The sequence below is a fragment of the Equus quagga genome, chromosome 16 (genome assembly GCF_021613505.1).
Source record: "Equus quagga isolate Etosha38 chromosome 16, UCLA_HA_Equagga_1.0, whole genome shotgun sequence".
In the NCBI taxonomy this organism is placed as follows: domain Eukaryota; kingdom Metazoa; phylum Chordata; class Mammalia; order Perissodactyla; family Equidae; genus Equus; species Equus quagga.
The window spans coordinates 34,159,093-34,303,271 of record NC_060282.1 but is presented as its reverse complement, the minus strand read 5'-3'; the positions used below and the strand labels follow the sequence as shown (position 1 = coordinate 34,303,271).

At 43.4% G+C, this 144,179-nt stretch overlaps 2 protein-coding genes across 3 annotated transcripts; one reads left to right on the top strand and one right to left on the bottom strand.

Annotated features, from left to right (window-relative positions):
* The first annotated feature begins 25,913 nt into the window (after positions 1-25,913).
* DCSTAMP (dendrocyte expressed seven transmembrane protein) lies at positions 25,914-43,677 on the top strand. Of its 2 annotated transcripts, none has more exons than XM_046641702.1 (4): positions 25,914-25,946; positions 34,049-35,090; positions 40,097-40,405; positions 41,359-43,677. In XM_046641702.1, exons 2-4 carry the CDS (start codon positions 34,062-34,064, stop codon positions 41,431-41,433), a joined length of 1,413 nt encoding a protein of 470 aa, XP_046497658.1. In that variant the 5' UTR covers positions 25,914-25,946; positions 34,049-34,061; the 3' UTR covers positions 41,434-43,677. The 2 variants fall into 2 exon arrangements, with proteins under 2 accessions (XP_046497658.1, XP_046497657.1); XM_046641701.1 differs by lacking the exon at positions 25,914-25,946 and adding an exon at positions 27,158-27,693.
* Positions 43,678-63,576: 19,899 nt separating this feature from the next.
* DPYS (dihydropyrimidinase) lies at positions 63,577-143,735 on the bottom strand. The gene is made up of 11 exons (XM_046642521.1): positions 143,632-143,735; positions 139,440-139,971; positions 125,856-126,014; positions 121,344-121,523; positions 119,745-119,934; positions 107,730-107,886; positions 106,369-106,510; positions 103,676-103,818; positions 74,567-74,774; positions 65,599-65,729; positions 63,577-63,986 (listed from the first exon to the last, which is right to left on the bottom strand). Exons 1-10 carry the CDS (start codon positions 143,733-143,735, stop codon positions 65,613-65,615), a joined length of 1,932 nt encoding a protein of 643 aa, XP_046498477.1. The 3' UTR covers positions 63,577-63,986; positions 65,599-65,612.
* Between the last annotated feature and the right edge of the window lie 444 nt (positions 143,736-144,179).

The window sequence follows — 144,179 nt, the reverse complement described above, 5'->3', positions numbered from 1 at the left end:
ACATTTTAAAAACAGTTATACCCACAGAGAAAGAGGAAATTAGAAAACAAAAACCAAGACTGTGCTCAGAGACAGACAATAGGGACAACTGTCTGTCTTGGACTTGGTGAAGTAAGCCCCTCTCCAAACCCAAGTGTTGCCTGTCTTGTTTGGCATAAGCAAACAATAGCCACACCCTCAACCCAAGCCTCAAACAATTTCCATTTTTAGAGTTGCAGCAAATATGCATTCACAAAGAAAAAAAATCACAAAACAGAAAATGAAACAATATTTCATGAATAAGAGTCAGAATAAAAAGTAAACAACAGAATTATAAAGACTTCAGATATTAGGATTATCAAACATAGAATACAACATGTTTAAAGAAACGAAGTGAAAATTAAAAACACAAGTAAGGAGCAGCAGACTATCAAAGTGACAATATCCAAATTAAATTTGAAAAATAGTCAAATACAACTTATATAAAGAAAAATTATAAATGAAACATAAAATATTAATCAATGGGTTAAATAGCAGTTTGGACACAGCTGAAGAGAGAATTGGTGAACTGGAAGTAGGTCTAAATAAATTACACAGAAGGACAGGGATCAAAAGAGATGGAAAATTTTAAAGAGTAGTTAAGAAACATTTAAGATAGTGTAAAAATCAAATATACATCTAATCAGAGTTATAGAAGAAGAGAACAGAGAGAATTGGTGAGAAGTAGAATTTTTAAAAAGAATGAAAATGTACCCAACTAATCTAAAATGTTAATAATAGGGGAAATTGGGTTTGGGGTATATGTACTAACTTCTATCTTTGCACTGTCTTTGTGCTTCTGTAAATCTAAAATTGTTCTAATATAAAAAATTTTATTAGCACACCCCTCTGCCCGAACAAAGAGAGAGAAATTTTTCAAATACTATGAAAAACAAAAATCCTCAGATTCAGAGAGTCCTATGACTTCCAAGCAGAATAAATAAAAGAAGGTAGACAAAACAAAGTACTTAGACACATCATAGGAAAACTGCAGAAATCAGAGGCAAAGACATCTCTAAGACACAGCCAGTGAGAAAGGAAAGATAACTACGAACAAGGGATAATTAGACTGACAGCTGACTTAGCAGAAACAACCAACGGAAGTCAGAAAACAATAAGAAAATATCTTCAAAATGCTGAGATAAAATAACCGTCAACCTAGATTGATATACTTAGGAGAACTACCTCTCAAGATCAAGGGCAAAATAAAGACATTTTCAGATAAACACTGAGGAAGTCGGCTTCCAAACTCTCACTAATGGAACTTCTAAAGGCTTTACTATAAAGAGAGATGGGGAAAAAAGATTCAAGGAGATAGGTCTGAGACACAAGAAAGAAGGGTAAGTAAAGTGTTTAAAAATTCGAAATTTGGAAAAATCTAATACTGATGTTATAAAAAATAATATGTAAATTGTGAGGTCAAAAAAAAGAGCTAATGTTCCCTTTGAAAACTGTTGGGGAATCCTTCTTTGCCTCCTCCTAACTTCTGATGCTTTCCTGGCGACCTTTCGCATTCCTTGGCTAGCAGATCCACCCTCCAATCCTCCATGTTCACGTCATGTCCCTTCTCTGTGTGTTTCTGTGTCGAAATTTCTCCTTTTTATAAGGACACCAGTGAAATTGGACTAGGACTCAGCCTAATAACTTCATTTTAACTTGATTACCTGTGTAAAGACTCTATTTCCAGATAAGGTCACGTTCCAAGGTACTGGAGGTTAGGATTTCAACATATCTTTTTGGGTGGGAGGGGAGGCATAATTCAACCATAACACAATCTCAGTTCTAATTGGTAGTTTTTAACTCCAGACTTCACCCTTGGTTCTAACAGGTACTGCATTTTTCCCTTTTCAGCTCCCATCCTTTCAAACCTCCAAAGCCAATGGTGCCCATGGTTCTGTGCTCCTACACTGCTTATTTTGGGCTGAATTGTGTCCTCTCAAAATTCATATGTTAAAACCTTAACCCTTAGTACTTCAGAACTTGACTGTATTTGGAGATAGAGCCTTTAAAGAGCTGATCAGTTAAAATAAGGCTGTTAGGGTGGGCTGTAGTCGGATATAACTGGTGTCCTTATAAAATGAGGACATTTTGACACACAGAGAGACACCAGGGATGCACATGCACAGAGGAAAGAGCTTGCGAGGACACAGCAAGAAGGTAGTCATCTGCAAGCCAAGGAGAGAGGCCTTGGGAGAAACCTAACCTGCTGATACCTTGATCATGGCTTCTTGCCTACAGAACTGTGAGAAATAAATTTCTGTTGTTTAAGCCATCAAATCTGTGGCGTTTTGTTATGCAGGCTGAGCATACAAACCCCCTGCTCGAAGCCCGTCCGGCGGCGTTTGGGCTCCTGGGCACCGTCCCAGACCTCACTCCTTCCTCCCCTATATGGGCTCTTCCTTGACAATGTCTCTGAAGGTCAATGTATGCAGTCTGTGAGGCCATCTCTCAGCTTAGGTAGGCGGGCATGGACGCCCATGGAGAGTTTGTTACGCTCCTGACAGCTTCTAGTGTGGCCTTTGGTGCCACAGCACCTGCAGCTGTGATGAGCAGCAATGGGAGCAGAGGGAGGTATGGATTCCACAACTGGTTTGAGACTATTTCCACTGAGGATGGGAAAGAGGGTCACATGAACTTCAGGCAGCTTGCCTGAACAGCTCAGTTGAGACTTGAAATTCTCATTTTGCCTGTAGATCCAGCAATGGGGAAAGGAGGAGGCCATCCTTCCTAGCCGTCTTCTGCCTCCACGTTATCACTCGGGCTTTGTCCTTTTCGTCTTTGGATTTCTCCTAGAAACAGCTTCCTCCCGTGACTGGATACCCAGATGTTCCCCTGTCCCATGGGGCTTTCCTTCTTCTTCTCCACTTGTTTCCTGGCCTTTCCCACATAACGGGAGTTAACGCTGCGAAGAGCCTTGAGTGTTGAACAACTCACTGTTGTGGGCTCTGTGGCTGCAGCTGTGGTCGAGATTGACTCAGGAGTTTCTATTCTTGTGCTCTGGAGACCGAAGAAAAGAACAAACAAGAAAATATCAGAGAGTAATGTGCTGAGAATTAAAACGGGGAGATGAGATTGCAATTGATCAGCAGATGGCTTTCCATTGGGTGGCCTTCGGTGCGGCTCTTGGGGGCAGGGAGCAGCTGACACTTTATGATCTACAACACTATTAATCAGGCTGTGAAAGCACCAGATGCACCACGGAGTTCTGTCACTTGGCTCTAAATTACAAAAAAGTAAATAAGTTTGCTTATCTACACCAGACAGAGGGTGTAACCAGATTTTATTAGAAAATAAATAAAAAGTGCTCCCAGGTTCCATTTCCTTTGTCTACTTAGATAGGATTTTTAGCCATCACAAAGCTTTCTTATCAGGCCTTTGATAAGGAAATGGGATGTTACAAAAGGCTGTTACCTAAGAAAACAAAACCACGAGATACATATTTAACCCACCCTCGTAACTTCATCAAGTCTCAGACATGCAGGCACATTTGAAAGTGACCTGGGATCCCAAAACCAGGCACTGTCCTTTAGGCTCCAGCACTAAGTCCAGGGAAGGCCTTTCAGGTGGGCACACCTTTCCCAAGGGGCTGAGGGCCAGGGGGATGCAGCACCCCAGGTCTTAGAGGCGAGCCCCGTGGGGTTCTGTGGCAGCACTTTGTGGGGGGGTGGCCGCAGGAAAACGTGCTGGGGGGCGATGAGGCGAGCATAGGTGGTGCCAGGAGCAGATGGAGCCTCGAGACCTTCCCCCGCCCCGACCTGAAAATGGCAGGAGAGAAGGTTTGGCTCTTATCGTTGATGTTCATTCCAGGGTCAACACACAGACCTTCAGCTCGGTAAGTGAGCTCTTGGTCAATTGCTGCTTTTGAGGGGCCTGCCAGGATTTGAAATGAAGCAGCAGTTCTCAGAACATCCAGCTATAAATCTAAATCTTTTTTTTTTAACCCAAGCAAAATAGTGAGATAACTTGACATTTTACATGCTTAAATTTAGAACAGATTGCAGAAATTGAATACCCGCGTCATAAGCTACTTCCTTTAAGCACAGCACACACACCCAAGCTGAGCTTCACGTGATCTGTGTCTCCAGAGTGCTTCCTCTTTTGCCAAAATTGTAAAATCTTAAGTTGGCTAATGAATAGCAGCCTGAGGATGAGGCTGCCTGACCTCAAGTCCTGGCCCTTGCTTGGCTGAGCAAAGGTGCACTCTGGGGCTCAGCGAACCCCTCTCTAAGATTCCAGGTAGTGTGCACACACAGTGTGGTATGCAATGGTCAGCTCTGTGCCCAAGGAGCATAATCACAGATAACCGCAGAAAGTGGTCAGCAAACACCTCAGTGTTTGGGATGATGTGAGTGGAGTGATCGATGAGATTACCTTAGAATCTATGCCTAATAATGGTTAATAATATTAGATGTCACTCACTGAGTAGTTCCCATGTGCTGGGCAATCTTGGAAGCATGCTTTGTTTGTCTTATTTCTCCTATTTCTCAGTACATCTTGTGAGGTATCACCATTTTACCAACGAGGAAGCTGAAGCACAGAGAGCTTAAGTAACCTGTCTAAGCTCACACAGCTCTAAATGGAGAGCCAGGATACAAACCCAGGCATCTGAGTGCACGCTCTGGCCTTGCAGCCTTTGGGTATCAGTCCTGAGATCTTCCCACCATTCCTGACGTGGAGGGAAGAGAATGGGATGGAGCTAGCGATTCTGACACAAAGATGGCTCCTCATGAGGGCAGTTGTCTCTGGGTCTGTCCCACGGCTGGGGAAAGAGGGATTTGTCTAGAGGCAGGAGGGATAGATATAATAGAAATTGGTTGATTCCATTTAGAAAAAAAAAAAATCATTGCCCCATGCCAAGAGCAAGGTGCAGTGGTGCAGTGTTGTAAAAAGTTCCCTTTCAAGAAAATTGCTGTAGATCTTAGAAAAATGAACCTTATTGAAGGACAAAAGAAAGGCAAATGGAGCCCAGTGATTTGAGTGGGAATATTCAAGTTTAAAGCATCTTTTCTTCTTTAAGTACAAGCTTTTACTCACCTTGGTGGAAAGTCCTGTTCTTTAGGTTCATCTCAACTCTCGCTCTGGAGGCTGGCTGGGCTTGGCAGGCAGGACCATCTGTGCTGGAAGGAGCTTTCTTCCAAAGACCTGATTTTGATTTTCTAGGAGCTGCACGTGACGTTACCCACTTTAAAGAGGAACTTCTTCACTTTGCTTGTCTTTTCCCTTCCTGCCGAAACAGGTGTCTGCCTGCTCTCGTACAAGTAGGACAGCGGGAGCTGGGTTATTGGATAACTGTTTCCTTTCCTGGGACACAACTGTCGAGGCCGGGAAGCACAGAGATCCAGCCAGCCCTTTGTGCTGGCTTTGCCTGAGGACAAACGTCCAGACCAAAGTGAAACGTTTAGTCAAAGTTGGTGGGTCTGGTCTTTCCAACCCTTTCTCTGTTTTCTCTACTCCAAAGTTGTTGGAATGAATTCACTTAGTTTCTTATGGGTTTTCCTGTGGATATTTGTTTGTACCGACTGCATTAATACACATGTAATCCGTAGTTTCAACCCTTTTTTCGCCTAATGTAAGTCCAATCGATAAATATGTACGAGGTGGGTGCCGTGGAGATGAGGAACAGGGAGAGGTTTGGCATCACAGAGAATTAAGAGAGTCCCTGAACTCCGCAGACTTGCATTCAAATTACGTCTGTTTAGACACCTAATGTTTAAATAGATCAATAAACAAAAAATTTACAAGGCGGTCAACCCTGTTGTTGGAACTGGACTATTAAATAAGAGTGAACTAGAGAATGTTATTATTACTAATAATAGTAGTAGTGGCACCACTTACTGAGCATCTACTATCTGCCTGGCAGCGATGTCGTGTGGGAGGTACTATCGACTATCCCTACTTGGATGAGGGAACAGCAGGCTCTGTGAAGCACCGAGGACACAGAGTGGGTGGTGGCAGAGCCACAGGTCTGAGTCTAACCCTGTGCTCGTGATTCCCCCTAACGAGGAAGTCAAGACAGAGACTGCAAAAACTTGCTAAGGAATAAAGCAAAATGGCATAAGAAAAAGAGCTGAATCTGAGGACCTGGGTTTGAGCCCTTTCTGCAACTTCCTACTTATGACTTTAGGAACATTGCATAATAACGCTCTGTGCCTCGGTTTCCTCGTTTCTTCCAATTTTCATACTACTAACCAACTCTCGTGAGTGTTGGATGGGAAAATCTATGTGGAGGTTCTTGGTTAACTCCTCCTGGTTTGTATGTGTACCATGCAAATGAAGGATGCCTATTTTAACTGCTGGTGCACCACAGCCTACGGTAACTACTGGTGAACTGACATATAATTCTGCGAGGAGGGTGCATAAAATAGCATCAGCTTTAACCTTTGTTTCCTGCAAACAAGATCTGCATCTCAGTCCCTGGACTGGTGGCTCCTTGGTCCTCTGATGCCCTGTTCTGGCAGGATGCAGAGCAATCCTATGAACTCGCAACAGAAATCGTTTAACAGAGCCCCAGGAGTGAAGCTGTTATTTCTGGCTCTATGGAGCAAAGCTCTGTCTTCTCCATCATTTTCTCCCTTAAATCGCTGGGGACAACAATGACATTTACCTGACCCATAGAATAGAGTTCCTCTGTATATAGAAAGAGATTCACACAGAAATCGTAAGACATCTTGCTTGCCTCCCTTCACTGATAAAGGCCCCAGACCACTGCAGGAAGAGTCATAGAGTGAATTGCTGGTGCTTCAGAGCTGGTGTGGCCACCAGTCACCCCTGACATCCTCGGCCTTGCTTCCCATGCCAACAAGGGCCCCTGAGGGCAGGGTGGCATGACTGCCTGTGTCCATTCCTCTCTGCTTAACTGGCCCACGACTGCAGCTGAGCCCCCAGGGCTGTGGTGTTGTCGAGTTTCATAAAGCAGGCATCCTGTCAAAGAATTCCAAAGAAATCTCTAAGCTGTCTTTCAGAAGAGATATTAAGCACCTCTGCTCCCCAAGCCACACTCATCACAGCCTGGCAGCCCTGATTAATGCTCCAGGAGTAAGAGCTGCTGCTGTGCGCTGAGTACTTCCTCTGCGCCTGGCTCTGCCCTTGGTGTTTTCCAGTGCCCTCTCCTCCTCCCAGGTAGCCAGCAGGAAAGGCTGTATCCTCATTGTACAGGTAAATGAATTCAGGCTCAAAGCCGTCAAGGGCAGCCCAACTGGACAGAGCTGGGATTCGAACCCAGGCCTACTCTTTCTGCTGAACTTTGTTGCAGCTCAGCGAGGCTGAGACTGGGATTGATCAGTGCCTGAAAGTGGCAGAGGACTGGGGGAGCCTAGTCCACGTCTCTAATCGTAGCAGCTACCCTTCGTCAAACCCTTGCTGTACGTCTGACCCTGTGTTTCACCAGCGGTATTGCACTAAATTTCATAACAACCCAATGGTATCAGTACCACGGTTAGCCCCCTTTTAGGAAGCGAGGGCTTTTGGAACTCAAGTAACTTACCCACAGGCCACAGCTGGAAAGGCTGAACCAGGATTCAAACCCAGGCCTGTCTGGCTGTGAGGCCCTTGCTCTGAACCGGTGTTCCACTGCCCTGTCAAGTGGTTCCCCGACTTTCACTTGAGGAACTCATCAAGCCCCACATGGCAAGCAGGCGAGCTTAAAGACAGGCAGGAAAAGGGCAAGGAGTATGGGGAAGGCCAGTTTGGATCTGAGTTCTGCCATCTGTCCTTGTTGGTTTGATTAGGACCCAGCTGTGAAAGCATGTGCCAGGCGTTGGGTTTGTCCTTTCATATTTGTTATATTACTTAATTCAGAACAACGATGTTGAGTAGGTGCCACTATCTCCATTTTACAAATGAGAAACTTAAGGCTACCTAGATTAAGTCACTCTCCTGCTGTCACATAGCTAGTAAGTGGCAGAGCCTGGGTGGGAATCCGGGCTCTAGAAAGTGTCTGAGAAATGCTTCTTCTGGCAGATACTACTTATTGATTGACTTGACAGATAGTCCCACTCCCTTATCCTTGGCACCTCTCTTATAAAGGGCAATTGCTGCCTTTCTCAGTCCCTGGTATGGCCACATGACATAGTTCTGGTCAATGGAATGTCAGCAGAAGGACATTAGGAGCTTCTGGGAAGGTCTTTGTTCTTTCTGATGAAAGGGATGGATGCTGTTGACGCCACCTCTTGGTTTAATGGGGCCACACACCTTGGGTAGCATCAACCATCTTGAAATCTTGTAAGAAAGGCCAAGAGCAGCTGGGCCTGACATCACTGAGTCAGCAGACCAATACGATCAGATATATAGCCAGAGACTTCTTGATATGTGCAACAAATATACCCCTTTGTGTTTAAACCTCCGTAAGTCTGGCTTTCTGTCACTTGCAGCTTAGTGTACTCTCGACTGATACAGGTCCTTATAGGTCAGAAACGAGCAGTGGCATGCCTTGTGATGCCCTGGTCATGCTGCATCTATTGATCAGTAAGCACCAAGGTATGAATTCATGCATTCACCAGGAATGAAGCTCTTAGACGTGATTATGAAACTCTTGGAATGACTAGACTCTTGTAAACATGGTGTTTCATTTCCCCAAACGAAAATATGCGAAGGGCAGGTCAGTGGTCAAGGACACAACATGAACTAAAATTGACGGACTTTCAGGGAGCAAAGTTGTGGGGGGCTGTCCTTCCTCTCTGTGACCCTCTAGAGCCCATCAAATGCTGGGGGAAATCTTCCTGAGAAGGATGAAAAGCAGAGCAGTTGAGGAGGGCAGAAGTCAAAGTTGGAGACCCCAAGAGAGATTTCCCAGGGAGTGCCAAGAAACGTGGGGATATTGGTGACTCTGTCTGACACCCTCCTTGCTCCTCCATTCTCTCTCCATCATTTGGGTGTATAATTGGAAATTTAATGCAGGGGCTAAGAGTGTAGGCTTCAGATTGTCTGAGTTCAAACCTCGGTTATGAATATAACTCCATCATGAAACTTACTCTCCATAAGAGTTACTGGATAAGTTGCTTAAACTCTCTAATGCTCTGCTTCTTCATCTACTAATAACGCTTAATTCATAGCATTGTCATGAGGCTTAAATCAGATAAGCCACACTATGTGCTTAACTCAGGACCTGGCAGATGGTATGAGGTTGATAATGCTATTGTTAGGGTCTTCAGTGAAAGCAGGTGGCTATTTGTCCATGGTGCTTTTCTTGACCTTTTATCACACTGAGAAGGCCACCTTGCCTCCAACTCCACTGCTCTCTGCAGGAGTCCTGCTGTGTCAGCCATTATGTTCTCATACTGTTCACTCTCCTTGAGGTCAGGGACACAGGTGGCCGGGGCTGGAAGGCAGTCAGGACCTTGGCCAACATGCCAGTTGAAGGTGCTGGCCAGCGGCCTTGACTTTGCCAGCGCTAACCTTTTTATACCGAACAAGGCAAGCTACCCTGGGTGAGGTCAAGACAAGAACCGGTATGCAAGGAGAGGCCAGCTCATGTGATAGGAACAGGGGTAGGCCAGATACCCTCTTGGGGTCCCTTTCACCTTTGTGATTTGATACTGACATAAAGTTGAATGCAAGAAATTTAACTCTGAGACAACATAGACCTCCCACACAGACCTGAGTCTGGGCAGTCTTCTTATTAGTCAAGAGAACAAGCCATAAATCTCCCTGAGGACATGAGTGCCGGGCACACAATACACTCGGCTGTCTCCCCTGTTTCCAGAAAGAGTTGATGGATCCTTCCCTTCACATTTATTTCAGCCATTAACGTGGCGCAGTAGAATTCCAACACGACAGAAATAGAAGACAGAAAGGTTGGTCCTGTCAAGAGCTCTTAACATAATTATGAGAATCTGACCTCTGCATGCATCCCCCCACCCCAAGAATAATGAACTGATGTGGGGGAGGGAAGGGACGCAGTCTGAGGACATCGTGATTGGTGCAATGGCTGCTGCTTCTCTGCAGGAGGCTGCTGGGAGGCAGCTCCCTGGGATTTCTGCAGGTTCTTAAAAGCCCCAGTTAGAGCTTGGATCATCCCAGGCAGCAATTAGTGGCTCTAATAGTTTCAGCTGATGCTTTATGGCTGCCCCCACCACCACTCACTTTGCTGAAGATTAGTTATGTAGAAATAGGCCCTCATTACCCCCAACACCCACAGTGTCTGCAGAAGGTGGCCAAAGACATCTAGGCCATGGCACCGGGCTGCAGGGCTGAGGGGGCCCTCAGAGGCAGGCCCAGCCTAGAACATCCAGGCTACCAGCAGGAAAGCAAAGTCCTTCTTCCCTTGAACATTCGCTTTATGTTTAGTGTTTAATTTTCTCTCTGAAAGGCAATCTATGGGATGAAAAAAAGCAGTCCCCAAAGTCCATCTGAGCTGTCTCTTCTCCAACTTAATTTCCATTCTAATGTTTATGTAGCTCCCACTGCGCGTTAGGCATTCGTTATTCTAATTCTGCTGCTATTCTCCCCAGGGTTTGCTGTTTTGTTGGGGGCCTGTGCTGTTCCATTTCAGGATTTGGAGCAGAATTACAGAGCGCAGGTGTCAATGGAGGGGGCTCAGGAGGGGCCGAACACCAAGGGAATGAGCTCCTCATGGCTGCTTCCCTCCCAGCCCCAGAGGGAGGCTGCCCTTTAGCTCTGCTGGCTGCCGCCTGGGCCCGGAGCATCCATTCTACACTGGTGGCTGAGTGACAGAACCCTGTGCTCTGCACTCGGAACAGACTTGGGTCCCAGAAACCTGCTCCTCCATGATTCTGTGCCTGACTTCTGTCAACAGCGGTGTTCCCCATATCTTTAAGAGGCACCTCAGTTTAAGGCAACTCAGTTTAACCCTTAAAAGCTCTCTCTCAGCCAAGCAGGATTGCTTTGGGTTTGAATCTCAGAACTGCCGCTTACCAACTGTGTGACCTTGGACAAGTTCTTTAACCTCTCTGTGCCTCAGTTTCATCATCTATAAAATTGGTTACCAACAGTGTCGGGCCGTTATGAGCATTAAATAAGTTAATAGATATAATTGCCTTGAAGAGTGCCAGGCACACAGTCAACATCAGCAGTTGGTGGCTGTAATCATTATTACTGTTATTAGTCCCTCCTGGGGCTGGCCTGGATGCAGAGGCTGGAGCTGCAGTCCCTAGTGTGCCCAGCAGGGTGCGTCCTGCATCTCAGCGCCACAGTGTGTGAATGGGGAGGCCATCACTGCTGGGTCCACTGGATGTCAACTGCCTGCTACCCACATATCGGATTCTGTTGAACCAATGGGTGCTTCCATCCCTTCACAGACTCCATTCTCATCCCTCCAAGCCACCAGGCCTGGTGACTCCTGAAATATGACTTGTTCGAGGAGGGCAGGCAGGCAGGGAGGAAATCACAGGAATTCTGCTTCTCATCCTCAGGGGGCTTAGTCACTGAGCCAAGGCCATTGGACTAGCAAGTGGCATTGCAGGGGTCACTACAATGACTCCCAAGGGCGCACTTGCCTACCAGGCCCCTTGCAGTGACGACCCTTTCGCCCTGTGCTATTCTAGGCTGTGGAATGGTGAGTGGTCTGGATGACTCCACCAACAAATCTCTGAAAACAGAAGTGAGCCTGTTTCATAACCTCCAAAGGTTGGAGACATTCCAGGAGAGAGAAGCTGGCCTACTTTAAAGGCCTCAGAGCAGGAAATTCCAACCTCTCCAGACACAGAATGAGCTGCCCCCTTCTGGCCAAGTGTGGATGACAGGGCCTCTTCCTCAAGTGCTCAGCCTTGTGGGACCTAACACCTCACAGATCTGTGCCCCTGCCCATGGCAAGGGCCCCCCCTATCAAACCAGAGCCCGTGCCCTGCTGACGCCCTAAGTGGCCTCGCTTCTGGGCATGTGTGGATGAACCTACTGCCCCTGCTGAATGAGGCCCCAGGCCAGAGGACATGCAGCCATCTCTGTCAGCCACCTCTTCCTATTTTCCAACTTTGCTTTGTGGCACATTGCCAGCTGCCTAAGTTAGTGCATAGAATTCCACAGAATTCCACAGCATAGAAGCGCCAACCGGAAGCCTGTGGGCACTCCAGTAGCCTAGGCGGCACCTGGCCTTCAGCAAGCTGGGCAAGGTCTGGTGAACCCCAGGTGTGTGGGTCTCCTGAAGGCTGGGCTTGGGCCGTGGAGTGGGCAGACCTCCATGTCTGCAACCTGACATCCAGCCCCTCCAAGAGCCTTCTGTGCCCTGGACTCCCCATCAAAGAGACCATGCCCTTTGCCTGCCCATGATTCTCTCTCTCTTCCGGCTCTGGTTACATCACCTGGGGAGAGGCTCTTTTAGGCTGAATTTTCCACAGATTGAGCGTACACCGGTGCTGTTCCTGACAGACCAGGCAGCCCCAGGTTGATCTAAGAAGCTGCCAGAGTCTTTGGTGTCGATCACTGTCCAGCCACAGTCTCCTCAGGTCCTGGCTTCCTGCAATCCCTGCCTGCCAATCTCAGCACAGGTCAAGGATCTGGGCCCCTAGTCATTCCCCTGCCATTCTGGAGCCTTCACTGCCCCTGTTAAGCGACCCATCTCCCCAAAGGCCCTAGAGAAGAGGAGGGGTGAGGCGTGGAGGTCAGAGCCCAGCTTTGGGGCCAGATCTAGGCTCCAGAACTCGGGTGCTGTGTGGCCCTTGGCAAGGGATGACTCTCTTCCTCAGGATGCTCCTCACACAGTAGGGAGAGCCGGAGCTCTGTTAACCTTCACTTTGTGAACTATTGATAACACAGGGGACCTTGCAGCCCAGGACACTGCACGCACTCAGTACTCCTTAGCTGCTTGCTAAATGGTTTACTGTTAAGCCCATGCCACCCAGGCTGCTCAGGGAGCATGGCTGCTGGCTGGGCCTGAGGCCCAGCTGAAAGGAGGCTCGGCTTGTCTGAGTGTGGGAGAAAGGGCAGGGAGCTGCCTTGAGCCTAGGCACTGCCTGAAAAAGACAGCAACAAAATCCAGAGCTCCCCCGAGCCGAGAGGGAGACATCGAAGGGCATTTGGGAAAGAAAGTGGAGACGAGATAGCAAGGGCATCACAAATGACTTGCCTATTTTGCCATATTGCCCAACGATGACTCATCCTCAGGAAAAATCCAGGTTCTGGAGTTTCCTGCTCACTCACCCTCTGCAGCCCTGGTCCCCCACTTTGTAGCCCACTCGTGTCGCATTGCCTCATGGCCTTGCTCTTTGCAGGGACAGCTGATGCCCTGCACTGATCCCTGAGGATGCAGACACTTCCACGTGTTAGGAGGATGGTTGGCAGAAAGATGTGGTCTACTTAAGACATCATGGAGGGTCTAAGGGTTGGGAATACTATGGAAGAATGTTGAGGGGTGGGGAGGGATGGGCAGGCAGAGCTCTCAGTTAACAAGGCTCCTGGGCACCTGGGAATCCCACCACAGGCCTCTCTGCTGACACAGTTGACAACCAGAAAAAAAGTGAGAAGATGGACTGAGACGCATGTGACTGAAAGATCAAGCTGTGGATGCGTGGATTCATCCTGTTGGATCTTGGAAGGTGTGCTGGCTGGAAGAGAGGTTGGTCCCACAGAAGGCCCGTCAAGTGTCCATCTGGCTGTGGGGCCCATGCTGCTTCCCTCAGGGCCACCTACAGAAGGGAAGGGAGGGTCTCAAGGAACAAGATGCATGAGCTGGGCAGGCGTGCAGGGCGGCCGGCAGGGCTGCCGTGGAGGCTGAGCCAGCTGCATGCCTGGGCTGCTTCTGTCTCAGGGCAGGATCACACGGAATCAGCACCCCTCGCCCCAATTCTGCCCATGAGAGCATCACAGTTAAAATCATAGAAGAGGCCTGTTGGCGTATTTTCCATGCTACAGACATAAATCAGGCAATTTCCCTGGTACCTGAACTCTCCTACTTGCCATTTGATTTAATTGTTCATAGCCACCATCAGTAACTACTGATCTTCAAGGCAATGGAGGAAGCTGCCCCAGGTTCTCCTGAAGGAGGTGAATGGGCAGGTACCACCCCAGCCCGAGGCCCTGCCCAGCTGTCAGGTGACACTTCACAATACAATACAAGTGTATTGTGAGTACACTTACAATAGTACTCAGAGCACAAGTCCCTCCTTTCAGCCACTGCTGGCCTTATCAATCCTTTTAATAACAGGCAGTAACGATTTATTAGCAATTTTGCAGAGTCTCTGCCTCCTGGCTAGATCTTTTTCCATCTTACAACATCTAACAAGCTGAAGTAATATTTCTTCTGAATCTGGCTCTCTTCAAGGCACTCTGAAGGGCCAGTCCGAGTGAGTCCGTGATGCCTACAGAGAAGCAACAATTCAATGAAGACATTTCCATTCCCCCCCCCCCTTTTTTTTTATTTTTTTTTTTTTTTTTTAAGGAAGATTACTTCTGAGCTAACTGCTGTCAATCCTCCTCTTTTTGCTGAGGAAGACTGGCCCTCGGCTAACATCCATGCCCATTTTCCTCTACTTTACATGTGGGACGCCTACCTCAGCATGGCTTGCCAAGCAGTGCCATGTCCACAGCCGGGATCCGCACTGACGAACCCTGGGCCGCCAAAGTGGAACATGTGCACTTAACTGCTGCGCCACGGGGCTGGCCCCTCCCCCAGCTTATTTGTAAACAAAATAATTGACTGGTTTCAAGGGGACAACTGTATGTGTGTGTGTGTGTGTGCATAGGGAGGGGACCTACAGAGATCAGATGAAAAAAAAGTTCTCTCTTATTTCGATCTTTTGTTTCCCCTCACAGAATTTGAATTTTGAAAGGGAAAAAAGAGGTGAAAGGACCGAGGCGGGCAGGTCCTCTGGAGGATGCTGGATGGGTGGGGCTGGAGTTCCCCGCAGCCCAGCCTCCCGGTCCTGCGCTTGTGACTCAGACTTTTGGTGCCTCAGTTTTACCCACGACTGAAGCAAGGGAAAGAAGAAACCACTTCCCTATCGCATGGCCCACGAGCTAACTCTTGACCCCTTTCCTCATTGAGAATGAAGAAACGCAGCAAGGCGCAGCCGTGACCTCACCGCGCTGGCGCCGTGTGGGAAGGAGGGAAGTTCGGCCGCTGGGAGGGGGCCCGGCCGCCCTTCTGGCTTCTCCATGGCCCTCCCGAGCCAGGAAGCCGTTAGGGACTTGGCCCGGGCAGGCGTCTGGGGCTGTGTAAATTCAGTGTTTATCCTGTTGATGATGGCCAAAAGGAACCGAAGCCAAGATGAGGCCAGGGACCAAGAAAGCCTAGAGTGGGACGAACGCTCCAGGCTTTCGGGATGGCCTCTGCCTCGGGAGCCCAACGACTGCTGCCCAAAGGAGGGTTTTACTCGCCCAGGATGGCCTTGCTCTGTGACCCTCTGGTCCATCTACCCCGAGAGCCGGTCCCAGAGCTCATACCCACCCCGGCCACCAGCCTGTGTGCGACAGTTCAGCGCCTCTGGTTTAATCTGCACGACAATAATAGATGTCATTGTGCACAGAGGAAAACAGGCTCAGAAAGAATAAGTGACTTGTCCAAGACCACACATCTAGTAACTGGCTTCAAATGCAGATCCATCTGCTTTATTATTTACTTAATATTTTTCCAATATTTATATTATTGCAACTATTGGCTTGTATATTTACGTAATATAACATAGAACTTTAATATATTTATAAAATTATATATTAAATTATAATTTAATAGTTAATTATTAATTTTTTAAATTATTTTGGAGGGTTTTATGTTGTTTTTTGAATAGGCAATAGTGCATGTGATTCAAAATTCAAAATATACCAAAGGAATGCAGTGAAAAATCCCCCTCCTCAGTAAGCCACCCAGGTGCGTCCTCAGGGACAACCACAGTTAGTTTGCTGTGTATCCTTCCAGAAACAATGATATAGCTAAAAATAATAAGCATATATATTTTCTTTCACCCCTTTTTGTACAAATGGTGCATACAGTACATCTCATTCTGCTCCTCATTTTTTTTTCCATTCAGTATTTCTTGGAGATCATTCCATTTCAGTAAAGAGCAGCCTCATTTCTATTTATGGCTCCATGATATGAAGACACCATATTAAATTATGTATTAATCTCAAGAGGCAAATGCCTTTTCATTCTCCTGTTTTATGCATTTATTTTAAAAGTTCCATCTCCTATCTACTGAACTTTAAACTTTGAGCCCAGATCTTCTAGTCTGGGGTGAATTTCCGGTGCTGAGGAACAAGTTGGTTCTTGCTATAGGATAAGCAGAGATGGGGTGGTGGACCCCAGGGCTGACCCTACATGACCTGCTCTTTGGCGGTGTCCCTGCCCAGCTTTAGTCTGGTGCACTCCACAAACTGGAGTCCCGACCTTCTGCAGTGAAGGCTCCTTGACCCATACCATGGGATTGGGTCCATCGCTGCCTCTGTCTGTAATTAAGAAGCATTTCTAGGGTTACCTCATCATGTGAAGAGCCCATATTCTCCGGAGTTAATGAGATTCGAGATCACAAACTGTATGAGTTTAGGCAGAAGATATTGGGAAATGCTATAACTTCTGATGTCATCAAAAGCCATACATTTGATGATTTTTCAGTAATGTTCATCATGGTGTAATAGAAGTTTTAAAAATAGGTTTTATTTTTTAGAGCAGTCTTAGGTTCACAGTGAAACTGAATGGAAAGTACAGAGTTCTCACATACCCCTTGCTCCACACTTGCATAGCCTCCCCCACTGTCAACATCCCCCACCAGAGTGGAAAATTTGTTACAGTCAGTGAACCTACATTGACACATCATAATCACCCAAAGTCCATAGTTTACATTGGGTCTCACTCTTGGGATTGTGCATTCTATGGTTTTGAACAAATGTATAATGATGTGTATACACCATTATAGTATCCTACAGAGTAGTTTCACTGCCCTAAAAATCCTCTGTGCCCCACCTATTCATGCCTTCCTCCTCCCTAACCCCTGGCAACTGCTGATCTTTTTATTGTCTCCATAGTTTTGCTATTGTCAGAATGTCATATTGTTGGAATCATCAGATTGGCTTCTTTCACTTACATTTAAGTTTCCTCCGTGTCTTTTCATGGTTTGGTAGCTCATTTCTTTTTAGCACAGAATAGTATTCCATTGTGTGGGTGTACCACAGCTTATTTATCCGTTCATCTGCTGGAGGACATCTTGGTTGCTTCCAGGTTTTGGCACTTATGAATAAAGTTGCTATAAACATCTGTGGGCAGGTGTTTGTGTAGACATAGTTTTCAGCTCCTTTGGGTAAATACCAAGGAGTGCAATTGCTTGATTTTATGGTAAGAGCATGTTAGTTTTGTAATAAATTACCAAACTGTCTTCCAAAGTGGCTGTACCATTTTGCATTCCTACCAGCGATGAAGTGAGAGTTGGTATAATAGAATTTGAAAGCTAGAAATGGCTCTAGAGGCCATCTTGTTTTTACCTTGCTGTATTACAAATGAAAAACAGAAGCACAGAATAGTTAAGTGACTTGCTTGAGAACACACAGTTTGATGGTCAGTGGCAGAGGCATCTGTGATGACTAGAAAAACAACTATAGCATCTCCTACCCTGGCCACTGGACATTATGCCACCAGGCAGCTCATGTGACTGAGGAAGCAAATAGCAAGCAGCCTCTCAATGTGAGCTCAGGATATTTATAGTAATTTCACCAATGACCACTGTAAGAGGTTATCATTATAGTCAAACGCTAGTAAAGATGCTGCAATTTTAACAGATTCTGCTATTTGGTAAAATGAATAACGTGGTGGTTCTGAGTGAATGTGAACATAATGGAAACATGAAGAAAGATAAACAAGTAGGCACCTCTGGTGGGTGAGCTAAAACATACCATAATCATGACAGCTCTCTCTCTGTACTAAAATTCTTGTTTTACATATTTGAGTTCTCCACCAGATTGGGAAGGCCTCAAGGTTAGAGATGATGGCTTATTTCTCCTATAGCCCTAGTGACTAGCTTAGCATTTGGCGTATCGTTTGTTCTCAATAAATATTTGTTGAGCTGAAACTGGGAAGCATCAAAATATAGCTCCTTATTCTTCACAGTGTGACGTGGATTCCTATGGTTGCACATCTCATAGATCTTGTATTTTCACTTCAGCGTCTGTTTAGAAGGTGGTGCTCTTACACAGCTGTGTCATCTGCCGGTTAGACAGGTCGCCATGTCACTAGGTTCCCCTGGCCATGGCTGGAGCCCAGCGGGCCTGACAGACATGGTAGGAAACGAGGCTGAGAAGAGAGACAGGAGCGGTCGTGGAGGTCTTGAGAGTCTTGGGAAGGATTTTGAACCTGTAGCAATGGGCACCAGGTGTACATTAGAAAGTGTGTTCTACTGACCAGAGAAACAGAATAGAAAGTTCTGAAATAAATGTGTATCTCATATGAATTTCTTATATGATGAAGCTGACATTTGCAATCAGTGGAGAAACTGTAGGTTGATTATTTAGTAAATAACATTGGGCCAACTGGTGGACCGTTGAAAAGCAATATTAGACCCTGTGGTAGACAGAATAAGGCCTCCCTCCCCACAAAGTTCGTGTCCTAATGCCTGGAACCTGTGAATGTGTTACATGGCAGACACATGTGATTAAGTTATGGATTTGGAGATTGGGAGACTAGTCTGGTCTGTCCAGGTGGGCCCAATGCAATCACAAGGGTTCAAAGAGGGAGCAGGAGGGTCAAATTCAGAGGAGCAAATGTGGTGATGGAAGCAGAGATTGGAGAGAGGCGATTGCTGGCTTCAAAGATCAAGGGGGAGACTAGCCAAAGAATGTGGGCGGCCTCTAGAAGCCGCAAACAGCCAGGACACAGCTTCTCCTCTACAGCCTCCAGACAGACAATCAGCCCTGTGCACATCTTGGCTTTAACGCTATAAGACCCATTTCAGACTTCTGACTTCCAGAACTGTAAGAGAAGACATTTGTGTTGTTTTAAACCACTAAGTTTATGGCAAGTTGTTACAACACCAGTAGGAAGCTAATATGACTTTCTAGTTTATAACTTATCAGATAAATATCAGATAGATTAAATATTTAAGTGGGAACACCACACAAGCAAAAACAAAGTGAACAAAACTTGTGGGGAGAGTAGAATTTTCTAAGTATGGCTTCAAAGACAAAGAGTGATAACATTTTTTAAAACCTCTCTATTAAAAAAACCCTGTAAATCAAATGAAAACGCAAATTAAAAACTGGAAAAATATTTGAAGTATATAAAATGGACAGAGAATTATCTTTCAATGGTAAAGTAAAGGGTGATTTTCTACAATGAATGTGCATTCTTTTTTTGTAAAGAGGATACATAATTTAACAGAAAGAAATTCTGTTACCGTGACAGTTATATTAAAAATGAATTAGAGAAGGCTGGCCCCGTGGGCGAGTGGTTGAGTTCACGCGCTCTGATGCAGGCGGCCCAGTGTTTCGTTGGTTCGAATCCTGGGCGTGGACATGACACTGCTTATCAGGCCACACGGAGGCAGCATCCCACATGCCACAACTAGAAGGACCCACAACGAAGAATATACAACTATGTACCGGGGGGCTTTGGGGAGAAAAAGGAAAAAAATAAAATCTTTAAAAAAAAAAAGTAAATTAGAGTCAGGTATGGGCATCTCACCAAAGAAGATATAGGGATGGCAAATAAGTACATGAAAAGATGCTCCAGATCATTAGTCACTAAATAAATGCAAATTAAAACTACAATGATACAGCACTGCACACCTATTAAAGTGGGTTAAATTAAATAGACCGACCACACCAAATGTTGGCAAGGACGTGAAGCAACTGTAACTCTCACATTCTGCTGGAGGGAATGGAAAATGGTACAACTGCTTTAGAAAACTTTGGCCATTTCTTTCTTTCTTCTTTTTTTTTTTTTAGGAAGATTAGCCCTGAGCTAACATCTGCTGCCAATCCTCCTCTTTTTGCTGAGGAAGACTGGCCCTGAGCTAACACCCATACCCATCTTCCTCTACTTTATATGTGGGATGCCTGCCACAGCATGGCGTGGCAAGTGGTACGTAGGTCTGCACCCAGGATCCAAACTGGTAAACCCCAGGTTGCCAAAGCGGAACGTGCGAACTTAACCACTGCGCCACCAGGCTGCAACTTTGGCCATTTCTTAAAAGTTAAACACACATATAACTGCCATATGATCTGGCCATTCCACTCCTAGGTATTTTCCCAAAAGAAATGAAATCGTGTGCCCATACAAAGACTTATATTCAAATGTTCATAGTTTTATTTTTAACAGCCCCAAAGGAGACGCAACCCAAATGTCCATCAACAGGTTTATGGATAAACAAATTGTAGCATGTCCATACATTGGAATATTACTCAGCACTGAAAAGGAATGAACTATTGATACATGCAACAACATGGGTAAATTTCGAAATAATTATTCTGCATGAAAAAAGTCAGACCAAAAAGAAAGAAATACTATGTGGTTCCATCTTTAAAATTCTAGAAAATACAAAGTAATCTATAATGGCAGAAAGCAGATCAATGGTGACCTGAGGATGAGGTGGAGTGGGGAGAGATAGAGGAGAGGGGTCACAATAGTGCACCAGGAAACTTCAGGTATGATGGATATGTTTACTATCTTGATCGTGATGATGGTTTCGTGGGTATGCACAGATATTGAAACATCAAATTATGCATTTTAAATATGTGCAGTTTGTTGTATGTCGTTTATACCTTAATAAAGTGATATTTAAAAGTGGCTTGACCTTGAAAAGAGATGAAAGAAACTTAAGCGCATATTGCTAAGTGACAGAAGCCAATCTGAAAAGGCTATGTGCTGTATGATTCAACTATACGATGTTGTGGAAAAGGCAAAACTGTGGAGACAGTAAAAAGATCAGTGGTTCTCAGGGGTTAGGGAGAGGAGAGGGATCCATGGGCCGAGCACAGAGGATTTTTAGGGCAGTGAAACTATTCTGTATGATGGGATATTCACTGTAATGGTGAACACAAGTCATTATACATTTGCCCAAACCCAGTGAATGTACAACACCAAGAGTGATTTGTAATATAAACTATAGACTTGGGGTGTTTATGATGTGTCAATGTAGTTTCATCAATTGTAATAAATTTTCCACTTTGGTGGGGGTTGTGCATGAGTGGGACAGGGAATATATGAGAAATCTCTACCTTCTGCTCAATTTTGCTATGAGCCTAAAACTGCTCTAAAAAATAAATTTTATTAAAAGTAAAGTGACTTTGAACAATTGGGATATTTATTGTCTCTCATATCAGGGGTCTGGGTTTGTTCAGTGGCTACAGATGCCACTGAGGACCCAGAAGCTTCCTGTCTTTCAGCTCTGTCTCCCCTCATGTTACAAAAGTGGTTGCAGCCCTTCTAGAAGTCACATGCAGGTCTAGTAAAGATGAGCTTATTTCTTCCTATGCACGTCTTTTTAAGAGAGAGGAAAACTCTCCCATGGGTTTCTCACAGACTTCCCCTTGGGTCCCATTGGCCAGGGTTGAGTCACACACCCATGGTCTGACTGCAGGGGAGGCTGGGCAAAAGGAAGGGTGAGGGCTGCTGGTGGAGCATCCACCAGGGCCAGACACTGGCAATCCCAGGGCCTTCTCACTGGCAATCTGCGGCCTTGTTCATGCCCCTCCCACTTTCTCCAACTGGTAAACTCAGCCTCATCCTCTTTCTTCTCTCTGGCTCTCCCTTACTCCACTCTCTACTGCTGAGGGTTCAGCGATCCTCATTGGGTTTCCTTTCTGTATAACTTCGTTGTTCTTCTTTCTAGACTTTCTTACTTGTGCGTCTATCTTCACAGCCAGGTGTGAGCTTCTGGAATCACGGGAGCCTCTGGACCTAGCATGGTCCTGGTGCACAGTTATGCTTGAAAAGTGGACTTGAACAGGAGAAAAAGCTGATGGAGCTAGAAAAGATCCTGGAGAGGGCAAAACGGCAAGGGGGTTGGCCGAGAACAGCTTCAGTACAGAAATGATTGTGAAATGCTGGAAGGCTTCAGTATTGAAAGAGCAGAAATAATCCAGATCTTTTATTGTAAAGGATATAACTTGGATGATTTCAGAAAAATAGACCTGGGAATATCACTCTGAAATTAAAAGGAGAGAATTTTAGAGTAGAGATAACACAACTGGACTCCTGGGACCGAATTCTCTCATTGTTCATTCAATCTATGAAACTTACTAGCTCTAATAGGTTGTTCAGGAAAGAGTACAGCAATTTTTAAGGGGCTAATGGCTACTAAATGGACAAAATGACAACGTTTGTCTATGCCAGGCCTTGCAGCCTCTCAAAACACCCTCTCCCTCTCTCGGTCCTCCAGAGGAATCCCTGGGTTGGATGAGTCAAGAGTCTGTCTGCCCTGTTATTATCCATGCTTCATGACTCATAAAATTGAAAGTCACCTCTGTGGGAGAGAGATTCCTGATGGCAGGAGAGAACGGAAGATGCTCCTGACCCTAGGATCACACAGTAATTTTAGCACTCACTGATTGACTCCTCCTTGCTGGCCACCTCAGGCAGAATCCTAGAGATGCCCCAGAAACTCAGGCCCCAGTTGTCTGGTGGCTGCCAGGCCCTGGTGTTGAAATCAGGATGGTTCCTGCTCATCAGCCCTCTCAACCATTGCTGCTCTGAAGCTGTTTTCCTGAGGAGTACAGACTCTCTCAAAGAGTCCAGCCCACTAACTGCAGACTTTTAAAGTCATTAAGGAACAGTTGAGCTGAATCAGGTGAAGATTCCCAGCTGAGCATAGCTTTTCCGTTCTCCACGTTCACTGGAAGCCTGGAAAAGAAATCTCGCAGCAACAGCTGAATGTCTTCTGCCCGCATCCCAGCTCCTCCACCTGAAGCTGCATGCACTTTTAGGAGACTTCAGGGTCTAAACCCAATTGGCCATTTTCTCCCACTCCAAAGTTTGGGCACTGCTTGGGGATTTCCAAACCATGCTCTCTGGTGACCCATGATGGCCCCTGAGGGCTGGGGAGCCTCTTTCTCCCAATGTTTCTTCTAGCACCTGCTCCCAGATTTGCTCTCCACGAGCCAGTGATCTCTGCTCCCCCTCCCTTCTCTTTGAGCAGAAGGCCCCCCGACTCCTTCCTCAAGAGGGCTGAGACCATCCCCAGCTGCTTTCCTCCTTTTCTCCTCATCTCATCTCCTCCTGTGCTCATTCTCTTCTGTGAGGTTGATATGCTAAATTTTCTCTGTTCTTCCCAAAACCAAAACCATTGCTTCTCTACTACTGCCTTGTCCCTCCCCATTTCCATCCCCAACACTACTCCAAAGTAACCGTTGGCTTGCCCCTCTCCTCTCACCTCTGGTTCACTCCCAGCCCTCTACTAAAATGGCTCTTCCAAGAACATCAGTGACCTCCTAATCACCGAAATCTGGGGCCGGTTCCTGGGCCTCGTTCTTCTTCCCACCCTCACGATCTCCAGCCTGCCTCTGATCTCAGTTCCCTGACTCTTTCCTTTCTTAGGGCCCCCAGTGTTGCTTCTAGATTACCCAATGAGGCATCCACACTGCACTCTGGACCCTCTTGTTCTAATGAAAACATCTTGCTTGAACAGCTCTCTTCACCTTCAGGACTAAGTCAGCCCCTGACATGAAGGGCTGTGAAGGATGTGGCCCCAGCAGGCTTGCCTGCATCTTTTGTGACTGCTTGTCCCCAACACTTTACACTTTAGTCACATTCAGATGTTTGCAACTGTTTCACTGGTCTCTATGCATTTGCAGGTGCTGTTTCCTCTGCCTGGAATGCCTCCCTTCCCACCATCACCCCTCAAGAGGCTAAGACTCTTCTCTCCACCTCCCTGGAGGCAGCCATGCTCCTGAAGCTTTTCCTGAATGTGTTCTATGAGTTCGATGGCTTGGCGGCAGCAGCCCCGGCCCTTTGAGTGCCAGGAAGGAACCCTGTGGCCTAGTACATGATAAGCCAAGTTCCTTACTCTTCTGCTCTACTCCCTCCACACGGTCTCCCTCTAGAAATCTAATCAGTCTTCTAGTCAACTTGCAACTCAATTCCACAGAAATGCTCTGGATGCTACGCTGCAGGCTCGTGTCTAGCTAATTCTCAGCTCTCTGTCTTTATACCTCACAACTTCTCCTAAGCCCAGGCCCGCATTCCTGGCTGTTCACAGGATGGATATGTCTATCTGGACATCTATCTGAGACCTTATTTCTCCATCTACATTCGTCATGAACCAGTGCCTCCATGCTCTTCATGGTTCAAATGGAAAGTTCTGATCATCACTGATTCCTTTCCTTTCTTCCCCAGGCTACCAAATTCTGTCCATTCACTCTTCACAGCCTAAACAAACAGAAAAAAACAAACAAAACCCTATGTTTTGTCTTTCCTTTCCATTACTCAAATCTGGTTGTGATAGTTAATTTTCTGTGTTAATTTGGCTAGGCCACAGTACCCAGATATTTGGTCAAATACTAATCTAGATGTTAATGTGAAGGTATTTCTCAGATGAGATTAACATTTAAACCAGTCGACTTTGAGTAAAGCAGATTGTCCTCTATAAGGGTGGGACTCATCCAGTCAATCGAGGGCCCGAAAAGCAAAGACTGAGGTTCCCTCTCAAAAGATGGGATTCTTCAATTGAGGAAGTTAAGTCCCCGCCCTCACTTTGGTGGCCCAGGATTCACAGGTGCAGATCCCGGGCATGGACCTACACAACACTCATCAAGCCATGCTGTGGTGGCATCCCATAGACAAAACAGAGGAAGATTGGCACAGATGTTAGCTCAGGGACAATCTTCCTCAAGCAAAAAGAGAAAGATTGGCAGGAGATATTAGCTCAGGGGCAATCTTCCTCACACACACACAAAAGAGGGAATTCTGCCTGCAGTCCACCTTTGGACACAAACTGCAACATTGACTCTTCTCTGGGGCTCCCGCCTGCTGGCCCACCCTGCAGATGTTGGACTTGCCAGCCCCCACACTCATGTGAGTCAGTCGCTTAAAAGAAACCTCTCTCTCTCTCTCCACACACACACCCTATTGGTTCTGTTTCTCTGGCGAACCCTGACTAATACACTGGTCCTACTTCCTAACTCTGCTCCCTGCCCTGTACTCACTCCCCTCCGACCTACTCCAATGATGCTCACTGATTTTTTGTAATGTTTATTTGCTCACAACATTCACTGGATCCCTATTGTTTGCTGCCTGATAGACGTGTTGCCCAAACATCAGACATTTGTGTAGCTTCATCATGATGTTTGACATGAGTTTTCAACGTTCCATCTTTACAATTATCTATTTTATACTTTTCTTTATATCAATCCTTCTCAAGGATATTTGCATTTTGACAGGAATCCATGAATTTTAAGATAAAAGTTCTTGCAGTTACATTATGGGGCTCAATCAAAAGGCGAAGAACCATTTCGTAGCAGGGTTTTGAGGCTTTCCTAATTCTCTGAAACCACACAAGCTGGTCTTCTTGACTTGGAAGCTAAACTTCTAAGATGGAAAGTCTCATGCAAGGTTGAGAGGCATGACACAGATTATTAAACCCTTCTGGGGTTGTCAGTGCAGAGGGGGCTCCTTTATGCAATCTGCCTCTTCAACTGTGGGTGGGAGTGGGGCTGGTGGATGTTTGTTGTGGCCCCATTGCTGGGGGCGGGGGGAGGGGTGGTGGTGGTGGTGAGGAGTATGAGAGTGAGGGGAAAGAGGAAAAAGGGAAAGAGAGAGTCCAAGTTTTCATAACTCATTCCCCGATGTTTAAAAATATCCTATTTCACTATTTTCTAGAATTGGTTTCTGCAACATCTATTTTGCGGAAAATACTAGAAAGAACTGTGTAGTTCCTCTGCGTCAATTATCCCCTTGGTCAATTTTAAATGACTTAGTAACTTTGTGGCGGAAATAAAGAAGTTGACTCATGGCAATGTGATGCTCTTGTCGCTTCCCGTTCCTTTTTCCCTGTTCTATATCAAGACTCAGAGCCCCCGGGAAAGGACATTGTTGCACTTGAAGAAGAACCTGAGAGGAACCAGTAAGTAAACTTTCAGAATAATCTCATTTTTTAAATTGCTTTTTTTAAGGAAAAAATTAAGTATTAGTAAATTGGAATAAACCGTTGAGACAAGAGAATACTTTAGGCAGTGCCCCCCCCACCCCACCCCCTGAACAATTTACTATGTGCAGAAATATCAGAAAGAAAGTCTTTGGTGATGCTGGCCTGGGGGACCTGAATGCCCTCACCTCGGGGAAGCCCACAGCATGAACATCCTCTTAATGCTCGCCGGCTTTTGAAGAACTGATGCTGTTTGTCAAGCCCCGGGGCGGTGTAAGGAGCAGGGCTGGCGGGTCCTGCAGGAGGGGCTGCCGGGCCTCAGTGACAGAACCACGCATACTGCTGGCCTGAACCATTCCCTAAATGCTCCTCTGTTCACCCGGCAGCTTTCATTAATCTTTCCTTCCTTGTGCAAAGGTTGCCTTCACAGGGGAAGGCATTTACTGACTTTCCCAAGGCAAGAACTATTAGAACAAAGTTATGAGGAATTCGTTCCGCCTCAGATGGAGGCCTGGGTCTTGAGCTATTTTGGCAGGCTGAGAGAACAGTATGTTCCGAACCAAATTATAAGTTTGCAAGAGTTTTTTTAAAAAAAGAAAGAAAGGAAAAGAAAAAAGGACAAGAAACGCTCCATTCTTCTTTTGTCCTGATTACAGGTGCGGGGCTACTGCAAAATGCCAACATCCAGAGCCAGCTCTGCTCTTCTTCTTTACCTTTATTTCAGACTCTCGGGCCGGCAAGAACCTTAGAACTGGGCTAGCCCTGGGGTGCTGCAGTCCCGAGAGGCGAAGTGACCTATTCAAGGTCACACAGCCATTTTGGGTGGTGGCAGGCTAGACCGCAGATCTCCTGTCTTCCTGCCCAGGGCTCTTTTCCTTTGCCACTCTGCCCTTTGTCCACATTTCCTTTAAACAGAGATTCCCGGCAGATCCTGAAGACAGTGAGAGAGGCTGATGGGTTCAGACTCGGTTCCCGAAGGGGATTAGCAGAGCCGGTTGGAGGAGCACAGGAAGAATAGAGGGATGGTCAGTCTGGGTTTATTTTTGCCCAGAGTGTCTGCAAATTGTATCTGAGCTTGCTGAGCATAGGCCATTGGCTTCTGCACAGGGAGCAGGATCAGAATGAGCTGGTCTCACTTAATGAAAATTTCAGGATGTCAGACAAAGTGAGTGCTCCACAAGTGGGGGAAAAGGGGAGCAATAGGACAGCTCCCCAGGTCCTTCCCCAAAGAAGGCCGTGTTGATTTCCCTGCACTTGCAGGAGCAGTGAGGCTCTGGGTCTCTGTTTGCCAGCCCGGAGGGGCACTGGTGATGTGCACCTTCAATATCCCAACCCAGAAAGCTCCTAGGGTGGACTGTCCATTTGCAGGCTCTAATTATTACTTTACTGCTCCATTTGTCACGGCTGCTGACTGGGCCTTGGATAGGAAGCAAGGATGCATTCTTTGCACCCCTAGAGTTGATCTGTGCTCGGGAATGTTAGTCTGCTTGACTCCCCAACAAAGTGGGCGAACAGAGTTCTGGGGATGGGGACGAGGGCTAGGAGCCCATGCTCTCCATGCCAGGGCTCTCGCTGCTGCCCCTGACATTTAATGCCTCCCAGGGAAAACAATCAAATCCACTGTATGTGCACTCGCAGCCTGTGTTTGCCAGCGTGTGCAGGGCTGATGGAGAAGCCTGGCCGCTTCTGTTTCCCATGGCAACAGCTCAGCTCTGTATGAAGGCAGGTAAGTGGGGCTCAGGCTGGATACACAGACTGCGCAGGTCTGCATGGCTCCTGGCTTGGACCAGGGGCTCCTCCTCCCCATCCCTGGTCCTTTTCTTGCTCCCTCCAACCCAACCACACGAAAACTACTTTAACCCCATGAAAGAGAGATGGGGCCTTGGTGATACTCTCCTGTGGACTCCAGCTGTGGTTCCCCCGCCAGGGGTGTACTTTAGGGATAAAGGCAGGGGAGTGGTAATCACTCTTGGGATACTGATGTTGGTAAAAGCAAGAAGCAGGTTTTTGATCCTGGGGAGACAAGGATGTTGAGTCAGGCAATAGCCCTTCTTGATAATGGAGGCAAAATAAAGAGAAATTTCAGGTTAAAGAGATCAGGTTAGTCTTTTATGCGCTGCAGGAAGAAGTGATGGTGAGAGTAAGGGAGACGCTCAATCCAGTAGCACAAGAGAAGGGAATAAAATAGAGTTACAGACCTCTGGGCAAATATAAATATTCCCAAGGCATAGAGAAAAACTTTATGCATGAGACTGGAAACTGGCCTACAGGAGGATTTTAAAATGTCCCAGGGGATATCAAGTGAGAAGGTAATTCAGAGAGTGGAGAAGAGAAGGATGAGGGGAGGAGGGAGGCAGAGCAGAGAGAAGAGGAGAAGCAGTGTGCGGGTCCCCCAAAGGCATCCTGACTGCTGGGGCCGAAGTCAGCCAGCCAGAGTGTTGAAAAATAATTTGAGCCACTTTTTAAAAAATCAGGAGATGTCACCCAAAGAAATCTAGATTTCTGGCTTCTCTTGAAAAAAAATCAGAAAATTTGGCAACACTGGGTCTCCATACAGCCTTGAAGAAAATCTGCCTGGCTGGGGGCTGCTACTTTTGCAACTTAAACTGGGAGAGAGCCCTAGAGACCCACTGCCCCTCACCCCATGAAGTCTGTGTATCTCTTGATTTCCCTCACTCTTTGTAGTGCTTATCTGGCCACTGTAGGCATTTGAAATGCTGTGTGCTGCCTGCCCTGATGTTCCAGCACAGGAAGAGCCCTGACCTTGACCCCAGCTCTTCAGAGAAGGTGGGGACCAACATTGAATGCACCTCTCATCCCCAGACTCCAGGAGAGAGGGCTCCATTGAGAATGAGGGCCCCAGAGCCTGGACTTCAGACCAAGATGGGCTTGACACCAGGATGGAGATCTAGTCAGCTCTGGAGGGTTTAGTCAGGCTGTGCTGGCAGAGGACATGGAGGACACCAGATACAGATGACAATGCAAGGAGGGATACTGACCTTGTTGGATCCACGTTACAGGATGCATGCATGGTTGGGATTCTGGGAATGTATTTCAACTAAATTTAGAAGCTATTCTTTGAACATCATGTTAAAGAGGGTCTGAGAAGCTGCCCATCTTGAACCCTCATGTCACTAAAACATGGTAAGAATCCTGGCTCTTCCACTTATTTGCTGTGTGAGCTTGGGCAAGTCAATTAACCTCTCTGAGCCTCAGTTTCCTCATCTAAAAATATAGATATAATAGTAAAGAGCTGCTGTGAGAAATAATGTATATCAGGTGCCATAACAGTGTCTAGGCACTTGGAAACAACTTGATAACTACTATCTATTGTTATTGCTATTTTCCTAAGTCTCAGATAAAGGCACAGGGTATGGTTTTGTCTACTTCTCTAATTTTGTATTTTGTGGTACCTGAAGGCAAACTGGGTAGGTGGGAAATTTTAACTCCATTACCCAGGAACCTTGGTAAGGATTTTAAAATGCGGTTCATGAAAAGTCAGAGATGAGATGTTGATATGATCAGAAATGCGTCATCGAGTGGTGTAAGACTGGGCTCTCACTCCCAACTCTGCCTCCCAGGCCAGGATGACCTCGGCGAGTCCCTTAGCCTCTTTTGGATTTTCGTTGCCTCATCTGTAGAAACCAGCTGGCTGGGTGTCAGTCATCTAGAGTTGTGCTGTTCAATACTTAGACACCAGCCACATGTGACTATTTAAATTTAAATTAATTAAAATTAAATACAGTTAAAAATTCAGCTCATCAGTCTCACTAGCCCTATTTCAATAGCTTCATCATCACATATGTCTAGTGCCTACTGCATCGGACAGCACAGATTAGAACATTGCCATCCTCACAGAAAGTGCTATCAGACAGTGCTGAATTCTAGAGCTTGCTACTCAGTGTCTGGTCCTTAGATGAGCAGCCTCAGCACCACCGGGGAACTTGTTAGGAATGCAAAATCTCAGGTGCCATTCTAGACCTTTTGAATCAAAATGTGTATTTTAACAAGATTCTCCCAGTGATTACGTACTCAAGTTTAAGAAGCTCTGATCTGTAAGATTCCTTCTAGCTCTAAAAAGAAAATTTAAGAATCTGGGTATCTTTCTGACAAAGTCTTAGAGAAAGAAACAAGCAACTGGCTTGTCCAAATCCTGATTCACTAATTTGCCTAAAAGGAAAGAACTGGGGCTCTCTCAGGAAAGACCAGCAGAAGGACTGTACCTCTGCAGGAGCAAGAAGAAAGAACTCAGCAGAATGTGTAAAACGGCAGTGCTGGGAGGGTGGTGTAAACCGGCTCCTGTCTCCCATCGATTTGGGTCATCCAGTCCTTGCCTAAAGGTCTTCAGGGAAGAGAAGTTCTCAATTTTCAGTGGCAGCAAGATGTGGGTTGCATTTACTGGGCACGTTATCTCCAGGGTGGCTCCCCTCGTTAAACCTCATCAGGAGGGAGCTCAGGCAGGTCTTACACTCAAGTAGAGAAAACGAGGAACAGAGAACAGGAGGAAATCAGGGTCACACTCAACATGACAGGAAGGATAGAACGAACACCAGCCTCTGGGCTCATAGTCCGTGATCCAAATCTCTCCTCTGTGGCTTGAGCTGTGAAATGGGAGAGAATGCATTCAGTCCTCCTGCCGCAGAAAGTTTTGGTGTTTTTTGATGACGTGCTGTTTTCAGCACAAAAACAAGAAGGATAATATTAGATCTGTTGCTTGTTAAGAAAACATGTGCCTCTTACAGGACAAAATTGCAGTCGTATATCTTATTTAATTGAGATTAGATTTTATTGCCGAATGTTACAATTTTAATGTGTTCATAAATTTGTTTCATACGTTTAGAGAAATATCTGTATTAAGGACACGCTGTAGAAGGATGAAACAAGATCAGGGAAAAATGAATCCAAAATATGCATTAGTAATTTTTTTAGGAAGTGAGAAAAATGCTGCCTCATAAGGGATACTAGAAAAAAATAAAACAGCTAGCTTTTCTGATTTGTTCTAGAGAGAGCTGATTTGAGACATATCCTTACAGGGTCAACTATTTTGATGCAGAGAAAAAAATGAGCAGACAGAAATGGGTTTGTGATATACAGGTCAGCTCTTAAACAGTCACTGACAGAAAGTGTAATGTGTTTCTAGCAAAGACAGTGAGCTGAGTGTCCCGTCACATAACCCAGAGTCAGGGAATCTGGGCATGATGCAGGGGGCAGGGAGCTGGCCCAGAAGCAGAGAGACCTGGTCTGACTCCCACTGTACCATCTACCCTCCATGTGATTGCTGACACATTTCAGCCAGTGCTCTGAGCCTCAGTTTCCACTGTGTGAAATGCGAAGAGCATCTCCAGAGGCTTCAGGGAGGATGTAGAGAGATGCTTTATGTAAAGTGCCTACAACGTAACAGGCCATTAATCCCTATTAGTGAATCAATTAGTCAAATAATGGTTTGGGGTCAAATCCAAAGCCATGACAAAGAAAGCGAATGGGGCCACACACGGGAGGAGAGGCACCACCTGCGACCTGCTCGGATGCCGGCTGTCCTGCCCCTGCCAGCCTGCTGGCTGCTGGCCCCCCCCTGTTTACGCCCCCCCCCCCCCCCCCAGACCATGAGGCAGCTCTGACTCGGGTCAGCGATGCTGAGGAAGGTTCCGGAGCTCAGGGGCCCATCGGTGATTTCTGGGGGTCAGAGCGGAGTGGGAGTAGCAACGTGCTTGGGCACACTGCCAACCTTCAAACCAACCTCCGATTCTGAAAGTAAGCAAGGTGGCAGGCAAAAAAGCTATGTCCTTTCCCTGGTTCCCATTCTCATGGCCATTCCAATTCCCTTTCCTCCTGATAGAGTAAGAGCATCCTCTTACTGGGATCTTGAATCTCTGATAAGGCTGGTCCCACATGGTAATGACCCTTCTTTAACACTTAATTTCTCCCCACATCTGTTTTCTGTGCTGAGCATTTCCAATCAGATTACCTGACAGGAGCTGCAGGCCCTCCGCATTATCACAGGAGGAATTTCCACAGGTTTGTTCCTAACCTATTTCCTCACCTCCTGTCTGCCCTGCATTAACCTTCTTTGGCCTGAACACGGAAAGAGAATGGTTTCCTCACCTCGGGCTGCTCAGTTCACTCCCTCTAGCCAATGCCGGCCCCCTCTCCTACACCACGAGCCTGCGTTCACTGGCTCCAATAGTATTAAGCTACTCTGTAAATCCAGTCCCATCATATTTGATGTGAGAAGGGATTTATTTGAGAGTGTTTAAGAACTAATCGATGTCTATACCATACATATGGTATAAAGCTCATTAGGTATTTTCACGTGAATCAAGAGAAAAATGTCTCAAATTGATTTTATATCATTCTAAATGAACCCAAGACTCTCCGAGTGCATCACAGACCTAAATCTGCATTACTGACAGGGTGGTAGCAGCCCCCTCGCATCTGCATTTTAATTATTCCAGATCTGGGAAAAAAGAAAAGATAATTAACTCAGTGACAAATTATTGTTGTTTTCCTTATAAGATTCTCAGGAGAGAACTACACTCAGAGGGTAAGGGTAGGGGAGTGGGTGATGGTTACAGAGAGAGGTACAATGACCTCAGTCCAATGCCACAGTTAAGTTTGGATGCCCTTGATACACTTTCTGGTCTGTAAAATTAGAGCATGAGAAAATAGATGCCTATCAAAAAGTGATCTTACATAACGCAGTTTACGGAATTTATAGCCTGTCCACCCATCAGCCTAGGGTTTGTTTCAACTATTAAGACCCATGATACAGCTTTGCTGCATTTATCAATTAACAATTACCCCCTAACAAAGCATCACAGAATTCAGTGGCTTAAAACAAATAAACATTTATCGTTACTAAAGTATCTGTTATCAGCTGGTGGGCTGACTGGGGGCTGGCTGGTCTAGGATGGCCTCCTTCGCATGTCCGGCAGTTGGCTGGCTATTGGCCGAGTGGATGGAATTGACTGGTCATGTGCCTTTTGTCACACAGCATCCCAAGTTGGTGTGATAGGCTGAATAATGCCTCATTCCCTCAAGATGTCCACGTCCTAACACCCAGAACTTGTGAATATGTTATCTTACATAGTAAAAGGGACTGTACTTATGTGATTAAGTTAAAGATCTTGAGGGGCTGGCCCCGTGGTCCAGCGGTTAAGTTCGCGCCCTCCGCTGCAGGCGGCCCAGTGCTTCGTCAGTTTGAATCCTGGGCACGGACATAGCACTGCTCATCAAACCACGCTGAGGCAGCGTCCCACGTGCCACAACTAGAAGGACCCACAACGAAGAATATACAACTATGTACCGGGGGGGCTTTGGGGAGAAAAAGGAAAAAAATAAAATCTTAAAAAAAAAAAAAAGATCTTGAGATGGGGAGATTATCCTGGATTATCTAGGTGGGCCCAATATAATTCACAGGGGTCCTGATAAGAGGGAGGCAGGAGGATCAGAGTCATAGAGAAGATATAAGGATGGAAGCAGAGGCCAGAGAGAAAAGAAGATGCAATATTGCTAGCTTTGAGATGGAGGAGAGTCCATGAGCCAAGGAATATAGGCAGCCTCTAGAAGCTGGGAAAGATAAGGAAATGGATTCTCCCCTGAAGCCTCCGGAAGGAACAGAGCCCTCTGGACCCATTTTGGACTTTTGACCCCAAGAACTGTAAGAGAATACAGACGTGTTTCTATGAGCCGCTCAGTGTGTGGTGATTGGCCACAGCAGCAATAGGAGATCAATACACCTGGACTTGCTAAAAAGTTAGTAGTAAGGTTCCAAGAGAGAGGCAGGAGTGAGTCAGAGACTCAGGACTGGCCCCGTCACTTCTGCCACATTCTATTGGCCAAAGACATCACAAGGCCATCCCGAGTTCAAAGACTGAGAAAGAGACCCCACTTCTTGATAGATTCTATTTCTCTCACCTCTTAATGGGAGAAGCTATAAAGTCACATTGCAAGAAGGGTGTGGAGACCGAGAAGGGTAAAGAATTATAGCCATTTTTTGCAGCCAATCTATCACCATGCCCTTTCCAAAGTGACAGAGGACATTCAAAAGCAACATCTGACCCTGGTTTCTTCTTCATTTCCAGGGACACAGGGAGCATGGGTGTCTGGACCTCAGGCACTGATATCTTCCTAAGTCTTTGGGGGACCTATGTGTCTCCAAGAAGCCCTGGATGGATGGACTTTATCCAACATTTGGGAGTTTGCTGTTTTGTTGCTCTCATTTCAGTGGGCCTCTTCTCTGTGGCCTTCTACTGGGTTGTGTCCTCGTTCACGGTCTTTGCCACCTCCTGGATGATAACATGTGTGCTGCTGTGCTGCTCCAAGCACACGCGATGTTTCCTTCTTCTCTTCTTCCTCTCTTGCGGCCTGCGTGAGGGCAGGAATGCTTTGATTGCAGCTGGCACAGGGATTGTAATCTTTGGACACGTGGAAAATATTTTTCATAACTTTAAAGGTCTCCTGGACAGTATGACTTGCAACCTCAGGGCAAAGAGTTTTTCCATACATCTGCCACTTTTGAAAAAATACATTGAAGCAATTCGGTGGATTTACCGCCTTACCACCCACCCAAGTCTATTTGACGACCTCGTGTCTTGGAACCAGACCCTGGCGGTCTCTCTTTTCAGTCCCAGCCAAGCCCTGGAGGCACAGCTAAATGACACTAAAGTCGAAGTCCTGGGTGTCTTGTACCAGATGGTGACGGCGACAGAGGTGCTCTCCTCCCTGGGACGGCAGCTATTTGCCCTTGCAGGGCTTTTGCTGGTGCTGCTGGGCACTGGCCTCTTCATGAAGCGATTTTTGGATCCTTGTGGTTGGAAGTTTGAAAACTTTTACATCACCAGACAGTTCGTTCAGTTTGATGAAAGGGAGAGGTGTCAACAGAGGCCCTGTGTCCTCCCCTTGAATAAGAAGGAAAGGAGGAAGTATGTTGTGGTTCCATCTTTCTGGCCGACTCCTAAAGAAAGGAAGAAGCTGGGGCTGTTTTTCCTCCCCATTCTCACCCATCTCTACATCTGGGTGCTGTTTGCAGCCGTAGATTATCTGCTGTATCGGCTCATTTTCTCCGTGAGCAAGCATTTCCAAAGCTTACCAGGGCTTGAGGTTCACTTGAAACTGCACAGAGAGGTAGGTGCTCCCAGGCCCTTCTCATGATGTAGCCTGCCTATTTGCTGATCTGTTTGCTAAAGATCATGAACTGCCCAAGGCTGGGCAGTATCTTCTTCACCTCTGGACCCCCGGTGCCCGGCACAGTGCCCAGTATGTAGAAGGAACCCAAGAAGAGTGGGTTAAGTTGAATCGAAGTCCTGACGTCAGAATATGACATCATTCCAAACATCTTTGGTCATTGTGCGAGTCTCCTGTGGCTGCTGTAACAAATTACCACAAACTGAGTGGTTTAAAACGACAGAAATTTAGGGGCTGGTCTGGTGGCTCAGCAGTTAAGTTCGCACGTGCTGCTTCAGTGGCTTGGGGTTCGCCGGTTTGGATCCTGGCTACAGGCCTACGCACTGCTTATCAAGCCACGCTGTGGCAGGCATCCCTCACATAAAGTAGAGGAAAAGGGGCACAGGTGTTATCTCAAGGCCAATCTTCCTCAGCAAAAAGAGGAGGATTGGCGGTGGATGTTAGCTCAGGGCTAATCTTCCTCAAAAAAATAAAATAAAATAAATAAAACAATAGAAATTTATTCCCTTGTAGTTCTGGGGACAAGAAATTCAAAATCAGCACGAGTGGGCTGAAATCAAGGTGTTGTTGGCAGAGCCACCCTCCCTTCGACTCTAGGGGAGAATCCAGTCCTCACTTCTTCCCACTTCTGGCGGCGGCCAGTCTTCCTTGGCTTGTGGCTGCATCCCTCCATCTTTGTTTCTGTCTTCACTTTGCCTTCTCCTCAGTCCATGTAAAATCCTTCTTAAAGGATGCATGTGATTGCATTAGGGCTCACCAGGATAATCCAGAGTAACTTCTCCATCTCGAGATCCTTAACTGAGCCACAACTGCAAAGCCTCTTTTTTCCAAATAAAGTAATGTTTATAAATTTGGAGGGTTAGATCTTATGTTTTTGGGGGGCCTTTTTCAGTTTCGTACAGTCAGCAAACACTGAAATGTGGGATAGGTGCCTCTGATGTTGAACACAAAGCTGATTCTCAAGCAGAAGTACCTCGCATGAAACCAAGAGGCTGTATTTACGGCCTGACTTCCTCTCTCCCCTAGACTTGTGCAAGTAAACTTTGAGCACCTTCTCTAAAGGAGAACTTCTTTTATATGCATCCTGAGTCCTCATCAAACGCAAGAGGGCTCCCAATGCATCAGCATAGTGTTTAAGAGGATGGTCATTGAAAAAGGGCTCCTAAATAACCAAATAATATGCTGCTACTAGTACTTGATAACACTCACTAAAAGTGGAACCAGCTACACTTGGTTTTTTCAGACAATTTAAGTCAGTGGTTTCAACCTTAAGTGTGTGTTATGAATTTCCTGGGGTAGATGCAGAGTCTCAGGCTTCAATTTACAGAGATCTTGTTTCAAACACAAGGGCACTTTTAATAAGCATTCTATGTGCTTTCAGAGTAGGTGGTCCACAGACCACACTTTGAGAAACTCTAGCTCAGGTCCTGGAAAGCAAGGGCTTTCTAAACCAGTGGTCCTCGACTGTGGCTGCGCAGTGTCATCTCTGTGGGACTGAACAAGCAAAGTAGCAAACAAATCTGTTGCTTTGTTCTGGCCCCCAGGGTTTCAGATTTAATTGGACTGAGTGAGGCCTGGGTGAAGGATTTTTTAAAACTCCCCAAATAATTCTAATGTGTGGCCAAGATTGAGAACCATTGTTCTGAACCCACCACCCAAAGGATAGAGCGGAAGTTTAACCTTTAAAGGCCATCAGGTGGATCTACGAAAATCTTAATTAGCCAAGACTGTTTGTTTCTCTGAGCTGGTACCTCCTGGGTGTCAGGGAACCTGCCTTTCTCTCCTCCATCTCCCTCCTCCCAGCAGCCCTATCCCAACAGAGAGGACCGTGGGTTTTGTGCCTCCCATCTTTTCTCCTTCCCATTTTTCCCTGTGGAAATTTGTGATTATATGGACATTTCAGGGGATCTAGATATTGTCAGATACTTGTTTTATTTTTTTAAACCCAAAGATGGTGAAGCTGAGCCAGGTGGGATGTGTGTATGCACATGCATGAACGTGTAGTATATGCGTGGATGTATGTGCCTGTGTGCGCGTGTGCATGTGTATGAGTGCCATGCATGCTCAGGTGGAGTGCAGCAGCCCAGGCTTGTGAAAACGCCAACAGCTGTTTCCATGGGTTTGATTTTCCCTCCTCTTTATCAACCTACAATAGGCTGTGCTGGCTGCTGGGGAAATCTTAGAGGGGAATGTCAGAAAGGGTGCCTGTAAACCCTCCTTTGGAACCCCACTTCCCATTTCTCTCTTTATCTCTCAAGGCCAGGGATCCTCTGCTGCATCCTCACTTTCCCTCTCCTGTTCTTCTGGCTCAGCAGGTACGTCCAGGGCCCTGCCCCTCTAATCCTGGCTGCTGCTCAGAGTTGATTACTCTGAGCCCTCAGCTTCCCCTGAAGAATTCAGTTAATTACAAGAACCCTGTTGCTCTAGATATCTGGAGCAGGGTGGATAATGGAAGCAGTGTTTCAAATGAAAGCCAAACAAGATTTGTAGACTGGCTTGTTCCTGGGGGCTGGCTAGCAAAGGGCTTCTCCTCCCCCAACCCACTCTCCTCCTGGATTCTCTCTTCTGGTCTTCCCCTCTCAATTCTTCCTCTCCTTTCTGTTTTTGCTTCTCTTTCATTTATTTCTCTCTCAGCCATACCAATGCCTGTTTTGTGATTTCTCACTGTCTTAGACAGAAGGAAAAAAAAAAAGGCAAGTTTTGCCTTCCAAAAAAAAGCCCAGAAGCTTTCTGATGGCAGTGTCCTAACAAACACATGTTTGGGCGTTGGTGGGTCATGGGAATGCAAAGATGTCTAGACCTAGATGGCTGCCATGGAGGGGCTCACGTCCTGGCGGGGGAGGCCGCCATGTACACTCACAATGACAGCAGGGCAGTGGGCGCTGGAACAGATGTAAGTATGAGACTGCTGTGGGAGCTCCTCTCCAAGTCTCCTGCCATGTCTGGGAGACTGCGCCGCCAGCAGCAAGCTTCTGCGTGACTGGCAGCACCCTGACCTTCTCTCAGGATGCCCTTGGAGGCTCCTGGTCTCTCCCTTGCTGCAGATTTGCCAAAGGAGAAATCAAGCAGGAAGAGAATCATTGGCTTAAGGTTTTGCCAATATTTCTCTCCCACTTTCATACAATTTTAAATAAAGAAGAAAGATGGGAAATGACCTGAAATGAGCTAGCTGGATGGGTGGGCATTGTAAGTAAAAAAATAGCCATAATCGCTACTTATTGAGTACCTACTATGTACACAGCCTTTGTCGGCGTTAACTTTTAGGGACTGTCTGATACCAGAGCATGTCCTCAGTCCATTACTCAACACTGTCTTGGCAAATTGTTTAGTTAAGAGAGGTAAACACATTTTAAAACATCAGGGAACCATTTAGTATATTGCTCGGCATTTTGAGAGCCTTCATTTGTCTTCCACATTACCCTCCACCAACCCCGTACAAAAATGTTGACTCAAGCTTTGTGAAGCCCTGACTCCCAGCTGCGAAATCCCTGGTTAGATTCCTAGACTAAATAACTTCTTCCCAGACCCGACACCCGCTGCTTCCTTACTGCAGGATTTCTCATCACCGACTCAATCGATATGTTTGTTTCTTCACTGGTGTTATAAAGAGTGCGTTCTTTTGCTCTGGGGACCAAAATCTCTCTATTTAATTGTAGGTAAACTGTCTGTTTGATAAGAGAAAAGGAGAGGCAACCCAAATGCTCTTCATTGCTTAGTCACGGTGCTGGGGAAATTACAGATTTGACTTGACATTTGTATAGAGGTCCCAGGTTTGGGGTTTCCAGATTCTTCACAGGTATTAGGGTAGGTCCAAGGTGCATGGTCTTCTCTGGGTGTGGTGGGGTTCTTTTAGAGACGTCATTTACCTCTTCCTGGCCCCAGGGCTCTGGGGCACTAGGGTGATAATAACTTACAAGTACTCTAGCCTGTAAGGTTAATGCTCCATCCCCAAGGTGCTTAATTTACACTGGGAGTAGTTTATGCCTGGGCAGGATCTGGTCCATTAATTCCTGTTAGAATTAGAATTCCTACCAAATTAGAAAACAAATCCACCGAGAGATTAAATGACTTTCTTAGGTCAGGGAAAAGAAAGAGCTGAATCAGCACACACTACTCTTGCTGGTGGCTTGGCTGGGTGGCTCAATGTCACCTTATGCCCTATGTGTCAGTTTGCTGAGGGCAACTGGTTTGTTCTCCTGCCTTCAAGCAGGAAGAAATGCACCCCTCCTGAGCATTCAAGAGAAAGGAGAAAATGTCCTATTTTGAGACCTCTACAAATATGATTTTAGAGCTACCTTCAGTAAATACTATTCTTGGTATTCTTATGCTAAGGATAGTCTCCCCTCCCCTCGCTCCAAGCTCTAAAAGATTGACTTAGAACATGATTTAATGTCTACACATCTTTGTGACCTTGTGGTCTGCTGATGGAGTATTTGTCAAGAGGGGGAAGATATGACTGGGTCTTAAGGAGCTATGCTCCCAAAAAACTTCTCCCCCAGTTGAGAGAAAACCATCTTTAGTTAGTCCCACATGGCCTACAGTGTAGAAACAGGTGTTCCATAAAAATGGGTTATGTGGTCAAATTTGTTAGGAGAACAGCTGGCTGAAGTTAGATTTCTCTGCCTTTTTCTGAATCTTCAACTGTCTCACATCATTGTGACTCTCCAAAGAAGGGACAGAATAGACAAACTTATCTGGTATTCTTCTTTCCGGGAAATCTTTATTTCCACAAATTCACTTGGGAAAACACTGCAATAGCTACAAATAAGACTCGTCCCTTCTCCTTCACTCCAATCACAGCACAAAAGGAGCTACAATAGCTCCTTCAGCCAAAGCTCTCTGCATGTTTTAAGATAAACACTATGTGTTTCAGGGCAGTACTGAGAAAGACAAAGACTGAGGATGAAAATGGCATGGGCCTTGATGACTTTATTCTTTCATTTTAGGAGCAAGGAACTCAAGCCATCATCCATGATTCTCCCTTTAATATATCTCTGTTTGAACCCAGCTGCATCCCTAAACCAAAGCTCCTTCTGTCTAAGACCTGGATTCCTCTCAGCATTATTCTTGTGATACTAGTGATGCTAGGACTGTTGTCCTCCATCCTGATGCAACTTAAAATCCTGGTGTCAGCATCCTTCTATCCAAACACGCAGAGGGAGCGCGTCCAATACCTGCATGAGAAGATATTGAAGAAAAGATCAAAGCAGCCAGTGGGAGAAGTAAAAAGGAAACTGAGTCTGTACTTTACAAAGGTAAGGCCAAGATGGGGGTATGATCTATAATTAAGGAAATTTTGAGTTTGAAGGGCAAATAGAATTTCATAACACCCTTCACCTTCACATTAGGGCTTATATCCCCAGTAACAGATGGGACACTGGAGTAAGGGGGTTCACAGATGTACACGGCTAAGGCTCTTAGCTTTGTGATTTTGAATACTGGTCCAGAGGATTCTATAAGACATACCTTCAAAACATTGATTTCAAGTGAGTATGTTCAGTCATTTTGTAGAGAGGCTTCTTGGAAGGCTCTCTGTAATGGCTATTAAAAGACAGTGCCCAATAAGGGTTACTTTACCAGGTCAAGGATAATAAATAACAGAGAGAGAAATACCTACTGCAGCTTCGTACGCTCCAAAGAATTTGCTCATCCTCCAGGATTAAAATATACATGTGATGTATATATATGATGATATATATAATATATATGTATTTTTATATAGATAATACACAATTTATATACACGACTTTCACATACATATAAAATGAACACTTGTCAAAGATTTTATTTAACTTATTAATTAAAGAGGCAACAGTAAGAAATTCCAACCAATTCAAAGAACGATTCAAAGCATACAAATATACAGGCCATCAGGAATTCCAAAATGAATTTGCTTAATAGATGCAAAACTGGCTTCTTCCACAAGGGTGGATGAGAGGGTCAATTGTACTCTACAGAGTGAAATTCATTTGAATGTCCATGGACAAGAATCATTTGCTTTATTGCTGTCAGCTATCTACAACTTACAGAAATGGAAAATAGCTCATAGACAATGAAAGACCAAGATAACCTGCAAGGATATGTTTTTCTGGCCATTTCAAAGTCTTTTGTATTTTTCCTGACACCAGTTGTCCCACAACGAAAAGTTTATGTCAGAGGCATTTGAAATGACTCTAATGCTCCTTCATCCATATTTTTGTCTGTTCAGATTCATTTCTGGCTTCCAGTCCTGAAAATGATTAGGAAGAAACAAATGGACCTTGCAGATGAAGACAATCCATGAGACCCCACATAGCTCCTTGGCCACACGGTACCAGCGATTCTCCAGTCTGCTGATGGTGGTTACTACTCAACCTGCTCAACAACAGAGAACTAGCCTGCACGTTCCTTCAGGGGGCTGAGTTTGCAGGGCCAAACTACTTCTCTTCATAAGGCTGAAGGGCTACCAGGTAAAGGGTTATGTCATCTGTCTTCCAAACAAGGCACGTGATCTAGACTGTGTCGCAGTGCAACAGGACTATAACCAGGCTCTTTGAAGATGAGTCTCAGCATACAGTAATATTCAAAGAAAAAAAGCAAGTAAATTAGAAAAAAGTCAAAATCTCTACTGCAGGGTCACAAGCAAATGCCAAGAAGAACATACACGTGTAATGCCAGTCACATATCTCTAAACTCTTCCGTCGCCTCTCTGCCCTTCTTAATTTCTTTCACAGCCATTCCCTACCACCACAACTGTCTCTCTTCCTCCTGTTCTCTTATTCAAAAACCAAGAACTCTTTCGGAAACCCATCTCCAGGAGCTCCTAATTTCTTCTCACCATCACCTCTGCTCCCATCTTCTGCTTTCCTGGATCTCTTTTGTTTTTTCCTCTTCTACCGAATCCTCTATCTGGTATTTACACCAGGGCGGCCAAGGGACCACATGTATCCAAATTATATGAAATATTTGTCTAAATGTGCATCTTGGGTCTCTGTCTCACTATATTCAATATACTATTATATATAATAGGGCCGATTTCCCCTATACTGAAAATAGCTAGGAGGGAGAAAAACCTCCTTGAATATTGATTCTATTATCTCTAAAGTCCCAGAATGGGGAAGAAATGCAGAAACGTTGATTTTTTTTTTTTTTTTACTTTTCATTTTGAAAAATTTTCAGACTCAGAAGAAAGTTGCAAAACAGCACAGAGTTCCGTTTCTCCTTTGCCGTCATCCCCAAGTGTTAACATCTGGCATAGCCATAGCACAGTGATCACACATTGCCTTTAGTTGTCATGGTTCCTTAGTCTCCTCCAATCAGGGATATTGCCTTAGTCTTTCTTTCTTTTTCTTTCACGACTTTGACACTTTTCAAGCATACTGGCCAGTTATCTTGTAAAATATCCTTTGATTTGGATTTGTCTCATGTTTCCTTGTAAGTAAACTCAGATAATGTGTTTTTGGCAAGAATACCACAAAAGTGTTGCTGTGCTCTTCTCAGCACTTGACATCAGGGGGGTACATGATGTTGACATGTCTCATTACTGGTGAGGTTACTTTTCATCACTTGGTTAAAATGGAGTCTGCCAGATTCTTCCACTGTTAAAATTACTGTTTTTTCCTTTTTAATCAATAAGTAGATTGTGGAGAAATACTTTAAGGCTATGTAAACATCCTCTTTCTCATCATAGATTTACCCTCTGATTTTAGCATCCATAGATGCAAAACTGAGGCAGCCAAACAGTGATTTTCTATTTTCATAATATCTTCTACATTTCTTAATTGGAATTCTACACTACCTCTAGAAAGAAACATCTTTTTCAAAGACTAAACTTTGTTTCAAGCACCAGAGTAGGCATTTCCATGATCTCATTTATGTTTCACGACAACCCTGTGAGGTAGATGTTATCACTTCCATTTTCTAGATGAGAAAACTCACCCTCAGAGACCCTGACTGAGCTGGCCTGGGCTTGGGCTGGGCATTGACATGGTTAAAGTTCCCAAGCGATTTTAATGGGCAGCCAAGACTGAGAACCACCATTCCAGAAAGTTTTACAGAATTGCAGTCCTTTGATTCATGTCTTCAGTGATGAAATTTCTCTAAGAGAGGAGCCTGCATTAGAAATGTGTCTGCTTCAGCATTTCCTGAAGCGTGCTCCTCAGACCACTGGTCCCTGAGTTGGTCCACAAAAAGAGTTGCGGTGTAACCAAATCTTTACCATCTGCCTTCCAATCTCGAAGATTCATAAAGCATTTTGGCATAATTCAAAACTTTGAGAAACCCTATAATAAAGAAATCTCTTTAACCTTGTTTCACACAGACTTTCCTCAAATTATTAAACTGAACAATTTTACCTCTGATAACTATTAGGATCATGTAGGACCCATTCTGCAGCTCATGCTCAGGAAAAGGCTGATATAATTGACGTGACTTCCAACAAAAAAGGATTTGAGAAGGTGAAGACATATTTGTCGTTTTGGCTTATTTAAGTATTCTGATGATTTTATGCTTTGTTGTGTTTTCTAAATAAACAAATGTATATATTAAACTGAGGCAATGTTTGAATTCTGGTACTCATTTTTCATTTGTTCCTCCTACAGAGAAGAGATCTGTTCCATTTTAACTAAGGCAAAGAATGAACTGCTCAAATTTTAGAGACTATTGGATGCTTTAGCACTTCTAAATTCTATTAACTAACTTATCTACCTAATGACATCACCAGCATCTACAGCAAATGCTTGAACAGGCCACATAGAAGGTGCTGGTGATGCCCAGACAGTTCACCTTCCTTCCTGCCTGTGGGATGCTAGCATTCTAGTCAAGAAGACAGACAGACGCTTGGACAATAAATGACAATACATAGTAGCTTCTGGTAAATGCCGAGGGCCCAGAGCACGCGATGCCTTTAGGGAACCATAGCCAGGTTCTCTGCCCTCTCCTACTGCAAATGCCCAGTTTACACCTCTTCTCTATGAGAAGGGCACTAGGAGGTTAGTAAAGGGATCTTAATTTCCTGGAAATCAAAACTACCTTTCTGAAGTAGCATAATTTCTGTTGTTTCCAAAAGATTGTGACTTTCAACAGTTCACGAGATTTCTGGAGAGTGTCCTTATCTGTCTGGCACGCATGCCCTTACTCTGAAGTGCTTGTCCTGATGGGAAGGACAGACTGGCAAGGAGGTGCTGTCACAAAAGGCAATTTTGATTCTGAAAACAAGATTTAGATCCGCTCATTAGGGCCAGTCTAACTTGGAACATAAAATGCTTATTTAATTGCAGCTTATCCACTTTAGATTTAAATGAATGGTTAGTTAAATTTCTTGAGACATCTATTGTAAACTGTGCTCTGTTAATCTTGTACAGACAGAAAGATACTGCCCAAAGTAATTTAATAGAGCTTCCTTTTTCACCTCTAATTTTAATGGCTTATATAAGTGTATTACATTATGGTCTAAGTCACTATTTCTCATCTCATGAATCCCAATTTGGTGGCCACAATTTGTTAGGGTCTTTCAAATATCCTTCTGATGTCCTCATTGACTCCGTGTTTGCTGTCAGTTACATGTCTCTTTGACAGTAAGATGCAGTAATTCTAAACACTTTCATAGGAGCAGATCTCTATTGTTCTTCTCAGAATGTTAAACATTGTCTTTCCTCTTTTTAGATTCTATATCTACTGCTTTCTCTATTACAACCTAACCAATCATAATTATAATATGCGATGCATTGAAGTCTCCACACATCATATATTTTTGTCCTAATTCATCTAAAAGAAAGAAAGAAACATCTCATCCTAAGGGAGTAAGAACTAACTTTCTCACACAAAGTCAGTAATAGTGATTCCCAACAAGTAACAAAGACCACTGAGGTCAATTATTCTATTTAACTTATGGAAGAGAGAGGAACTGGTTAAAAAAAATGAACGTGCGTTGTGCATGGTTATATGTATATAACTAGTTAAAAGCCTGTTATATTAGGCTAATGTAACCCCTACACAGTGGGGAGGAAAGATTTAAATTAATGCGTGGCTGAGACCACCAAATTTTCAGGGTTCAAAGTCCCTTTTGGTTTTAATCCCTAATGGTTGCAGTGACATTTTTAAAAGCAAGAAAGGAAAGAGAGATGAGTCACAGAGTATGGGGAATCGTAGGCTTTATCACCAGAATTCTGAATGTCCATGAACCTCACTTTTGTCATCAGAAAGCAGAAGAAAGTAGAGTTGGATTTGTCATTTGAGGAATTTGTACGAACACAAATGGAAAGCAAAAAAGGCAGTGATAGAAACAAAAGCAAAACTAACCATGGTAACTGCAATTAAGACAGAAAGTGTTTGCAATACTTCACTGGATACTGAGGAAACACAGAGCGTGGTGTGTGAAGCGCCCCTCCCCAAGCCTCATTCGAAAAGACAAGGAATGACGTGCCCACTGACCACAGCATGGGACTCAGGGAGAGGACGGGCTTAGGAGACATAAGAAAGGACCAGGAAGGACTGAGACAAAGATATGGATGTCCATCCGCTCAGTACTCAGAGCAGAGGGGTTTCCCAAAGCTGGCTGATCTTCAGAATCACCTTCAGAGGTTAAAAAAATAAAATACAGATTCGCAAACCTAAACCCAGATACGCCGGCTGGAGTGTTGTGGGAGAGTCTTGGGAATCTGTATTCTAAGGCATTTCATGGCTGATTCAGACGATGAGGCAAATTTGGTAACCACTGCTTTAGAGAATTGTAGCAAGCCTTAGAGAGGAGGGGTTGTCAATTAAACACAAACACATCTACATGGTGTCTATGTAATTAGTTGTATGAACATACATATGGGACTTCCATTCCACCTCTTCCTAACGGAGCTATGAGTCCATCAAGTTTCTCCAATAATGCAAAATGCTAATTGTCAAAATACATATTGTTCTCATCTTCTGCAGTCCAACTCACTCACTTGTTTAAGTCAGCACCCAAACAAAAACGAAACCAACAATGGCATCGTGAATTCGACGATTTTCCCAGTAGTTAACTATTAATCAAATATGATTTGGTTCCCAATATTATTTTTTAATTAAGCTATTTCAACTTAGGGGATGGTATATCATATTTTTTAAAAATAGAAGGTAACCTTGACTATGACAATCACACGGTCTAATGGAAAGAACAGAGACTTTTGGAATAGGGAAGGCTGGATTCAAATCCTGATTCTGCTAGTTATTAGTGACACAAGTTGAGGCAACTTAGCTCTTATTTCTCTGAGCCTCAGTTTTCTTAGTTATAGAGTGGAGCTTAAAATACCAATCTGATATCATCTTTTTGAGAATGAAATATGATGACACATATAAAGTCTCCTCAAATTAGACAAATACACGTCAGCTCCTTCTTCTCTCTCCTTTCTCATCCTTCCCTGCCCAGCCCCACTTTCTCCAGCTTTTGACAATAGGATGTGATACAAAAAAAGTGAAAACAAAAAAGAGAATTTCGAGCAGGCTTGATATACAACAGGGATTAGCAACATTTTTCTGAGAAGGGACAGATAGTAAATATCTTAGGCTTTGCAGTCATGTGGTCTGTCGCTGTAGCGAGAAAGCAGCCATGGGCCAAAAGTACATGAAAGAGCATGGCTGTGTTTCAATAAAACTTTGTTTGGAAAACAAACAAACAGCAAACTGGATCTGTCCTGCCTGATAATGCAGGAAGACTTTTTAGAAATCCATAAGTTGGTGCAGGCACGATGCAATGGGGACTCATAGTCAGAAAAAAAATGGGTTCAAAATCCCTCTTTACCAGCAACCAACTGGATGACTTTGCACAAGTCATTTCACCTTTCTGAGCTTAGTTTTCTCATCTGTAAAGATAAAGGAGTTGGGCCACAGAATCTCTGAGGGAGCTGCCATCTCTTAAAGTCTATGATGCTTCGGGAGACTGCAGTCTCCTGGAGAGAATCACCAATAGATTGTCACCCAAGTTTCAGCATTTGATTTGTTTGTTTTTTCATGGTTGATCAATGAATCATAAAGAACAACAGAAGCTTTGGGGTCATAAGTATGATTCATTTGATGAAAAGGGGAAAAGATAGCATTTGGTCAAAATAAATGTTATTTTCTTCACAGACACAAAGAAGCAATCAGAACAGTTATTAAACTGTAAATGTCCTGTGTAATTTCATACAGTTCAAAGTCAGCCTGCGATGTCAGCGGCTGACGACCTGAAAATTGAAAGTCTTACTTTTTCAAGGTGAGCAGTTCCCTCACTCTAAATGTGACATATTAATTAGAGAGTGAAAGAAATCGATCAAAATTGTTTTTCCAAAAGGAAACCATTGTGGCAGTGTGTTTATACTGAAGGAATAAGGGTGCTATGTCTTGCAAGTGAAATGCTAATACATACCAGAAAATAAATAATATACTGTTTTAAAACATGATACAATGAAAGAAAAAGAGTGTTGAAGTAGAAATTCTAAGAGCTGACTTCTAATTCTGGCTCTGCTACTAGCTAGCTTAGCCGAGCCACTTCCCTCTCTTGAGTCAATTCAGGCCTTCATAGAAAATATCATAATAGCTATTATTTATTGAGCCCTTACTAAGTACCAGACACCTTTTGGTGTATTATTTCCATTAATCCTCACCAAAATCTCATGAGGAAAGTTCTAATGCTATTGCTGTTTTCTAGACGAAGAAACTGAGGCACAGAGAGGTTAAGTAATTTGTCCACAGTGTGTTCTGGAAGCCATATTTGAACATAGTTACTATGTTGCATCCTAGAACATGGTTTTCATGTGTCGTTTCCCAGCTCAGAGACCTGGATCCCCATGTCCTGGTGAGTTAGCATTCTCCCCAGCAGGCACTCAAGCTCCCATCCCAGCCTGTTTCTCCACTCTCCTTCATCTGAACCCTCCCTTTAGTCAAAAATCTCTTCCCACCTGGCTCTGGGAAGAGCCACCTGCATTCGCCTTCACACCTTTGTTCTTCTGGACTCCCCATTTATAAAGCTCTCTCCCATCCTCCCTTCCCATTCATGTTCTCCCGTTTTTCAGGGTCCTGGCCCAGTCCCGCCTCTTCTGGAAGCAAGCACAGTGGGAAAAGCATGGGTGGCAGTTATGTGAATGGGCCTCGTCCTGGCTTTGTCACAAACTGAGTGGGAACTGGGAAATGTCATTTAATCTCTCTGGGTCTCAATTTCTTGATCAACTGAGTGTTGGACTCAATTTGAAATTTTCAAACTTGTTAACTATTATTCATTTAAGGCGTAGACCCCTTCCTCTAATTCACGCCTTAGATCACCAATTCCCAGCCCAACAATGATGCAGCTGCCCTGCTCGAAATAGAGGTGGGTGGCCTGACGCCAGCTCTCCCTCTCCTCCACCTTGGCAGTTCCGGAGGCACTGGAGGGATCTGCAAAACAAAGCAGAAAGACATCAGACTAACTGCAGTCATTCATGCACAACCTCCACAATTTTTTATCACATTGGCACAAGTCACACTCTGTCATTTACTTAAATGTTCTATGAATCAAAGCAGCATTTTTACTTAAATAAGTTCATTCTAAAAGGAAACTTTATAACACCACTGTAAATGGAAAAACAGTATTACCTTCTGTAAATAGAAAGTAACATACATATAAAAACATCATATATACATTATTTATGTACACGTATTATACACATATACATTATACACACAGTAAATACACTTTACATACATATATATAAACTACACATACTACACACCACACTGAAAACAAAACATCATTAAATTATTAACTTCTAGTGAGATATTCACCTGCCAAAACGTGCAGCCTACCCTCTGTGTGTGTGTTAAACAGCGTGTGGAACCCATGCATAGGGGTTCTCGCACTGAGGAGTGAGAGATTGGGGTATTTATACACCAACTCCTGCCAGTCGCTGACTGTGGGCTGCTGCTGCTTCTGGGTGGTATTTATTCCCTGGCACGGCTGGCTTTCCTCAGCAATGATAAAAGCCCCCAGGCAAAGAGATGCAGAGACTGGCAGCTGGAAGTCAGCTGGAGCTCGCTGACGTAGAGAGGCTGGGGGATGGAGCAGGGCACCCAAGGCATCTGCAACAGCTCCATTTCCCCTGAGGAAAAGGGGAAAGACAGCTGCCTTCCATGATTGCTGAGGTTTCTGCTGACGTTTAAGTCCTGCCCTGGTCGTGATGTGGTTCTCGCCTATGAAACACTGAAAACACTCTGCTCTCTCATTCCTGATTCCTTTTCGCCAAAAAAATACCTATTCCAGGTGTAAGGATATTTATACAATTAGAAAATAGTTTTGCTGAAAAATCCACATAATTTTCCATGTTATCTACTGAAAAACAGTTGTCACCATACTTTGGAGTGCAAAAAAGTCACAAGATCATTAATTCGGCTTAAATAAATGAATGACTTCTCTTTGAATTTCGGCATCATTCAACCATGAAATCCTAGACAACTTCCAGAAAGCTGTGGCCCAGAACACCCAAACCCACTCAGAACACTATTTATAAGAGTGCCCTGTGTGCAGTAGTCTTTACAGGCTTTTTTTTTTTACTTCTTAAATGTTCTCTGGCCTGTGTAGATGGCATTTATACAATTCAGAGAAAGACGTCTCACCAGGATTCGTCAGCAAGCGAGTCCTCTGATGCAGCTTCTGTGATCCAGTTAAAAATAGGAAAGAGGATATTTTGCATAAGTCATCACCATTGTGCAGTATCGGAGAACTGGCCACTTTTTTTGGTTTCTACATCCTGTTACTTTATCTAAAAATAGATGAAAACGCTGTCCCTAAAGTTTTGGACAAGACCTGTGCTTCTGTGACCTAGGCTCCTGGTCCTTCCTTTCATCCTTCCTTCCTTTGCTGACTTCCCTTCACCCCTGCCATGTACAGCCCCAACACGCAGCCTGGGGCTTGGGGCTCTGCCTTTCTTCCCCCTCCCAGGGCTGCAGACTCCAGGGCCTATGGGGGTCAGGAGATGATATGAGTTAGTGACGCCAGCCGGGTGGACAGGGCACACCAGCCTGCACAGGCCCCATCTGAACAGAGGGCAGCTCTGACTCAGTTTCTCACAGATCAACTGACTTTTCCCAGAGCGGCCAGACATAAAAAGCAGATCTTTATGGGGACTCACCTACTCTTTCAATGTTAGAAATGAACTCATACATTAACTTAAAAAAATAGAGTAGAGGTCAAACCATGAACTTGCCGTTTGTGGCCTCTGCTCCACACATTCTCCTTCGGGAAACGTGTGTGTTACCAGTTAAAAAGTGGGGTTCTATAAAATCTATGTGCTTAGGTCTAAAGGCTCCCACTTTTCCACTTCTTGATTTCTAATTGGAAAGGGCACAGGATTATGAGAGGAGTCCTGGATTCTGATTTTGACTGTGCCTTTTTCTAGTCATAGAATTTTGGTTGAGTATCTGTCTGGACCTCAGTTCCCCCATATGTAAAACATGGCGCTTGGAGACAACGACTTTGAGAGCCCTACCAAGCTCCAGTGCCCGTGGGTCTGATAGATCTCCGTCCTCAGCCCCTCTTTCTTGCCCATCTTAATCTCAGAGATCAATTCCCCACCACAATCGGTGACCCAAATATTTTCCAGATTTTCTCAGTTTAAGAGTCAGCTTTATCTGCAACTCTGCTTCTATCCAACACCCAACCGATTCTGTTGCTGCAGCACCCCTTAAATCTGGTTCTTCTCCAGTGTTGACTTCCACCATCACTTCCTTACCAAACCACTGCAGTTGCTTCCATCCCCACTCCAGCTTCCCCATCACCCCCCAGCTCTAGAACTCAGGGGAGGAAGAAATCTCTATCTTTTTTCTCCTATCCAAAAGTACAGAAAGCATTGTCACCCAAGAAAGAAACTGAGCAAAATCCCATTTATCTTTGGGGAGTTGAACCTTGGAGGCGGGACACAATTCTAAAAAGTCAAACTTCTCACCTTTATCTAGTTCTCCAGCCGCTGAATGTGTTAGTTTCCGAGGGCTGCTGTAACACATTCCCACAGACTGGGGTGCTTTAAAATAACCAAAGTTTATGCCCTCACAGTTCTAGAGGCTGGAAGCTGGATTCACGGTATTGGCAGAGCCATGCTCCCCAAAGGGAAGACTCTTCTCTTGTCTCCTCTACCATCTGGTGGTGGTTGGCAATCCTTCACATCCCTTGGCTACGGCAGCATCACTCCAATTTCTGCCTCTGTCTTCACACAACAATCTTCCTTCTGTGTTCAATATTCCCTCTTCTTACAGAACAGTAGTCATCGGATTAGGGCCCACCCTAACCTGGTAAGACTTCATCTCAATTTGATTATATTTGCAAAAACCCTATTTCCAAATAAGGTCACATTCATGAGTACTGGGGATTAGGACGTGAACATGTTTTTGTGGGAACACAATTCTACCCAGTATAGTAAACGACCAGCAGACTTTCCTGTACAAGAATTATCCCTCTGTACACTATGCAGAACCAATCTTTAGAAATATCTTTTACTGGGTCATAGCATAGCTGCACTGTGAGGATGAGCTTCACACATCCTCTAGTTCACTTTAGCTCTAAATGCGGGCATAAGAAGGGCAGGAGAAATCAAAACTGGATTTTTGATGCATAGTCAGAGGGAAGTTGTTCTAAGGAACTTGGAATTTTTCCTTAGCCACAATGATGGTCTGCTACGTAGAGGCTCGTTGAGGATTGAAGAAAGGATCTAGATGAAAGATCTCAGCAATATACTGAGCTGAGCCATGAGAGGCCTTATAAAGGAGAGACACCAAATGTGGAAATCCATACAGGATTTATGGGAAGGCAAGGAATGGTGAAGGACCCCAACTGGGGAACAAGGACAAGCCTACCCGCACTGGCTGCCAGTGGCAAGTGTGTGGCAGACAGTTCTGCCAGCAGATGTGAAAATCTACCTTGAAAAGAAAAGACAAGGTGATCCTGAACCAGCGTTAGTGGGCCCCATCTGAGTGTTTCTTAAATGTGTTACAAGTTTACAGCTGAGCAAGAGACTATGGTCAAGACACGCTTTATGGGTGGAGCAAGATGGATTTTAAGAATGGATCAGATAGATCCTTCTTCATTAAAGTGATGAAAACCGTGTCAGGAGCCTTAAAAACACAAACGGACCAGTCTAATAAAAATGATGCAATAAAATGTGCCCTGTGATTCTTGTGCCTAAATTTTCTTGACGTGGTGTTCAGATATCCTTCAGTATTGAGGGTGAGACTGCTGGCAGTCTGACCATGACAGTGACCGGCAGGGGCTAGAGTGAAAGCTGGAGAGCCAGACATTATTCTGAGAGCCAAATGCTTCTCTCAAAGGCTCTTTCCAGGGCTGGCATACAACCTGCGTGGAGAAAACAGTTCTGAAAAGAGTCAATGAAAACAGCTGACAAGGAAACTTATTTTTTTGGCAAAGAAGTTTTAGAGAAATTTTATATTTCTAGTTGAAAAAAATGCCATAATGTGTTTAAGTGCATTTTTAAAGTTAATTTCTGAGACGATAGTGTTCCCTTAGTGTAAGACATTCCGTATCAGGACAAGATGTAAACGTGGCTGGGAATTGACTGAGGTTGGGCAATGCCTGGCAACTAGACGCAGGTTGGGTAAGGCTTAATGAAGAAGTGAGTTGCCTCCTGGTATTGTTGCCATGGAAACAAGCCACTAAGTGGAACAGAACCATCTTGAGTGCATACATCGTATAAAGGGAAGGGACTGGAGACATGCTAGATGGCCAGGCATTCTCAGGGACAGTGGAGGTGGTCTTGGCATTAGCTCTCTGGCACTAGAAAGAAAGTCAAAAGCTGTCAAAAGCCGCCAAAAAGGGGAATAAAATTCAAAGCTTTTTGGGTATTTTGAATTTGGCCTTATTCATTTGTCATTCATTTGTTGGTTCAGTCCATCGACCACTGCCTGATCGCCTTCTGTGCACCGGGCCCTGCGCTAGGCAGTGGGGCTACAGAAAGGAAGGGGACGTAGCTCCAGGTCTCGAGGAGCCTGCTGTCCCTAATGGCTCTCTAGAGAAGCAAGACCCAAACAAAGTCCTCATGTCTCACTCCTGGGAGTCAAACCTTCCTTTGCCCTGCAGGTCTGGCCCTGTTCTGGGGTGCCTGCCAGGTTTCCTTCCTGCCAAGTGGCATCCTTGCCACCCTACCTAGGATGCCAACTCCTTCAGAACTGGTCTTCTTGGCCTCCAAGCCCATCCCTATGGCAGGTCCTTGCACCTGCTGTCTGCCTCCTCTGCCCAGACATCCGTGTCCTTGTTCTGACCTCCCAGGGCCTCCTGCTGGGCTTTCTCAGCCCTTGCCTGGAGTCCAATTCATCTCACCCTCCTGTTCCTCCCGGCCCAGCAGTCCTGGCCTCGGCCTCACATGCCTCTTCCCGGCTCCAGCTTTTGCCTGTGACCCTCAACACGGATGAGACAGTGACTGACAGCAAATGCTCACATCATAAGCTGTTCCCCAACCCCATTCCTCTGCATGTCAGGGAACAAAACCTCCAGCTCCCACCAGTGGGAGCCAGCAACACCTCCTCCTTCTCTGTTGCCACTGCTAAACTTCCTGTTCACATCCCAGTTATTTTCTCCATTTCTTGAAACCCTCCCCTCAGAAGTGCCCTTCTGTTAATACTGTGATCTCACCAATCTTTTTTTAAATCCCCATGACCTTTACAATCTCTCTCAGTCTGAATCTTCTTTTTTTTACTACAAAGCAACTTTCCAGAGTAAATAGCTTTTTGAGCAAGACATTGATATTATAATCACATTCTACTTATCATACATGTATTGTTTTGTTGTTCACAAGCTTCATTGCATTTGGTTCTTCTGACAGTGCAGTAAAGTAAGCAGAGTATGTATTATTTCCACTTCACAGATCAAGAAATTGAGGTTCAAAGAGGTTGCACAACTTTCCCCAGGCCACACGCTGAGAAGTGAGCTATCTTCTCGCTGTAAGCCTCAGGCTCCTGCCTTTGTCCTGTTCCGCCAGCGCTGGAGGCACTGCCCTGTGGGGTCTGAGTCTGCCGCACCCCGCCTCACTCTTATTCTTGAGTGCTTCCTTCCCAGTGTTAAGCCAGTGTCCTCCACAGAATTTCATTAAACAGAAACACCAATTCATGCCTTCATTTTCCCCTTCCCCGTTAGATCCAGTGGCATAATTGTAGATTCTAGGATTCTATAACTAAGATTCAGGAAGCTCCGTTTTTCCTCTGTTGACTACAAAAATAGAAAAAGAAAAAAACCAAACCAAACCAGAAAAAAAAAACACACCAAACAAAAAACCACAACAAGAAAATCCTTTGTTCAGGAACTCTTCGAATCCCAGCCCTGCCTGCGTAGCGCCTGCGCCTGTACTCCCGAGAATCCCAGTAATTTTTAGACCCCTCTCCCTGTAACGTTTTTATTACCAGCTCCCCGAAGCTGTGTCTACATCTCCTGCATGTACTGTAAACCTCTCTCCCTCTCAGCAGACCTGTGCAGAGCCAGTAAATATCGATTGGCGGGGGTGCACCACATTCTTTCAGAAAGGAGAAAGCAAGCCGTCTTGTTACTGGAATTACCAAGACAAGAGAATTATGTACAGTGAGATTGGCCATAAGGTGTCAAGCAATTCAGAGTATTGTTAACCACTAAGGAAAAGAACACAGAACTTGGGGAGGGAGTGGAGTGGAGAATAAATAACCCCCAAGATGTCTGTCTGCAGGGCTGGGAGAGCAATCTAGAAAGCTGCTGGCTTGGGAACCAGAGGAGAAACAGGCTGGAGTCGGCCCTGAGCCCTGTCTGCTGCCTGGGCCGCTCATTCAGCCTGAGAGCCCGCGCAGCATACCCAGTCGGAATCTCCTGGGTGACAAACGGGATGGGCACAAATGCAGGGTGTGTGGGAGGCTGCACTGACTGGCTTTCTCTCCTGCAGTCCCATTCCAGGGGCCCCGAGTGACTCAGGGAAATGACACTGGCTGGAAAACTTGCAGTGGCCGTCAGTGACCTATCGCTCTCTCGCTCCAGCTCTGTGCCTCTTGCTTCATGGGCACCGTCTCATCTGAACCTCACAACGAACTTCTGACTATGGTGCTATTGCCCCCATTTACTGAGGAGGAGCCTGAGGCTCAGAGTGGTTAAGTCTCCTGTCCATGGTCTCCCAGATGGTGAACACTGCTTTTTTGATGCCAAAACCTGTGCCCTTAACCCACTCAAAAAATCGCGCTCTCTTACCTGTATCTGGCATCTGATAGGTTTGAAAGCAATTGCATGACTTTATCTTATGTGTGCCCAGGAACCCAGCCAGAGCACGCCAAACTTATCTACTAGGCCCCTGGGGCTGGCCTGTCATGTGTTTCTTCAACAAGCTTTTTCTGACTTCCTACTATGTGCCATGTACCATGTTAGACACTTGGGAACGCAATGAAGTTACCCATGAAGGTGCAGGTTATGATGAGGGATAAGAAGAAAGCAAAAGATCTGGCTCTTGACCATGGGGAGAGTCTACTGGGAAGACAACCCCAGCATGTGCAAAATAATCACTGTGACAAACACAAGGGTTCTTCCTGGGTGTGGTGCTGACTGTAACCGCAATGTGGCATGAGAATTTCAGGACCTGGAGGAAGTTTCAGGAGGGAGGGCAGAGGAAAGCGGGGGTAAAGATGATTGAGAAGGGGTTGTTGGAGATACAGGGGGATCTTTGATTGGCATCCTCCCTCTCTGCTCCCAAAGCCACTGCTGCAGTCCTTACCACACTGTGTGCAATCACTGGTTTCCTTGCCTGTCTAACCCCAGGGACTTTGAGCTGGCCCTTCATTGTTCTATCCCTGGCACCTAACTCAGTACCTGGCACATGTCACCAAAAGACACCACAGCCTTCTGCAGTGAGAGGACTGAATGCTTTCTCTCCTATTTTATGGCTCAAGCCACAGGGCAGAGCTTTGGACCACGAGTCCAGAGGCGGGCATTCCAGTCTACCCTTCCGGTACTGTCGAGTGTGACCTTGGTTTCTTCCCCATTCTCTGTTCCTCATTTTCCCTACTTGAATAAAAGACCTGCCTGAGCTCCTTGTTGGTGAGATTTAGCAAAAAGAACCTCTCTTTCTCTCTCCCACCAGATACTTCTGCCTTCATTGCCTTATTCATGCTTCCAGGTCCTCGCCCTCGCCATCCACAGCCGCACACACCGTTCTCTGCAGGAAGAATTTTCCTGCCCTCCTTTGCCTGGTTATCCCCTACTCATTCTTCAGGTCTCAGCTCATACATCACCTCCTCTGGGAAGCCCTCCCTGACCATTGCCCAAATCTTCAAGTCTTTTCTCTCAGCTTCTTGTTTCCTTGTATCCCTCTTCTTTGTAACACTTGAAGCAGTTATAAATTTAGGTTGGCTTATGATTATCTGATCGATGCCTGTTTTTCCCAGGATGGCAGGGACCATATCTGCTTTTGTTCACAATTTCATCTCTGGTGCCAATACCTGGCACATAATAAACATTCAATAAATACTAGTAGCTCAAGGGCATGAGCTAGTAGTAAATAGTGGAGCCAGGACTGGAACCCAGGGCAAGACGGCCTCTGGGCCTCCATTTCCTCCTCTCTCTTATGTGGGGCTAAGGCTGTTCTAGCCTCCACTCTCCCTGAGGCTCTCATTTCCTGTTGGAAAGACGTGCATCTGATCCATGTTTGAATGTAGTGAAGACTGCATCCAGCAAACAACTCTCTCTTTCTATTCCAATACAAGTTTTGAGGCATAAACACCCACACTTTAAGTTCAGTTACTTGTGAAAATAAAATTTCAAAACATTTATGACTTTAGAAGAATTTGTTGCAGAAATGTTTTAATTCTGTTTATTGTTGACATCTCATTCTCCAATAATTAATTCAAATAATATATTTTATGAGACTGAAAAACGTACGTTTAGTTGGCTCATGAAAAATTTGAAAAGAAAACAGCAAGGTCTGTTTCTTTAAATTACTGGGGCAAGACAAAGTGCTTCCCACACCCCGGTGACTCAGAACATAATCACTTTTAAATCTGGGAACCAAGAAACACAAATAGGAAGATGAGAGTCAGCCAGTCAGTCACTGTGGGACCTCTTCTGCAGAAAGGTTTGTTTTGTCTTTCAGTTTTAGTTTTGTAAGTATACCGTGGAGCAACAATGGCCATAAACTGTGACTCGGAAAGTTCCTAAGGTGGCAATAGGTGGCTTCACTTTTCCTCAGTGTAGAACAATAAAGGAGTCAAGCTCAGAGAAATAACCACGGCTAATGCGGATCGAGGGCTTCCTTGTGCTCAGCACAGTGTTCAGTGTCTATGCCTCATCCCATTTAATTCTCCCCCAAACCCTAGAGGCAAGCATTATTATTCCCCCATTTACAGATGGGGCATACGAGGCAGGGAGAATAAGCAATTTGCCTAAATTACACAGGTGATCACAGAGGCAAGTTTGAACCCAGTCAATTTGATTCCAGAGCTCTGGTTCCTGGGCGCTTCCCAGCACAGCCAGCCACGCACTTCCTGGGGAAGATGAGGATGTGGAGGCCTCAGAGCTATGACTTTCAGGAGTCACATAAGCCAATGGTGGAGAGCTGGCACTGACTGGGGGTGTCCGGTGTCCATCCCACTCTTCGTCATGAGAGGTGTCCCATGGCAAGAGGTACTGATGGATGTGAGAAAGCCCAGGAATAGCAGTGCCAGACTGACACTGCTTCAAGTTCATTTCCCCTATGGCTGGAGGGGCCGGCCACAACTGGGCTCCCGCTGGTCCCTGGCACTTGCTCTGCAGCAGAGTGACCCCCACACCTGGAAAAGCAGCCCACTCAGAGGCGGCTGGCACCGTGAGTCATTCCCACCCACCACTCGCCAGCCTGCGATTCCCACCTGTGCTCCTGACTTCAGGTTCAAGGGGGGAAAACAACAAATCTGGATTCAATTCTCTTAAATAAAATGCATAAAAGAAAGATAACCCAACCTTTGGGCTACTCCAGGAGAAATGTCTTTACCCGAATGCTAGATTTCTTAGAATGAATCTAATTCCATGAGAACAGCCATCAGTTTCAGAAAATCCCATCTGAGCTCCTCCTGTGTTATGGATTGCTGGTTGGAGAAAGAGCCCAGCAAGGCTGTAGAGATGAGACGATGCACTTTCTTGGGTGGTTCAGAAACTGTTTACTAGAAGGCTTAATACACCCTGGAAAACCCCTTCCAGGTCATTCTGTGACAACATCTGGGGTCTGAGAAGTTACAATTAATGTACCTCTCTGTGCCTCAGTTTCACGATGTATAAAATGGGGGTAATCACAGTCCTCACCTAGATAATAACATCTGTCTCATGGGGCTGCAGAGAGAATTAAATGACAGTGTCTATACAGAGTCGAGTACTGGTCTGGACACCTAAGAAGGGCCTAGTAAATGTTGTATTAATAATCTATTGAGCACATTTATAGGATTCAGTAAGGAAAATGCCGAAGGTCCTGTGTTCTTGTGGAGACTACTATTCTAAGGTAAAAAGCAACACTTGAAAAAGCCCTGCTAATGCTCCTTACTGCGAAAGCTTACGCAAGCGCCGCAGGCCCACAGAGCCGCGGCAGCCGGTGCCCGGGGCACCTCCACGGCTGATGACCCCGGCGGAGCCGACCTGTGCTTTTGTTGTACTGTTCCCCTTTCCAAAATGTATTTCTTTCTCTCCTCTGCCAGGCATATCTTCATCAAACAGGATTTTAAATCCTTTTTCTTTAGAAAGACTTTCCACTTTCAGACGTTTTCCTCTAAGTCCCCTCAGCCATGATACATTAATTTCAATTCAGCAAGCCCATTGTGAAGCTCTATCCTGGGTAAGTCACGGTGCTGGGCTCGTTTGGGGCACGGCTGTTAAGAAACTCTCCCTGACCCCAAGGAACGGACAATTACAACGCTGTTGCAAATATTTTGCATAATAAGTACGACAGTTATTTTATCATGTTAGATTATTGTACAGGCTGCAACACACCCCTGACACACTGCAGACAGCTCCCGAGACAAATGCAGTCCTGACCCCTAAACGCAAACAATGATTTGTTGTCGTGTTAATTTTCATTTGTAAATTATTTCTCTCTCCCTTCACCATCGTCATCTTCTTCTTCTAGTTCCCATATTAATTCATGGAGCACTTCTCTGTGCCACTCACTGTGCATTTGAGGGACAGTGGCAGCCAAAATGAAGGGGTTTGGTTCCGTGTTGCACAAATAGTAGGTATTTAATAAATGATAGATCTACAGGTTTGTTTTTTTTTTTAACTTGTCCACAGATATTCTCCAAAAAGACAAAAAGAAATCTTAATTAATCTATCTGGGGGCTGGGTGGTAGGCAGATGGGAAAGAAGGCAAAGAGGAGGGTGAAAGCTGGTGTGGGGGAGGGGCAACGAGAAGCGGACAATCTGACCTTCCGCTGGTGGACAGCCAGGGGCTTCACAGCATCATCTCAATCCTTTCAGCTCTGCTGTGCAGAGGAGGTATTGTTCATTATTCCACCTCACCCATGAGAAACTGAGGCTGGGGAAGGTTAGGTATCTTGCTCAAACAGTTGAAATCCAGCTTTTGTGACTTTAAAGCTTGTGACAGGATCTCTCACAGGATGCTGCCTCCTGTACGGAGGGCAGGCAGAGGGCGGAGAAAGCGCTGAGAGAAGAGGATCCTGGCTGTAGCTGGCAGACGCTGACATTGGAACCTGTTGGACCTGCAGGGGACACTTGAGAGCCAGGCTCCGGCCAGCCCCCATGTTTCAGTTTGTGCCCCTACTCAAACTGCTCGAGTGGCACTAGGCCTTCGGCCACCATGCCCACCGACCTCGGAGCTGACTCCAGGCTATGCTCTCGCCCTGTGCTTGCTCTCTCTCCGTCCCTCCAGTCTTGGCTTCCATGCTCCTGTAGCTGCCAAGGGAGCTGGCCCTTCCAAGCCTGGTGAGCTTCCCTACAGAAAGAGAAGAAGAGTCAAGACTTTGGCAGTCTCTGTGTAGCACATAGCTTGTTAATTCATCATGTCGCCATCAGCCCAGTAATCCTGGCTGGTGTGAGCTGACCACACAGCATGGGCTTTTCAACCCTCCTGATGCCCTCAGGTATTAGCTAGATAGAGCTATTATCCTCACCTTATAAATGGAGAAACTGAGGCTTAGTAAGACCAATTAAACTGTGAAATGAAAAGGAGCTCAGCTTCATTAGCACTCAGGAAAATGCAAATTAAGACTCCAACAAAATACCTTTTCCATGAATCAGATTAGCAAAATTAATAAATTGGGCAATATCTAATACCGGCAATCATGTGGAGCAACGGAAATTCTTACCTTCTGTTATTAAGAGCATACCATCACTTTGGAGAACAATTGGCTCACATCTCAGTACAGGGAGAATACACACACCATAGGACCTGGCAGACCCGCTTCTCCATACTGAAGGCACGCCCCCAGAGAAACCCTCACAGTGTACACATGGAAAAACGCTTACAGCAGCACTGTCTGTGATAGCAAGATGATGGAGACAGCCTGAACATCTCTCAACAGGAAAATGGATAAATAGATTGTAGCATGGTTATACAGTGGAATCCAACGTAGCAACAAAATGGATAACTGGAGCTAGACCTAGCAAAACAAATAACTCCCAAACACGTTGACTGCAAAAAAGCAGGAATCAAAACAAGACATACTTAAAAAACCCGATACATACTGTATAATGCTTTTATGACATTTGACCACACACAAAATAATGCTTGGAGATATGTACACCTATAGCAAAGGTATAAAAGATGTGCATGGGAATAAAACACCAGTTGCAGGACACTGGTTACCTTGGGGAGAAGGGGACATGAAGGGGGAGAGGAGCACAGGGCACTTCAACTGTACTGGTAAAGTTTTATTTCTTAAACAGGATGATAGGTGTATAGGTGTGATTCTGTTAATTTTTTTTTGCTTTTTATATGTTTCGATAAGCTCATAACATATTTTAATTTAAAAAATTGCTCAATGCCTCACAGCTAGTAAAGAGAAGTTTAGAGCCCATACTTTTTGCTTCCCAGTACATCAGGCTGCCCACTGGAGGGAGCAGGCAAAGGGAGGTGAGTATGCAGAAGGAATACTGCTCATTCCCTCCATTCTTCGTACAGACCTAGAGAACGCAACTGTTTAGTGACAAAGGGACCTTACTTTGTATACCGTGGGAATTCTGAAAACCATGGTGGTAATTATTGATAGCTTGAATCATGCTTTCCCATTGCCTTGTATTATTACTCAAAACTGTGCTTCTGTGCAAATATTTGAGACAAACCCTAATGAAAGCAACACAGGGATCCCCACATTCATTTCAAATCACTTTTTCCATGTAGAATCCTATAGGAATTTCATTTTCCCAAATAGGTCTATCAAAGAGATAATGAATCTGTGCTCTTCATTTAAAGTGCCCTTACACTAAAATACTCCACAGCACTCGTCCCTATTTTGCTTTTCTCTTTTTGCACGTTTAAAAACGTATCCTTTAATAAACATGGTTTTCTCCATGGAGGTTATTTGGAGAACTCCCAGTTACACACTTGGCACCAACATACGTGGAGTTGGTTGCACCCAGTCATTTCCAGAGAAAGTTCTTAACAGGTCAGAATTTTGACTTGCTTCAGATGCTGCTTGCATCTCCAACCCCTGTGAGACCACGTATTCCTGCATTTAAGCACGAGATCCTACGCTCGATCAGTGGTCATGCAGGGATCATAAAGAAGCTGAGTTACTTCAATGTTGTCATTCCATGTAGCCACTTGGAGTTTTTATTTGTGTTTAAAATTTAAGACACCGCGTGTGAACTGCAAAGTGTAATATTTTTGCTGGGAAGTACAACTTTTACTCATACAAGATATCTTTTACTGAGTTTGAATTTTTTATTTCATTCGTCACTATTTTCTTGAGAGTTCTCATTAACTTTGTATCCATTTAAGAACTTCACAGGAACTCCTTCACTTCCTCCTTTATTTAAAAATTAATAAACATCTGTTGAATGCCCATCAATTGCCAGTCACTCTGGTAGATGCCGGGGAAACGACAGTGAACCAGACAGGCCCTGCCCTGAATGAGCTTTCAGTTTGCTGGAGGAGGCAGACAAGTGAAGCAGGTAATTATAATGCAATGAGATATGGTGCTGTGATGGGCACATGCTGGGCTCTGCTCTGGAGGAGCGTAAGAGAGGGACCTAGTCTTGTCATGTTGGATTTGGGAAAGCCTCTGAGAGGGGATGATATTTAGGCTGAATATTAAAGGATGAATAGGAAGTGGCTGCTAGATAAGAAAGCAATTTAATTATTTCTTTTCAGAGGATTCAGTCATCTTATTGTTGAGTTTCTATTATCAACCAAAGTGGAGGAGAAAAATAATAAGATATTTTAAGGTATCTCTTACTTGAGAAAAAAGACCTGTGTTTCTTCTTCAGATGTAGTTCACTGTCCTTTTCTCTGAGTGTTCAAAACAAATTACAAGTGAGTAAACTGGATTCCTACCACCCTTTGTCAAAGGTGCGAAACACCCCTGATCTGAGTAAGTCAGGGGCAGGTGCACCTGCAATGAGAGCATAATTGCCCTGATTTTACTCCACAGTTTATTTATTTTTTTTTTTTGAGGAAGATTAGCCCTGAGCTAACATCTCTGCCAATCCTCCTCTTTTTGCTGAGGAAGACCGGCCCTGAGCTAACATCTGTGCCCATCTTTCTCTTCTTTATACGTGGGATGCCTCCACAGCATGGCTTGCCAGGTGGTGCCATGTCCACACCCAGGATCTGAACCAGTGAACCCTGGACCACCAAAGCAGAACATGCGCACTTAACTGCTGTACCACCGAGCTGGACCCCACATTTTTCTTTTAAAGGTATGCTTTTTGGTGAGGAAGATTGGCCCTGAGCTAACATTTGTTGCCAATCTTCCTCTCTTTTTTTCTCTCCCCAAAGCCCCAGTATGTAGTTGTATATCCTAGTTGTGAGTCCTTCTAGTTCTTCTGTGTGGGATGCCACCACAGCATGGCTTGATGAGCTACATGGAGGTCTGAGCCCAGCATCCAAACTGGCGAACCCTGGGCCACCGAAGTGGAGCCTACAAACTTAACTGCTATGCCACCAGGCTGGCCCCTCACTCCATGTCTTTAAATCCCTGTTTACCTGGTTACATAGGAGAAGAACTATAATCTCAATCACAGTCCAGATCAGGAAGCGGAGGGGAGGGAAGGTACCACAGCAGCATCTTTCAGCCATGCTGATTCCATTTCATTCCCTCAGACCCTGCGTTCATCAGCGTGATTGGATAATTTGCCCTGGAGTTACTCTAAGGTTGAGCACCCAATTTGATTACATGGGGTTTGCTGAGGGACCTGATTCCCAGGAGCTGCTGAAGCAGATGTCACAAAGGAAATTATGCTTTTGAATCAAAAACCAACCTCCTAGAGTCCCAATCCTACTCGGGGGGAGAAGACACACATAACTCAGATAACAAGATATAAAATGAAGATCTAAATATTTATTAATTACAATGATCTAAATGTTTATGAATTACAATAGAATGTAAAATCAGTTAGCTATTTTTAAAGACATGTAGCCCTTAAAAAAAAAGGAAGTGATTTTTAAAAATTCGAAGTAAGAAATCTAGTACATGCCAAGATGACATTTTAAAGTATCATCAATGAATTTTCACACAGCCTTTCCATCACAATAATATTCATTTATATCTTCAATCTTACACAGCAACAAAGTCACAGTGAGAAAGACAGCAATTGCTTCTGAAAGGAAATCAAAGAGGCCTAGAGCGATGATTCTTTCAAAAGGATCTTGGGGAGTTGAAATAAGGTCTGCTTCTCCACGGGCTGACGATATACAGCTGGGATGGGAACAGCAGCATCCTTTTCTCTGATTTTACCTTTGAACACAACAAAAGGAACTCAGCGTTAACATTCTCCCTCACAAAGAGATGCCGAACTCAAGCCTAACCTCCAAGAAATGCTATAATCAAAGTAAACACTTATCCCACTCCTACCAATGCTGTTAATAGCATGTTATAGCATTCAATAGAATTTCTTCCTCTTGCTAATCTTCCTCTGAATTTTTAATACGACCTTCCTGGATTGGAAGAATAATTCCAATAGTCAGGAAATAACAAAAAAGCTGAAACTTTTGGCTCTGTAGCATTGATAAAGACTTAGAACATTCAATAATGAAAGAGAGCAGAGCACGGAATACATAGGGCCTCATTTTTCAAGTCACGGGGTTTATGCAGGGAAGCACAGGTTATCACAATGTGAAAATGGGCAGTGCCTTACTGGGTATGTATAAAACTAGTCTTCTGACAAACAGCATCCCTAAGGAACACAAACACTTATCCCCATCCACCAAGTCAACCTCTTGTATGAATCTTTTGCAGATTGCTACGTGTGGAAACATCCAAAAACATACCACAATTTTTTTTTAAATTTAGAGTCAAAGGAAATTGCAAAACTGGAAAAACATGTAGATTTAATGAAGTCATGGAAATGATGTTAGAAAGATGCTTAAGTCACAGCAAAGCCACTGCCACGTAGGCATCTGGACAAGAAAACGACTGAAAGAAAAAGAAAACTGACAAGGATGATGTTAATAGCTGCTTCAAAAAAGAAAGATCTGAATGTCAAAAGACTAAGAGAAAACTGATAAAGCACTCACATATTTTTTCAAAAATGATCATGTCTTGGAGCCAGCCCTGTGCAGTAGTGGTTAAGTTTGGCACATTCCACTTTGGCTGCCCAGGTCACGCATTCGGATCCCAGGCACGAACCTATACCACTCATCAGCCAAACTGAGGCAGTGGCTCATATATAAAGCAGAGGAGGACTGGCACAGATGTTAGCTCAGAGCTAATCTTCCTTAAAAAAAGAGGAAGATTGGCAACAGATGTTAGCTCAGGGCTAATCTTCCTCAGGGGAAAAAAATCATCATATCTATAATACTATTCCAAAAATTAAGTGTGAAAGAAAGTACATCAAATACTATCAAATAATTTTCTTGAAACATTATACCCCCCAAAGCAAGATTTGGTTCATTTTTTATTCATTCTAAGTTCTAGAAGATAGTTGCATTTACAATACAGAGATTTGTTTTCCCAGATGAAGACTTAATCAGTTTATAAACTTTGACCATGAGATCATACTCTCTGTTTTAAGTAGAGCCAACTTTCCTCCATCACAGGCCCCTCTGTATGTTCCCAGCCTACTTGTCTCTTGCTCAGATTTGATTCTTCAAGGCTCTGCTGACTGTTTCCTGACATCTCAGAGAATAAATCTCCAGCCAGCCTGAAGCCGTCCTCAATCTGGAGGCTCAGCTAAGTGTCCTGCGTCAGGAGGTCTTTTATCAGTGTTCCCTTGGATAAACTGTCCTTGAGTCTTATGTCACTTTGAAGCCTTTGACCTTGACCTTGGACTCTTCAAATGCTTCTGAAGAGAGAGGCTAATTTCGTATGTGGTCATGCACGAATCCTTTCTTTGCCCACCGTCCCTTACCAACAGCCCCCAGCTCAGGGGTGGGCCTGCTTCCCGGTCCCCGCCGTGGAGTCTTCTTCTGTCCCTCTGGCTTTCAGTGTGACAACTTCTCCCTTATAGGGTTCACGCTCCACGGGGGTAGGTGTGCAAGTCTGAAAAAGAACATCGCATTTCTCTTTTGTGGTTTATCGACTTCTTACATTCAAAGCTAAGTGAAGCTCCCTTAATGAATTGTGAGAGCAAAAAAGAATCTTGTGGATTTATCATGTGCCTCCCACCCCCTTGCCCTTTCACAGAAATTCCTGGGAACCTTGGGTACCTGCGTTGCCCTTCTCTTTGCTGGTGTTAATCCGCACCAGGCAGAGGCCCCGTGAACACTTTCCAATGATCTTTCTTCCACTGCAACTTACCCTGGGGCCTCTGCCATATCCTCCCACCATTCTGAGTTCTATTACCATCTTACAGTCCTTTCAAACGTTCTACTTTTTCTTCTAATTTAATCCTAGAAGTCTGGATCCCTAGACTGCTTTGCTGTACCTCTCCTAAGACTCTCAGCATTTGGGTTCAGATTCGAGCAACTTGTGTGTGCTTTCCCTCATTTCGGTGCGTAAGTGCGTAACAGGCCTCCGCAGAATCTCACGTCTTGAACTACACCTCTTGGGCAGCCGACTGTGCAGCAGAACCCTCAGCTGGATTCAGCTCGAGTTAATTCAGTGCTTGAGCAGAGATTTGAAATCTGGACTTTATAAACGAAGGGATTCACAAGCAGTAACTAAATTATACTGCTTGTAAACGTGGACACAAATTCACTGACAAGTCAAGACGCAGCAAACCACAGTGATCACGTTGCCCGGGCACGTTACTGAACAGTGTGCTTTAGTTCCCTCAGCTGTCAGCAGGGGACAATGACAGCACCTACTTTATAGGTGGTTGGGAGGATTAAATGTTGAGAGGATTAAATAAAGTAAAGCATTTAGAATAATGCCTAGCATATAATAAACTCAACAAATACATATATGTGTGCATGTCTATAAACACACACACGGACAAATAATAACATTTATCTTACCTGGACCACCAAAACTAATATAGTGCAGTGATCAACAATGTGGGCTTTGGAGTAAGACAGATCTAAGAGTGAATTCTTGCTCTGCCATTTACTAGTTGTAGGGAACTGGCAAGTTAATAAATCCCTCTGAGCCTACTCACTCATCTATGAAATGGAGGGAATAAAACCCCTCTCCCAGATGCATGAGATCGCCCAGATACAAAGCATTTCCTTCCTTCACTCGAGAGACATTTATTGAGCACACGCAGCCCCAGATGTTTTGTCAAGCAGAGAAGACAAAGCAACCCACAAAGCAGAGAGCGTCCCTACAGCTGTGGGACTTGAAGCACGGTGTCGGGCACATGCTGAGCACTCAGTCAGTGGGAGGATCTTGCCCTCTGCTCGCCAGTCCAGCCTCTGTCCACCTTCTGTGTCTGCTTAGATGCTTTGCTGGACTTCCATTTTGGCTCACTACCAACTCAGTCCTTTTCTTCACCCTGGATCCTGTGATCATCTTGAGGAACATCGATACCGGGAAATAAAGTACTAGCCTCCCATTTCTGCCACCTAGCCCCGGACATTGTGGTCACCGGGAGCCTACCCACATCTGAAACTTTAAACTCATTAAAAGCCCCGCTCTCTGACCACATCCTCCCTTTCAGGTCTTTGGTCTCTGTGTTTTTCCCTCTCCTGGTTTACTTTCCAAGCCTCAGGCTGTATGATATATTGCTTAAACCTAGGGTGACCACATAATTTATCATCCAAACTGGAAGGCTTCTGAGAGTGTAAAGGGTACTAAACATCATTAACAGGTATAATCCAGGACTGGGCAGGCAAGCAAACCAGGATTTATTTCCACCTTCCTTCAACCCCTCTCTTGCCTGCAATCTAAAGGGTCTTGCCTTCTTCTCTTTTCCTTTTGGCATTTACATTCAGGAAAACCCATGGCATATTTCAGTTCAGTCATCAGCCTTTTCCACCGCCAAGAGCCCCTGGGGAAAGGGATGTAAGTGGGCAGATCTTTGTGTCACCTGCCTTGTGCCGTGTGTCCCTCATCAGCTCCCACTCCGTCTCCCTCTGCCTCCAACAGTTCCTTTGAAACTTTAGTGCTTGTAGTTTTCAGCTGTTACTTTGCTGTCTCTCCTAGAGTCCTTCCTGGGAACTGATGGCCAACAACAATGATTTAGGCAGGGCCATCAAGCCGGGGCCCCATCCTCAGGGCTGGGCTTGCTCCCCAAGCTGGTTGGTCCCTGGACAGATCCCTCCTTGAGCCCAGGTTCAGGCTCAGGGACTGCAGTACATGACTCAAACCAGGCGAGTCAGCGTCCTCCCTAGATCTTTCTGCTAGGGCCATGCCTTTGCATGCTGGCACACCTACCCTCCTTTTGGCCTAAATATCTCTGATTTATCCTTTATAACTCAGCCCAGGCAATCCTGAGTCCAGGAATCTATAGCCCTACCTGCCACATCCACATCTTGCTTACCACAATTTTCTGGAATTATCTGTTTTCTTGTCTCTCCTCCAGCAGACTTGGGGCCAGTTCACTGCTGTTTCTCCATAACGAGAACTCAATAAGGAGCTGACCAATTCCTACCAAGAGTGGAAGGGTGTGAAGGGAGGAGATCCACAGCTGAGCTTTCTTTCCTCTTTGTGTGGGTTGTTCTGGCCTGGGCTGCCTCAGTTTCCCTCACACTCCTTAGTTGTGCTTCACCATTTATCTGTTCTCCAGACTGCACTTTCTCTCTGGCCGGCGGCCTTCCGTGAGCAGGTCTAGCTCACCTGGAGGTCTAAGAACTCCTTTCTGGCTGCCCGGTCACCGCACTAGCAACTCCACAAGGCACCTCTTAGCCTGGTTGGTCACTCTGGTCACACTGACCTCCACATAGCACTGACCTGACCAGCCAGTTCTCATCTGCACACGGTCTCCTTCTTTAGCTCCTCTGGGCCCCGCCTGGGCAGCGACAGGTTTCCGCCAGAATGGCCATGGGATAGTAATCACTCCTGCCCACGCCTCCACCTCAGAAACAAACCAACCCTCTCTGAGGAGGCTTTGCTGTCCCACACTTCACAGTCTTCCCCATTGACAGACAAGTTGACAAGAATCAAAGACAAGTTAAGCTCCAGTTGCAAGCCTCCCAGTAATTTTAACCTTTTCATATCTTCTAGTGTCCCGAGAACACACCTTCAGAAGGCTGATCTGGGTTGAGGCAACAGTGGCTGCAACACCCAGGCAAGGCTCGTCAGAATTAGAGGACCACGCCCACCCCCAACAGCAGTTTTCTTTCCATCTTGATGGCATTACCACCAACAGAATGGCTGGAGGGTAAAGTGTACGAGAGGCTATGCTAAGAAATGTAGAAAACAGAGACAGCACCGGGCCCACAGGGCACGGGTGGTTTACTTTCGTAGATGAAAGTTCAATGTGAGTTCACAGTGCTTAATGACAATTGTCATTGCGATGAGTTAGCAGAAAGACAAAAATGAGAGTTATATCACAATATGCAGTGCTATGAATAAATATTAATTACAATCATCATTAAACATGCATAATTGCAGGAATGGTTTTTGGTTAGCTGATCAGAGGAAAGGGGAAGCTTTAAATTGATGCAAAATTTAACTGTTATGTCTGCAGAGAGTTGAGCGCTGGGATGCTAGACATTCTGAGACTAGCAAAACCAATAGAGAATACTGGATCCCAAAGGAGTTACTGATACCACACAGCTCATGAGGGCTAAAATACAAAAATAGCAATAAAGACAACAGAACTTCCAAATGCCAAAGAGCAGACATTGGCCCAACACCAAACAGTCCTGAGCAGCGACTCCCTAGAATGACAGCCACACCTGGCTGGTGAACTTGAATGTATACTGAGCACTCGGTGCACGTTGAGCTAAGCTCTCCTGGAAACTGTGTGTCACTAGAACATGAGTAACCACTAGGTTTAATAGAGGGGCTCTATAACAGGGAAAACTTGCATTTTGATAATGTTTTACGATCTGCCAAATATTTCCATTTGATCCTCGAAATACCCTGTGAGCTATTTCTCAGACAATGGACAAAGCTGGGCCCTCTCATTTCAGGTCTGGCTCCTCTGGGAAGCCTGCCAGTCTGAGGGTAACTGAGCCCTGTGCACAGGAGGGGACCCTCGAGGGGTGATATCCTCAGGATGGGGGCAGGTGGCTATGTGCTTGAGTAGGGATTAAACTTTATGACTAGTATACTGCAGCGGTAGAGGTTAAAGGCACTGGCTTTGGAGGTAGAAAAATCTGGGTTTGAGTTTTGATGCTGCCACTTAGTAACTATGTGGCTTCTCTAACCCTCAATTTCTTAATCTGTAAGATAAGGATACCACTACTTACCTAGGGGGTTGTTGTAAGGATTAAACTATGTCTGGCATATAATTGGTCATCAATAAATATTTACTGAATGAATGTTGAATGTTTAGCTAAAACAGGAAAAGAGTATTTAGAAAGTCCCTATATGCAGTGTTATGTTGTGTAAATATTGACAACCAAGCTCTACCTTCCCTTTTTCTCACCACCTCTAAAGCCTTAATTTTTAGCACTTGTTTATTTCCATGCTGTAAATACTCCCACCATGGCTGATTTCAAGCTACTAAAGCGACATCACTGAATGAGGAGCTGGGAAGAGATACACACAAGTGTCTCTCAGGAGCCAAAATGAGCTGGCTCCAACATATGTACCACTTTTTGTAATTATTAGAAATCAATCTGAGAAAATTATAGCAGTTGATGCCATGTCTTAAACTATTTTCTCTGAGCTACCACATTGAGAAAGACGTTGACAAAGTGTAATTTCAGAAATGGAGAACACCCATTTCAAGGACTAGATCAGCCATCTACTCAGTTTCATCTTATCCAAAAGGGAAATTATGCTTCTAGTTGCAAAGATACAACCCAGTCTAAAAGCTTTGGCAGCAGTATTCTGAAACCATGCATTACTCCATGAAGCTATTCCTGTTTCTCTAGAAAATGCAATGTGACCCGTATTTTCCAGAATAGATTGGGTTGCTTATGACTGAAAAAAAGAGAAAAAGAGATGACTGAAAGAATATCTGTTCTTCCAAATTTTGGTGAAAATTATAACACTCTAAACACATAAAAATTCTAGAAAAAGTAATTCATTTGAGTTTAAAGAGCTATATTTATCGGTGAAGAATTAAGAGTACATAGTTGATTTTGTTCTCTCATGATGCTCTTGAACATTTAAGTTGCTCTTACTTTTTTTCCTTCCCTCTTTATTTCTCCTTCTGTTCCACAACTTCCCAAAACTCCTTCTCTTCTCCTTCCCAAAACTTTTCCTTAAGAGACTTTTATATAGAATTGAAATATGTATTTTATTATGTTATATTTAGCAAATAAAGTTTGACGTTTCATCTTCTTAAATTTCTTTCCCTTGAGGATTAGCTGCTTAAATATTAAAATAAATACAGTAACAATTCCCCAAAGCTGTCAAATTGGATAAAAATGTCATTTCTTTCCTCCAAAATTCCTCACAGCTGCATGGCATGATGCTGATAAGTTTTATTAAATAACAAGATCATGGACAAGAATCAAGCTCACAGATGACCCCACTATATGAGTAGGGGGTAATCTTCTGAGTAAATTGACTGAAATTTCTTTCTATGTCCTAGGAAACTATAGTATTCACTCCTTCTATTTGCAGTTTGTTTACTTATCAAATATCTACTATGTTCCAAGCACTGGGCATATAAATATGAGATACTGTCCTCAAGGAAATAACACTCTAGCCGGGAGACCAGCTGAGTTCTGGAGCTGACAACGCTGATGTGTCTCCACAATCAGAGCTCTCAGAGTCCAGGATGGTAAGTGGTTAATTCTCTTGGGAAGGATAACAAGAAATGGTAAGGGCCACTTCTGCTTGCCTTCCAACTCTTACCACAAAGAAATCTCAGTATTTTAAATAACAACCAAAGCAAGAGCTCTAAAAACCTCATGTGAAATTAAAATCTAGAATTCCTAACAACTCTTTTTCTTAACCTTAGTGTGATCTTTTTTTCTATAAAATTATCTTTGCTTAATGGAGAGAAAAATATTTGAAGTGTCTCCAGACAATCCCCAAACCTCATTTTACCCATTTTATTTGATACTTTTTCCACATCAACAATTCTGCATGCTTTGAGTTTCACAATCATTTTCTTTTCTTTTCTTGCTCTACAGAGGTCCCATAATACAGTGGGAATCAGAAAGGCCTTATCACAAATTCTGGCTCTTACATTTGCTTATTGCTTAGCCCACGGAAAGTTATTTGATCTTGCTGAGCCTCAGCTTTCCATGCTGTAAAATGGGGGTGATAATATCTCCCACATGGCTTGTTGTGTAGATTAAGTAAAATAATGAATATAAACCACCTAGTACAGTGCCAGACAGATAGTAAGCGCTCAGAACAACATGTGATAATAATGTTAACAACTATTACTTAGTTATTGCAAAAACAATAATGCACTAGAATGCCTAAAAGGGTGATGATATCAGAAGAAAATACTAAGAAATTAAAATAACTCACTAAATTGATCGTGAACTCTTAAAAACAGACGTTGACATTAATTTTGCCAACAAAACATAAACAGTTTGAAAAAGGAGACCTGATGAAGCCAGTCATTTGGTGATCTCTGCTGCCTCAAACATTTTTCCCACAAGAAGGAGACTGAGGCAAAGTCACTCATTTAAATACAGTCTATCAGGTGTTTCCTGTTAGTCTAGCGTCCCTACTGGTGAGCACTTGGAACTGACTGCCAGGAGCCGCCCTGCCTTGGATCCACTTCAAGTATCAAATAATCTATCACCCAGTTCTGTTGATTCTACCTTCTCATGATTTCCCACGTCTACCCCTTTCTGTTCATCCCTTGGACATCCCCTGAGTGAACCAGCTACCACAAATGCCTCCAATTCAGATTAATTTTTTTTGAGAGACTATTATTTCCAAACCTAGTGTTGAGTAATTTATCACCCATTAACTCATTTAACTCAATCTTTATGGCATACAGTAGCATTTATTGCTTTAAGTATATAGTTTTTGGAGTCAGATAATCAGAGTTTATGCTTTGGTCCTGCCATATACTAGCTGTGTGACTTGGATAGGTTTCTTAATTTTTTGAAGCTTCAGTTTTCTAATCTTTAAAATGAAGAAAATAATACTTCCCTCCCTCATAGGCTTGTCACAGTGTCAGAACCCTTAGCAGCAGGCCTTGCATTCAGTAAGCAGTCAGTCAACGTTAGTATTGTTATTATCTATCGCACAAATGTTTCGAAACACCTAGGATTCTCACAGTCACTACCTACTTGTCAGCTGTCGGTGTCAACACATACAAATTACCCTCAGCAAAATAAACTGTAGCCTTAAACAGTCTGACTGAAATACAGTATATAAAGAATTATAGCATCCTGAGAATTTAAAGCATTCTAGAGCGCTTGTTTACTTAATCAAAGCTTTAGGAAGTGTTAAAAAAAAATGGATGAATCTTGTGTAATGGACTCGGACTCCACAGTAAAAATTTTTCACAAGACGTTAGAGGAGAAATCAAACAGACTACAAGACCCAAAGGAAATGAATCGAAAAATAGCCAGAGAACTTTGGAAAGACAGAAGTATATTTTAGAATGGAAAGAAGATGAAGAAGCTTTAGAACTAATCCAAGGGTTGCCAACTCTAACGTCTACACGGCCAGGCGAGGAGCATTTACGAGTGAAGCCTGCTGGGCTGAAAATCAGAAAGGCAGTCTCTGCAGGGCTCCCATCCAGCTTGGGCCTCCTCTCCCCATGCAGTATTGAGAGCACAGGGTGCCTCACCTTACCCCCAAATCCAGCAATTTAGATGGTTTTAGTCTCAAATTTTCCAAAATGTTAGCATATTTAGTGAAGCGAATTTTTAAGACACTATGTGAACTGAACCAACATGTGAAAGCCCAAAATATATTAAAAACAAATATCTCTTTTATAATAACAGAGTTATGGCAAAGACTTGGAGGAACTCTATTATAGATTTGGTCATCAAAAGAGAAAAGCAAAGAGAACTGACATTTATTGACCTCCTACTATGTACCTTACATTTTAAAATCTCATTTCAGTCTTAAAATTTGTTAAGGAGAAACGTTGCCGTCATTTCCTAGATGAGGCAACCCAGGCCAAGGATGAGAGAGAAACTTGCTCTTGGCCACACAGCTAGGAAATGGGAGGCAAGGCAGAATTCATATTTAGATCTACATGACCCCAAAACTCCAGCATTCCTCTGCCCGTCGTTAGAATGCGCCTTCAGACGTTCAACCACAGGGAGCATGATGGAGGGTTGCTGAGCTTGAACTTCATCCATTTGTTTGCACGAAGGCCACGCCTTCCGCTGCTGCTCCCAGCCAATGACAGCACGCCATGTCGCTGGTTGACAGGAGACTAGGCTCCAGGGCTGCCCAAGGCCTTGCTCAACCTATCTTAGACACTAGGCAATTTAGGATGCTTCCACCCGTTTTCTCTCCCTCTCTCCTTTCATGGGGGGTCAGACCTGAATGGCACTCCGACGGCTCTCCCAGCCTTTCCCGGCTCCCTCCTATTTTCTCTCCCAAGTGTTTCCCCTAATACAAAGGTCGCACTTTTGTCCATCTGGGTGACTGCTTCTCAGAGGACCCTGACTAACCCAGTTGCCAAAGGCCCCAGAGCCCCTGAACTTGACTGGGAAAACCTGACTTGGTTCTTCAGGAAACCCTGAATAGACACCAATTTTCCAGGGAAAATGCACCCATCCAATAATGATTCTTTCTTTGAAAACTGGTATTTGCTGGAACCTCTCCTATCAAGTCTGACATCCCAGGAACGTGTTAAACCGAGGGTATGTGACAAGAACACCAACCACGTACAGGAGCGAGTGGCAGTTGAGCCTGTGGTAACAGCCCAGTTCGCTACAACTCACCTGGTCCCTCTGCTGGATCCGTTTGTAAACATATTCAGCAAATGGTTTGCGCGGAATAAATCTCCCATCTCCCGCCGCGACGTTGAAAACTCCAGCTTCATATACCACTTTGCCTCGGGAAATAGTCACGAGGGGCACTCCATGGCAAACCATGCCCTCAAAGATGTTGAAGTTAACAGCCTGATGGTGAGTTTTTGCCGAAATAGTCCTGTTTGTAAAAACAAAGAGGTTCCAGATCATCGCCAGCTCATCTGACAAATATAAAATATTCAAAGAATGGCTTAGAAGAAAATTTAGCAACTCTGTTAAGCCATAGCTTCATCACTGGAACAAGTGACTTTAAGAATAGAACATAGCATTAACATTTCATTACAAAGTAATTACATTTTCTGAGAGAAGAACTCAATAGATCACTCTTTCCCATGATTAATGAGGATGGAGTGGGTGGAAGGAGGCCATTGTCTCTCACGCTTAGATTTTTAAATTATTTTTTATTTATCTGTTTAAAGAACAAGATATTAACTATAAAACGCTTTCAACACATATGAGTCTGATGAACACGCTGATCCAATACTCAGCCCTACAGAATTTTTTTTTTTTTTTGAGGAAGATTAGCCCTGAGCTAACTACTGCCAATCCTCCTCTTTTTGCTGAGGAAGACTGGCCCTGAGCTAACATCCGTGCCCATCTTCCTCTACTTTATACGTAGGACGCCTGCCACAGCATGGTGTGCCAAGCAGTGCCATGTCCACACCTGGGATCCCCACAAACGAACCCCAGGCTGCCGAGAAGCGGAACTTGCGAACTTAACCACTGCGCCACCCGGCCAGCCCAAGCCCTACAGAATTTTAACTCTTCGCAGCTGCCAGAGAGGCTTCCTCAATACCTCTCCCCAGTGCCATTCCCGTCCCTCCCTTCCCAGAGGGGATGGCTAATTGATGGTTATCAAGTTGAATTTGATCAATTATCAAGGAAAATTATATCTTGAATTTTTTTTCCCTTGTCTGCAGCAAAACCAGAAATTCAAAGATAATACAAATAACAAAATAAGCTAGAACTTAATCTCTTAGCATATTCTATGTCATGCATTTGCATATTCACCCTCACTCTCAGTAGTTTATTAATACTTTCAATCTTATGCAATATGATTGATGAATTCCAGGCTGGATATTTGGAAATGTTGGATGTCTCCTTTCCCTAAATGTTATTAAATGGTAAAGGTGGGGGAATCTGGCGGCAGTGAAAAATATGGGAATAATCTGAGTTCTGGTAGAAGTTTCTACAAACCCTCTCAGGAATGGACTGAAGGGAAGTACTTTGCTAAAAACCCCAAGGCTGTGTCAGAGAAGAGTAGACAAAAGCTCTACGAGCCCTAATCCAGAACGGCACTGCTAAGAGACTCCCAGCTTTTGTGTGCTACAGTCCTAGAAATGGTGGCCTGCTCCTGGGCTCCAGGATCCTACGCCCAACTACCTACCCAACCTCCTAACGTTCCTAAGTAGAATTCTTGGCTTTCAGTGCCTACCACAACCCATCCACTCAAGTTTGCTCTTCCCTTGAGTTTCTCAGCTCAATAAATGACCCCACCATCCACCCTTCCTCACCCCTCAAACCATCATCAAGCCTGTTGGTTCTACCTCCAAAAAGGAAATCCCAAACCTGCCACTTCTCTCCCTCCCCATTGCTCCACACCTCCATCATCTCTCATCTGGATGACCAGAATGCCTCTTACTGGCCTCTTTGTTCCCACTCTTACCCTCCTATACTCCTCACTACTCTCTGCAAAGCTGCTCAAATGATCTTTTAAAAGTAAAAATCAGATCATGTCACTTTCCTGTTTGAAACTCTCTCTGGCTCCAGTCTGTCCCCCAAGAGTCAAATAACTGTACAAAGGCACAGATGATAATAATAATAAAAAATAATGCACTCCCCAAGAGGAACATCAGTACAGAAAAGAAAAAGGGTAGCCTCTTGCATGTCAGGTAATACTTTATAAATCAATTTCATCAAATAACACCTCCTCAAGGTAGAGAGTATTTTCTATACTTTACAGGTAAATAAATTGAGATTTAGCGAGGTTAGGTAAGCTTGTCAAAGGACATATGACTAGTTTAATGAAACTGAGATCTTTTTATATTTTTTTAAATTAACATACCATAAAAGTGACCTTTTTAGTGTATAGTCATGTGGCTTTTGACACGTATAGATTTGTTGTCATCACAACAATCAGGACACAAAACAGTTCCATCACCCCACAAAACTCATACTATCCCTTTGTAGTCACACTGCCCCCACCCATAACTCCTGGAAACCATTGGTCTGTTCTCTATCTCTACAGCTTTGTCTTGTCAAGAATGTTGTACAAATGGAATCAGAGAGCATGTAACCTTTTGAGACTGACTTCTTTCGTTCGGCATAACTATTTTGAGATTTATTCAAGTTGTTTCGTGTAGCAATAGTTTGTTCCTTTTTAATTGCTGAGTTGTATTCTGTTGTATGGATGCGCCACAAAGAGTCTATCCATTCCCCTCTTCACCTCCTGAATGACATTTGGGTTTTTTCTAGGCTTTGATGATTATGGATAGAGCCATCATAAACATTCACGTACATGTTTTGTGTGAAGGCTTCTGTAGCGTAAATACCTAGGAGTGGAACCGCTGGGTCACATTGCTGGTGTATGCTGCAACAAAAGAGCTTTCAGTGGCCTTAAGAACCAACTTACTGATACAAAGAAAAGTTTAAAAGATCAGGAGCTAGTTCAAATACAATAACAATAATTTCAAAAGGAAGAGAGAAAGATATTGATCAAATAGCAAGTAATGTCACTGAAATAGGAAAATCAATAAAATACTTAAAGGGTCACTAAGTATAGAATGAGTTATGGTGAGTTACGAGTTGATGAAAGATACAAGCTCGAAGACAATAAATCTTGGAAACAATACAGAGGAGCTTCAGACCTTCAGGTTAAAGTGACTTAGACCATCACAATCTCTCTGCGATGTTTCCATGGTCTGGGCTATTGCTTTCCTACACATCACACTTACACTGATGGCGGAAGCTCTTGGGCTTGTACTGTAGAATGTTACATAAACTTGTCTGGACTGACATATTAGTAAGGCTGCTCTATGGAGAAAGTAAAATGCAGAAACATTCATGCTGAAATGGTTATGGAAGTACAAGATTGGGAGGCAAAAGAGGAAAACCTTAAATCGTAAAACTCTATTTTTTCTAACGGGATGTTAAGAGTTACTGACACTCTTAGGAAAATAATCTAACAGAAGAAAGAAGCTCTGTATGCAAAGATTGTGATTATGATATTGCCTAAACTCTTGAAAAACTGAAGTATAACAATTTTCCAATGACTATTCAGTGAAATATTGGGCATCTATGAAAGACTAGAATTAAGAATATTCTGGGGAAGCAAAGAAAATGATAATTATATAACGTTAAATGGGAAAAAGTTATAGAGAGTATATGCACTATATCTACAAGGAAAATACATATGCATGTGGCCAAATACAAAAGGAAACATACAAAGCGACGTTTTTGTGGGCCAGGAAAACACAAATATGCAAAAAAACAAATATGAAAACAAAAGGTCTATGACAGCAAAATATCAAATCAGATTTCTCTGCCTCAGCCAAATAAAGGTCATTACCTTGGCTTTCTCAGCCTTGGGGTTAGCAAAAGAGAGAAGGCAATTAGGCAACATCTAAGTGATCCTTAATGCCTTTATAATAAGGCATTATGTAAATGAGGTCAAATTAACACGAAATGTAAATTCTAGGCATTATCACCAGCAGCAAAAAGAATGTGCTTCCACTTTCACATTTGAAGGTGTCTGACAGGGTGTCATTCCTCACGCAATTTCTTCCTTCCAGCCAGAGCTGTAATTCTCCAATTCTTTAGGAGCTTTCACACTTCTGAGTCTTTGCACACTCAGTTCTCTTTACCCCGAACACCCTTCTCATTGCTCATGTCTGCCCCTCTCCCTTCTCTAAGACTCCTCTCAAGAATCCTATTCCCATGTCAATTATATCTCAATAAGGCTGGGGAAAAAAAAGAAAAAAAAAGAATCCTGGTCCCCAGAAGCCGACCCTGACAACCCAGGGCAAAACTGAGCGTCTTTCCTCTGTGGTTTAGCATTATCTGAATAGACTGTAATGATCTCTTGATAAGTCCCTCTTTTCCCACTTGGTGTAGACTTTGAGACAGAGACCATCCCCACACACAGTAGGTGCTTAATAAATATTTATGAAACGAAAAAAAAAGAATTGCACAATTTTCTTCCTGTCAGTTTTATTTCCTGCCTCCACTGTCCTCTGGGACTTGACTGTGTTTTGGAAACAGAATACTGAATTAAATGGGATGTAAACATCCAATCCCAAAGTTCTGTGTGTACTTAACATTTCTGGCGAGCTGTCCAAGCTCATTAGTAATAAATAAATAGACAAAATAAAATTGTTATAGTTATCATTCTCAGTTGCAGCTTATCAAGTTATACGAAACACCGGCTCATCAATACCTAGCAACACTTAGCAATACCACTATTATCAACACTAATAAGTATGAAGCTAAGTATTGTTACCCCATGTCCCAGACGATAATGCTGAAATGGAGCTGTGTAAGAGCTTGCCCAGGATTCACACAATCTGTCTGATATTGAATGAACCTCTGAGAGGGCGGATCACTTGCACTTCTTGAGAATACTGGTGTATTGGTAACCCCGCCAGAAGAAGGTTATAAACATTGTGGTACATTTCAATATTTAATTAATGGTTTTAAACAAAAATAGAATGAAATATCATGACAAGATTTATAACATGTATTTAAAATCTATTCGTTACTAGTGCAGTATGGGAGGTGGCGGTCGATTAATGGAATGAACACACGTTCACAGTCATGCAAATGTCTTTGTAAGACACCTGTTGTTCCTTTGAACACGCTTCCTCCAAGGCAGAGCCTTCTGTTCCAAGGCAGAAGCCAGGAACGTGCCCTCCCAGCCTCCTTTGCAGCTGGTGCCTAGGCACGTGACCTGAGCTCCTCCAAAACGGTGCCCCAGTGCCAGACTTTTGCAAGGCAAGCTGGTGACTCAGGAAGCAGATGCCACAGGAATCCATGTTGGTGAGGGTGGAGATGGATAATCCTGCTTTTAGGGCCTGCATGACAGAAGTTTAGCAGTGTGATCCAAGCCCGCTGCAGTGAAGCGATCTATGCTGGGCCAGCCGTAGAGCTCTCTGCTGCCCCGTGGGAGGCCTGGGCCTTGGTCCTGGCTACAGGCCTCTCAGCCTAGTCCTCTGGCCCTCCTGGAGATTCTCTGAGCCACCAGTGCCTTGAATACATTCCCCATTTGTTTGATTACATAGAGTAGATTTCTGTTGGTTGCAGTTAAGAATCCTGCCTAATATATCTTTTTCTTTCAATACTCGCAGTATATCTCTGAGACTTTCTGAAAAATCTCCTTTTGTGATAATCTCAAAAGTATAAACTTGAGGCCTTTCTTGAGCATGAAGCCTGAGCCCAAGTGCCCTGCAGGCCTAGTCCCTAGGATGGGCCCTGGACAGAGGTGAGGGTTAAGCACCGTCTCTTGACTAGGGCCTTTGTCATTCAGCACACAGGAGCAGACCCATCCTTCTCAGAACTTTATGGAAAAATAATGCAACATCTCCCAGGTTTTCATAAGTTGCTCAGAGGGGCTCCATCTGATGCAGCACAGGTCCGGGTGAGGGCCAAAGTCAGACTCCCATAACCTCTTCTGCAGAGCTGCTGGGCCTCATGTCATTGGTGAGCAGGTGGTGCTTTGAATGCTGGGAGACCATCTTGGAAGAAAGCAAGAACACACACGCCCAGACTCTGACTAAATGGGAGATTTCAGTCAATGGACTAGCCTCCCTTGTGGTAAGAGTCAGCCACACTGTGAGATACACTGGAGCAGGTGTCGTGGCTCTTTGCAGTGTACCTCAGCTCTTAAGTGTCACACACACATGATCCCATCCTGAGAAATGCAGGGTAGCAAGCACTGTAGTTTTGTCCCTTGGCATTCATTCTCCCTTCCTCTGGTGTCAGCACCCCAATTTTTCTTTAAGAAACTTCTCTCGTACATTGGAGATAATCTGGCAAGACTGTTAGGTGTGTTGCCCTGTTCTTGCCTAACCACAAGATGGGCAATTGCATTCTGTTTCTCAGGAATTTGAATCTTTGGCAGAGTGACAAAAAAAACTTAAAAGTGATTGGAGGGTGCCTTCCTGAACACAGACCAATTCCTGCTGTAGGATGCCCAGAGCTGCCCCGGGCTCTGCCCTTCCAAACCCGAGAGTTGACTGCTCCTTCGGTCTGTGAGCTTCCCATGGCCTTCCCGCAGAGTGTGTTGCTGCGTAAGTGAGTGCAAGTGGTACTGTTTGCAGCCAAAGACCCTGACTGATAAAGACCTTGTCCTTTGGAGAGTAACTCCCTTAACGAAGAGGCCATGGATGCTTCTGAGGAGAGTTCAAAAGGTCTGTGATTCAAAAAGAACCTAGAAGCTATTCTCAATCAAATCTGTCTGCAGAACAGATGCAAATATAGGGTGATGGTCTGATTCATTTGTAAGCAAAACCGAAGAGCTGTGAGATTCATTATCAAATGTTTTTCAAATTTAACAATATGCAAGTCAGCCCAGGAGAGTGGCATTCATGAAAAATGCCTTCTCTCTCATTACTGATTGGATGGCTTGGCTGTTGGCCTGTCCAGGTGGTGACAGGAAGGATAGGAATGATTAAAGCCTTTCCATCTGGTGAGTGAGGCTGGAGTTCCCGGGCCACTGACTCTTCATTAGCAGTTTCACGGGAAGGGTGTTCTCAGTGGTCATTCAGCCCCAAGGGAATAGCTGCTCTTTGTCAAGCTTGTTTTGAGCTTGTATCAAACAGGCACGTCTCTCTGCAGAGGGGTGTCAAGGTTGTCTTACTGAGTCCCAATTATACACATCTCCAAAGCTCAAGCCGACAGGGAAGCAGAAGCCCTGAAGATAACATTAAGCTATTTTCCAACTTAGTCAATAACTTTGATACCACTCACATCACAGCTGCAGAAAAACATTCTGTCCCTTTGCAAATAGCTTTCTATCAGAGCCACATGCTCTGATAGATGAGAACATCACTGAAGCCAAGCCTGCAGGAGGCTGCAACACCACCCATGTGCATCCAGAGAGAACACTGTGCAGAGGAAGAGAATTCCTTAGAGCAATGTGGGTCTTCCTGACCCCAGAGAAATGACTGGCTTAGGTATTTTGCTATATTTCTCCAACTCAGCCACTTTGTTCATGGCACAGATGGATTCTTACCAGGTTGCCATAAGGACCAAAAACAGCTAACAGAACCATGTCAGGGCTATTAGCGGCATCTTTAAAAATATACCTCATCTCTCTACATTGTGTTTCATGACTCCTTGTATATTCAACATGAAAGAACAATAATCATTCGGTCTTCCCAACAACCCAGTGAGGTGGGTACTATTATAACTCTCACATAATAGATGGGGAAGATGAGACACCAAAAGGTTACTCACACACAAGTTTCAGACCTAGTAAGTTCACATAGCTCAGGTGAGACAAGACACTAGACAATATTGCCCCTTGAAAGTTCTGTGGGAGGCTACCTGGAAAACATTCAGTCAATAAAAACATTCTTCATCCACCAGAAAATAAATGGGAAACATCTTGTTCTATACCTTCTGCTGTTTCTTAGTCTCTCTTCTGTTTAGCAGCAAGGAATTTAGGATGCTATTAAAAATTCCTTACACTAAAATTGGTCATTCTCCATGTGATCACGATAGAAGATATTTTTTTGACGTGTGTTCCAATTGTCTATTTCAAACTACCTCTCTTGTCGTTTCTTGGACGTGACAAGTTATATAAATGGGGAGCAAAGCAGCCACATCTCTGGAAATGCAAAATGGCACTCCTTCAAGTACACTGTAATTATTAAGCAAAGTTGCTGCTCGCTGCACCCATCAATCTTCCACCCTCTATTCAGACTTCTACACCGGCCTTCCACAGAAGAGAAAATGGGAATTGCTTCAGCCACGTTATTAAATCTAAATTGGACAATAACTTGGAACTCTATTGGTCCTAAATCGATGACAATACATTTAATGCAGGTTCATAAAAATGCTGCCCAAACATTGACTTAAAGAAATAAACAGATCAGGTAACCCTGCTATTTTGTCCTTGGAGCTACATCATATAGGTCATGGATGGTGGCATAGACCGTGGTTGGATAAACTAGATTTAGACACTAGGAAGTTGACCTTGAAAGTAGGTACCGCATCCTTCACCTCTGTGCCTCACACAGCACAGAGCAAATAGAAGGCATTTTATATACATATTTATCTGAAACTAAGTTACTAGCAAATTTCTGGATTACTGCTTAACATAAATATTGCATGTTCTATACACTTGTTTTCAGAAAGTGGGGAACTAAAAATAATTTAGTGTCTCGAAGGAACAGGAACTGAATGTGAATCAGCAAAAGCTAGCATGATACTAGGATGTATGTCTTATGAATATTAAACAGATGAGTACTTATAGGTGGGGAAGGATTATTAGCTTTCGGGAGGCAAGGCTGTTGGCCTGACATATTGGTAAGAGTTAGAAATCACTTTCTAAGGTCGCGTTTGGACTTAGTCTCCTAATAACCTTGTGACCCTTCCTGGGGAGCTGCCTTGTCCTTGACAAGATGACGTTGTTTGACAGACTATCTATGGGTGCAACTTTGGCAGAAAAAGATGTCAGTTTTTTACATAGGAATACACTGGGTAAAATTCATACAATATCCTTCCTAAGAGTTAAGAGTAGGCCAGGTAGTTATTATTACGTTCAGTTCTAATGCCATATTTTAGGAAGAAAAAGGAAGGACTGGAATTTGAAGGGAAGACAGTAGGCTTCTCATCTAAAGGGATGGAAAAGAGAAAGCTGGATAAGAGAAATGTCTGGGGGACTTTTAACTTTACTCTTTTTTTTTGAAAGGAAGAAGATGACCTATTTTCCCTCCATCCCTACCGAGGGGAATAAAAAGAGGTAGTAAGCATAAACGCTGGCAGATGAGATGTAGTTTGACACTGGAAAATAACTTCTTGACAACGAGGGAGTGAGGTCTGCCAGTGAAGGAGAAAAGTGAAGTCTGTGTCCAGGTAAGAGAACCATAAACGCGGACTGCTGAAGAATTGTGTGAAATCAGCCGGGATGGGCTGCGGCATCTCGTCAAAAGTCAGAGAGAATTTCTAGCTCTGTGGTTCTCAGAATGGAGGCCTGGCCTCCAGCGTTCTTGAGAAGGTGACGAGGCAAGCATAACGTCGTATGATTCTCTTCCCAAGTCACAACTGAAAGGGCTCTCAGAAACTCCAAAATCATCGAAAATATTTTCTTCTAATAACCATCACAAATACGTATGAACTGCTTGCTCTGTGATGGGCATCAAAGGCATTATCTCCTTTAATCCTCACAGTAAACCTATGATATCAATATTATTATCATCCCTATTTTATGGGTGGAGGTTAAACTCCCTGCGACACAGCTAAGCTAGCATGTGGCATAGCTAGATCTTGAACTTAGGTTTGTGAAGCAAAAAGGTTTCTTCCCTTTCATGATGAAAAACTGCTCATTTTAACCACAGTGCAGGGTCTGCAAGCTCTTTTGGAAGTGGCCTGAGACACTCAGTCAATAACTATGCAAAGTGCACAGTATCAGCACCATGTTGATGTATTCTGCCACAGCTGGCAAATTTTACCTAATGCTGACTGCTCAGAACCATTCGTCAGTTTTGAATTGATGAAGCCACTTATGATCCAAGTGTCTAAATGGAATTTCTTTAGATTCTTCTAGACTTGAGTGGCATTCTGTTGTGAATAACAAAGTACCTTTTCCAAGCACTTCTTGACTCACCACCTAACGACTGTGCTATGGAAAAATATGGAGCAAGGGCTGTTGAGGCACCAAGTCTTCCTCAGTGTTATAGTGTGAACTGGAGATCCAGGATGACCACTGGGGCGCTGACCTTGGATATTTAATGAGAGGAGCCTAAACTCTAAATCAGGAGTTGGGAAACTACAGCTTGCAGGTCAACTCCATCCTACAGCTTGTTCTTGTAAATAAAGTTTTACTGGAACACAGCCATGTTTGTTCATTTACATATTATCTATGACTGCTTTTGTACTACAATAAAGCCTAAAATGTTTACTATCTCACCCTTTACAAAAGGAGGTTGCTGACCCCTGCTATAAATGCCTCCAGTGGCAAAAAAAAAAAACCCACAAGGCTTTGAGGGGATTGGAAGACCTAAAATCTTGTAAAGGGAGAGAGCCACAAAAAGACAAAATGAAAGACCAAGAGAAAAAAAGAGAGAAAAGGAGCAGAGGTAAAGAAAAACAAAGAAATAATAAAAGAGTTCAAAGGAGGACAAGCGATCAAAAAGTTGTGAGGCAGAGGGACACCTGTGACCACCCCAGTAAGTTCCAGGTATGGTCACAGTCCATTAAGCATCTGCTTTATTCCAGGTACTTCCTGGGCACTGCCTCACTTAATCTCTCAACAACCCATATTATTATCTCCACTTAACAGAGGAGGAAACGGAGACTGAGAGAGGTGCAGTAACCTACTGGAGCAGCCCAGTAAGTAAGTGGCAGGGCCAGAAATAAAACACAAGCAGGCTGACCCCCTACTCCATTCTCCTTCCTGCATGCCCCAGCCATCAGTGACCAGCCCCCTGCCCAAAGGACGAAAGCAGTGCGTTCTCCACTCATTGAAAAGGTGACAAGAACACTTGGAATCTTAGTAGTAACTCCCTGCTTTCCATGTGGGCCAGAACTAAACACCTATTCCAGTCGTGGTGTGCTCTCGCATTCCATTGACCCCCTAAACAGAGGATTTGGGAGGCTCCGTCAAAGTTAGAAGCACAGCCCCAGAGTCTCAATTAGCAATAAAGCGGTATAGTTCCAACTGGACCCGACCCAAAAGGCACCTGCTTCTAGGATGCACTGTCGAGTCCAACAGGCAGGTGCCGAGGCTAATGCAGTCACTATGACATTGCCTCTGTCTTCCTGGAGCGGGCTCGAGGCTCAGAGTGCAAGGTGGTGATGCTGAAAAGCTGTAGAAATGCAGCTGTGAAACTGACTCAGCTGTGCCACCGAGCATGCCTCAGGGCAAACTCATCCATAATGGAGGTGGGGAAAGGGAACACACCCAAGCAGGGCCTGCTAAGCTATCTGCCACTGCAGACGTGCCGAAACCCACTGGCTGGAGAAAACTGGGTAATCACTGCCAACATCCACTGGGTGCTTAAAGCCCTCGGCACTCTTACAAAGACTTTGCATATATTAATGCCATGATTCTACGTAGCAGCCTTCGATATGGGTATTTTAATCATGCCCATTTGACAGATGAGGAAATTGAGGCAAACCAAGGAAATGTAACTCACCCAAGTGTACATTGTCAGTAAGTGGAGAGGCCAGATTACGAACCCGGGAGGTCTGGATCCAGAGACCAAGTCTCAATTCTGTGCTGTAAGTGCCCCTTCCTTCCTTAGGTGCCCTTTTGGGAAGCTGTAACTTTGCAGTGTTTAAGAGATTGGACACTGGAGTCTACCCAGGCCTGCTCTGAATCCCACCTCTGCCCTGTCCAGCTGCGCTATTTGGGGCAAATGACTAGCCTCTCTGAACCTCAGTGTCTTCATCCTTAAAGTGGATGCCCACAATAGTAATGGCATCTATGCCTCAGAGGACGGAGGGTGGAAGTGAAGCAGCAATCAATTTGTGGCTCAAATTATCTGCTGGCTCATCACATGGTACAAGGAGCCATGGGGGCTGCATCTGCTCCGCCTTCCCCTGGATCCTCCTTCAGCTGCTGTGACTTCTGGGCCAGGTGTGTGTTTGGCCCCATGACAAAGGTAGATCCTCACACCACAATCACCAAGTGCAGAGGCAACAAGAACTGGCACGAGTTCCACTCCGTCCCTGTGGGGCTCCGGCTTGTGCTTGTGGTTCCATGTTTCCTTGCTCTTCCCACTTTACCCCCATCTTCCCTTCCTAAAGGTTTACCTGCTGGACTTAAAGCTCCAGCATCAGACGCAAAGACAGCAGCCTCACAGACACTGCTTAACCAGCTCCTACAATTGTAGAAGGTCAAGTCATATATACATATCTGTATGCATATGTACATGTGAATGTATGTATCTATCTGTGTGTGCACATATATAAAGATGCGTACACATATATGCATATGTATATGTATATATACGCATATACGTGTATGTATATGTATGTGTATATGAGTATCTATATCTATATCCAAGTGGTTCTACTTCTTTGTCTGAACCCTGACTGATTTATTCTGGATGGGTTATTTCTGGGATAGTTTCTTGCAGGGCTCTCTCTTTCCTTGTCTTTTGTTATCCAAAAGCATTCACCTTTGACATTCTCATTTGCTTTTCTTACATTTACTAATAGCACCTCAGTGGCTGAAAGCCATGGCCAAGTCATTGATGATGACATGGTGATGGTAAATACTGATACTCAGTTGCAGCTTCCATTTACTGCATGCTCATAGGTCAAACCCTATGCTAGAATCTTTTCATAATTATTTTATTTAATCCTCCTTACAACCCTATGGAAGCACAGCTTTTTAAAATATCTATTTTATAAATGAAGAAATTGAGGCTCAGGGAAGTGAGTAACTCACCTAAGATCATAAATAAGAGTCTATATGACTCAAATACTAAGTGCTTCCCCACTGTATATTACCTCCCACTGCAAGTGATCCATTCAGAACACAAGTCTGGAGTAAAATGCACATTTATATAAAATTTTACCCCATCTTCTTCCAGAAATACTAAAGCACCTTAAAAGGAAACCATAATGCAAGGTAGAATGATTAGGCCTAAAAACAGAATAGAAAACTTTTAGAAAAGAAGATGGTACGAGGCACTTGTGAGTAGCTGAATTCGGGTCTGTAAAGGAGATCCTCCTCATCAGCATACATTTCGATGCAAAACCTTTTCCCCCAAAAAGGCAACCAAAGAATGAATCAATTTTAAGGCTTATTGTCATGTTTTCTTTTAGATCTTGTGTACAATTTATTCTCATAGGTGCCAGAAAACAACAAATGAGGCAAGGGAAGAGTAGGAGGTTTGTCATATATTTAGGAATTAGAAATGCTGGTATATTAAAAACAAAACAACTTGGGTCTTTTATCATGTTGCTGAGAGCAATGCTCGCATCATTAAACTCTTCTTGTCTCTGGTTTATTGCTTAAATAAATGAGGTAGAATCACTAATTAGGTTGGCAACGTTACCGTAAAGAAAGTCAGGTTCTAAGAAATGAGTTTCCTCAGCTGAGAATTTTAAGACCACTATTTCACAGCTCCGGCCTACCAGCTATATAGACAGCTCTATTCACTTCTGGCTTGAGGCAAAAAAGAAAATGAAATGAAGCGGTCGCCTTAGTGGGACATTGTAGCGCATCCCTACCCATCTATGGGTTGATCCTATACTCGTTCGTTTAGCGTCTATTTATTGATCACCTTCTCCAGGTCATGCTCTGTTCTAGGCACTGGTAATGAGCAGTGATTAAAACAGACAAAACTCCCACCTGAGTGAGGCTCACCCTCCAGTCACACGTATTTCTGAATGTTCAGGGATCTCTTTTTATAACATGATTCCAACGTACGAACAAAATCAATTTTTCAATAATACTAACATGCATACAGCACTCTACAGTTTACACAAAATACTTTCAAGCAAGTATAGCATTTATTCCTCAAAAGAACCTTAGGGAGTTTGCAAGAAATATGACAGACCTTTAAAAAAAGAAATAGTATTATGTTACCAAAAGAAAAATGCCTAAAGGGCAGGAACAGATATTTCTTTATAAGAAAAAACCTTCATGACTAATAAACAGGAAAAGGTACTCAACTTCTTTAGTGCTCAAATATATGCAATTTATAGCTGAAAGGTAACAATTTTTACCTACAAAAGTAACAAAAGTCAAGGGAAAAAGAAAAGATTGTGCCCAGAGCTGGTAAGGAACCAAGAGGTGGTGTCCACATATGCAGAGAGCCCTTAAATGTGCACATGCTTTCACACAGTGATTCCACTTTTAGTAGCCATCCAATGGAAATGATCAGAAATTTGGACTTAAAACAGCAAAAAATTTAAAAAACTGTAAAAGTTAACCCATTACTATGAAACCTAGATGAAGGACATAACACAAAGAAATAATATAGAGAGCCTTTCCTGGAACCACAGTCACACACTGTCACATGCCCAAAAATGTTTTAATGTCCCCGCGCGATGTAATGTCGAAGGAGCATTCCATCGAAACTGCAGCTACGATTGTGCCCCGTTGGCACGCCAATTACAAGGCACATGGGCGGAAGAGGATGTGTATAAACAGATGTGAAACTATGATTGACAAAGCAAACTGGAGTTCAGGGACTACGGTTGATTTATCAAGGCTTTTTCTCTAGGACCCCACCTTATAAAAGTCATTTACTTTGCTACCTCCCTGCTAGTTTATAAATCTCCAGTGTCATATCATTTTGTGCATGATAATGATAAATAATGATATTAATTTTCCTGGAGTTTTACTATGTGCCATGCACCATGTTGAAGGTGTCATCTCCTTCCAATGACCCTCAGAAGTTGGCACTATTATTAGCATACTACATCTTACTGAGAGGAAACTGAGCCTCGGAGAGGGGAGTAACTTGCCCAAGTCGGTTAGTATAGACAGCTAGTATAGGCACAGTTGGGGTTGAATCCAGTGACCCAGTGTGGCCCTTAACAGCTGGGGCACACATCCTGATCTTTTACCTTATATTACAGTTATTTGGAGTGGTTTTTTATCTGTCCAATTAGATCCTAAGTTAAGGGAAGATATTTTTCTGTCAACTCTGAGTGCAGTGTATTGCACCCAGTTGGCACTCAATAAATGCTGGGTCATCAGTGAACACAGCTGCAGTTGTTTGCAAGCTGCTTCTGACTCCTCTGCTTCACTCAATTTCCAATCTTTCACCAAGCTGTCACGGAGGATTTTCCTTCCCAGGAGAAAAAAAAACAATCTCTTGAATCAACTCCTCTTTTTTCAGTTTCCATGCCATTAGCTTGTCTGAGTCCTTATCCCTTCAAGCCGGGCTCCACTCACAGCCTCCTAACCACTGTCCCTGCCTCCAGTGCATCCTGCACCCTCATCGCCCTAACACACCATTTAATCAAAGTGTGCCGACTGACGAGCCCAGGTGCAAGACCAAAACTCAGACCGCAGGGTGACCAGGTGTGGGGAGAGCCCCTTGACTAGTCACCTTTGACCAAAAGCATCATCCCAGGTGACAAGCAGTCCTGGTGTAGGCTTAGATTGAAGGATTTGTCTGGACATGGGACTTTAGCTGCTAAAACCGGGCAAGTTCCAGGCAAACCAGGACAAGCTGGGTACGCTACATTCTCCTCTCAGGCTCCAAATCCCCTTCTCTTTACTGCCGTGCACTCTCCAAATAACATCATTTTCTACTTGTGCCACTCAAAGATTGGGAAGCACAGATTTAGATAAATTCAAACGCAAAGACATTCAATAGCTCATGCTAGCTAACAGAAAATCTTCTATACTTAAACTAACATTCAAAGACTTGGCAGTCTGGCCAGGACTAATCTTATCTCCAAGTGCCTGCTATCCTGATCCCTCTGCTCCAGGCTTTCCAGTCTCTTGATTGCCCCTTCAATGTATCTTTCTCATTTTCCCGACTTCTCCATCTGGATGGCTTTACTGCCCCCTGCCTACTTATCCAGAGCCACCCCCAAGGATCCAGTTAATTCAAAGCCCTTTTGCAAGCCCACCCTAGACTTCTGTGAAGTCTTGATGAGCTCAGCTCAGGACAATTATTTGGACCACTCATTTGTCAAGGAGTCAGTCACATGAGACCCTCCCCATCTCTTGTACTGATGTGTGGAACTGTTACTATTTTTTTCTTCCAAGAGTTATTTATCCTTTCCAGTGTTTATATCCTGTCTGTCCAACCAGAATGCAGCCTCTCTGATGGCAGGTGTTACACCTCATATTTATGTCCCCCACAGTACTCAGTAACGCAGTTTCTTATACATTTCTTCTACAGAGTGAGCATGCAACAAATATATGTTTATAGATAACTGATTAATACTGTCTTCCTCCTGCCACTGTGTGAGGAATTCAGACACCTTCCTGCACAGATAAATGCTCCAATTTCTTTTCTTGTGGGTAAATTGCCTTCCCATTATTCTGCCTCCAGAATCTTAGCTGTCCTTAAATGCCTGGTAGGAAAACAGAACCAAGAGCAAATTATGAACATTTCTCTCCTCTGGGGATAAGAAAAGGGCAGAATCACTGTGGGGGTGGAGTGAGGGTAAGACAGGAAGAAAACATTACAACAAAAATGTAAAGAAACCACCTTTAAGAAATTTTGGAGAGGCAGAGAGCATTCCAAATACAGAAGAAGGTATAGAGAAGAGGGCTTCACGGGAAAGAAAAAAATAAAACAAAGTTGTCTGTATTAGAGTATGGACAGAAAAACCTGTGCAAAAAGCCCCAGCACGAATGCCAAGCTCTGCCCTGAGAGGGGCAGCCTGCTGGACCCCCTCCAGAAGGATGCTTTCGGTGGGCTCCGCACAGATGGCAGCCCCATGTGCACAGCTGGAGAGGCCCCGGTGGCCCAGAAGCGCACAGCCCCAATTACAGGACCGAAGGCAGGCATAGTGAACTGATGGAAAATTTCCTTCAGGCAACATCATTTCAGCATAAAAAACAATATTGATCCATTTGCCTCCCAGCCAAAGAGAAATCATGTTAGACAAAGGAAATTAGGCAATAGGTTTAATGCGACTCCAGCTGCAGCTGCAAAATAAACCTAATGTACCCTGACTCTCCTTCCCAGGCTCGCTCTGGTGTGCACAGGCCACTCCACTGGGAGGGCGCTGAGTAGGTGATCCGCAGGCACAGGAAATCTTTTAAATGAAAAAGTCACTGCCCTCTGGTGTCCAGAGAATCCCACTGCCAGCAGGACCCGCTGGGAAGTGACATCCAGGATGCCGGCAGATTTGCAGGGACTCGTGCCCCGCGCCGGCCAAGTGCACACTTGTCACTGAGGATGAAGCATGCAGTCTGCTGCCCCGCAGCACAGCGAGGAAGCGTTGACCTTGGATCCACGGCAGCTCACTCAGCACACGCAGCTCACAGCTCTGTACGAACCTATATACGTCTATTCTTTAATCTCAGCTTATATGTGATGAGAGTTGGGAAATCAAAGGCCAACATGTGTGTTTGTGCAAAATCTGTGCGGCCGTAACCAGAAACCCTGATTAACAGGGAAACAGTTATATGTCTGTGCACACGTGTCCTGGGTGGGTCCCCATAATCTATAATTCAAAGATCGGGTATGCAATTAGAACAAAATAGGTGCAGACCCAGGTATAGAGGTGAATATTTGCAGACACCCCTTGGGGGATGGGAAGGGGTCCTGAGCCTGAGTCATCTAACTCCACTTCCTCCCACCCACATCCCAGCTCCACATCCCAGCTCCACATCCCGTCTCTCTCTGGCAGTGAGAGCTAATACCGCGAATGTCAGACTCACAATCTAAAAACCAATGACCGGAGCAAAAAGCAAAAGCCACACCTCTCTACTAGCCCTGCCCTTGCCGCCCTGGGTAAAGAGTGGCTTATGCCGTATTCACTTTTGTCTTCAGCCACCTAGTGTGGTCTCTGGCACATGGCAAGGGCCCAAAATATGATTTTTTTTAATGTCTGAATAAAGGAATGTGAGACAAGATAAAATGTAATAGAGACAAGTGGAAAGGTTTTCATTAATTATAAAAATCAAGCAATTTTACATGTTTCCACTGGGAAAAAATTGACAGCATTTGGTATAAAACAAATCAAGGACTAGATGGATGTTCTAGAGAACTCTCCCACAAGTATACAAACATGTACATAGTGTCTGAAATAGTGAAAGATTGGAAACAATATAAATGTCTACCAGCAAAAGAATATATAATAAATTATGCTATATTCATAAATAGAAAACTATACAGCAGTGAAAATGAATGAATGAAAATGAACGAAATAATCATTTCAACATGGATAAGTCCCACAAACATGATACTGAGAAAGTTATGCAATAACACATTCAGTACAGTCCAATTCATATAAAGCTAAAAACACAAAATTTTATATCTGTGTGAAAAGATAGATGATAGATGGAGAGCTAGACAGTAGATATAGGCACAGATGACTTGGGAGTGTGTCTATATAGAGTACAAATAGAGAGAAATACACGGGACTAATAAACATCAAACCCAGGATGCACAGTAGTTGTTGGGGGAAAGCAAGGAGATGGGTTTGGGAAGATTGCTACACAAGTATTAACTGTGTTATTCTTTGTACCTTTTGTTCACATTAAATATTGCATCTTTTAAAAATTGTAGACACTGTAAATTACTGTCTACTCAAGTGGACCTAAAAGTGTGATATAGAAAAGCAACCACTTAGCATAATCCTAATCATCTTAACATAAACATCAGAGAAGAAGACCCAATACAAGTTTAATTTATTGACTAAACTAACGTGATAAGATATTAGAACCTCATGCAGTCACTCACATTTCACTGTCTTAACCTACAAACAGTGATTTCACAAGGTGCCTCTTAGAAAATGTAATAAAGGAAACGCAAAGTTCTACATGTAGTTATAAAACTTCCCAGCCTCCCATGTTCCTGCTCTGGTGGCGTACAGGCAGAATCGTGTCCAGTCGTGGGACTCACACCTTCGTAGGACGTGCACAAGTGTGTGTCAAGAGCAGGGGGAGCAGAAGAGAGGTCAGGACACTGAGATTCTGCTGATCAGGGAGCCAAGGCTCCCTTGAGGGATCTGAGGATGTTTCTCTGGTGATGGGATGGCTCGTTGGGGGCCAACGACTTTCTTCAAATGTTTGAGTGAATCAAAGGACTGTCATATGAGAGCGTACATATTTTCTGCATAGCTCCAGAGGCCAAACATGTTAGGAGTGGGAAGGAGGTAAATTTTGGTGCAACCAAAGGAAGAATATCCAGACAATACAGCCATCCCAGAAAAGACTGAACTGTTTGGTTAGATAGTAAGTTCCCTAAAACTGGCAGTAATCAAGCAAGGCTATGGAGAACTCTGGACTTTAGGAGTTCCAAAGTCTTATCTAGGTCTATAACTAAACCAGTGGTTCTCAAACTTGAGTGTGCATCAGAATCCCCTGGAAGGGCTCGTTGAAACACAGATCATTGAGCTCCCAGCTCAGAGCTTCTGAGGTGGCAGGTCTGGGGTGGCAGCTGAGAATTTGCATTTCTAATAAATTCCTAGATGGTGCTGCTGCTGCTGGCCCAGGCACATACTTTAAGAAACTTCTGCTCTTTTAAAAAAAAAAGGTAAGCCAGCTTAAATTCAGTTTTTTGGAGTTTTGTCCGGGCCATTAAAAAAGACTGCCCTTTCCTAAATCCCTCACTGCCTCCAAAGAGACTTCTGCCGTGATCCTCTCTGGAAGGGAAGGTGTGCTTTCACTGGTGCCTTCTCTCAAGGCATTTCCAGGAAGCCACGGCTCTTTGCTTCTTATGAAGAATATAAGGACCTGGGATTCCTTCTGGTACTGACATTAAATTTCCTTTGATCCATTTTCACTCCATCATCTGTTTCCTCCATAACCAAGGGCCCATGATTTTAAGATAACTGGCCAGAATTAGGAGAGAGTCTGAGGCCAAAAAACAGAGTTATTGGATCCACAAAAGATCCAACCTGGCTTAAGCCATCTTCATGGCGAGGTCTGGCGATGCTACTGGCCGTTGACTCTGGAACGCGTCTTTCTCATGCATTGCTTTGGGGAAGAAGAAGGCAGAAGTGTCAAGAATTCTCTCTTATTTTTTAATTCAAAGGTAAAAAATGTAAATCTTGGTTACTGAACCAGTTCCAGGAGCAAACAAAGCACAATCAAAATTTTTAAATCACACGTTTGTTCACCGGCTCAAGACTGTTAGTATCTGTTTTATTCACTCAGCAAATGATAATTGAGTTCCCATAGGGACCTGGCACTGTTTTGGAACATAGGGATACAGCTGTAAATAAGACGAGCAATGCCAAAGACAGGGAAATATGTATGTTAGGGAGGAAGAAAAAAGGTAGCAGGTGCTTAGTTAGAAAAGCCCATGCCTTTCACACACCCACCGCCCCGGGTGTTTGTTTTTTGCCAAAATCCTAATGCTTAAAAACTGTGCTTACTCTGGCCAAGGCAACTGATCAATGATAGAATGGGTTCCTGCGATCTATTCCTAAGCTGCTTTTCTTTTATAATTTGCAAAAAGATTGCAGCTATTAGTAGCAAAGTCCCTGGAAATCATTTCTAGTTCACTTGCAAGGTTCAGTTGCATAAGAACACGTTTAAGTAAACAGCCTGGAATAAATAGTGGTTAAAATTTTACCCATATGGAGTCAGCAAAGCTAGCTGTTTTCCATGCAGAGTCCAAAACTTTTTTTAAAGCAAATGTCTTCTGAAGGCCACAAAATGAATCTTAGGTGGTTTGTTGGAACAGTTTCACCACAAATAATTTTTCAAAGGAGTCAGTTCTGGGGGCATTTAAAAGTTCTGATTTAATCAGCTTATCTTAGCCAAAAAGAATCCATCCAAGCTTCTCAGTTTGAGTCATTCTTGGTGAAAGAATGATGGGAGATGGAGCTTTATTATGAAATATAATTCTAGTACCGTTGGTCCTGCCTTAATTAAGCCATTACTGCAAGGACTTCTGAATCACAACTATAGCTAATAATAGCTCCCACTTATTTGATAAATTGGTCACCTACTGCCACTGACCACCTCCTACTACTAACTGAGCACCTGCTGCATGCCAAGTACTACTGAACATTAATTATGCACCAAGCATTCCTTGAACACTATCTTAAACACTTACAGCAATGCCATGAAATAAATTCATCATCATCCCTGTTTTACGAGTAAAGAAACTGAAATTCAGAACAATTAAGTATTCTTCCCAAGGTCACACCTAGTTAGAAAGTGGCAGAGCAGGAATTTAGCCCAAAGGCTTTCTCTTTACACTATGGTTCTGCTCCTGCCCGCAGTGGCCCGGATGGCAGGTTGGATTTTGTGTGGATTAGCAAAAGACACTTATTCTCAAGATACTCTGCTATCATTTGCCAGAACATTGTCCTAAATACTATATAAATCTATGGTAACTGCTATGTGAAAGGTGCCCCTGAAGCTATGCAAAAATACAACCTGGATACCCTTAAAGCAGAGGCCCTGACACCAGGCTGCCTCCACGAACATATGCAAGACAGCACAGTGAAAGGTCATGGCATAAATCTTCCTCATTTCCACCTACGCACCTGGTACCAGGCCTGGGTCTGCCACCCCCTCTCCCCACAGTGTACACTGCAAGAGTGTGGCTTTGGGGATTAGAGGAGAAGTTAATTATAAACACTCTTAGATCCAGGCATTAAAAGCAGAGGCTTCAGGCTGACGGACTTATATAAGCAGAAACGTGGCTGCTGTGCTTATGTGCATGTGTGTGAGGGTGAGTGAGTACATGCGTGCGCATATGCTTCTTTTGAGGAGAAGGAAGATTACAGTGTACAAATTAGTCAAAGGATACACAATGCCCAACTTCAAGGGAAAATGACCAGTAGCTCCTTTGAAATAGTCACTGATAATGTAGCTATAACAACAAGCCATAAGCATCACTATTTGCCAAAGGGCACCTTCCTCCTCATTTCTTCTTTTTCCCCACACCCCACAAACCCCACTACGCAAGGATGAAACAGTCATTCTTCCCCTGCTTTCTTTCACACATGACGCCCCTCTACAATTCAGAGGGGCACTTTCATGAGCTTCGAGTCATTACTCTTCACTGAATATAAAGTTAAATTCATTTATCTCTATCTTCAATGAGAAAGGGAAGAAAATTAAGCAGGAAAGATGGCACAATGCCTTCAAGAATGGTGTAGTCAAGGTCAAAGCCTGCTATAATTGAGCTAAAAAATAATAAACGAAAATAACTGTGAGCAGAATATGCCTGCTCTGCAGAACACAGTCCAGCCAGAAGTCTTCATTAAATGTTCCAGTGCACACAATGTGGTAGCTGCGTGTTTGTGTGCTTGAGATTCTGGGAGATACCCTGTAGCTCATAAATACTGGAAAAGGACAGTTGCCATAGTAACGAAGTGCTGTTTAATGAATACCAAAGAACTGAAACTCATAGGACAGTCTTAAATGGCCAGAACATGAGTTACTGCTGCTGCTGTGGGCTTGCAAGCAACTTACATTCCATCCTCTCTAACAGAATTTCTAACAAGTTGGCCAATTTGACCCATCTCTGTCCTGACCATATGACACCACAAGATTTTGTCTTGGCACCGCATGAAAATCATACTCTGGATTTCTTCCCCCTGTCTCTAAGATATTCTACGGAATGGGCCACACATTTCGATAGGGAATGTGTCCTTAAATTTGAAGCTTTGCCCCAAGTAGTGAAGCGTTAGGACACATACCTCTGTCATAAGCAATAGACACTGGTTCAGTGAGCCGTCAAGCTGAATCCAGCAGACCCTTTTTACTTCTGAAAAAGGTGAATGCTCCATAAGCACCAAATGCAGTTTGTCGTTATTGTGCAACGACACAGAGTGGCTACTGCAGCTGATTTCTGCGGGAACTTTTTACAGGCTGGGAACGTCTCAGGTAATCTTTCATTAGAATGTCCAAGCCTTCTCTGCAGTCTCGCACTCCCAATTCTCTCTCACTGTCCATCACCGCATGTCAGATTCCTCACCCTGAAATCATTCGGACTTTTACAGGTTTAAAAGAAAAAAAGCCTGGCTGCACTGCTCTTCATCCCCCGATCACCCTCATTACTTCAATGCAGTTCATTTTTAAGGTTACAGATGCTGTTGCAAGCATACTCACTTCTACATGCCATCAATAAGTAATGAGAACAACAACAAAAAATGAAAACATCTATGTACCATGAAGCCAAAAATCATTAGCAAATGCATCCATTCTCCAGAGGCTGGCTTGTTCTTGCATAACCAGCAGCTCCACTGGCCTCTCCGGGGCCCCTATCTCAGTGTGGGCTGTGGGCGCCCCCTTCAGGGTCTGGGGTGAAATGCGCATTGATCTCATTTGGATACTAAGTCATCTGCTGAGCAATTGTTTTTGCTAAAACCTTTCAGGAAATTTCCAAGGAAAATTTTGGGCAACCTCTAATGATGTGGTCAGACAGAAAGGCTTCACATCACCAGTCTTCAGCTAATGTTAAATCATATAGGTAAAACAAAAGGGAATATCTGCAAGAAAAAAAATGCCTATTGATATATCCATTTATTCATTCGATTAAACAATGCTTCCCAACTAGATGAGCTCTGCTTAAAATTGCTCTCGTCTGTAATAAACAAAATTAAAACTGGAGAGGGGCAGCCCATGACCTCCTCACCTTTCTACTCCCTTCCACAGTGTGAATCTGTTCTTTCTCTCATGTAATCCTGAGCCCTAACTGCTTCCTCCCAGATCCTCCCATGACTGCCTCCACTGACCTCACCTCCACGTTGTCAGGGCCACACGTCTCACTTGCTCTCCTCTCTAATGTGGTCCTATGCTGAGGACTGCACTAAGGCAAGAATGATCTTTCTTCCTTGAACATCAATGGCATCTTGCTTCTACCATTCATGTTATGTTCTTAACATATTCCTTAGATTGAGACTATTTGACTTTATATCTCATCTCTCTCCCTGCACTGTCCACTACCTAAAGGCAAGACCTGGATCTTGTACAAAGTTGACCTCACGCCTGGCTCACAGCGCTGCTCCTGGGCTGAGCGAGCGTGGGAAGGAAGGAGCACAGGAAAGCTGCTCTCCTTTAGCTCCATCTTCTCTAGAAGAGCTGCTCAACAAGCTCATTGCTCCCCAACCTCAGAAATGAAGGGGACACAAAGGAATTCAGACCAGCAGTTCCTCCTCCTTGCCTTGGATTTATCTTTATTCTTTTCTACTTGGTTTATCTGTACTCGTTCATCCTTTCAACCAACATTTACTGATAACTTGCAATAAGTTAAAAGCATGAGGTGAGGGAATGCTATTCTTCTTACTTTTCCTCTCATCGCAATTATTGCTGAGTAAAATCTTTCCAGTTTTCCTTTATGCCATTTCTTTATTTTTCCCCAGCTTTACGGAGATATAATTGACATATAACATTGTGTAAGATTAGGGTGTGCAAAGTGTTGATTTGATACACTTACATATTGGAAAATGATTACCATCGTAGTGTTAGCTAACACCTCTATCAAGTCACATAATTATCATTTCCTTTTGTGTTGAAAACGTTTAATATTTACTTTCTGAGCAACTTTCAAGTATATAATACAGTTCATGCCATTTCTTGATGACATCAGCCTTCCATGCAGTGTGGAAGGCTGTATCCTCCTCACTCACCTGTTCAACATTTATTGTGCTTCTACTCTGTGCTGAACTGGGCCAGGCCCTAGGGATACAGAATCAATTAAAACATAAACCTAGAGCATAATTCCCCACTCCTTAAGTGTGGGCTATGCAAAGTGACTTCCTTCTAACATTACAACACGGAAAGGGGAGGAAATGAGTAACTGTACGCTGGAGAAACCCAACAAACTCTAGCCAGCCAGCTGATCCAGGTCAACATCCCCAGTGACAAGTCACATGGCTAGCATGTACCCTTGAAAGGATGGGATGAAAATGGTACTTTACCTCTATGATCTTCCTCCCTAAACCCACAACCCCTGGCTAACAATGAGAAAAACACCAGAAAAATCATAACAGAGGGATGTTCTACAAAATGCCTGGCTAGTGCCCCTCAGAACTGTCAAGGTCATCAAAAACAAAGAAAGTCAGAGAAACGCTCACAGATCAGAGTTGCCTAAGGAAATGTGATGACTAAATGTAATGTGGTATCCCGGATGAGATGCTGGATGGGATCCTGGAACAGAAAAAGAACATTAGGTAAAAAATAAGAAAATCTGAATAAAGTATGGACTGTAGTTAATAATAACATATAAGCATTGGTTCATTCATTGTAACAAAGGTACCACAGTAATGTAAGATAGTAGTAATGGGAACTGAGTGTGGGGTATATGAGAACACTGTACTATGCTGGCAACTTTTCGATAAATCTAAAACTTTCCTGAAATAAAAATAAAAAATGGGATTAGACTTGAAGAATGTTAATGAGGGAGAAAGACAGTGAATAAAGACTGTGGTACAGTATTGTGCAGTAGACAATAGAACTCAGCCTGCAAGGGGAGATGAGGCCGGCTGTGACAGTGGCGGGGTAGTGTCTAAGGACAGTGGGAAGCCGTGGATGATGTATGGACACTTAGAGAAGGCTAAAAATATTGTTGCACATCAGAAAAGTCCTAGTTGAGGTCATTAGCAGAAATTCTGGTCAAGAACGGCCAACCTAGATTAGCAACTGTCTCATAAAAAGCAAGAATAGAGAAAGGCGGTCCTATGATCGACCTAGATAAGGAATCAGCACATGGTTTCTGCAGAATTCTCCAGCTTTTAATATGAACCATGATAAACACACTTTCTCCTTGTTCAAATATTCTTCTAAAATCCTTATTCTACGAAGCCTCCTCTTCAACTGCCCCTCCTTTCCTCTTTCCCACATTCTGCAATTTTCACATTGAAAAAGATGAATAATGATAGTGCAAAAAATTCTGCTGGTGGCTTAGAGAAAATTCTTAAATTAAAGGGTTGGAGAGGCAAGAGGCAGAGTAAGTCAAAGAAATCCAAAGGGAGCTATATCATTTCAATATATCTTGCCAAGTAAAGAGAACGTTTCTCCATTTTTCAAAAAGTTAGTAAAACCAGAAAAGAAAAACAAAAAGGTCTCCAGTCTTTTAAAAGAATCTGAGGGTCAGAGAAGTGGAACTCTGTGGCTCTTCGGCCCCCCTGGTCACTACGAGGCAAACAGCTGAGAAGACCTGAAAGTGAAAATGCACTCCAAAGAATGACACCAGCCAAGCTAGACAAAAAAAAGCAACCATAATAATCTACATCCTGTCTTCACGTAACACTTTCTTAGTTGACAAAGCATTTTCATGTATATTATCATGTGATTCTAACAAAAACCTTATGAGGTAGGTACAACAATTATTAATAATCTTATTTTACATATGAGAGGGTGGATATTCAGAGACCTTAAATGATCTGCCTAAGTCCCCCAGTCTGATACTGATGGAGCCAGAACCAGAACCTGCACATCAGGCTCTCGGGCTGTGCAGGTTTCCATTACACCCGGCGTCGGGGTGTGCACAATAGGCAGACGTAGATAAAGAAGACTGAGTGCTAATAATTAATGCCAATGTGTATCTTTACCCCAAAGAGACAAATATGAAAAGGTAAATATCTAATTTTCTGTTATCATTACTGTTATAAAGTGAAGGATAGATATTATATAAGAAATAGTAAAGAACTGATGAGAGAAAGAGCAGAAAGAAACCTAAAAGCACAGAGGCTCTTTAGCATGACCTTAAGTTAGTTATTCTTAGACTAGAAATGAGGGAAATTAAGCAGGTAATATATAGATGTTAAAAAAAAAAAAGAAAAATTAAACATCTGGATCATTATGTGCTATTCTGAAACAACCGAACAGGAAAGGAAGGACAAAACAATGTTATAGAAATCAGTAGCTAAACTTGTGAGAAAGTGGTCTAAATTTATACAGTCTAAACACATGACTCAAAGAGACATAATCACAGCCTATAAATAGCCTCCAAGCAAGAATATATGTGGTAAATAAAGGAAGTGAATTATTCACCACCTTAGGTTCGGGTCATTTCTCTTTGTCCAGTCATCTGAGGAGGACGATGCTTTATGCCTCAGCTGGCGTCGTCCTCAGAAATGAAAACAGCCGAGGAGACTCGTAGGCTGGGTGCCGCTGGAGATACCCAGTGCAAGGTTAAAAAGAAGAAACACAGCGATGGGCTCCGCCAGCTCCCCACATTATTAGGAGTTAGACTGGATAGTCACATCACTCAACAGAGTATTTTCATTTCTCCCTCACCTTGGAAAATGAATAGTAGAGAATAGAATCAAATCCAAAAAAGTTTTTAGTCACTAGCCCACTTGATGGGAAGAAAGAGGGAATATGAACAATCAAGTATAATATAAAGTGCTCTCTTTGATGTCGGGAGATAGTATGCTACTGAATCTCATGAAAAGCGTGCAAGTTTGCAAAGTCAGACACTGGATCAGCATTCTTGGATCAAACCGTCACAGACGCTGTTGTGCTAAAGTTTCCCCATCGCCGTAAGCTGGTCCCGTTTGTCTCACCTCGTAAGTCACCTTTTAAATACCAAAGAATTTTTAAAAACCACTAAGAGCTGTGCAAATGCAAATTATTACTAATTATTATCATTATTATGACTCTCCCAGATGCTATGCTTCAAAAACACCATTTTTCACAAATATTTCTTCCACATGATAGTTTTCTCCCTTGTGAAATTTTCTAGGTATTCTGATTGTCATGATCTCCTAAACCACAAGTTATTTCAAAAGACCCAAACCTTGGCACAGCTTAAATTGTTTGAATTACAATGGAGATGAGCCTGGGCGGGGCCCTGCTGGGCATTCAACAGCCCTGGCAGAGTGATATTTAAAACATCAGGAGCCCTGGAAACACAGGACACTCGATCCATCCACAGACCAATCCAGACCAGGCAATTTTTTTCCATTGTCTTCCCAAGGACAATTTTTCTAGCCTAGGAGAGAAGCTGCCTGCATTTGGTTTTACTTGTCTTCATTTCTTATGCAGGGAGGGGAGTCTAGACCGTGTGATAACCAGGTATTTAGTCCTTAAGTGGGCAACAGTTTCTTGTTAACATAATAGCAAAGGCCCTGAGTTGTGCCTTGTTGGTATCTTAGGCCATTTATGTAAATAAGATGTTCATACCACCATTTACTGCATTGCAGGGATCATAAACAAAGACGAGGTGATACAGGTTTTAAAGGCTATTTGCAATGACCAGGGACGGCCAACTATGTGAACTGGTCCCTGAGCTGGGACAGCGCATGCCCAGAAGAGAGCGTCAAGCTCAAAAAGGCAAGTATTTCTGAGGGAGTATGTGGGGCTTGTTTTAAGCTCATAGCAACGGTAGCCTATTGCTTCTCGAATGGTCTTCTTCTGCCCAGAGGGTAGCCCAGGAGAACTTCAGCTGAAACCGGGTCTTCATGACAACACCACTCCCAAGAAACTATAGACTTTTGCTTACTACAATGAAAAACCTAAGAGACTTTGAAAATAAATGCCTATTCAATGAAGATAGAAGGTCCATTGTACCCCTGTTTACACATGTATGCTTGCACACACACACAGTGTCAAAGTGTGTAGGACTTTCACTATTAAAACTGCACAGTTTATAGAAAAACACAAATCAGGATGCAGGTGTTGTCTGTGTTAACATCCTGTAAGGAGAAACTAACAGAGTTTCAGCCTCTATTGAATGCTTTCCTGAGTTAGTGGAACTTGCCAAACCTGCAATATTAACATAGAATTATGGAAATTGGAAACAAAAGGCTGAAGTCTACTGGGAATGATAGGCTCAAGAGGAACTCAACTGGAAAATTTGGCTAACTAACAGTGACATTCTTTGTGCTGAAATTTCTCTATCTGAAAGGTTTAAAAAGGCTGTAATTATTTCGAGTTTTTAATTCAGCCCTTTTCAAACCGAGCCTTTTATTTTCTTCACTGCTCTGTACCTTTCCTCCATGTGAACTCAGGCGTTGGCCAAGCACTGAAGTGGTAAATTCACGTTGGTTTTATACACATATCCATTTCCAGGGAATGGTACGCAACACAAATTTTGCATCCTTTATGCCGAGGAAAACAAAGGAATATTTGTACATCAAAAACTTTATCTTGTGCACAGGCTCAAAATACCTGAGCATGGCTAAAAAAATCACCTAATAAGAAATGGCTGATTAAGGCCAATGAATAATTTCTTTGCAAGTTAGTGCTTTTTCTCCACATGGAAGCCAAGGAATACAAGATGTTAGACTTACCTTGTGGCTTTTGGGTCCCAAATCACAATGTCAGCATCTGATCCCACAGCTATTCTTCCTTTTCTTGGATAGAGATTAAAGATTTTAGCTGCATTTGTGCTGGTAACTGCCACAAATTGGTTTTCATCCATTTTACCATTATGCTGTAAAACCATTGAAGGAAGAAAACGTATTTGTACTAATGATCAAATACTAGAAAATCTCCTATCAATAAAAGTACAAGTATCTCCTAGAGCCGAATAGTACTGCACCTGATTTCTTTCACTGTGAAGCTGAACACAGCTGTGGATGCTGATAAATCTTAAACAATCATAGTGATAATGATGAGGATGATGGGGTACCATATGGAAGCCTAAAGATAAATTGTCAAAAACCTATCAGCTTAAAAAAACACCCCCACTAATTTTTCCCACCCTTCCCAGAATCACCCGGACAACAGCTAAATGTTGGCAATAGCATTTTCAATTCTTGTTTAAAGTTTACTACTACATTTATCATCTGGCTTATTCATTGCAGACGAGATTTATGAGATGATCATGGAGACATTAGATGGAATTTTATAGAGTTAAAATGAGATAGACCTTTAAATTGGGTAATGTTGCTTTCAGAAAGAGGAAAAATCAACTCAAGAGGTTCAATTTTGTGCTATTGAAATTTACATGAACCAACAATCATGGACAGTCTATTGCAAGAGATTTTAATATGGACAAACTCTGGAGGGATGTAATCCCTCTAAAATGATTTTTTTTTAAATGCTGAGAGTTGGGGCCCGCCCTGTGGCCAAGTGGTTAAAGTTTTACAAGCGCTGATTCAGCAGCGTGGGTTCATGGGTTTGGATCCTGGGTGCAGACCCATTGCACTCATCAGCCATGCTGTGGAGGCATCCAATGTACAAAGTGTAGGAAGAAGGGCACAGATGTTAGCTCAGGGCGAATCTTCCTCACACACACAAAAAAATGTTGAGAGTCTATCCCTATGTACATTTATACGACAACAGCATCCTTAAGGTTTACTTAATTATCAAAGGATCCCTGTCTCAAAAAGTAATTAAGAGCCACACCCTGAAAGTAATATTCCCATAAGTAAACCACATTAAGTTTCAGAAAATAACATAGTTTCCTGTATGTTATTAAGAAATATTTGATTACTTTAAAGCCATTCATATACTTTATATATTATGAAAACCTGCTGTAATGAAGATACTCATTATAATAACACAAGTTCAGAGAGAAAAGCTGGACTGTCATCAAGAAAATCTAAGCAAAGAGAAAGAGAAGAGAAGTCATCTGGGATACTTAGAGTTAGGGTAGAGGAAAGGAGGGGAAGAGGATGATTAGCAGAAGACAGGGCTATAGAGATACTTTGAAAACTGTTACATGTCAATTGATTGTTCAAATATTCTGCAAGTAATGGAGAAAGTTAAAGGGTTTTAGAGAGGAAAGCAGTATGAACAGATCTTCATTTTTTGTTTTTTGTAAAGACTGGCACTTGAGCTAACAACTGTTGCCAATCTTCTTTTTCTTCTTTTTTTTTTCTTCTCCCCAAAGTCCCCCAGTATATAGTTGTATATTCTAGTTGTGAGTGCCTCTGATTGAGCTATGTGGGACGCCACCTCAGCATGGCCTGACAAGCAGTGCCATGTCTGCACCCAGGATCCCTCCCGGCAAAACCCCAGGCCCATGAAGTGGAGCACAGGAACTTAACCACTTGGCCACAGGGCCAGCCCCTAGATCTTTGTTTTTGAAAGGTAACTCCAGTCCTGGAGGACAGAATAGATTGTAGCAAGCGAGAGACTGGAGGCAGAGGTAATAGCAGTAAGACTACTGCAATGGTCCAAATGAGAGATGGCCCTCAGACTACAGTGGGAGACATGAAAAGGAAATAAGGAGGGATTTTGCAAATAAAATTGACAAGACCTGGTAAATAATTAGAGTTAGAAGTGAGTAGTACATGTAGGGGATTCTGAGATGTGATTAATGTGTCATCTAAGGGAGGGTTTCTGAGAGATGGGTGAGAATGGCATGTCATTGGAGACCTCAGGTCTAACTGGGCAAGTCTCCAGGTGCTGATCTTTGCAGCTACACATGCCCACTGGCTGGACAGGTTAACATACAAATATTTAACCATTCAATTCTCCATTTTCAGGGAGAAAATTTTAAATCATAGAGAGTCTTTTTCTAGACTTCAGATTATTATTTATGTGACCTCATACAGAAGTTTTTAAAATATGATATCCAAGCGTTCTTAAAAAGGGACAACTACAAAGATTTTGTGAAAAGGAGGCATGAACATAATAAAAATCCTTCATATATTTTCAATTACTCCAAGTATTTACACCAGTGACACATGAAGAACTGGGATTCAAGAACATGAGAAATCAAGTAGAAGGACCAAAACATTTCAAAGACGTCAAGAATAATACTTTGGGTACTCAATTTAAATTCATCTCCTACTGTCTGCAAAACGACGCAATGCATCTTCTAAACTAAACTATGCAGAGAAAGAAATTATTTCTTTGCTGATAGGATCCTGGAGGACGGGTGATGGCGGTGATGGTGTTGCCTTCCCAGTCTCCACTCTAATAAAAACAATCAAAAAGCTTCTCCATGAAGGTTTGTGGTACTCTGGTCCTAAAATGGGCTAGATCCTGGCTGAAGAATTAGGCCAAACAGCCTGGATCCTGTGAAACTCACCACGCCTTTTTCCCATATTACTGACATCCGGTCTTCAACACCATTCACTCCATTGGGAATCTTAGTAAAATCATCCTTTCCAAGAGCTTTCTGGCAGGTGTTGAAAGTGCAGTGGTCAGTCCCTGTTGTGGTTAGATCACCACTAAAAGAAAAACACACGAAAGTGATGGGGGTGTGTAGATAGAATATGTCAGGAGGAAACTACCGTAACCTTTCCTAATCTCCTGTTCCCCTTCTCGCCTGAAAGTCAGAAAACTGCAATGGAGAATGAGTAGCTTTTTCCAAGTACATATTTCACCCACCTCCATCTCTATTCTGGGAAGTACTTTTGGAGAATGCTACTCTTACAAGAAGCATGGTGATAGGTTCTAGGCTCAGCTCCATCACTTACTGGTTCTGTGATTATGAGCGTGTCCAATGCTCAGTTTCTCATCTAGAAATTGATAATTATATGTACTTGATGGTGATTATTTCAGGATCACTGGCAATAATGTAAGTGAAAATTCCTCTTGAGTAGAGTACTACACAAAGTTGCACCATGGTGAGCCACATGAACAGAGGCAGCCAAAGGGCAACATTGGGATGAGCGGAGATGTGACATTGGCTGAAGATATTGATGTCACCAGCAAGAGGAATCCTTTAACTTGAAAATAATCTCGGGGATGTAGAAGTGTGAAGGAGGAAAGAGGCTGAAAGGAAAGGGCAGGTGATATCTTGTACAGTCTGTTTGGAAAAGCTCTTTAACGTGGATCTGAGCATCTGTGAATGGGAGTGTCAAAATGTCCACAAATGGCGTAATTCTCAAGAAAAATGATCATAATCTCTGAAAATAGTTTGGATGGCCTTTCATGAGGATAATCTACTCGAGGGCAGGATTTTGCCTTGCACCCCTGCAGTGGCTCTGCCCTACATCATAACCAGTGGTACCTACACAACAGGCACATATGGTTCCCAGGTTACATCAGCATGGAAAAAAATACAAGAATATTCTGAATGATAAAAATAAGGCGTAATGAAGAGACCTGGCCCTAGGCAATAACAGATAGAAAAGAAAAGGAGAAAATCAGAAAGGAGTAAAATTTCAGGAGAAACTATCTGATTTCTCTGTGTCTAGGGAACGTTTGACACCATATCATAAAATAATTAAGCGAATGCTTTTTGGTCTCCAGATGAGGGTCTCCCAGGGCCTGTCAGGTGAAGGAGAAGAGAAGAGGAAGAGGAATAGAACAGAATAAGTCAAGTAGAACAGGAGGTCAATGGAAGGTCCAGATGGTAGGACAAGATCTCCTACACTCAAACCCGAGACTCGTAAAACATCTTATTTTGACAAAACACTTCACAATCATCTGCTAAATAATTACTTAGCCAATAGATTCATGAGGAAATCAGGCGTTGAAGGGTCTGGTCGCAGGGGTGGACCCATAACATAGTGGGCTGCGTGGTGCCATTCTTTATTCCAGTAGTGAGTACCATCGGTGCCGAGACTTGCCGCTATGGGTTCTCCATAGACCACCTTCCCTGGAAAGTTCAAAGGAAGCATTCAGTGCCTTAATTTGTTCTTAAGAGAACCATTTGACAAACAAATAAATGTTAGTGTTCTTGGTCCTAGCAAAGGAGAACACCAATCCCAAACTATAATTTACCTTTATGAACAGGATTTAAAAATCAAAACTGTTGACTGAGTTCCAGTCAATGTGCATTGCATGTTGTGGTAGATGATTGTACTCACTCACTGAGGTTAGACTTGGCCACATGACTTACTTTGGCCAATTAAATATGAATGGAAGTGACATGTCTGCTTCCAAGCAGGAGTTGTTGAAACCACAAAGAGCTCTGCCATCCCCATTTTCCCTCTGTCATGAGACTGATAGAGGCTATTCCTTCAGTTGTGTCTCAGAATGAAGAGAATATGGAGCAGACACAGAGCCAGCCCATGATGGACATGCGTATCAAGGAGAAATAGATCTCTGTAGTTGAAAGCCATTGATATTTTAGATCCATTTGTTACTGCAGCATAACCTAGAGACAGTTGGCTGATACATGTGCCATTCTAATAGAATCTTCTCAAAAACCCTATCTAGTAAAGGCTGTTATTATCTCCATTAAAAGATGAGGATAAAGCTTATGGGGTTAAATAACTTCTCTACAGTTAGATTACATGCACTCAAAATAGAAGGAGCAGAAGAGGAGGATTTGAATGCAGGCATTTCAATTCCAGTGGTCCTATCTTCTATCCTATAGTACCCTGATGACAATTATCATATGGTCATATGGAGTTCAACCATGATACATCTTTGTTGCAAACAGATTGATAATCTTTTCACACTCTTAAGAAAATAAAAGTCTAAAAACTTATATTAAATAAAAGAACATGCAGATAATAAAATTGTAGCCAGAAATGCATATTTAAAAAATCATGCAAATGAGGCCATCAAAAGCACACAATGTTAGAAAAGTTAATAGTGCACAGTGAATTTGAATTTAAAATCAGAATCCTATCTCTGATTAGCATTTGTCAGAATAACAGATTCACTGGCATCAACTTGATCGTATCCACGCAGTCATAAAGGGGAGTGCACAGAAAAGAGATGCTGGCATACAAAATTAGTTCACTCTGGTTAATCAGATGCCAGATTTTAGTTAAAATCCTGATATATAACTGAAATTAACTGGTTTCCTCAGAGAGTGCTGACCGTGGATGGCCACCAGATGTCTGAGTCATATTAAATTGGAATGTAGCACCCTATTATCTCACAGATCATTTCTTCCCCAGACTGGCCACTTTCCTCCAGCACACCTAGGAATTTGAAAAACTATGAAAGCAAGGCTTATTGAAGCCTAAGAAACTAAACTTCTTAAGTAACGAAGGATCAGACTGTGCTCAATAAAATTTATCCCCCACGGACTTTGCCACTGCTAAGATCCTTCTCTTTCATGAGGCACTCACCCTACATGAACCCCATCCCCCTCCTGTTTCTTAGGGTCCTAGTCCTAGAAAAGAGGAAATACTGTTACCATCTTGTTGTGGTGTGTAGAACAAGAAGCAATCATTTTTAACGTGAACTAAGAGACAATGTACTATTTACTAGATAGATAACAGGATGGACACAATATTTTATTTGCAGGTATGAAGAGACCTTCCTATTCCAAGGGAACTTCTTACAGATGCTTGGACAATGAGAAAGATTTGATCCGCAATCACTTTACAAACTGCCAACTCAGGATTTTCCATGGTGCTTCATCACAGAGGAAAGATTCTTATCACATGTTCTACTCAATCATCTGGCCCATCAAGGTGCTACGGGAATACAGTTCCAAAGTTCTACAATTTTAATACCTCTCAGGAAAAATTAAAAGTGTCAGCATCTACCAGGAGTCTGGCAGGACTGTTTCGAAACCAGATGACAGGTAATTTCCTCAGAAGGCCTTAGTGTTTTTAAAATGTGACAGGCCACTTTTTTGGTATACACAACAAGCTCTTCCTTAACTGGGCTATTTTCAACTGTCTCCTCATTAAGCATCTGTAAATATGAAAAAGAAAAAGAAAAAGTAGAAATTCCTAAGTGCTCTTCCCTCTATTTCACAATGGTTCTAAGACATTTTCAAAGAATTAAACAGCATGCAAGAGTAAAAATGGGAAGGAAAACAAGGAGTCTGGATAATCCATAAGTTGGAGAATCAAACTGGATAATTCAGCATAATTGTGGGTTCTGTTAGATTTGGATCAGAAAAAGTAATGATAGAAATAGCTAACAAAAGTATAGCACTCTAGGGGCCAGCCTGGTGGTGCAGCGGTTAAGTTCGCACGTTATGCTTCGGCAGCCCCGGGTTGTCAGTTCGGATCCTGGTTGCAGACATGGTACCGTTTGGCAAGCCATGCTGTGGTAGGCATCCCCCATGTAAAGTAGAGGAAGATGAGCACAGATGTTAGCTCAGGGCCAGTCTTCCTCAGCAAAAAGAGGAGGATTGGCAGCAGATGTTAGCTCAGGGCTAATCTTCCTCAATAAAAAAAAGTATAGCACTCTATATAGTTTGCAAATATTGCTTGAAGGTCATATCTCATTTGACCTGCACGACAACCTTCATGCTGGTTTGACAGATCGAACCGACGCTCAATGAGACTAACTAATTTGCCCAAGACACATGGGTAGCAAGTAGTACACTAGAATTAGAATCTTCGTACTCTGGTATCATATCATACGTATGCACTATGTTACTAGGAAAAGTGTTATTTTTCATTTCTTGGTAAAGATCATGTATTTTTAAATGTTTAAGTCAACCACAAGCTATTTGTGGATGTGAGTGAGCAATTTTCCAATTTCACTTACTGGTTTCACTTACTACGCTGAACAGGTTAGTAATGAAAAGTGCTGTCTCCATCCTCGTCTGATACTCTCCTGACTCCATTTGAGACCAGATGGCTTCAGCAACTCTTGGGAGATAGTACATCTTCATCATTAATCTCCTCTCACTGTCTCAGCAAGATTCACATTACACTGTACCCTGTCCACCCATACACGTTCCCTCCTTCTTTCTCCATCCTTTTGCTCAAAACCAAAAAGGACTCTGCACTTATGATGCAATCTCTCATTTAAAAGAGTTTTGCCCTTGGAGAGATTCTAAAGATTTCAAAATAATGAAGCACATCAAACCAATCCAAACTCCCCCAACCAGACAACTAGCTTATTAGATGAAAGTGATAGAGAGGATGTTAAAACCTTGTCCGGATTTGGGAGCAGCAGTTAACCGAGTCACAGGATCTGTTAGAGAAGGGTGAAAGATGCGGACAAGCTGACCCAGGTGCCCGGGAGTGGAACAACTGGCTGCCCAACAGAAAGCCAAACATATTTATAAAAATAATTTTTCCTAGCTAGAAGGATAGAGTAGAACCTTCCTGGGCTCTGTTTCAATTCAAAATATTACATTTACAAAGGAAGAAGATAACTGAGAAAGAAAATACACAGAAGCAGCATAACAGAATAGATTATAAAGATTTAGATTCAAATCTTGATTTTACTACTTTTTAGTTGGTGACCTTGTACAGGATGAGTCCTTGCTCTTAGTCTCAGTTTTTCTCATCATGAAATGGGATCATAACGTCCCTCTAGCGTGGCAATTTTGTGAAGATCAAATAAATTAATGTATGCGAAAGTACCTAGCATCTTCCTGGGACTCTGGAGTCACTTCGTGTTATGGGCTGAATTGTGTCCCTTGCCAAAATTCAAACGTTAAAGTCCTAACCCCTAGTATCTCAGAATGTGACTGTATCTGGAGACAGGGTCTTCTATAGAGGTAATTAAGTTAAAGTGAGGTCATTGGGGTGGGCCCTGACCCCATATGCCTGGGGTCCTTAGAAGAAGAGGAGATTTGGACACAGATACACACGGAGGGAAGACACAGGGAGAAAATGGTCATCTACAAACTAAGGAGAGAGGCCTGGAACGCAGCCTTCCTTCGCTGCCCCCGAACGAACAACCCTGCTAACACTTTCATCTCGGATTCCAGACTCCAGAATTGTGAGAAAATAAATTTCTGTTGTTCAAGCCACCTAGTCTGGGGTACTTTGTTACAGCGGCCCCAGCAAACTACTATGGTCCACAAATGTTAGTTTCCTTATGGCTACACCATTCTACTTTAAAAAATGTTTTTGCATGGCCAGTTTTCAACTGCTTTGCAATTAGAAGGTGAAGCTTCTTATTCTAAATTTAAAGGAGAAACGGGGTGTTCAGATGATCATGTACAAGAAAGAAAAAAGAAATCCTGAGACTAAAATCCACCTTGACTCAGCCACACATTAACCCTTTCTTAGGAACAGCACTGATCACCAAGCATCAGGTCATCATACTCATGTAAAGGAGATTTGGTTTACTCTTAGTCAGCACTAACAAGCAGTGGTCAGCGTGACCACATGGGAAAGGAATGGCCACAGGGTGGCCCCTTCTCCTCCTTATTCCTCAAATGCAAGAGGAACATATGGGGCCAGTGTTTAAATAAAATGGAAAATAGGACATCTAAAACCTCTCTGCAAGAGAAGTTTGTATTTTATAGCAATAAACCTGGAACATAGAGCTTTCTCCAATAAGGAAACCCCAAACTCCAACGAAACCAAATCAAACAAACAAAAACCCAACCACAATGGAGCCCAGTTCACTGTAAGCTACTTGAGAACCAAAATTATCTTAATCAACTTTGCAACACTACTGTCAAGAGCACAGTGCCTAGCATCTATTTGGTGTCCAATAACTTGTTTTTTTATGAAAAGTATAAAGAAAACATTTATCAATAAGTTCAAATGAGTCATATTTATACCCTAAAGATAGGAATATGGATATAAAAATAGAGTTGAACTTTATTAGGACAAGTTAAGCTGGAAACTAAAAAAAAAAAGCTCTGAAAATTTCAGTCATAATTGGGAAGCAAATTATAACAGATATATACCAACTAGAGCATTAAATAAGTTGCTGAGAGAAATCACCACCATTCTAAGCAAAGTACCAGAAAAATAGTGAATCCATATCCTTGCGTGTGAAAGTTCTACTGGGAGGTGAGGAGGAGAGGTGAGCAATATATGTTTTTAAAAGACTATTAATAATTCCACATGCCAATATGTGGCAAGAGGAAGATGTATAATCAAAGCTACTCAAACCAAAATAAAAAGTGTCACTGAGGCCAACGGCACATCAGGAGACGTAAACTATTTGGACAAAGACTAGACTGTGGTGATTGAAAGAGGTCTGGGCTGGGCAGACTGGAACTTCCACATGACACACAGTTACAACTGGTCTGTCCCACTTTACACTTGGGCATGCAGCAAGAGCGGCAGATTCTGCTTCTAAAAGAAAAGGGTAACATCCTACGCACAGTCTTTTGATTCTCTTGCCTCATTTTTGCAAAAGTGGCTTCTCACAGGAAGGATGCAAACTAACCTAGTTCTAGTTACTGAACTTAGATTAACTAAGACTTAAAATAAGCATGAAATGGAAATTCCTTGCAAACTGTCAAAAGCAACTCGGTTTTTAATGGCTTGAACATGAATGCCTTATTCTTTTTCCTGTAACGTGCTTTTTACTTTCTATCGCAGGTGCTGAATACCAAAAGAAAGGATCAGGGTGGGAATTAAGGGAAACCTAAGGATCAAATGAAAGTTGGTGAACTGGACATGCATTCCAGTCACTTCCTTCTCAGTTCACATCTAAACACTAGTGAAGACGGACGAAAGATGAACAACATCCAGGCGGCGTTGAGAATGAAAGAGGAACCAGGGCTGACCAGAGGTTTTGATAGATTTTAGGAAGACAGAAAGCAGATGGGATGGCAACAGCTAATAAAGGAAAGTAGAGAGCACTACACTTGAGCTCGAAGGAGTAGACAGTACCAGAAAAAACATTCTTCCTCAGGTGGAAAGAGCAGTTAAAGTGAGGAAAAGAGGATGCTTTGGGGCAGTTGGCATCCATCCTCACCTCTGCCTGGGGAACAAAGCTTCCTAAGGTGGTGTTGGTGCTACAGGGTCAAGCCTCCCCACCGGAAATTGAAGATTACCAGTGACCATGCCCCACTTACATTCACAAAGCTCACAGCCAGTGCTCTCATGTGGGGCCAGGCCCTGCTCAGGAAACAGACCTACACAGCAGCAGAGGAAATCCACTCCAGCTCCCCCTCTAATCTCCTGAACTGTCCAGTCGTGAATACGGACAGCCTAGGATCACCAGACACTTGAAGAAAAAACAAACACAAAAAGAAGGGCCAAGATGGTAAAAAAACCAAAAAATTGACTCAGCAAGAAACAGAGATAATCCAGAAGGAGAAAAGTTGTTAAAAATCTTCATTAGTATTCTCAAAGAGATCAAGAAGATAATGTACCCTTTAAAATAAAAAAAATAAGTAACTGTGGAAAAAAATAGCTATCAGAGAGCAAGAAATTTTTCTTGGAAATAAAAATATCACTACCAAAACAAAACTTTATCAGAAGGGCAGAAGAAGTAAACAAAAACCTTTTCTAAAATGCAGAGCAAAACCTTCAGTTTTTTTTAAGTTGAAAATAGTTAAAGGACACGGAGGATTAATGAAAAGGTCTGACAGGGGATGTTCCAGGAGAAGGAACAGAGAAAATCAACATAGAGGAAATAATAGGAGAAAAAATTTCAGAATCAAAGATCAGTCTTCAGGTTGAAACAGGCCTCTGTACATGAAGGCATTTAAAAGATGTACTGCTAAACATATTCTTAATGAAATTTCTGGACTTCTAAGATGAAGAGGAAAAATAAAAATCTTCCAGATGGTGAAAAAAGTTAATAACAAAGAACAAGAATTTTATTGGCATGTGTCTGTTCATCAGTAACACTGGATGCCAGAAGAGAGTGAAATGGTACCCTTGTAATTCAGAAGGAAATAATTCCAAACCTAGAATTCTATGCCCATTAAAGTTGCCAAAAAAGCTGAAGATAAGGAACCAGAAAATTTCCCTTCCAAAACTCTTACTTTAAAAATTACCTGAGGATCTTCAAGATAATTCAAGAAACAGGGAGATAGAGAAACAAGAAACAGTATATCCAACCTAGGATGCTCTGAAAAGAAATCCTAGGATGACATCTCTACAGCAGAAATGGAAAGTAACCATCAAAAATAAAACAGAAAGTCGAAAGATTCTCCTAAAAAGAATCTCTGCAAGAAGAGCTGATCTCATTCAATACGAGCTGATTCCACTCAATAGAAGGTGGGATGAAGAAGCTGGAAAATCTTCATGATATGGTAAAGAAGGTACATGTTTCTTTTCTAAACTTATTTTAAAAAGAGCTAATTGGAAAAATTCCAAGGGAAAAAAGATTTTACAAGACAATAATGGTCTAAATATGTAGCAAACTAAAATAAGGCATGCTTTTAATCTTATTGGAGTGTGGGAAAGGAAACCCACTTGACCTTGACACTTGGCAATTGCTGCTCCAAGAGTTAATTGGAATAACGTTAGCTTGTACTCCAAGGTAGTGATAGAAATTTCTCTGAGGTTCTCTTCTCACTAACTGTTTCTACAGAGACTATTTCCACAATCTTACATTTTCACAGTTCTAAATTTTAGACTTAACCTAACAAAGCATGAAAGACCTAATCATAGTTCCAGAACCAACTGAAAATGCTGTAATCACCGATCGTGTAAAGATAATAATACAGCTGACAGAAGTCAAGAGGAGGAGAGAGGGTAATGCAGGGAGTCTAAATTCACTTTCAGCCTAATAGAGAATGAAGAGATACCACTAAAAATAATAGCCAAAACACATACACTTAAGTATATTATGTGAAGTGACTATTATTACTAGCAAAACTCAGGTGAGAGGTAAGATTTACATGAGTTAAATTGCTCATTTTTCATAGTTGAGAGTCAAGTGATACTGTTAAAAATTATGTCACTACCTACAAAATTAGGGTTTAGAATTTTGGAGATAACCACCCAAAAAACTAAAGACAGATATGATTAAAAATCTCTAGTTCCAAGGACTGAGCTGAGGCAGGTAGAGGACATTTACTTTCCATTTAATGCATTCTTGATCATTTCCATTCCCAGCATGTTTTTCTTTCAATAATGATTTAAAAAATAACAAAATGATAATGTTTAAATAAATTTTTTAAATGTAAGGACAAAACCAAAACCAAAACCAATTAGGTATAAACTTGACATCTGCATTTCCCAATTCTGTAAGCCAATTTCGCCTTGAAGACAGTGGAGAGTAATGGAAAAGACTGGGGCTTTGGGCTCAGCTGGACGTGGGCTTCAATTCCAGGTTCAGGACTTACTAGTAAAGTGATCTTGGGCTTAATTTACCAAACTTCCCCAAGCCTCAATTTCGTCAGTCACAAAACAGTGATACAATTTATCTTGAAGCCTTGGTTATGACAATTTAAAAAGATAATGTATACTAAAATGCATTGATGAGATAGTGCATAATAAAACCCAAAGTGAGATAAGATATATTAAAACATGTGCCGGGCACATATTAAGCCCTGGACAATCTTGTTATAATCACTAACCCTCATGTTGCTCTCTTCTGGGTGTAGAGTTGGTAATTCAACAATAAAATAAAACTTAATAGCATTGTATTTCTAGGCCACTACAATAAAGACAATGAATAATTGGCTATCTTTTGTGCCTCCTGGAGCAGTGACTCTCAAACTTTAACATGCCTGTGAGTCAGCTGGGGTTCTAGTTACAAGTGCACACTCTGATTCAGTGGCTCTGGGATGGGGTCCGTGGGTCTGGATGGGATCCGGGGGTTTGCAGTTCTACGAGCTCTCAGGGGATGTTGAGGCTGCATTCTTGGGATCCCATTCTAAACAGCAAGACCCTCAATGATAGAACTGGCCGGCAAAGGTGTTTAAAGATTGGAAATATTCGTATTATAAATCTGTAAGGCTGAATTGTTTCTTATTTAAACAAGATAAAAATTAACAGATTTGTATTGCTCTTTTATATTCAGAAATTATGTTAGATAATGAATGAGTGCAGATAGAGTAGATGAATCTTCTGTAAAACATCAGCGTGACCCACCAGGTCTTGTCACTCTGTACTCCTCAGGGCCCTGTCCTTGGGGCAGCTGATGTGGTCAGCATGTGAACAGCTGGGCACCGTTCACGTCGGGTCCTCCCCCGCTCCTTCCGTTCCTGCTGGGTCACAGGCCGGGGTGGGAAATCTCTTATGCTAATTTATTCCAGAGCTCTGCTGCCTCTTTGACAATTGTGCATTACAGTATTTTCGCAAGTGTCATGACAGTAAGTCTGACTCCATCAGAAAATTTGGGTGACATTTTAAATACTCCAAATTTATAATCCCTTTGGAAGGAAAGTTAGCAATATCCAGACAGGATCTATGCATCCACCCTTTGAACCAGCCAGCCCACTTCTAGGACCCTACCCTGAGGATACCCTTTTGTTGTAGGCAGAATAATGGCGCCCCAAAGATGTCCATGTCCTAATCCCCTTAACCTGGGACTATGTGACCCTACATGGCAAAAGGGCTTTCACAGATGTGATTAAATCAAGGACTTGAGACAGGCGATTATCCTGGATTAATCAGGTGGGCTCAATGTAAGCCCAGGGTTCTTAAAGGAGAAGAGAAAGGTGGAAGAGGAGAGCAGAATACTGCAAAGTTCTCAACTCGCCGTTGCTGGCTTTGAAGATGGAGAATGGGGACATGAGCCAGGGAGTGTGGTTGGTCTCCAGAAGCTGGAAAAGGCAAGGAAAAGGATTCGCACTAGAGCCTCCAGAAAGGAACACAGCCCTGCCGGCAACTTGGTTTTATCCCAGTGAGACCTGTGTCAGCCTCTGACTTCCAGAACTATAAGATAATAAATTTGTGTTGTTTTAAGCCACTAAGTTTGCAATAATTTATTACAGCCGCAATTGAAAACGAATACACCTTCCACATATGAAGTAGCATGTGCGTAAGGCCGTCACTACTGTTTTATTTGTAACAGCTAAAGATTGGAAACAACCCAAATGTCCATCAGTAGGGGACTAGTTGAGCAAATACAATGGCACACTCTGTAGAAAAGAATGAAGAAACTCTACACCTAATATGAGCCAACCTTTAGGACATATTTTCAAGTAGAAAAAAAGCAAGATACAGAACACTATGTATTTTACCTTTCATGTAGGAAAGAGAAGTAAGAATACACATATATTCTGTTTTTGTAAAGAGAAACACTATATAGATAGGCAAAAAATAAATTAATAAAAATAATTATGTATGGATGTGGAATGCAGGAGCTAGGGAAGGAATAAGACTTCTCTGAGAACACATTTTTTAAACATATAATCTTGACTTCTGGATCACGTAAATGTTTTACATATTCAAAAAAATAAAATAAAGTTTTAAAATAAAGATTAAAATGTCCATACTTAAGTTTAATAGTTTTCTGCCTATGATTTACATTATAAAACCTCCCCCAGCTTTTTACTTTGCTCCAAATGGAATTTTATCCTCATGCAAAATAAATACCCAAGATCAGGAAACTGTTTCCTGCCAGAACTGTCAAAATCGTAGTTTGCTGGTGGGTTGATTGCTCATTTCTGCTGATTTTGCTTTTCCTTAAATCATATTCTGACATTATGGACCTGATTGACAGGCTGTAGGACATGGTACATGACCAATAAAGCAAGTAATTATAGGACCAATTTCACAGAGTTAGCAACAGCGCCAGCTGGTGGCAAAAACCTAATACTGTAATTTAAAAATTGCAGTAATTTCTTTTTGAAGTGCTGTGCTCTTTTTCATGTTCTGAAATTGATGTTATATGTGGGGGAAAAAAGCAACCAGAAATGATTGGTAAAGACCTTATTAACACCTGTGTGACACTGAGTTTACTCTTAACATAAGATATTTATGGATTACATTTTAAAAATGCATTCAGCTTGCACAAAGTCCATATTGAACTTTCATGCAACAAGAAGCAATTCAGAAAAAATTTATTTTAGTGTCAATTATAGGCATTATAAAACTATTTTCATAGTGTTTATAATCCATATTATGAAAATGCAGCTAGTTTCAGTTTAAACAAACAAACGAACAGCCAGGAAGATTTACAAGACTATTTCCAATTATTCAGGTTCCTAAAAGTGAGACAGTAAAAACTACCAGCAGATCCCAGGTGGGTCTAAAGTCATTGAATTAAATTCACCTTATTTGTTTGTTGTCCTTCCGTTATCAATACTTGCAGATGAATGAAATTATTTCTCTGCCCAATTCTTATCAAAAGTAGAAGCTTTTCTCTTTCTTTTAAGGTGACTATTTACATATTAAATTGAACCAAGTAACTGAGGCAATTAGGCAATTTGGGACAAAAATAACTTTGGTTGTAAAACCTTAAAATAATTGTCATGAAAACACTATTTGGATAACTGCTTCAATTGCACCAACACCCAAGTTGCTATTGGACAAATCAACTCAACTCAAAAGAAATTAGTTGAGCACCTGCCATGTGCCCTGCCCCATCCTGATCCAGGTTCTGGAGGGATAGAGGAGATGCCTAAGACACAAGGAAGCCTTTTTGAAGGAAACTGGAGACTCCACATTTAGCCATCAGATTAAAAAGTGGGCTGCTCGTGGTGTTCAAGAGGGAGACTCTTGGATGCAGGAAATGTCTTGAGGTTCCAAGGACAGTGAAGAAATAACCTGAAGGAGAGAAGCAGTCATGAAGACGAGCAAAAAGGAGGACAAAAATAGACATGCACGATGAACGAAAACAGAAAGGATGCTAACAAGAAGGGAGGGAGAAAAGTTGTGGAAATTCATGTGCAACTTTCTCATACGCAAAAGCAGAGGGTGCATTACTCTACCTCACTCCTTAGCTAATCCTGAGTTACCAGGGAGGTTAGCGCTCAGGAATTACCATCTCTCCTCGCATCCGCGATCACCTTTGCCGCAGACTTGCTCATCACGTGTACGATGTAGAGAGGGCAGTTCACAGCGCTGGCTATGGTGATGGCTCTCAGCGTGGCCTCTGCCTCCACCACTTCAGGGCGGCACAGCTCGTGGCCCTCAGGGCCTGTTATCCCCAATGACAACATCTTCTTCGCTCCCTAAAAAGGCAGCAGGAACATATACACAGGCAAGAAAGTTTACTAATGAGAAATGCCATTATTTTATTGTAAAATAAATACACTGCCAGGCTTTCAGATCTGTGTAGACACAGTGTGTGGGGCCAGCCCTGCTGCCTAGTGGTTAAGTTTGGTGTGCTCTGCTTTGGTGGCCTGGGTTTGGTTCCCGGGCACAGACCTACACCATTCATTGGTGGCCACGCTATGGCAGCAACCTACATGCAAAATAGAGGAACACTGGCAATAGACATTAGCTCAGGTAGCATCTTCCTCAGCAAAATAGATAAATAAATCATTAAATTAAAATAAAAAGCTTTGCCACAGCATGTATATTTGGTAAAAGTGATTTTGATACTGTGATAGTACATGTTAATTTTTCATATGCATATTTCACAATTAAATTATTTTTATTGAAAAAGTGAAAAAGATATGATTAGTTCTAATCCTATTCTTTGAAAAGTGGTGTCCATGTTAAGACATTGGTTCAGAACAAACAAAATATTCTAGTCCCCAATATTAGATCCCTGTTGAAGTGACTCATGGGATTATATTACGTAGTTAGTTCTACTTTTTACCAAATCGTAGTCTCCCCAACCCACCGAATGATATTAGACCAGTTATTTGCCCTCTTCAAAATGGTATTTCTTCCTTATAAAAAACGCAAGGAGTCAAGACTCAGTGTGTTCAAATGACCTGCCAGTATCACAGGGCCAGGAAGTGGAAGAGTCAAGTTTAAGCCCTGGTCTGTTTGAGATTCCAGCTCACGCTCCCTCCTCATTATCCCCCACCGCCTCCTGGCCACTGAGCCTCAATCTCACTGACTATAATGGGGACTAAGCCTAGGGACAGAAAAAATCAGCTACTAGAAAGGGTAAGAGACAGCTCTTTAAATCTTGCAGCTGGTGTACCCTTTGGGCATTAATAATGGAACTAACATGAGAAATAAATATATAGATCCCTCCAGAGCACATTTTAATACCCAGTTTCTGAAAAGAGCGGGGCTTTCTACAGCTACCGGATACACTGCTTAAGTCATCAGATTCGGCTGATGTCCATACATTGGCATTCTGAGCCAGCAGCCTGAGCTACTAAAAAAAAATGTGCTGGGGACACAAAGAAAAATATTTGTGTTTTTATAATAAAACACGTTTGAGGTCTAATAGCTGGTTTGAAAAAGGGAAATCGTCATCCAAATGCATACACCGTATGGATAAAACTCAGAGCAGGGAATCAAGGAAACCAAGTCAGGTGGTTCCAAGTCACAGAAAATTGCTTTCTAGATTTCTGTTCTTCCAATGCATTAAATGAGTTTACCCACTTGGAGGCAATCATCTTCACCTTAAGTTGTGGCTGTTTCCTCTCTGTAAGAGCTGTGGAATGCAAATACTTACCTCTGCAATCAGGTCTCCATTTTCCGCATGGACCTGAGCAACTGCTCCAATTTCCTTGCACTGAGAGAAGGCCGTGTACAGCTCCACGTCCTTCAGCATGTACAGATCTTTGTAGGCCATAAACATCTTGAAAGAGTTCACACCTTTATCTCGGGTCAGGATTTTCATTTCTTCTTTAACCTAAAAGCGAAGAACCGCCACACCAAAATGTCACTCTTTAAGGATAATTTCAGTATTCTCCAAAAGGTTGCATTCAGAAAGGAATCAAGTAAAATAAGGACATCAGTTTAGTTCCAGAAAAATGCAATTAAGGTCTTGATTTTTTTCCCCCAGGTTAGACCCCATTTCATCTGATGAATTGTTACTGCTAGGATACTTTTACATCATGAAGAGTTAATAGTTTTCTCCAAAGTACTTCATTTCTATACTTAGATATAAAATTCTCAGCATCTGTCTCCTGATGTGAAGAAATTATTCTAGGAAATGAAAACAAATTCATTTGGCAGCAACAGAAGCAATCACGTCTCTAGAAGGAATCCAAGCTAAAGTGAGGTAAAGGTTTGGGCTCAAATCTGAAACCCACAGGATGAGTTCTTAGATGTTGGAAGTAGAAGATGTAGCTTGACCCAGTGGCATCTCCTAGTAGGTGAGAGACTGCGGACCAGTGGAAATCCTCAAGAGGCTTCAGGGTTGCCAACTAAAATGTTCTGGTCACCAAATCCAACGTGTGTGTGCGTGACAGGGGGAGAGTTCCCATACCACCAAAGGATTCTCCAGGCACCAGCTGTGTATCCTACAATTCAACTCATTTCTGACACCATCTATCCGGATACAGCTTCAGTTTCCACAGGCTAAGGGTTCAGTCCTATCAGACTACACTCTGCACCCCAATGCCCACCACCTCCCCTCTGCCCTTTCAGATGCCAGTTGCAAAACCAGGTAATGACCTGTGCTTCTGACTCAATGCTACAGATTGGAGGTCCCAATGACCCTCTCCTCGGGTTTGATTAATTTGCTGGGGTGGCTCACAGAACTCAGAGACATATTTTACTCACTGGATTACCGGTTTACTATAAAAGGATATAACAAAGGATACAGATGAACATCCAGATGGAAGAGATGCATAGGGCAAGGTATGTGGGAAGGGCATGGAGTCTCCCTGCTCTCTCCTCGCACGCCACCTTCCCCAAATCTCCACCCACTTGGAAGCTTTCTTAACCCAATCCTTTCTGGGTTTTGTGGAGGATTCATTACACAGGCATGATTGATTAAGTTATTGGCCATTGGTGACTGACTCAACCTCTAGCCCCTCTTCACTCCCTCGAGGTTGGGGGTGGGACTGAATGTTCCAATCCTCTAATCATATGGTTGGTTCTATCCTTAGGTGGGATCCAAAAGTCACCTCATTAACATAACAAAAGATACTTTTGTTGCTCTCATCACTTAGGAAATTCCAAGGGTTTTAGGAGCTCTGTGCCAGAAATGTGGACGAAAACCAAACATATATTGCTTATTATAGATTGAAATATCATGCCAATGGTAAAGGACAAGTTAAGATCAAAACTAGCTCAGTAATTGCTCTTGTGGGTCTAATTCTAGTCTCATTAAAGACTAAAAACTTCAAAGGAAAACTCAGAAGATTTGACCATATAAGATTGTTTGAACTTCTGTAAGTTCAAATGAACACACACACACAAATAAAACATATACAAAAATATAACACAAAATTATATAACAACAACAGCAACTATATATATAGAGATAGATAGATAGATAGATAGCAGCGGTTAAGTGTGCCTGTTCCATTTTGGCAGCCCAGGGTTTGCTGGCTTAGATCCCGGGTGCGGACATGGCATGACTTGGCAAGCCATGCTGTGGTAGGCATCCCACATATAAAGTAGAGGAAGATGGGCATGGATGTTAGCTCAGGGCCAGTCTTCCTCAGCAAAAAGAGGAGGATTAGTGGCAAATGTTAGCTCAGGACTAATCTTCCTCAAAAAAAGAAAATAAAGATTATTGCTCTTAGTTGATAAAAGCTCCTTCAACTTGATAAGAAGACACTAACATTCCAGGTGAAGAATCTTACCAACAATTCAAACAATAAATGCAAATGACTAATAAATATGAAAAAATGTTAACCTTCCTACCGATCAAAAAGTGCAAAATGAAACAATGCAATTTTTTTGTACTGAATCAGCAAAAGTTAAAAATGACAATATTACATGTCAAGTTACTTACTTCCATCACTGCTATTCCCTTACTATCACTGGCGTGTTACATATTTACTTGTTGATGGCCTGCCCCACCACTAGGATTTCAGCCCCATAAGAGTAGGGGCTTTGTCTGGTTTGTCCACTGCTATGTGCCAGAACTGTGCCTGGTGCACAGTGGCCACATAATGACTATTTGCTGAATGAACGAATGAATATATAGAGAAAAAGGAATGAAAAAAACACCAAAATATTGATAGTGGCCATTGTGGAAATGATGGAATGAGCTCTAAGATATGTTAAGTGACGACAGCAAGGGCAGAACTTGATATGGTAATTTTTTTTTTTTTTTTTTGCTTTTCTATAATTTCAAGTTTTCTATCATGGATATATTATTTTTATAGTCCAAAAAAAATGCTTTAAACATTGTTAACATATTCATACAATGGGCTTCCCAAAGGGGATTATGATCTGCATTGTTCAAATGAAATGCCTATTACTCTCTGCATAGAAGAGCCTTTCTGAAGGTGACCTCATGAATCATCCCTGTCACCCTCATTACACTACTCTCAGGCACAGTAGCTTAAGCCTTGCCACTCCAAAGTGTGGTACCTGAACCAGCAGCATCAGTATCACCTGGGAGCTTGCCAGAAATGCAGAGTCTCAGGCCCTGGCCCAGACCTACAGTTATGGGTTGACTTGTGTCCCCCTTTAAATTCATATGTTGAAGTCCTAACCCCCACTACCAAAAGCGACCTTTATTTAGAAATGGGGCATTGCAGAGGTAATTAAGATGAGGGCATTAGGGTAGGCCATAATCCAATATGATTGGTGTTGACAACAAAGAGAAATTTGGACACAAAATGCACACAGGGAGAACGCCATGTGAAGATGGAGGCAGAGATTGAGGTGATGTTTCTATAAGCCAGGGAGCACCAAAGACTGCCAGCAAACCACCAGAAGCTGGTGAGAGGCATGGAACAGATTCTTCCCCATGGCCCTCAGAAGGAACCAGCCTGCCGAAATTTGATCTTGGACTTCTAGCCTCCAGAACTGCGAGACAATAAATTTCTGTTTTAAGCCTCGCAGTTTATGGTTCTTTGTTACAGCAGCCCCAGCAAAATAATACAATTACTGAACATAATCTATATTTTAACACTATTCACCAGGTGACTATTTGCACATTAAAGTGTGAGAAACACTGGTAAGGGAAAACAGCATCACCTTTGCTCTATCTTATAAAATAAGACAGGGAGGCAAAAGGGAAGGCAGGAAGGGAGGGAGAGAAGGATGGAAGGAGGCAGGAAGATGCTAAAAGCACAAAAGAGATCAGACGCACCACTTAGAATGGCATTTTGGAGAAAAATTAACTTTAGCTGTGGATTATAAACCTTGCTGTTGTTTGCTGAACTCTCTGTTAAAGATCAATTATTTGTTTTATATTAACTTGGTGTGTAAAGCCCAATTTTTAGGTGGAAGTGGGGGCGTAAGTTGCATGGTAACTTCAAATAAAGTCACTCTTGTGAACTTTTTCTGGTAAAAAGATTTCTGAATTAAGCTCAATGTGGAAAGACATGTTGATTTAAATCACAAGTAAAAATTTCTTCCAGAGTACACATACACATTTTTATGGGGAGAAGTGAACATATATTTTAACATCTCTCGAAACTGTCTTTTCTATCTGAATCATGTTATCATTTCTGCCATGGCCTAAGTACTTAGTGGACATGGAAGGTTGTTGGTTAAGCTCCCTTGTGAAATGATCTGACCAGATGTTGACATCAGCAGAGCAGTGTAGGAAGAGCACCAGGTTAAGATACAGCAGGAGAAGATCTTGAAATTGTTCCCAGTGTTTCCCTTCCTTGGTTTCTCTCCAGGTAGGAAACATTTCTAACGGAAGTTCTAATCTGAAGAAAAATACTATTTAAAAGAGTCTGGAGTTGTTGAAGTTGAGAAAAAGGGCCATCAGTACTTTTTAAAATTACATTTAAAGTATTTACAATTCATGAACTAAATATTAGGAACGGCTACTGTGAATGAATATAAAGGATTTCTCCTATTATCTTTATACGATCCTTTTTTAATTTTAGTGTTTAAAATTGATAATACTTCACAAGAGTCAAAGTTCAAAAGGTACAAAAGAAAATGCAATGGAATTTCTTCCCTCCAATTCTGACTTCCAGTCATCCAGGAAGCAACCGACATCACCAGCTTCTTGTGTTTTGACATCACCAGTTTCTTGATCTCATGTAGAGCAAGGACTAGGGGACTAATGGAGAAATTGGACCCCGAGGCGCTTCACCTGGTCACTCCACCACGTCACCGCCACGTGAAGGCTGTAGTCGCAGCAGACTTTGGGATCAGCCCAGCTTCGCCAGGTCTCGAAGGCCTCGAGGAGGGAGCCGCCTTTCTGAGGAATGGCAAAATCAATGATCATGGTGGTGCCTCCTGCCAGGGCAGCCTGGAATCACAAGAGGGTTTCAACAGGTCAGCCATCATTTTTCTGGTTAAGCCATTTACCTCCTCGAACAATACGCATTTGCAAGCACTTGGGCAAACTCCATGGGTCCGGGAAATTGCACAAAGATGCTGCCTGTTTAAAAGACCCAGAGGGACGTGAATAGACTTTCCATAAATTAAAGTTTGAAGTACTGAAACTGCTGGAATTGCTTCTGTAAAAAGAATGGCATGTCTGATGAAACACAAATGGCTTTGACCCAAAGAAAACAGTGAGGACTCGAAGGAAAAGCCAAAATGGAAAAACGGAGAAGAGTAAAAAATTTTTCTTATTAAAGAAACTGTATTCATGGTTGTAAAATCCCATTTCATTAGAATCAGTCTTGCTGAAGTGTTCCCCAACTACCCTGTGATTGACACATAGTCCTGGGAGAGACATGACTCCCACCTCGCCTTCATTCCCCACAACCGACTGGTGACCCGTTAATCTTTCCTTTATCCCCGTCTGTCCCCCCTGCTCCATCCCCACTGCTCTGGTCTTAGTTCAGACTCTTCTGACCTCTCAGCTTGATCTTCATGTCTCCAGTTTTGCTCCCACTCCCTCCAATACACACCCCGCATTACAACTAGAGAGATATTCCAAAGCACAAATGTGACGCCTTGATGCCAAAGCTTAAAACCGAGTGCTTCTCACTGCCTCTGGAAGGAAGCGTAACTTTCACCAGGTGACCTACGAGTCCCTGCGCGCTCTGCCTCAGCTCTTACATCCTCCTTGGCACAGTCGGTTACGTTACATTACGGCTAATTTAAAAATTACATCCCTGAATCAAGTGTCTTTGACTAATTATTGAAATCGATTTTATTTAAACTAAGATAACAAGGTGGTTAACGTGCTTTTAACTGTTGTATTCAAACAATGTAGGTGAAGGAGACAAACGCGGGCAGGAAGGTGCGGCGCGCAGTGGTCCACGGCACCCACCCCAGAGGCTCGCTGGCTCCAGGCACGAACTCAGATTCAGCATTTAGCAGCTGTGGTACTCTGAGCAATTTCTTTCTTTCTCTTTTTTTTAACATGTGAATTTTCAGTTTTCCTGAGCACAGAAATAAAAGAGTGCTTTTATTTTTTTCCCCCAGCTTTACTGAGGTATAATTGACTTATAGTGTGAGTTTAAGGCGTACAACGTGTTGATCTGGTACACTTCTATATTGCAAAATGATTACCACTGTAGCATTAGTTAACACCTCCACCACCTCACATAATTACCATTTCTTTTTTATGGTGAGAACATTTAAGATCTACTCTCTTAGCAACTTTCAAGTATACAATACAGTATTGTTAACTATACTCGCCATGCCTTACGTTAGATCCCCAGAACTTATTCATCTTCCAACTGGAAGTCTGTACCTTTTGACCAAGGTGGCCCCATTTCCCCAACCCCCAGCCCCTGGCAACCACCATTCTACTCTTTGTTTCTCTGAGTTGGGCCTTTTTAGGTTTCACATATAAGTGACATCATACAGTATTTATCTTTCTCTATCTGGCTTATTTCACTTAGCACAACGTCCTCAAGTTCCATCCGTGTTGTCACAAAAGGCAGGATTTCCTTCTTTCTCATGGCTGAATAGTATTCCATTATAAATATACACATTTTCTTTACCCATTCATCTGTCCGTGGATACTCAGGTTGTTTCCATGATGTCTGGGCTATTGTGAATAATCCTGCAATGAACATGGTAGGGAAGATAGAAATTTCTTAATCTCTGTGTGCCTTTGATTCCTTATCTGTAAAATGAGGCCAATAATTGTACCTAAACCACAGAGTTGTTGGGAGGATGAAATTGAGGTGACGCATATAAAGCACTTCATACAGTGTTTGACTCATGGTAAGTGCTTTACAAGCTTCAGCTCATAAGGTGCCATGAGCCATTGCACCACTGTTTTAGAGTTAGGCATTTTCCCACTTTCGTTCATTGTTTCATCTCACCACCAGAAACACGGTCATGTCACAACACAGAAAGGTGTGGCACCAGCCTCTCTCCCAGGTCCCTCCAACTGCACCCCATCTTTCTCCCCGCACAGCCCCTCAGACACCCCGAGTGCTCTCATGTCCCACGTGTACACCAGCTCTGTTCTACCTCCTGTTTCTTGCTTATTTCAAAAGATTTTTATTTTTCCTTAAGTCACTTGACCCCATTCCAATTCTTTTTGCTCTCAAAAATCTCACTTTCTGTACAGGATCCTGTCCTTTGTCTCTACCTTTAGATAACATTGCTTTATTCATGGCAAAACAATACAGATTTGCATTTCTTAGGGGATTCCTATTGGTGTAACGACAATACTAGAGCAAATTCCTCAGGCGCGGTACTTTTATTTGAACGCACTTTAATCTTCCCACTTTCTTCCTTCCTAAAGTTTCTTCCCAAGTCCACAGACATCCCTGGAGGACGAAGGGCATTTTTCTAATTGAAAGTCCTGTTAAAGTGTTAGAAGAAAGTGCTTTTTTAGTGTCTACTGAACTAGAAAATCAAGCATAAAGAACTATTCTTTCCATTCTTTGCATATTAAAAGTGTAAAACATGCAGGCTGTGGGGAAACTAGACACACTGCTGGTGGAAATATAAATAAAACGGTGCAGCCACTTTGGAAAACAGTTTGGCAGCTCCTCAGAAAGTTAAATGTAGAGTTACCATATGACCCAGCAGCTCCACTCCCAGGTAGAGGAGAAATTAAAACATGTCCACACAAAAACCTGTACAAAAATATTTGGAGCAGCGTTGTTCGTAATAGCCAACAAGTCGTTTGAAATAAATTTCCATCAAACAACTTGCCCAAAGTCTCACAGTGACAAAGGCAGGACTAGGACCAGGTCACTGGGCTTCAGAGCCGGTGCTTTTAGGAACAGCCAACAGCACCAGGAAAGCTCATAGGAGGAAGGGGCCCGTGAGGGAGAGCCAGCAGCTCAGCAGAAAGTGGTAAAGGGCAGAATGAAGATGACCGGGGACGGTGCAAAGCGATGGTTCCCAGAGGAGGAAGGCAGGGCAAGTGGCTGGTTGGCTGCAGGGGCGATGGGAATCCTCCATGAGCTGATTTTGACGAAGAAGGTGGCAGATGAGGGGACAAAGGAGCAGAGTAGGTCTGGTGTTTAGAGGGAGCGTGAGCTCAGTGTGGAACATCCTGAGTGGGAGGCGCTTGGGCACATGTCCACGCTGTGTATTTGCAGACAGAAAGACAGGCAGACCCGATGCTGAAGAGCAATCGAGGACAGGAGAACGATGTGGCAGTCCCCTTGGAGAGGATGCCAGAGGGGTCCTGAGGTTGGTGGAAATGACCAGGGAGAGAGAAGTGAGACATGAGAACATGAGCCATAGTAACATGTTCCAGAACATACCAACACTTAGCATGAAAACAAAACGGTACTGAGCCAAAATGAAACATTTACGGTGGCTGTTTCTGGATAGCACGATTGTACACTGTTTTAATTTTCCTCTCAAATTTTATTTTCAATATTTGCTAAATTTTCTATAACAAAGTCTAACTTTTATAAGAAGAAAAAAACATTTTACATATATATGATACAAACACATGCATATACTGATCAATTACCTACACAGACTTTTGGTGGCCTTCTTACTAGACTGAAGAATGGGATGGCAAAAGGGTCATCTTCTAAAATGACAGCAGATTGCAATTCCTGGGTCACAATTTGAAAGCTCCTGAATAAGGATTTATCACAAACGCTCCACCTCCCTAATTCAGCAGGAACAGGAAAGGGAGAGGCGGGAGCAGCCACTTTTCTTTCTTTCTTCTTGTTCTGTTTCTCCTCCCCACTCTTCCTCCCTCTCCACACTCTCAAGATGGGAACAAATTTAGAGAAACTGTAGTCAATGGGAGAGGACAGCGTGGGCCAGGGTGGGCAAATGGATGAAAAACGGAATCTGCCTTTTTCTAAACCACTGGGGCATTAGCCACTTGCTGCAGGGATCCCGGCTGCCACCCCAGGCCCCAGAGAACGGCCACTGGCTGCCAGGCACCGTCTGCACCCCAGCCTGCTCTGAATCTCTTTCTTTGCCCTGCCTCTTCTGGTCTTCCTAGTTACCCAGGGCCCTTTTGCTCCCTGAAGTTACCTCAAATCCCCAAATATTATTTCAAGATCTCAAATGTTCCCTTCTTTCCACTGGATCCAGGGAGCGTGTGCCAGAGCTGCAGATCTGTGATCCCAACTAGAGTGGACCCCCCAAGGTGTGAAGGAGACCTGCTCCTCCCGGGGGGTATTCGCTTCTTGAAAGAGGAGCTTGTTCAAATGCCCAGTCCTGGATTAAGCATCCTATACACATTAGCTCATTTAATTAAGCCTTGCTACAGACCTGAGAGGCAGGAATTTCTTTTCTTATTTTATAGTTGAGAATACTGAGGCTCAGAGATGTCAAATGACTCTCCAAGATCACACAGCTGGTAAATTCTCATTGGTAACAAGGAGGAAGATATATACTTTGAGTAGGAGGTCTTACATTCAGCCTACTCTGGCCCACATTCTCAGGCAGGCCATTCCTCCTTATTCATCTTCCATTTAATATGATCTCCAGCTTGATTTCCAGCCTGTTGCCCCAGGTCATCAGTGAATCATTACTTGAAGCAATGCATAGGTTGGTAAAATGAAGCAAGCATTTAGGAAACCAAAAGCCATACAAAACACAACAAACACCATCAAACTCTGAATTGTAAATTCATGAATGAAATGCAGTTTTATTAAGCTCCCTTGACATTCATCCTTGTGACAATTGCTATTGAAATAATATGCCCCTAAAAGAGTTAACAAGGAAGGCCCCTATAATAGTGTTTCTTCACCTCCACACACCTATTACCCATGGGATAATCAACTGTATCCAGCAAACCAACTGATGAGAACATCACATGCCTAACCCACCTTAGACATTTTCAGTATTCATTTAATTGCTTTTAACGACAGATGCTTCTAGATTCGCTTTACGAAATGTTCATCAGGATTTACCTAACATTTGAAGAATGAAGGGAGGTTAGGGATGGGAGGGAGAACCAGTAAAAGGTGAAAATTTCTTTCATATTTCTATACGAAATCTAATCGTTTCCTTTGTTTTTACTGCTGACGGACTTCGCTCCACTTTTATTTGTCAGTTAGACAAACAAAATGCATTTACCTTTTCTAATCTTGGCTCATAAATCAATTCTTTCAGCTCCTAATTACTTTGGCTGTTCTCCCTTGAAAACCATTCAATTTATCTAAAAGCCTCTTTTGGGGGCAGGAGAGCATGCGCTGTCTCAGGTGCAAATGTGATAGAACACAAATTGAGATTAAACTCTCACCAACAGTGGGGTCATAATATTACACAACACGTGATTTTATTTAAGAGTTTACCAGATTGTAAATCATTATTGAAAGCATCCCAAGCATTTTCTTCCTTTTTATGGAGTCACTGAATTTTCATTTCTAAGCTCATCCTGGAACAAGTGACTTTGTTTCACTAAAATCAATCACAGGACCTGCTCAACCGAAGTAAAACAAAAAGAAATCCAACAGCACATTTGACCTTAGGGAGAGAAACACTTGGCTGAATTTTTGGCTTTCTCGTAGTCACTAAGACTTATGAAAACAAACTTCATGATTCCAGTCTATGTTCCAACTCCAGAAGCACATTCATTTTGTAAAGATGTCCTCCACACTGCCTCTCCACGCTTGTCGCCTTGCCTCCCCAACTTTGGATTAGTAATCACACCATTATCCATCCAACTGTGCAAACCACAGACTCAAGAGTCACCCTTGACATCTATTTCTCTTCTTCCCTACATCCTTAAATCCAGTCCATCAGCAATATTCTCCCACCGGTGCCCCAAGGCGACCTCCTAGATACTCCATGAGTCTCTTCACTTCCTGCATCCATGCCTCCACCGCTCGGTGTCACCTTCATCTTCTGACTGGAGTAGAGCAGTAGCCTCTTTCTTGTCACCTCGTTCCTATCCAAGCTAGGCTCTTTCAATCTTTCACTGACTTCCCTTTGCTCTTAGGATGAAGAAAAAACAATTATTACACAGCCTATAAAGCCTTGCATGATCTGAACTTTAGCAACCTCCCCAGCTTTCTATTGAGTCGTCTCCCTCCCTACTCACTCACCTCACTCTAGTGACACTGTGTGGCCCTCTCTTTGGAGAGCTCTGAGTTTCTCCACCTCGGAAAGACAGGTCACCCATGCTCTTCCCTTCCCACCCTCTTCTCTGCCTAGATTCTTAACTCTGGCTGCACAACAGCATCATCTGGGGAACCTTTATCCCATCCTCCAGAGATTCTGATTTAACTGATGTAGTTTCATCTCTGTATGTTCTGTGCCTGTTATAGTGCCTGGTACATAAATATTCTTTAAACGTTTAAGGAGAAAGGAAGAGAGAGACCAATAAATTTCTCCTAGAAGTTATGAGACAGAATAATTATGATGGCTCACTTGTCCAATAGCAAAATGGGAAAGTTGTGCAAGTCGCATGTTAATGTGAGATTTCATTTCTCAAAAATATTGCTAGCCCTGGCCATGTAGCTTCATAGATCCTTCTATGAAAATGTTAATACGCAGTGTAGACTCTGAGTGCATCGGAAAGCTGAATGCTCAGTTTCATCCTGAGCCCTTTACCTAATCAGTGTTAACACATTTAACAAAACAGAATCAGTCTATTTCTATATCTATGCCTCAAATAATTTCTTGTTTTAAAAAAAGATAACATTTTGCTTTATTTTAAGCTAATTTTTAAGGTCTTTGCTTTCATGGGTGAACAGACCCTCAGGGCTCAGGAGCTAATGACTATCACTATAATATGCAATTTCTTTATTAGATGCAAAGAAACATCCTGAAAATTCCCTCAACTTGTTACTTGGCATAGGAAAAGCAGAGCAGAAAGCGAGGCTGAAGAGTAAATGACAGGCAGTTGCCAAACCTCACTTATCAGCCAAACAGCCTGCTCGGACATCCAGCTTGGTGATGCAAGCCATGGTGACTGGTGACTGCAAAGGGGAAAATGCCAGGCTTCCAGTGTCCACTAAAGAACAGTCACAATTCGTCAAGGCGAAGTCTGTAAGTTCAAAAGTCCACCTTATATAACTTAGTGTTAAAGCAAAGATAAATGAGCGACCCACATGCCTCTAGTTTGTCTGCCATTGGAAACAAAGGCCACAGTTTCTGTCACTATAATGCCAAACACAATGCCTGGCACTTAGGGGGTTTCCAAGAAATATTTGTGGACTGAATTAATGAAACCTAACCATCAACTTGAAAAATCCTTAGCTTAGGGTTATTCCATATTAGACAGCAGTGACAGGGTCTAGAATATGCCACTGTGACAGAGAAATCATTTTGAGCTGAAGGCACTTGAGAATAGGCTTTTTTGTCTGAACTTCTTTCCCTGCCCAAAAGCAGAGCCTCCCTGAAGAATTCCGTTGTCATAAATCCCCTTCCAGGAAGATGACTCTAATCACCCGAGACTAGAAGTCTGCAGCACACCTAAATAGACCTTGTCATCAACCTCTCATACCTCTTATCTTTTCTCCTAAGGATCCGTTTGCCTTTTCTCATAAGTGCCCTTTCTACTCCCTCTCCTGTTAAGAAGTCATTTGTTTTTCCATAAGTGTCCTTCTCCTCCCCTTCCTCTGTTAAGGTGGTTACACAAGCCCCAAATTCTAAGCACCTCCTTGAGTCACATTTTTCTGTGAACTTGCATGAATGCATGTGAATTTAAAAAATCTATCTTTTCTTTTGTTAATTTGTCTTTCATCAGTTTAATTTGCAGGCCCTCAGAACTAAACCTAAGAGGTTAAAGGAAAAGTTCTTCTTCTTTGACAGCATCATTAAGGAAACCTGGATTTCCAGACTACTGTCAGACACTGAAAACACTCAATTTAGACAAATGAGGGAGAAAACAAGTAGTGGGAGTGAAAAGCATTGAGAATTCAAGTATGAAAACTGAAAGAAGGCAAGTCCTAGATTCGGTAAAGTATGGTGAAAGGATTCTTAACACATAACACCTTCAGTAGGGCCAAAACCTATTTAACATCAAGTGGTTTCAAATCGATCTTTGAGATGGTTTTTCCTTCCTCTGATTAGTGCAAAGACTGACTTTGTAATCACTAAATAGCCACTGAAGGAAATCACAGAATTATAAACTGTTAGAGTTGAACACACAAGCTATTAACACAACAAGAGCATTCAAAGCTCAGCCTCAGTAGCAATTAGAGAAATGCTCATTTAAAAACATTACGTTCTATGTTTTTCCTGTTAAATTGGCATACTTTGTTTTTTCAAGTCAACATCCAAAATTAGCTAGGAGGCAGTGAAATGGGAACTATAATGCATTGCTGGCGGAAGCTTAAATTGAAGAGCAATCTGGATGTAGGCATTCAACTCCTGTACGATGGATCTAACACTCATTGGCCCAGGCATTTCCCTCTGAGGGGGGATTTCTAAGTCAATCATCAAGAATCTGGAATGGTTGATTTATGCCACAATATTGTCGTACATGCGAAAAAAACCAAAAGCAGAAACCAAAAAACAAAACTGGAAACCACCAAAATGTCCAACAGAGAGAAGATGAGAGTGGAGCTGTTAACAGTTTGGGAAACAGAGGATGAAAAATGGGTCGTGCACTTGGAAGGAAAGATAAATTTGGCTTGGAACACGCTGAGTTTGAGGCGCTTCTGGAACATCCAGGTTACGATGTCCCCAGACAGACAGAAATGGAAGCCTGATGCCTAAGAGATTCCAGGACCAGAGAGAAAGAATCTGCGCCTCTGCCTTGGAGAGGATAATGGGGCCACAGAAACCACCTTCTCCAACCATAGTTAAGGTCATGGGGAAACGTCTCATGAGCAAGGCTCATGAAAGAGTGTGCACAACTTGGTAGAAGGAACAAACGTTTTTACATCACACCCCCTCCCCCCTCCGCCGCAAAAAAAGAAAAATCTGAAAGGATAGGAAGCAAAATGTTAAAATTATAGGTGATTTAAATATTATTTTTCGTTATGCTTTTCTGTATTTTCCTTTTTTAAAAAAAGCAGTTTCTTCATTTAACTAATATATATTGAGTGACTATAAACGCCCCAGCATTGTCCTGGAAGAAGAATATATATTGCTTTCACTACTTTTAAAAATATTTTTTAACTGAAATTATTCTAATCATCACGTTATTTCACACATAAGGAAATGCTGATGACCCAGAGAGAGGAAGTGACTTGCCCAAGGTCACACAGCCAGTGCACACGATGTCTGAGGCCCAGCCGGGGACTCTGGCAAGCACCCGAAAGAGGGATTTGGTTTGCAATCAAGTTTTCTGAAGCACAGCTCTTCCACAAGGCGAGGAAGCTCTACAAATACAACTGTAAATGTGTGCTTAATCATACATCTTCCACCGCCTGATGATAAGTAATCACCTTGATGGCATCTTCCCAGAAAGTTCCAGAGCAAAGTATGAATTTCCTGTCTTGATAATTTTGAGGGCTTTTTGTCCTTTACCAAAAAAAGTGTTCTGCCTGTTTTCCCAATTTAAAAAAAAAAAAAAGATCCTTCTGCCAGCTACAGATGCTGCCAAGTTTTTAATGTGAGTCCACTCACTCCAAGCTGCATATATGTCTGAACATAAATATATATATATTTGAAAACTGGCCCAGCTCTTATAATTCATTCTCTTATCACAGGATATAGGAAAAGCCAAGTCATAATTCCTCCAAGTTTATCTAATTCACAATATCCATTTGAATAAAGAAATCCCTTTGTCTTTCCGCACAGATATTGAATTATTGGAAGACCACTCTACCACTAGCAGAGACCAACAGAATGAAATATGATTTCCTTACAGCAGAACATTATTTCCATTAGTTACATCAGGTAGAAAGCTTTTACCTGTAATTAAGTAAATCAATTATAGGCTTTAAACCAACCTCTGACATGAATTAGATTTACGAAATATGTAACCTTTGGTTGACCTATATTTCATTTTTGAAAGTGGGTTCCATCACAATCTAATGATCAATACAGTAAATAGAATACCACAAAGTGTATCCTTTCTATTTGTCAGATATTATAAATGCTCAGCCTGGTGGATGCAGAAAGCAAACAGCTATTGGTCTAATTTGGGGGGCCCATCTCCTGAAAATATAATACATCACTCTACTTTATGGTACCCATTTCTGGACCCTTAGAGACGATGCGGCTACAAATGCATGTACAAATGCCTCACAAACCTCGTCCCTGTGATGTGTATTTATTTTGATGACCTTCACTGCCTCCAGTATTGGAAAGGTATTTCTTCAGGATGACTCTGTCTTTGAGAAGGGACATCTACATTAGCATGCAACTTATACAGCTTTTTCATCCATCGCTTGCCACTCTGACAAATCTAAACATTAGACATTTTTTTAATAGTCATTTCAGAAAGGTAAGAGCTCTAGCGATGGCGGGCAGTACTGAATTTGAAGAGCCACTCGGTCACTGAGCAGGTGTGTGACCTTAGGCAAGTGACCTAAGTTTCAGTTTCCTCAACTGCAGAAAGTGGGTAACGGCACCTGGGAGCGTTGGAAGACAACGCGCAGCTTAGTACAGGGCCTGGTACACAGCAGGTGCTTGATAAAATAAATGTTACTTAACAGTATTAACAAGGTGTTTTTCAAGTGTAATGTATGATACGACCAGCATTTACAAAAGATTCTTTGTCCTTATTTCCCCAAACCAGAAACTCCGCCAACATTGCCTTGGGAATTATTGTGAAGACTCTAGAAAAGAGGCCAAAATAACTCCACAATGCCCTCCTTTCAGAACTCAGGCCAATACTCTCATGCTCACGTTTCTCTCTACACCCGTGAGCTTCCCTTTTAGGGAGCCTCATCTGTCTCTCGGGTGGGAACTGTTGTCTCCTGGGATCCAACCCACCAATTTTGGAATAACTTTTGCAACTTTGCCCCTTTCTGAATACTATTTAATGTTCAACCTGAATTTAATATTTGCTAAATCTTTGACCTTAATATCTCTGACCACGTTGTTTTCTGCTTAAGATGCTAAGATCATGAAGAACATGTTTTTGTTTTTTGTTTATTTTTTAGTCAGTTTTGTGTGTGTGTGTGTGGGAGATTAGCCCTGAGCTAACATCTGTGCCCATCTTCCTCTATTTTATATGTGGGACTGCTGCCAAAGCACGGCTTGAAGAGCGTACACAAAGTACGGGTGTGTAGGTCTGCACCCGGGATCTGAACTGGTGAACCCCAGGCCTCTGAAGCCAAGTGTGTGAACTTAACTGCTGTGCCATGGGTGGCCCCCAAAACATGTTTTTGTTAACGTTTTTACTAGCTTTACGTATAAAAATGCCTTGAGAATCAGCTGGCTGATAAGTCCTTTCAGATGTGGACAACAGACAATATCTGTTGCTACAAAGACCTGCCTTCTCAGTATAGAACTGTGAATCTCTCCATGCTAGGAATCGCAGAATGGCCAAGGAACAGACAGAAACCAAGAACCACCTCCCAGGGCCTTGGGGCACACACAGATAATCTTGAGAAAGGGAGGGAATGTCCCTCCCCAACAGCGTTCTAACCCCTCTTGTTGATTCTTCTGGAACCCTGATGAGAGAAGGGAAATGATGCCAGTGGGCTGACAACTTAATGGACAGAAATAGCAGCTCCCCATCTGGAAATGGGGGGTGTCAGTGGAATGCTCTCCCATTAACTTTGTTAATGATGAGTCTGTGATAACAGAAAGTGTGTGTACTCTAACTGAAAACAGCAGGCTACAAAATTTCATATATATAGGTAGACACACACTCTCATACACACATGCATGATACACTCTCAATTATGTAAATAAAGCAGATTAAAAAGCATAAGGGCAACACAGCAAAACATTGGCTGTCACTGAGTAGGACATTATGGGTAATATTTCTCCTTTCTACTTTCCTATCATTTTTTCCCAATTTTCTATAATCATGTAACACTTTGATATCTGAAAATGTTGTTTAAGATGTAAAAATAAGTTCGTTAAAATTAAGCAAATTTGACCCTTTAGCGAAAGGGAAAAATGAATATTCGATTTTCAAAACAAATAATGATGTGTCCTACGAAACACCTTGACCATTGCCCTGATGATAAAGGTTGGTAATTAGTAACTAGGGGAAGCTTTCCAAATGTTGATATGAGAAACCGGTCCCAGAGCCTTCTCTCTGAGTCAAATCGTTCTTTTTTTCTGTTAAATATTCTGCTCAGTCATAGAGGATGGGGAACATTGGAGGCGGGAGGTGAAGGGAGAGTAAAAATCGGTTTAAAAAAATGTTGGAAATTCAGTAGGGTAAACGATACATCGTCAAAACTGCTTTGAAAGCCTGCACAGTCTATACCCGGACTAAATAGCCCCATTTGTTTCCCTTCCGGAAAAAACCTGAGGCACATTCCTGAGAGCTTGGGCCTTACGGATGTCAACGCTTCCCCTTCGGAAGGAGCCATTTCTCTCACCACCGCCCCAAATGCAAGCCTCAAGGAGGGCGTGTGGGTTTGGCTTCAGCCCAAGTGCTGAGAGGGCAGTTGTAATTTTATGTCGCTGTAAGGCTGCCCAGGTCGTCTCCATCTCGTTCTCAGGAGCCTTGGAGAAACATTTAAGCTTCTTTTCAGCGACCTGAGCCTCTAGGCCTCTGTATCTAGAGAAACCCAAGCGTCTCGCACCTGGGGATCCGTGATCTGATCCTCCTACCGCGTCGAGTACTCAAGCAGGAAGAATCAAGATCTGTCTTTGATGTTCCCGGGCAAGCAGTTCCGAGACTCCACCGGGTCACCTTGGTGGAGTATGAATGCTGGGAGACCATTTCTGGAATATTTCTCTTGGAAAGCCTTATGAGGGCTGCATTTTTTCTCGTGGAGGGTGGAGGCAAAGATTGTGGACCTGGTGGCTGGAAGCCCACTTCTCACCACCACACACTGCTAACTTGGAGTCAAGGCAGTATCTACAAGCCGGACGGATTTTTCATTTGGTGTCGGCTGGGGATGGAGGATGGGGAGAAATGGCTGGGAGTGCCGACTTAACCAAAAACATTCTGTAGATACTCTGGAAGACGTGTGGACTTCCAAGAACACCAATGAAAATGAGGGGTTGGGTGTAGGGAAATAGTAAGGGAATAGATTGCCTTAAACTTGTCAAATGACCCAAGGGAGGAGTAGAGGGCGTCTGGCTTAATGAAAGCCGGGCTGATGCCACTGAGAAGGGACCCTAGATGAAGGGGCCCAGCGTGGGGAATCTTAATCCCAGCTCTCCACCCGCTCGATCGCCGCGGCTCGCTCCTGCCCGCTCAGTGGCTCCGCGCTGCGCAGGAGCGAGGTGGCTCGGCTTCGGACCTGCCCGAGGGCCCCGCGGGCATACCGGCGTGGAGGGCGCGTGGAGTGGGTACCTTGGTGCCCGTGTGGAAGTCGTCGCTGGACCGGGAGCCCATGAAGGGGAACTGCAGGTGCGTGTGAGTGTCGATGCCCCCGGGCAGGACGAGCTTGCCGGCGGCGTCAAGGACCAGCAGCCCGGCCGGCGCGCCCCCGGGCGGCAGCAGGTCGCGGCCGAGCGCCCGCACCACGCCGTCCTCCAGCAGCACGTCCGCCACCTGCGAGAAGTCGTCGTTGACCACGCGACCCCCGCGGATCAGGAGCCGCGACGGCGCCGCCATGGCGAGGGGCGCACGGACTGCGGGCGGCGCGCGGGGCTGGCTCTCCTGCACGGTCCCCAGGACAGTCCCCAAGCTCCGGCTCCGGCCACAAACGACGGGCAAGTGCGGAGCCCAGGCGTCCCCGCCGGGGTAGGGAACTGGCCTGGAATGCCGGCTCCACCCCCGGGAGGGATGGGCTGGCACCACAAGGCCCGGAGAGAACAGGAGACCAGCACGGTTGAGACCTCGAATGTTCTGTCGCCCTGAATCCAAGGGTACCTCCAGGTCTCTGAGTCACTGGAAGGGAAAGATCTTGGAGTTTTAAAAGTGACAGATGTTTGTTTTCCTTTATAAGAAAAGGCGCTTTGGGGAAGGAAACCCACTTAATCCCTTCTCTTGATGAGGAGTGTGTCTGTCCCAAAAGACAGAGAGGAGAGGGAGGGAAGGGGGCCGGGGAGAGACAGAGGCTGAAAAACCACCTCCAGCAGCAGCAGCGGCAATGAGAATACTCACCCCAGAAAGACGCACTTGATCTGGATTTCCTTTAAATGTTCTTTGACTATATGAGGAACAAATCATCACACAGTTCTAGTAACTGGCAGACACAGAGAGTGAAAGTTCAGAGTGAAATGTTTAATCTGTCTGAAAGTAAAACAATTTGGTATCAACTGTTCTCCAGGTTTTAATGATATAATACATACCAGCAAGTTTTTCTTGGAAAATAGCAAGTTATCCTAGATCTAAGGAGCTAGATTTTTGCTTCCAGCTTTTCCATAAAACTGGCTTAGAGGCCTCCAGGTTAAATCTTTTATCCTCTTGGTTCCTCAGTTTTCTCATGTTTAAAGACAATACTTCTTCCCTTCTAGATTTGCTTTGAGAAGCAAATATGTGAGGGATGTGAATGCACTTTAATAAATTGGGAAGCACCCTACACATTTATCTAACAAATACCAGCTTTGTAAGGACTGACCTTAGAGGGGAATTAGATAGAGGAGTAAGCGATAAAGATAACATTCTTGCCCTCAAGGCACTAAGAGCCAATGGTGACCCACATACATATGTCATTATTTAACAGAACATATAAAACAGAAAATTCTTCCTTTGAGAGAGGAGAATAAGAGTTTAGAGGAAAGGCAGAGTTTTTGTCTGCCGTGAAGAAAATTAGATATGAAAGATTCACAAAGAGATGTTGGAACCAGGCTACAGAGGACATGAACATGTGGAGATGAGAGGTGGGAGGAGGGGTGACGTTCCAGGTCGAGGGAACAGGGTGGGTAAGGCACAGAGGAGGTGGTGGCCAGTTGAGTCTGAACTCCATGTGGTTAAGCTCGGGGGATAGAGCTAGACAACGGTGGAACCCCCGTTCCTCACAGGGAGGAGGAGGAAGAGGCGACAGAGGAGGAGCAGTCAGAAAGAGGGGAGACCCGAGAGCACTGTGTGAGGGAGGGCAGGGATGCGGGATTCCAGAAGGGCACCAAGATGGAATGCCGTGGAAAGGTTGGAGAGTATGGTGGACCTCTGCTGTCCTAGCATCTGTTCTCATCCTTGTTCTGGTAACAGTCCCTAGAATCTCTTTGGCGGGAAATCCTCCACGTGTGTTCTCAGAACACTTGCCTTTGTGGAACTGATGGAACCCCTGGCCCTGGGACTGACCTGCTCACCTAGGCTCTGCCTGTCATGGCAGGAAGTCCTCACAGCCACACTGGTGGATTTAGGGAGGGGCACCTGTCCCAAGCTGACTAATTGTGCTCAGTGAGAGCAGAGCCCAAGACTCTTGTCAGGTTGAGCAGACAAGGAGCTTGTGCTTTGCTTCCGGGAGGGTATAAACAAGAGGCTCTGGGAGGCGTCTCGAGAACACAGGGAAACAGTCCTTGTGTGAACAGGGCCAACGCAGAGAACAGGAGGGAGAGATGGAGAGAAACTGGATAATAACCACACTGGTGGAGCCTGGAAACAGCCGTGCCTTGAGGCCCCTCTCCTAGATTTCCCACTGTTTGCTGGAGCTGCTTTACTTTGGCTCTGTTGTCATTGTCAACTGTTAACTGACAGAACCTGAGAAGATGCCTTCGAGTTTGGAGACTAGGTAGTCACGTGTGACCTCAGGATGGCATTTTCAGTAGTGGAATGCAAGGTAGTATTATTGCCAAATTTCCTCAAACCTTAGATTACACAAACCACAAAATGACTAAAAATTAGAAAGCCTCAATAATTTTAAGTTCGGAAGATTTGGCTGTCGAGCCAGGAATAAGAAACCCAAGAAGGTTATGCAATTATTGTCAAAAGACCATTGTGTAAAGGTGAAAGGAGCAATTAAGAATACAGTGAAACTCCTGCACGCTCTATGAGCACGTCCCCGGGAAAATAAGATTGGACGCCAGGGCGGTTGTGACATCCTGTCTGAAACCGTCCAGATGAACGATTTCAAAGCTTTCTTTATCTTAGACACCTTATATCATGAAACGCATGCAACACAGCACAACACAGACTTTCCACGTTTAATTAACTGAACATTTTATCAGGAAAAGGGGTTTGGAGAATGCCACTGAAGCAGGAAGTGGCTCATTGAGATTTACTGGCTCAAGAGAAGAGAGCAGCGGGTAAGTTTAAGGAGAAATGCCAGCTTGCACAAGGGGTCTTCTCTTGTTCCGGCCATCTTTGTCCCACATCAGCTTGCAGGGCCGGTAGCTGAGCCTGGCCACACCTGCTCAGAGGGGAGACGGGAAGCGTGTCCTCAGAACACCCTCACCTCTCTTTTCTTTGCTCTACTCGGCCACCCCCTCACCCAGACACGCGGGCCCTCAGTGGGCAGGAAATGAATATGATGGAGACACGATAACGTTGGCACTAGGAGGAAGGCGGGAAGCAGGACTTTGCTGTTCTGTGTTCTTCTTGCTGGAGACAGAATCAGTTTGAGTAACACACCAAAGTGTGTCTGAGAACACATTACTCCTCGGAGGACTAATTTTAAAGGAGGATTACAGAGATTGTTAATGCTTGACCTACAGCAATACACCAATTGCTTTGAAGTGGAGGTGAGAGCAATGCGGCAGGAAGGTCTTCCCAGCCGTGACTGATGGCCTGAAAGGACGCAAGGGGGAGGAGCAAACGGTGGCTTTCTTCACTGAGCAGCTCAGGTGTTTTGGGAGATAAACCCACCAGGCTCAGTGGTATTCAAGTCCGCAGCAATCCTGGAGTCACTAAGCTTGTGTTTTCTGTTCTCCTAACCCATCCCCACCCCTACTCTAGGCCCCGATGGCCATGAGGGGGTTTCAGGCCATTATTCCCACCTGGTGGAAAATCTTGTCTGGGGGCAGAGGGAAGGGATGGTGAAGCTGTGTGAGCAAGACCGAGCAAGAGGAGGACGGGCCAGAGCTGGGTTCTGTGGGAAGCACCATCCCCTGACCCACACTGGGAGTGAAGCCCTTGGCAGGGTAATGAGGTTATACCTGAATCAGTGAGAGAAGACAGGGATAGACAGCATGGAAGGGTGGAAAGAAAAGGAAATCAAATGAGGAACTGGGATCAGAATCCAATCTCGGCTCTGGCGCCAGCTCCTGTGTGAGCTTGGGCAAGCCGCTGACGCTCAGGGCCTCCACCTGCTGAACTGAGAAACGAGGAGCTAGGCTGACAAGAGCTTGTAAGATGCACCCTTTGTGCTTTTACAGTTTTGTGATTTTATGAACAGGGAGAAGAAGCCCATCCAGAGAGTGCCTGGCATAGTCCTAGAGTTAAACCCTTCACCGGTCAAGATAAGTGAATTGGAGACCAAGTAGGACTTGCCTTCTGGATTCAGGACTATTTTATTTCTGCTCCCTCTGCTGAGGCAGAGGGGACGGCTTGGAAAGGGCGCCACGTACAGAGTGGAAAACCTGCGGTCGTCGGGGATGCTGCTTGGCGGGACTGGTCTGGAAGTCCTTGTGCTGATGAGCAGGAACAACATTTTTCTCACGTTTCTCGGTAACATTTTCTCAATAACATACGTGACGGGCAGCAGTGGTCCCCTGAGTGCAGGGCCAGATTGAGAGCTGGCCACCGCACGGTTCCCGAGGTCATCCTTCGCTGAAGTCCCAGACCTGCGCGGAGGGGGAAATGGTTCCCTGAATAACAACCCCAGCTAAGATTTACTGAGCACTCGCATCAAGTCACAGCACTGGGGCAAATTCTTGACATGCATTGTTTTACCCCACCCTCACAATAACTCTTTGGCTCAGTACTTTTTTTCCCTTTAACAGATGAGCCTTTGAGGTCAAATGATTTTCCCAAGGTCACATAGCAGTAAATGTTGGAGGTGAGTCTTTCATCTCAGAACCTGTAATTTACCCATTATGTGAGTCCACACTCTAAAGCCAGCTTCAAATTCTGGCCGCACTTGGGGCTCAGGTTATGTCAATGGATAGACGATGATTCCCAGAATGAAATTCTACATCCCTGTCATGTACTTTGGACCTCTAGTGCTTCTGACATGCTGCTTCATATAGTCGTCTAAGTATTGTGGAG

Bases quoted from the DNA above. Each gene is read 5' to 3' on its own strand.
- DPYS (XM_046642521.1), bottom strand. From the start codon at position 143,735: ATGACCTCGGGAACCGTGCGGTGGCCAGCTCTCAATCTGGCCCTGCAC. The intron at 107,887-119,744 runs GTAATTCCTGAG...TGAACTTTCCAG, and splicing joins CGCGGATGCGAGGAGAGATG to GGAAGGTGGTCTATGGAGAA. The intron at 65,730-74,566 runs GTGAGTTGTAGC...GTTCTTTTTCAG, and splicing joins GGATCCAGCAGAGGGACCAG to ACTTGCACACCTACCCCCGT.
- DCSTAMP (XM_046641702.1), top strand. From the start codon at position 34,062: ATGGGTGTCTGGACCTCAGGCACTGATATCTTCCTAAGTCTTTGGGGG. The intron at 35,091-40,096 runs GTAGGTGCTCCC...CTTTCATTTTAG, and splicing joins ACTTGAAACTGCACAGAGAG to GAGCAAGGAACTCAAGCCAT. The intron at 40,406-41,358 runs GTAAGGCCAAGA...TTGTCTGTTCAG, and splicing joins TGAGTCTGTACTTTACAAAG to ATTCATTTCTGGCTTCCAGT.